The 144,179-nt window shown below is 41.7% G+C and overlaps 1 protein-coding gene, 1 long non-coding RNA gene and 2 pseudogenes across 5 annotated transcripts; 2 read left to right on the top strand and 2 right to left on the bottom strand.

Moving 5' to 3' along the window:
- Window positions 1–37,058: 37,058 nt before the first annotated feature.
- Window positions 37,059–90,388, top strand: LOC147626450 (uncharacterized). Of its 4 annotated transcripts, XR_015268591.1 has the most exons (4): window positions 37,059–37,506; window positions 86,453–86,637; window positions 86,750–88,836; window positions 89,435–90,388. It is a non-coding gene; the product is annotated as an uncharacterized LOC147626450 (long non-coding RNA). The 4 variants fall into 4 exon arrangements; XR_015268589.1 differs by having other exon boundaries at window positions 86,750–90,252; XR_015268590.1 differs by lacking the exon at window positions 37,059–37,506 and adding an exon at window positions 60,980–61,104 and having other exon boundaries at window positions 86,750–90,252.
- Window positions 57,522–60,339, bottom strand: LOC147626451 (uncharacterized). The gene has a single exon (XM_086816927.1). The coding sequence runs from the start codon at window positions 59,832–59,834 to the stop codon at window positions 57,711–57,713; it is 2,124 nt and encodes a 707-aa protein (XP_086673053.1). The 5' UTR covers window positions 59,835–60,339; the 3' UTR covers window positions 57,522–57,710.
- Window positions 90,389–127,297: 36,909 nt separating the features above from the next.
- Window positions 127,298–127,984, bottom strand: LOC147626449 (germin-like protein 8-2 pseudogene; annotated as a pseudogene).
- Window positions 127,985–133,478: 5,494 nt separating this feature from the next.
- Window positions 133,479–134,291, top strand: LOC147626448 (germin-like protein 8-2 pseudogene; annotated as a pseudogene).
- Window positions 134,292–144,179: the final 9,888 nt, after the last annotated feature.

Below are 144,179 nucleotides of genomic sequence, written 5' to 3'. Positions count from 1 at the left end.
TCTACATTATGTTGCTGGATTTTTCGGCTCCTAACAAGGGCATCTACACCAGTTTCTCGTTTGGTACTATGGCCCTGAAGCAGCTTTTGCATGTAATTGGGAACCAGATTCAGCATTTGGTCTAGTGTGATGTTCAATTTCATCTTGGTAAGATCCTCCCACATGTTGTATTCCTTCACAAAGTTGTTGCTTTTCTCTTTATTAGTGGGCATACCTTGGCCTCTGTACATTCTTCCTTCTTCCTCCTTTTCTATCCTTTCCTTTTCTTGACTTTCCCTATCCGTATTCCTTCAAAATTTCCTTTCTCACGACACTTCCACTTCTCTGGGCTATAATTGGCTCCAGTTAGCACTTCTGCATCCTTTCTTTGGTTGCTCTACCATTGCACACCGGCTTCTCTCCTGCTCCAATTTATCCCTTTTCTTGACCAGGTTTGTCCTGTGCCCAGATTCTCCTCAAGATTCTCTCCTAGGATTGGGCTTTCTTGCATTTTCCGCACCATCCCTTGTGCACTTTGCACCAACTTGGTGATTTGCTGACGGACTCTCTACTGCCCCACCCACTATTCTGGCTTCTGTTTCTGTTCCGACTTGAAATTCGATCTTGTCAGCATCTTGGAAAGCCCTTGTGATCTTGTCATAGCCATCACCTCTGGTGGCTTTTTTTATTCTTTACATGCCCCATGTTCCAGCTTTACCATGTTAACAGCTGCATCAGCTCCTGTTGGGTTCGCCTCCCTTTGTGGCCTTGCCTCTTGCAATTCATGTTGATGGTGCTGAAATATGGGGTAGTCATTTTTTCTATGCCCTATACCATTGCAGTAGAAGCAAGATCACCTTGGCCCAAATCTTCCACCTCCTCTTCCACATGGTCTGTTGATTTGAGGTTTTGTGGTGGCGACCTGGTTGATGGTTGGGGCTTGCCCTACTGCTACTGCCTTTCCATCACTCTCTGATTCCTAATCCTTGTATTGTAAAAACACGTCTCCGTAGTGTGAATGTTCCTTTCGCAGATACTGCATATCTGCTGCGTGTTCTTTAACTAGCGCTGACCTTGATTATTACACCTTATGCACCAAACATCCGGATCTTGTGTGTCCTCTAGCAATCTTGGCTAGGGTGGCCTTTAGTTCTTCTTGAACATTTACTGCTTGTTTCCTACCTTTCTTTTTCCAGCATCCGACTCCTAGGCTAAACTTTGATTCTGTGGTGTCCTCTCCGGAATCCAATTCAAAAGTTTCTTCGTCATTTTGTCCTTCTTCTTCTTCTTGGGGTCTTTACTTGTTTGCTTCAAGATCCCCTTGGCTCTGGTTTCTCCCGTCACCACGTGTTCGAAGGTGAGAGCATCTATCCAAGTCATATGAGGCCATTGTTGTCTAGGGCTTTTCCCTCAGTCCTCTCACGAACCAATGGCTAAACATGGCTGGAAGCAGGTCGATTGGGCTGATCTAGGTGCATTAGCAGTGCTCAAAATTCAGCTACATAGTCCTTTGTTGGTCTCTTCTTCTAAGTTAGCCTCTAAAGCTTTTTAAGCACTTTTGGTTATGGTCTCGTCTTTCCTGAAACTTTTTAGGAAGGCTTTCTTCAAATCTTCAAATGTCTAGAAGTGCTCCATACCATATTGTGCATACCACTTGGTGGCCTTGCCACCCAATGTTCTCGCAAAATACTTTATCTTTTGCGGCAGTGGAGCTCTAGTGCCATGAATGTGGTTTCGAAGGCAAAGATGTGGGCATCTGGATTCTTGCTCTTTCCCTTGAACTTAGGGTACTTGAGAGACATCCTTCCCATAGCTCCAGATTCTTCTTCATCTTGAGCTTTGTGCCTCTTGTTTTGTGGCTCTCCTAGTGTGGCTCTCCTAGTGATCTCCTTCTTGATTTCTCAGTGGTTCTTGAATTTGTTGTTCTAGCTGGCATGAAATCCCTTCTAGGAGTCTTCTTAGATAATTAAATTGTCCTTTTCATGTTTTGGAGCTTTGTCTTATCTTTGTGTGCGGTGCTGCATTACTCTATTTGAGCTCCCTTCATGCATACACCATTGTACTCTTATGACTCTCTCGTGACCATTCATGACACCAGTGTGTGTGCATTTTTCTAAATCTATTTCAACTCACTTTTCTCTATAGACTAACTATGCAGGACTCACCTAGAACTAGCCTTTATCTTCCTACTCCCCTACCTGGCGTACCAGTTCCCTAGAAGGATCACCAAAAGTGTCGGAGTCCGCTGGTCTAGACTTGGCACTTACGTGGTTCTAGGCCATGTAGTCAGCTCCGGAGCAGTGACTAATGCAACTCTCCCCAATGTAGTAAGCCAACACTAGGACGTTGAGCTACTAGTCTACCTAAACACAAGGAGATTGATCATGATTGCAAAGCAGGTTAGTTTCTAATTCTGTCTTGAATCTGGACATTGATCCACATCCAGACAGTACTACACTTAACACAAGATTGAATACTGAATAGATAGCGATATGTAGAATGAACAAAAGTAAGACAAAGGCCAATAAAATGAGGACCAACCCATGTGCGCCATTCTTGAGTAATAACAATACAGTAAAATGCCTTAGTAAGAGCCATGCTCATGAACTGCTCACTTAACTCTCTTGTCTTTCTATTTAGTACTATGAATCTCTCCTTTGGGCCCAAGAAATCCCGACATGATCTTGCACTATCCAGACAGTAATGTGCTCCTTCCCTACAATCTCAATCAGGTAGACCAAGTTTACTCTAACCCCTCTATCCCCTCATCCGACTAATTCCCCTTTTCCTTTACAACTATGGGTACTACTCGCTCATCAAGAAGCTCTTTACAAATTTGTTACAAAACAAGAAGGCTTGGTTTTTGCACAATGTTTAGTTCGGGCAGTGATCTGGGTGGCAACCAAATGGGCAGATTGGTCGCCAACACTTAGTGCTCCCTTTTCTTTCTTTTTTATTTTGTGATTTTTGTTTTTTTTTTTAAAAATTGGCTAGGATATTTGACAATGTGCCCATAAGAGCTCCACAAGAAAATCTGATTTGTCATATTTGCTTTTTTGCTCTAGGGAGAGTCAATCCAATCTCTCTTACAAACTTGGCTAAAGTGCCAAAAGCCTAATAATCTAGTATCTTGCAATTATATGTGATAATTTATGGCTTTATTTCCCTAGATCCTTATCCATATGTCCTAGGGATAGCTACACCAAAATGTAGGGACACCATCCAAGGATCTTGAGACCTGCACAATGGTCTAATGGTCTTGGCATATTTTGTTAGGATTAATAAAATCCCTTTATTACAAACCTTATTAATATTGCAAAACAAATTATGAATATCATTAGTGTCATCAAATGTAACATACCCGATAACATAGAGAATAAATATCATATGTGTCATGTTTGTAGGGGGTCTTGATGCTAAAACGTCTCTCTCTCTCTCTCTCTCTCTCTCTCTCTCTCTCTCTCTCTCTCTCTCTCTCTCTCTAAAATTATTTGAATGAAACCGTCTAAGACATTGCTTATATAAGAAACATTTTGATCAAAAGCTTTAAAAAATTTTCCTTTCAAAAAAATGAACATTTTACATTAAACAACCTTATATTTGAAGTATTCAATTTGAAGAATTCATGACTACCCTTGAATTCATGATTAACCTTGATTTTTCGCATAAAAAAGTTGTACCCCCTGTATGATGCACAACTTAGCTCATAGTCTCATTGCACAATGCTCTCAAAAGATGAAAATTCATGGGACAAGGGATTGAAAAGTACTTCATTGTCCTCAATCAAAGGATCCATCAAGAAGTTTAAAGCTTAGGATGGAAGAATTCAAAGCCTCCAACACTAGATAAGTGTTTCCAAAGGGTTGTTCAAGTGGAAGATCAACTTGACGATGATGAATCTGATATAGATCATGAATCCTCTTCATTTAAATCGAGGTGGTGTAATAAAAAACACGCTCAATGTGAGAAGACATAGCTACAATATGAAATGGCCAAGGTAGCAAAGGAGCTAATGACCACATTGAAGAACAATTCAAGCTAATGACCATGTTGAAGAACAATTCAAGCTAATGACCATTTTGAAAGAACAATTCAAGGTAAGCCTAAAATCTAGCCCATAATAACAAGATTGTATATATTATATCATATGGCAAATGTTGGAAAATATTGGGTGCACCCACTTAGGATCTTAGAGATATTATTGTCAATACAATGAGGGTATCTATGGTACCCAAAATTGAATACATGGAGCTAGGAGACATCCTATATCTCCATACCAAGGACCACAATGCTCTAAGAACCCATGTAAAGAGAGAATGAATCCTATCAAAGGAGTGTGTTAGCAAATCCCTAAACAGAATCACTTCCACCACCAATGTTCCCTTAACAAACCTACGTAGTAGTAGGTATAGCAGCAGAATTAGTTGGTGGAAACTATGAAGATCAAGGGGGCAAGAAGGTATCATCTTTGTATTACATGGAAGATGAGGGAAGGTGTTTCCCCATCTAGGAAGTAATACATTATCCACCAAGGAAGTCCATGGTGGTCCAATGATAGGCTTGTTGAATGCCCAAACAAGGTACAAAATGTATTACTAACAGATGTGTGATGATTGTGCAGTGAACCATGTGTAAAAATATTGTTTAATGCAGACATCTATCTCAGCTACTCCACAACCACCACAAGGCCATCATATTGAAATATGTAAGCTCTAGTTATTTGGTTGAGTGTGTGAACACACTTTAGAGGTGCAAGATATTATTTTGTGAGCTATGTAAAGACATCTACCTTAGCTACTCCACAACCATCATAAGTCCATCGTGTTAAAATATGTAAGCTCAAGTTATTTGGTTGAGTGTGTGAACAAACCTTAGAGGTACAAGATATTATCTTGTAAGTTGTGGAAAGATAAGAATGCCACATGAGATATTGTGTGAATGGTGAGAGCCACATGAAAGTATGCCAAAAAGGGATTGCCACATGGCATGATGTTGTGTAAAGGAGTTTGGGCTAGAGGCTATCTATATTAGAAGCCTCTCATTGTATGGTTTATGTACAACACATTGCAATAGAGATTGATTAAGTGTACAATTAGCATCATGTATTATCTTGATTATTTTGAGCCTCCTTAAGTATATGCTAATCATGTAATTAGACTAGGCTTAGCACGATCTCAAATTCTTAACATGGTATCACAACAAGGTTTAGCTAAGCTTAGATTGGTGTGTGTTTATTTTTAGAGTGTTGGTTTATGTTATGGTTTGTGTATGGAAAAAATTATGGCACACTCATTATCCTAGGGAGAGCAATTTATGTGAGATTTAGCCCTTTTTATGGTTCATTGGAAACTTGGAGGTATCTTGAAGTTGCCCATAAAGTCAAGGAGTGCAGATTTTAGCATTATGAAGGCCTTGGAGTCTATATCAATAACAAAGGAGCTTCCAAGAAGGATTTTGCACCAAGAAAAGGTTGGTTTTGTGAAATTTTACCTCATGAAGTTTTGGTTTAAGCCTGAAAGAATGCTCAATGTGAAGAATACTTGCTAGTTTATGGGATAAGTGGATCCCATGGCCTTTTGGACTTAGGCAAAGAGCATAAGTAGGTGTAAACTTGTCCAAGCAAGGGGAAAGCGTGGTGTGGGCAAGGAATGGAGCCCATGAATGAGTACATTGGAAGGGATGTGCTGGTAGTTTGCTCAAATAAGGGGAGTAAGTTGTGTGGAATCCATTTAAGGCTTTCATAAGATTATGCACCTATGGTTTCTATAAAGAAACCTATGAAAAGAACCCTTGAATATTTGGCATGCAAAGAGGAGAAGAATGCATGTGAGACATGGTGTCCATGTTGATGGCTATGTAGATCTCATGAAAGAGGTTTGTAGGTGAGGTAAGAAGCTTGAGGCAAGTTGGTAAAAGAGGACATGCCAAAATGTGAAGAATCATACTAGCCATAGAGCTTTAGAGTTTCTCTAAGAAAGAGAGAAATCGATACTACAAGAATCAAGAATGTTATGCTGAGAGGGTTGCTTAAAATATGAGCAAATCAAGATAATAGTTCCTAGAGATAGGTAGCAAAAATAGAAGAATTGCAGGTTTGTAGAAGCTGGTGAAAAGGGCAAAGCAAAGGTGTCACAAATCTCAAGCATGAAGAAGGGAGTAAGGACTATCACTAGAAGTGAAAATCCTTACTCCCTGGAAGAAGGGAGTAAGGATTGTCTCACTGCTGGAAGAAGGGAGTAAGGATTGTCTCACTGGAAGTAAGGACTGTTCACTAGAAGTGATCCAAGTGTTCATTGGGATAATCGTATGCATACAAAGTGTAGTCATAATAAGGATACTATGGGGTCAAAACTATGCGGCCCTGGCACTAGGCACCCTAGCTGGCTTGAGATTAGAAGGCTAGCAACACCTCACATTGAAGAATAACATATTTTTAGGAGCAAGAGAAGTAGGTTATGATGGTCTGCCTAATTTAACTAGTAGAGCCAGAACCGACAATGTAGCTAATGAGGCAACAAACTATCGAATAAAGATGGACAAGTAGAAGAGAGTGTAGCCTCCTTCATCGAACAGCTCAAAGCAGTGCAAGGTGCCCATAAGGAAGAGGAGAACACCGATGTGAGAAGGCTGACCAGATACTAAGTGCAAAGCGGGGAGCTCCATGAGAGCAACAAATCAACCTATAACTCCTCCAAGCTCCACTAACAACTAGGTCTCACAACCGTAGACCATAAATAAGACAAAGAGGCAACCATAGCTAATGAAGTGTGGTACCAAGCTAACAGATAAGGTTTTAAAAATCCTTAATATTTAAAATGGGTGGTGTAAAAGGGCCCAAATTTAGCCCTTGTTCACACCCTATGATTGGCAGAATGAGCACAAGAACCACTATGAAAAAGTCATAGGTAGTTAATAGAAGTGATCCACACCTTGTGATTGGCATAATGAGCACAAGCACCACTGTGGAATGATTGCCATGGGGAGATAGTGTATTGGATCTTCATGGCACGACATGAGAGTATGTCCCAATCTCACAGCATGATGATGCAAAATGAGGCTTCTTTGTGGGGAAAACACATCGGTGAAGGTGAGGTGTTATTTGTGAGATGAAGTGGTCAAAGTAGAGGTTACATGCATTGAAGATCTTTAGAGGTACCTACTATAAGGTCGAGGGTTCTCTAGGAAATTGTTTATACCCTGGGCTAGGCTTGTGCACGCCATGGTCCCCCATCCAAAGATGTACCTGGAGGGTTAGGGTTGATGAGGTTAGCTTGCAAGTGCATGTGTTTGTACGTGCTATGAAATGAAAGAAGTGAAAAAATTATGATTCTTGTAGTGAAATATGTAGGTGACATGCATGGGCAATGACCAGAAGGTGTGCTCGTGTGTGTGCACTTCTCCAAAATAAAGACTCCCCATAGCTACAGTGAAGGTAGGTGGTCTCTATGGCTTGATGGATTTGGAGTTGGTGGGAATTTGGGATAGAGGCAATGTGTATCACTAGGTGGTGTGGTTAGAGATGAGGCCACATAAGGTTCTTATTTGATGTAAGGAAGGTCCAAGCATAGGTTGTACCATGGCCAAGGCTTGCGCCCCCACCATGGTCCCCCCATCCAGAGATGTACATGGAAGGTTATTGGTGATGAGGCTCCATGATGTAAGTTCATGAAAGAATAGTGCCTATGTGTTTACTATATACTGAGCCCGTCTATATATTGTGGCAAGTGGTGTGCATGGGCATTGGGAAAAAGGTGGGTCTATGTAGAAGCTTCTTCTAGTGAAAACTTCAACACTTTTCTTTCTTCAAAACTTTTCATTTTTATTTCTTCGACACTTTTTTAATATGGCTTAGAGGTGGTACCCCTAGACAAGGGTTTTATACCAAAAGTAGACCCATAAAGGATCAAACACATAATAGAGTGGGCCTGATATGGGGTGAGACTTACTGACTTGCATTGGTACTAAATATGGGTTGAGACTTACCAACTTTTATTGGTACCAAATATGCCATCCATCAGTCACGTAAAAAGATGTGATAAAATCTTATGGGAAAGCCATTAACCCCATATTGACGCATGATCTCAAATGGCTTCCAAAGCCCACTATTCGACATGTCAATGAAAGTGACCACTAGTTTTTAGAGGTTACCTAAGGTGGTGGCCTACAAGTGGAGGATGAGGCATGGGATGTTGATAGATTTGGGGTGTCCTCATCCCAACCACGGGTACAATAACCATTTCATAGGGGAGTTTAAGCGTTGTGGTCATTCTCCTCACTGACAATGTAATCCCCTTTTAAGGATGATTCTCACTCTCATTATGCATATGGGGGTCACATAAAACTTACACGATGCATGTTTTGAGCCAATAAGAAACTCCTCTTCAAAATAAGCAATGGTCATGGATTGGGAATTGTTTGCCATGGTAATGGATGTTGGCAGAAGGTGTGAAGGATGGATGACCTAACAAGGTCCACGTCTCCTAAGACAAAACATTATGGTTGGCTAACGCTTTAGCTTGCTCTACCCATTAAAGTATCCTTCCATCTCAATCTGATCCAGATTCTCTATCGTTACTGCACCTTAAGATAAAGTTGTCATTGACAATCACCTCAGAGAAAATTTTATGCTGGTTGCGACAGCGACCCATGGAAGGCCAACTTTCACCTCCCCCACTAAGTCCTTCCTCACTATATCTAGCAATATGGGGTTTAGTTGGATTGGTTCTAGAGGCAGAGGCTCTAGAAGTGGATTGGTTCTAGAGGCAGAGGTTCTAGAGGCAGAGGCTCTAGAAGTGGTTCTATTTGTAGCCTCTTAAGAATGGATACTAGTTCGTCTGAGGACTATGGCAACCTCTGAGGCTCCCTCGTTGGTTTTCTATTTTGCTCTGGGATAAGGTCTGGGATACACTCCAATGGGGTTTGTTGTTTGTACTCGACCACTTTCTTTTTAGCACTAGTTCCTAAGGACCTTTAGCATTAGCTCTAGTTCAGCCCTCTGTACAAGCTATTGGGATTATTTCGTTCTCTCTTTCTCCAACATGGGTTTGGGGTTCTCCTTGAAAGGTTTTTTATCATTGGTTGTCTCTCCAAAAGGGAGATAGCTTTTGAGCTCTCGTTCAAACCACTTTCAATGGTCACAACATCATTACCCTTGTCGATTGATCATTGTGCATTGCATTTACACATGTTCTTTGAGGTCTTCTTCTTTTAGAACTCTCATTCTAGCTCATTAGCCTTTTTAGGGGCTACTATAGCCTTTAGGGCTTGTGCCTCTAGCTCTTTTGTTGCTTGCTTCAAAGTGGAAGCTTAGATTTCTGCTTATCAGCAACCTTGGATGTTTCTTTGATTGTGTCACCCTCATCTTTGCTTAGAGCCTTGTGATGGCATAAAGAAAGACTTTGTGAATAAGTCCTCCTCGTATGCTTAAGGTTAATCAAAGTGTCCAAGAATCCATAGGATTTAACACGAGATTTAGAGTACTTGGAACTTGGGGGCCCTTGGTGCATGGTCTATGTGGGGACACTTTATAATACGACATGGGCCTTTATATCAAAAACATTGTATTGGTGACCTAATTACCATATTGTTAAGGTATCTTACTCTTTGTTGCACCATTGATTCGAATAGAGAGGTATAATCTAGGGTAAAGCCTATTCAAGATACCTATAGAAGGGATCATATTGTTGCTGCTCATATGCTTCTTGTTGGTCATAAGACTTAAAGCTCTCATATTCTTGGTTTTTTATCTCTACAAGGGAGCAAAAGTCACCAAGGACTATTGAACTTAATGGCTTGTGTAATTTTTGGAGGAACCAGTTGGGGTGGTAGTAGAGCAGAGGTGGAAATGACAATTAAAGCGGTCTATACATACCTCTCAATAAAGGGTTATGATATGTAGGCACTAGAGCTTGTGCTTGCTAGACTTCCTGGTGGGGTTGGTAAGGCTAATGTTTGTCTTAGTGTAAGGAGAATCCTATTGTGGTGCCAAAGTCCACCTTGTTGGGTTTCCTTGGTACCAACAATAAGTTGTGGCATGGTTCCCATGCCATTAGTAAATGAGTTCAAAATCGTTACTATCTTAGCATTAGACACTCTATACTTGTATGATCTCCATGATAGATTATGTGCACCAAACCATATCTCTTAGTAGTGGGAATGTGGGTGTCTTTCTTGAGGTTCTCTTTCAGGTTTTTCTTGGGGATGGCCCTACCACGCTCGCCTAACGATTGAGCAGATTCACTACCACAGCTTGTCCATGCTCATTTCCTTGTGATTAGGACTCTAGCTTGTCCATGCTCATTTCCGTGTGATTAGGACTCTAGCTAGTGTTGGTTGGGCACCCTTGGCCAATGAGGCTTTGGATGATGATGCATCTCCTATCTCTTGGTTCGGGTGGATAACTTATACATTCTTGTCTTGCTAAGGTTCCTACTATATTAGCTCATAGTAGCAATGCCTAAGTGTGTAGATATGCATTGTTTCTCCCTCTTCCTGCTTGAGGTTGTATATCTATGCAATGGGCTTCATCATCTAGCTCCACACTGCACATGAATCCCATAATAAAAGTGCATCTCAAGACCTTATAGCTTGCCTTTTATAGTGGGTTTAGTGATCTAAACTAATGACCTACTTTTCCTTCAAGGTAAAGAGACCTTGGGGGATCATCAATCCGTCCTATGGCCTCGTAAATTTGATCAAACTTCTCATGTTTTATCAAAATTTGTCATCATCCTCAAGATGTGGATTGGATTTGTTTTTCTCAATTGTGAGCCTCTAGGTGCTATGTTGGTTGCAACCTCCTACCCATTTTAAACTCCATCCTCAACATGTCTTTTGCATATTCTTGTGGCAATGGAATGTAAGGAGATTTTTTCATGAAACCCTCTATTTTTATGGTATGGGGTCTCTTTCCTTATGGGCTTGAGATATGCATTCTCTAATGAGACTAGGCCTTGGCTATTGGATTTAAGGTTAAAGGCTTGTTGGTGGGCTGAGGACACATTTTGTGAATACCCTTGTGGATCCCTTTGGATTGAGATAGTCCTAGACACCAGTTCTTTACCCTTCCTTGGGTTCCCTATTCCTTGTCCAAATGGATAAGGACTAGAGCTTAGTTCCACGGTAAAGGCACCTCTATAATGAGATCCTATGTGGAGAAAGGGACTCCTAATTACTCTCCTGGTTATGTTGAGTGTATGTTTGCTATTCCAGGGTGTATCCAAAAGAAAGAATCATATAAGTCTAAGTACCAAGAAATTGCAACTGGATTAACACAACTCACAATCCCCATTATTACACACACCATGCAAGTGATACAAAAAAAAATAACCAAATATATTGGAGAAAATACACCTGTGGAACACTGCATATCCTCTGAGTAGCAAAAATTGCATGTCCAGAAACAATCTTCAATACTATGATATCATTGTCCCCAAGTTACTCCCCCATCTCCTTGCACCTAGCAATGCAAAAATATAAAGAAAATACCATATCTGCACATACTAACCATTCAAACAATTAGCTTACAACTTCCAAGAAACATAATGTACCTAAAATTGAAAACAAGCAAACACAAAAAACCAATCCATATGCAAACCAAAACAAACAACAAAAACACATAACAAATCACACAAACAAAACAATTGTTTCTTTTTAAAGTTTTTTTTGAAATAAATAACAAGAAAAACAAAACTATTTGACATCATGGGACTCAGAAAAAACGGTGCGAAAACTCACAGGCGCATTCACTACACCAAAAGGCAAAAGTTGAGGTGTCACCCCATGGCCCTCTGTCTCGTTCAAAAGTACAGCTCTTGAAACAAAACTACTCTCTCTAGGTAGAAGTATCCGATACAAGCCATGAGGGAGGCCAAAGCCCAAACCCTCATCCTTATCCTCCTCATCAAGATAGTCTACCACAACATCTTCAGGATGAAAAGAATCATCCGAAGAATCATCGGACGCATCGGTTAAGGTGTCCACACCTGAACCAAAAATCTCTGGCGCAATAACGGCCAAAGATTGGGCCAAGCGACCAAAGTCGCTCTCGGCAATTGGAAGAGATTCCCCGGCAGCCAACCACCGAAACATCCATTCCAACTCATCAACCCAATCAAGGTCTATAACTAATGCTAAAATACCATCCCAACCAAACCAAACCACATAAGGATGAAGAAAATAAAACAAAGCATTGAGAGAAAACTCCATACCACCTATATACCACCTGTATGAAAGAAGATTGAATCGATCGCACCAAAACCTGATAAACCCACCAATCCCATCAAAACAACGCAAAATAATAAAGAGCAAAAACTCATGTGAAAAATATACAATGAACCAACTTGACCCACGTAATTACCAACTTAAACAAAATAATGTTTCACCCTAAGACCATTAACACGAAAAGGAGCTATTACAGCATCAGGGTCTTGGACAATCAAAGAACCATTATTAAAGGCCTCTAACACCTTGAAAGGGCCTAACCACCTCATTTGTAATTTGCCAGGAAACTTATAATATCGATTGTCATAGACTAAAACCTGATCATTCTTTTGAAACTCCCTCACCTTAATGTGACGATCATGCCAAGCCTTTCGTCTATGTTGCATCGCCTTAACATTTTGCAGAGCCGTTAAACGTATCTCATCCAACCTCACCAAGGCCAGTAATCGAGCCTCTAAAGATTCCTTCTCACCTAGTCTAGATTCCAAGGCAACGCATAATGTGGGTATTTCCTTCTCTATTGGGAAAATTGCTTCTGTACCATACACTAGAGTGAAAGGTGTATTTTGAGTCGTGACCTTAAATGTGGTACGGTATGCCCACAAAGCCTCAAACAATCGCTCATCCCAATCGCTCATCCCAATCGCGTCGATTTTTCGATACTGTCTTGGTTAAAATCGTTCCCAGTATTCGATTGGTCACCTCCACTTGACCATTAGCTCGAGGATAATACGGAGTGGATTTCCGATGCTTGATTTTGTAAAGTTCCGTTAATTCCATAATGGTCTCATTTAAAAAATGAGAACCACGATCACTCACCAACTCCAACAGACAACCAAAACGAGTAATGATATTTTCATATAAAAATTTGGCGACATCCAATGCCCTATCCGTTTTCAAAGGTTTAGCTTCAACCCACTTGGTCACATAATCCGTGCACACATGTATCGATTGGATCGATAACGAGTGGGTGGATCAATCGGACCCACAAAATCAATTCCCCATTTCTTAAAAGGTTTTAAAGCCAAGATTGGATTTAAAGGGGTTGCAAATTGTGGTGTGGGTCGACCAACCCGTTGACACTTATCACAACGTTTACAATGCTCAAAAGAGTCTTTATAAACAGTTGGCCACCAATACCCTGCTAGCAATACTTTGTGAGCGGTTAATTCCCCCGCAAAATGACCTCCACATGGCTCATCATGAAGTGCACATAAGATAGAAGGTATCTCATCCTCTCGCACACAACGACGATACACCCCCTCCCTAGGAAAATAACGATACAAATAACCACCAAAGAGGGTGTAGTGGCGAGATTGCAATAAAATTTTCTTTTTTTCATACTTGCTGGCGCCTCCTGGATAATGAGCAGTGCTCAAGAAATTTGCAATATCCGCAAACCAAGGAAGTGTACAATCGGTCAAAAATAATGCCGCATCAGGCAATTCATCATCCACTCCCTCCTCAATATCCTCAGTCAAAAGCCGAGAAAGATGATACGCCAATACATGAGATTTTCCAGGACAAGTAACCACCTCAAAATCAAACTCTTGAAAAAGTAACATCCATCGAATTACTCGCCCCGCAAGATCTATCTTGTTCAAAAGGTATCTTAGTGCTTGATGATCCACATAAATTGTAAAAAACTTGCCCAATAAATAATGTCGATATTTATTCACGGCAAATACCATGGATAAACATTCCTTCTCCGTTGTAGTGTAATTTCTCTCTGTCTTTGTCAAATTGCGACTCGCATAATAAATCGGATGGTCTACCTTCTTATCGTCTGCTTGACAAAGAACTGCTCCTACAGCTGTGTGTAAAGCGTCTGCATGAATATGAAAAGGTTTAGCCCAATCTGGGGGTATCAAAATTGGTGCTTTTATCAATCGATCTTTGATCGTATCAAAAGCCTCTTGACAATCTTGTGACCATTCAAAGGGTATATCCTTCCGAAGAAGAGTAGTTAAAGGGTTTACCACCGAAGCAAAATTCAATATGAATTGGCGATAATAATTAGCATGTCCCAAAAACCCTCGTAATTGCTTCATGGTTGTAGGAGCAGGCAGATCACGTATCTTATTGATTTTACTATCATCCACAGCAATGCCCTCAAATGAAATCACGTGACCTAACAAGATTCCTTTCTTAATGCCAAAAACACATTTCTCCGGATTCAAGGAAATACCGGTTTGCTGACAACGATCAAAGACCTTAGCTAACTTCTCAGGCATATCCTCCTCATCCCCTTGAACTGAAAAATCGTCCAAAAAGATTTCCATCCACTTTTGTAAAAACTCTTGAAATGAAGCCATCATCACCCGTTGGAAAGTAGATGGAGCATTACATAATCCAAATGGCATCACTCGATAAGCATAAGTTCCCCATTTTGTTGTAAAAGTGGTTTTTGGTTGATCATCTGGGTGGATTTGTATTTGATTATAACCGCTAAAACCATCTAAGAAGGAATACAATTTATGCCCTGCTACTCGGTCTAGAACTTGATCAGTGAAAGGCAATGGAAAGTGATCCTTCTTAGTCTTATCATTTAGCTTTCGATAATCCACACAAATTCTAATCTTACGATTTTTCTTTGGAACAATTACAATTGGGGAAACCCACTCACTGTATGCCACAGGATAAATGAAACCCGCATCTAACAGCTTTGTTATTTCTGCTTTCAAAAGCTCTGCATAGACAGGGTTTGTGCGCCTTTGACGTTGGCATACCGGCCTAGCGTTTGGCTCTAAATCAATGTAATGCTGGCATATCTCAGGTTTCACTCCCTGCAAGTCTTTATAGGACCAAGCAAAGACATGTTTGTATGTTTGTAGAACCTCTCTCAATCTAGTTAAGGTTCGTTCTTGCAATTGACTCCCCAATGTAAAGCATTTTTCCTCTTCAAATTCTCAGCGCTGAGTAATTTCTAATGCATGAGAAACAAAGGCTGATCGTTGACGAGATCTAGCTTGTATAGGTGGATGGTCTCTCACTTTGAAACAAACATTTTCTAGAAACTTTTGCTTGATGTTACACTCCTCCTCCTCTTCGTGCGAAGAATAAGCACTTACAAGACTTTCATGGGTATAAGGTATCACCATTAAAGGGTCTATTTCCTCTTCATCATTGATAGGCTCCTCAATTTGGACTATAAAAGCATCCCTCACTACCTCAATCATCTTGGAATCAGTCCAATCATTGATCTCTCCTCCATCACCACCTATTGTTTCATTGTATTGTGCTTTCAAGAACTCTCTGGAAAATGACTTATTTTTCCTTCTACTCATCTTTTGCAACGACGAGCCATCCTCACTCTTGTTATCTTTTTGCTTATATCTCTCACATTCTCTGAGCAACTTTCGAGTATACCTCGCATTATATTTGAGTTCTTGTCGACAATGACCAATCTCACGATCTTTTTCTCGAAGTAAGGCTTTCCAAGAAGTTTCTTCTTCATGACGGCACTCTTCAAGTTGCAAGGTCAAATCTTGAAAATGGCTAATTTTTATCTCAGCTCGTCCCTTATCTTCCTCTAGCAGCTTCACCTTCCTTAATAATGCGTCCATCGACTCACTAGAAAAAACTCGTTCTAGCTCTAACTGCTCTTGCAATTTCTCAATAAGGGCATATAGCTCTTGGTGCCTTGCTTTATCCCCATCGTCTGCTCTCCTCTGCTTGATTGTATCCATGCAAAAGCAATCCACTACACACTCCTTTGGTGATGACAACCAATCGGTAATGTCATTGTCAGAGTCATTCTCCGAAGAAAAATGCAGTCGATATTCTCCCATACCAGCATCCAAAGCAAAGTTAGAGCACTCTCTCTTTTGCATTATAGGCTCCTCCGTATCAACCATTTGCATTTGATACCCATTTTGAAGAAAACGAGCATACTTATCTTTATTTAATGCAAAGCGTTCTTGGACTACTTCCTCACCAACGGATGTATCACTTCCATATCCCGTCATTTCTTCGGTTGTAGAAGGTGGTTTAGTGAACTCCCTCAAGAATTCTTTAGACACAACCCTCAATTGAACTCTATCCGTGCGTGGACCTATGGTTATTATCCCTTTATGCCACTTTTGAACACATCGAGCTTGTACTAACCAAGGTCGTCCTACCAAGATTGGAAACGCTGCACCATAGGAATGCGGTCGCACTACTAGATAGGTAACGCAAAACTCCAATCCAGCTATTATAGTCTTTACTCCTTGAAGCAGACCTAATGGTTTCACTCGACGTTGATCTGCTACTCGCAACATTTGTGGGCTCTAAACCCTTTAGGCCCAACTCTTCCATTGTGTGTTCAGTCATGAGATTCACCGCAGCTCCTCCATCTAGCTGTACCCCCATGACCTGATGATGTCCAATTTCTACCGTAATATTTGGAGCCTCAGAATCTATAAACATATCAATTACTTGCACTCCTGTTTCCAAAGGTTCTTTAGGGGTCACTTCTTTTCTCACCTGCAAACGTCGACGTGCAAGTCGTTGATACATCTAGCTTTCGACATATTGGAGAGATCTCAGCTAATGTAGGTAGACTAATAGACACCTCACACCGTTCCAATATATCCCATAAATCAAATTGAGGTTTTGGATCAACTTTAGCACCTATCCCGACCTTCCTAGCATGTGGTACTTTTAATCTATCAGGGAAGGTGTTACACCAAGTTGGAAGTGAGGGCATTTTCCTACGCGTGCTATGGGAGGTTGATCAGACGATTGCTCATCCGTCTCACTGGCTCTTGACTCTCTGCAACTTCCTCTAAAGATGCCTCCTTAAGCATGCTTACTTTTCCTCCTTCTAATTGGGTTGATTTCGGCAAGCTTTCCGCAGTCCTTTGCACTTTCCCCTGGGATCTAGTGACAACTCCCACCATTGGATGATTATGAGAAAATGTCACCTTTCTAGATTTTCTGTCTGCCGATTCTTTCCTAGCACCTACTATAGGGACTACTTCCACTAAATTTGCTGAAGTACTTGGACCCTCATCTACAATTTGCTTCCCTTTGTCCCCTATTAATTTTGCATTACTTTTAGGGCAATCTTTCTCCTCGTGGCCCTCCTCACTATTACTTATGAAATTGGACCTCCACCTCGACCTTTCATGCAAAGAGGAATCCCCGAACCCTATAAGCAACAATTGCAGCAAGGATTACCCGCACAAGCCCGACCTCCATTTCCACGAGGGCGAGGGCAAGGTGGAATGAGGGGACAAAGGCCAAGGTCACCATATCGGCCATATTTTGACCGGGGTTATCAAGGATATGGAAGTCCTAATACACTTACCCAAGGAACAGTGATTTGTTGGAACTGCCACCAAGAAGGCCACATTGCTGCATATTGCCCGAATGCAAGGGCACACCAAGATTATGTTCCTTTATGCAAGCTGAAGCAATTTTCCTCTGTATGATTGTTTTTCAAGCAATAAGTACAAAACAAGATTCGTGGTTGATCAGGTACGACTCGAGATACAATAGGACACTCTATAGCCAAGTGGCCATAGCCATGACATTTCCCACACCATATATTCGATCGGGGTGGACTTTGCACACTGGCTTGCATAGTAGGCAGCTGTGGCTCTATAGCCATAACATCCCTTACTGGAGCTCGCACAGCACTTAAGATCTCCTCTTTAAATTTTCCCAACACACTTGTCACAATGTCCCCCACCCTTGCCTCGCTCACTAAAGGTGGTGGTGGTGTTCCGGTCTGAAGCATGTATGCCGGTGCAGTCATATATGGGTTTGGAGGCATGTATGATGCTGGATTTGTATTAACAACCACGTGGTTGTGGTTAGCTCTATGAGACCTCCTGGGGTCTCATAGAGCTAACCATAGGTGATGTCCCCATAGGGCCGTAAAGTAATTCCCTCCGTCGTTGTTGTCCCAGCTATACCTCTTCCCAGTTTCTAGCTTCTTGTTTGGCCGCGTTCAAATCAACAGGCTGACGAAGCCCAACATACTTCTGAGCCTCTGGATCCCTTAGACCATCAATCAAACGATGCTTTTGTGTGTCATCATTAGGGGCTGCTACTCCCATCTTCCTCACAAAGGTCTCCATGCGTTGTATGTAATGGTCAATGCTCTCGTTCACTCCTTGCAACAAGTAGTCTAATTGCTCGGCTAATCTATTTTGAAAACCTTGCCTTCTAAATTTGGCCAAAAAAGATGCTGATAGATTTTGGTACGTGGCCTTGGAGGCTGCATCCAAGTTGCCATACCAACTTGCTGCTTCGTCTTTAAAAGTTGCCGGAAAGATATGCAGCTTTTGATCTTGATCAATTATCTCGTTAGCAACACATGTCACCTCAAACTTTTGTAAATGCGCATCAGGATCCTCGTCCCAAAGTCCCGCAAATTGCACAAAGTCGGCTAACCGGATTGTTGCTCTTTGTGCTGGAACAGCCATTTGGAAAAATGGTAATACCTCAAAAGTTGGATCGTCCCAGAAATTTAAAGCTCTAGGTCTTACCCTATGTAATCGCGGATAGCTTCTAAGTCCTCTAGGCACACTACCGCTAGTGCCTGCAATAGTCTCTCTTTCTTCTCTTGTTGGGCTATCAACTTGTACAGGTCGATTGCTGACTCCTAAATCCCTTATTGTTTGGTCATCACACGAAAGATCTTCCCCGCTTAGACTAGAAGGAACGCTAACCTGAAATTGACCGCTATCCAAGGATCTTCCTTGTGTCACGTTCGGTTCTTGCTCTCTCAACAATAGTTTCACTAACTCTAATTGCGCAGCGAGACGGATTTCAGCTCGTTCAGCCCTCCTTTTCCTCCTTTCTTCCCTTGCTTGTCTTGGGTCAATTGTTCGACCCTGAGTAGATTCACTCATGCACTTCTTACTTCCTGAGGTTCTTTGTGATTCTCTGGATTATCTAGCTTGATGGACCTTAAAATTGCCTTGATAAACCACTTCCACCAAATTGGTGCATGGAACAAACCAAAGGGCTCTATGGATCTAAGATAATCCTTGCAGTATATGGCCTTGATCTTACGTATCACATCACTGGGAAACCGCGGGTAATATTCTTGAATGAATATGTCCTCCCACTCTTGTCGTTCTTCTTCGTACGGAACCCAGTTAGCAAAACTCTCCAAAAAATCACATGTGTTTACCAATGCCCCTCTCTCATTTGACTCCTCGCCCACTCCTAGGTCCTTCTGATCCTAGGAGTCGTGCCGTTTTTTTTTCTTTTTTTCTTTTAAACTCCTAAACCCTGGTTCTCACACGTAAAATATATGCGTCGAGATATCTCGTAGCTACTAAACAACTAGCTAGTGATCTCCCGGGCGAACGCACCAAAAAATGACTGGCCTTCCTACTCTCTAGTCCAACGCACTAAATACTCACTAAAACAGTGAATGCGTCCTAAATAACAACCACACATAGCCTAAATCCTAGAAACATACACCGAAAAGACATCTTTTTGTATGAAATAATTTACAATGTTTTATTTACACACCCACACAGACACACAAATGGAAAAGAACAAACTACTACGACCCAACAGATCATCAAGACACAACTTCACCATTCTAAACTGAATAAAGAAATTTAACGTCAAAATGGTTTTGTGTAAATTGTTTCCAAGAATTTAATGAAAAAGAACCGATATTTCCAACACTTCCACGTTTCAGTCAATCTGCAACAGCATCACTGCATTCAACATTTGGCTAATCTTCACTTCACTCCACTCTTCACTCTCTCTCTTTCACACTTCAAAACTCTTTCTTTCTTTCTTCTCTCTCTCTACTCACTATTCTCGTGAACTCTCTTCTTTTTCTTTCTTTCTCTTCCTCCTCCTGAAACACAAACACAAGAATAATGCACACAATCTAATACATTCTCTCACACTCTCATGCTTTTACTTTTAAGTATGCACCATGTCAAAGTGCAAATCTCTTTCTCTCTCTTTCCTATTTTGCATGTACACACATAGCGTAGCCATATTGCCCTCTCTCTTCTTTCCTTCTTCTTCTACCCACACACAATGTCTCCTCTATGGTTCCCCACCTTCTCTCTCCTCATTTTAGCTTGAGAGCATGGAGACCTCCCACATGCACACACACGTTTCTTTCTCTCTCTCAGTCTACCATGGGTGGCCTTCCTAGGTGTGTGCTTGCTCTCTTCATGAGCATCCCCCTTAGTAGTGTGGCCAAGGTCCGCCATTATGGTGCCTTGTCCATGTGTATGCTCCAAGACACGGCCTCATTGAGCCATGCAGCCTCTCCCTGCTGGGACACACCATCAGCCTTTGTGACTCGGCCTGATCCATGGCACGGCGGCCTTACAAGGTCCACCCATAACACATGACCGATCGCCTTCTACGGAAGGCGGCTTGCCTCTCCATGGCCTATGGCACACTGGCAGAAAGCCAACTCCATGACTACCTCCGCACACAGCTCCGTCAAGGCTATGCGCTTGCTCCATGGTCCGTGCCCCACCATGCGTGACCAACACGGTCTCGCGGCCAACTCCATGCAGCGGCCAGCCATCTCTTTGCCTTAGCACTCAAGGCCCACATGGCTGCTTCCATGCACAGCCAATTGTCGGCCAACCATAAGGTACACACGCCGTGGGATCGAGCCCATCACGACTCTCAACCCCTTACTGTTGGGCACCGTTGTTGTATAGAGCTCCAAGCGCACCAGCACTACCACCAAGGTGTACACGCTAGTGCATGGCCTCCTTCCACCAACCTGTCCAGCCAAGAGCAACCCCTCGTGCTCGATCATGGTGGCCTCCTACACATAGAGGCGCCTCCACGTTACATGGAGGAAAGGGGTCTCCTTGTGCACGCGTCGGCTCCCCACGACACTCACAGCTGCAACCGTTAGGCGCTTAGCCTTGAGCACTCCAGCCTGGCCAACCATAGGCGCACAGCTATGTGACCCGCCAACCAACCGGTGGTGCACCAGCCACGGGCCCTCAAGCACTTGGCGCCAACCTCACCATTGCTAGGCGCACCCGGCTCCAGTCTGTAGGCGACTAGCTCGGCTACTTCAAGCGCAAGGGCCTGGCCTCCTCCTTGTGATGCGCAGGCGGCCAACTTCCATACAAGACACGCACACACCCATACTCTCTCTCTCTCTCTTTATGTACAAAATTCACACACATTCATTAATCAACTTCCATACAAGACACGCACACACCCATACTCTCTCTCTCTTTATGTACAAAATTCACACACATTCATTAATCAACAACCAAACAAACAGGCTTACCTCCTCCTCCTCCTCCTCCTGTTCTCCACGTTAGCCAGAGAAAGAAGCGCTTCCTCTCTCTCTCTTCTATATGCTCTCAAGAGGTTGGCGGTTACCAACGGGTGTAAAACTATCCACCCTTCCATTTTTTAATTTAGAACTTTTCATTTGTAACCACATTAAGGTCTCCAAACTTGCATTCCCACCTAACCATCCTCAAAGCTTGAGCTCGAAACTCATCATACGAACCCTCGTTCTCTTCCCCTCGATCTCTCTCTTCTCTCTACCCACTTACATACAACCTCCTCTTTATGTACAAAACAATATTAATCGTCACCATTCCCATGCAATGTGCTTACACCAATGGACAACATCGACAATCATGATGCATGCAAATACCATGACATTCCACACACACATGCTTTCAAATACTACGGAAATGCATCCAAAATGACCATAATTGACCCTATTTAAACCCTAAAAATTGCTAAAATGGCTTCGATCCAGGGGTCATCAATGAGACGTAGGGAGAAGGTCTCGTCATAATCTATGCCCTTTTTCTAAGCATAAACCTTTGCAAGCCTTGCCTTTTAGCAGTCAATGTTACCATCATCTTGAAGCCACTTTGTACCAATGGTCTTTTTAACATAAGGAAAATCTGCCAAATACCAAGTGATATTTTTTAGGATTGAGTTGTACTCATCTTACATGGCCTACATCCAATGATTATTTTCTTGAGGAAATAGGTTGCTCTTCATTGCACACACTCGCAATGAGAGCTTGATCCACAAAAGAATAGGATGCATGTTGGGGAACAGACACATGTCCTCTTATGTTAGGCAAAGAAGTAGTTAGTTTGCGATCCCACAATATCTTCACCAGCATCTTTGGCATACTCTTGGACACTTGTATGGTTTCCCTTTTCTCATCCATAATTACCTCATCAATAGGTTGATCTCTAGGCTGAAATTTAAGTTTGGACTAATTTGTAGCACCTTATTAAGCATTCATTTACTCCATATAAGGCTATCCACCAACATTGTACAAAAGTAGGAGTGTATTAAAGATGTCTCACGTGAGTATACATTTTGTTGTTTTTTGCATGAAAGCATGGCGTGAATTGAGTTGTCAACAAAGAAACCATTTTTACTCACCAAAATTAGCCTTGTGTGATGACTAAGTGGTGAGTAAAAATTAGCCATTTTTACATCAATCTTTGGAAACTTTGACATCATCTCTTGCCTTTTAAGACACAACAAACTACCCAAATTTAAGTGACCAAATCAAGATTCCATAGCTCCACATCACTCATAGCACATGTGGTAGTCACTAAACAAGAATTATGTGCCAATCTCTCATACCTATCTAACTTATAAAGCCAATGAGTATCCGATAGTGATGTCTCCATAATTCTGTCATCATCAAAATCTCACCACCAGGCATGCCCTAGCAATGGTAAAGATTGATAGCAAGTTCTTTTTAATTCCTTGCACACAAATAGGACTTTTGAGAGAGTGATTGTTCCAATATTTGCAGTAGTGAAACAACCTTACCAACTCCTTTCACTAGATATATGAGGAGATGTTTGTACATGTGATTGTACCTCCTTAAGGACAAGACTCAAGCAAGGAAAACAAATCATGTTGAGAAGTAATGTGCTTGCTAACACCATTATCAAAATACCAAATATGATGGTCTACTATCATCGAGAGAAGGGCTATAATTCTAGTTCATAATGATTGCCCAATTATTATATATATAGTTTACTGACTCCTCCTTTTTAACATTGGTGTTGTTGCATAGTTTACTGACTCCTTTTTAGCACTTGGTGCTAATGCATTAGCCATCATAGCTATACCTGACTCTTAAATCTAGCTCTCCTTTTTAGCACGGTGCTAATGCATTAGCCATCACAGCTATACCTGACTCTTAAATCTAACTCTTTCTTTCTCTCCTTCTCTAGAAATTTTTTGCATTCATTCATATAATGGCGTGATTGCCAACAATAGTTGCATTTTCCTTTCCTCTCTTAGGCTCGTCATCCTTGCCAAAACATTGGTTTGGTTCTACCTTTGACTTGTAGCTATCTTTGAGAGAAGACTACAAGTCAGAACACTGGGTTGGTTTTGCCTTGTGACTTGTAGCCATCTTTTTTTTCCTTCTCAGCATCCTTGCTAGAACACTAGGTTGGTTCTACCTATGACTTGTAGCCGTCTTTGAGAGCAGGTTTTTCCTTTACCTTTTTTACTGTGGTAGAGCAAATACATGATCTCCCATACATATACTAGTACAGTTTTGTCGAGATTGCTCTTCTTTGCAAACATAGGGACATCAAAAATCACCCTTCATCATGAGCCAAAGTGTGGATGTAAAACCCTAGTATGAATCCAATAAAGCTGTAAGACAAGTAGACACCAATGAACTATCCAGATAGACCTTATCATGTAAGTTGCTCCTTTGAGATCTCTAATCCTTGTGAGAAATACATCAATTAAGTCTCCCTCATTCATATGCTTAGATTGTAACTATTTACATAAGTAGGTAGCTTATGCCTCGTTACTCACTTAATAAAGCATAACAAGCACATCCCAAGCTTACATGGGAATTTTACATGAGCGAATATGAACAATAATGCTCTTTTTCACAAAAAGTGCTACCAATTCATGTGCTTATGCATCCCACATGGCTTGTTCCATTGTGGGAGGTACAAAGATGGATTCCATAGTTACATTTGAACTAATATCACCATCCAAAGTACATGTACTATTCTACACTAGCAAGAAAGGACGTGCCACCTCGATGCTAATAACACTTTGGCAGCCAATATATGACACACTATATAAGACCGCAATTGATAGTTGGTCCCGCCAAGATTATCCTTATGGCGGAAAGCTCCCCAAATACATCATTGTCTATTGTTTGAGCCTAGCTGATGCGATGCCAAACATGCCTCTAGAGCTAATAGAAGGTAGTAGATGAGAAGTTAAGAAAGAGATAATCAATTTTGTGAGACTCAAAAAAATCTATGACGGCATTATGAAATTGATATCAAATCATGGCAGTTAAAGGAGGAGAAGATTAATGAGTATTATTGCATAGACAGTGAATCAAACAATAATTCCACACATTGAACATTTTGAATCTCCTACTACTGATATGTGGGGGATGTTTTCAAGCATGTTTGAAAGTGTGTCAAAATCTCGCAAGATATATCTCATAGGAGAGTTGCATATGATTGAGAAGAAGAACTTATCAGTGTTTAACTATCTGTTTAACTATCTTGCAAAGATCAAAGGTATATCTGATCAATTGGCCATGATTGGTGAGCCAATTGAAGACAAAGAGATGGTAGAGATATGCATTAGAGGTCTTGGAAGAGACCTCTAAGATGTTTATAACATCTATCTTTGTCTTCAATTGGTGAGCCAATTGAAGACAAAGAGATGGTAGAGATATGCATTAGAGGTCTTGGAAGAGACTTCAAGATGTTTATAACATCTATCTTGTCTCAAGATCTATTGCCAAACTTTAATGAACTCTTGGTAACAAAGATGATTCTTGAGGAACAAATTCTTGGGGAAAGCTCATTGAAAGTAGATTGAAATGATGAAAGTGATATATACAGTGGTGATGGAAAAGCCAGAGGAAGAGGCCGCAAGGATAAGGATGTCAAATCCAAAGAAGTGGCAACTTCAAAAGAGATTGAGGTAGCAATAGCCATGATGACTCCAAAGAGGATAAGGTGGAAGACAATCCTTGAATCGACGAGGCTATAATGGTAGAAGAAAACAAAACAACAGGGCAAGATGAGACATTAGGCCCAAGATTGCTATTCGCAAAGCAAAGAGACATTAGGAATGCTACTTTGAAGCAAGGAAATTATGCCTCGGCAAGAGGAGAGAGGAAAGAAGAAGACAAACATAACTTGTTTGCTATGCATCATCAGTGGTAGAGTCTTTGGAAAAAGACAAATGGTACATAGATTCCACATGTACAAATCATTTGACTAGAAGAGAAGACTTGTTTGGATCAAATCACATGATTGGAAGAAGAGTCTTGTTTGCATCAAAACAAGAGGTCACTCAGAAGACGTGTGCATCCACTGGAGATGATACAACACATCCTACTCATATTAGAAGTATACCTTTGGAGATTCCCAAAGGAGGAGTTTAACACTTAAGCAATGTTCTTTATGTTCTAGGCATTACAAAGAACTTTGTGTCAGTTGGACAGACTATGAAATAGAATATATAAGTAATAATGAATTCATATAGGTGTGTTATACTATATTATAACACACCCATCTGAATTCATTGTTACTTGCACATGTGTACCCATGTACCTATCTAAGTGTGGCTTCCTAGGGGCCTATATGAATTGACTCACCAATCCAACATCATAGCTCAAGTTTGGCTAGGTGATAGTCTTATAAATCAAACTCCCTACTATACTAGTAAGGTTCTCCAAAAGATTACCATTATTTGTGTGACATCTTTTGTGTTCTCTTTTTTAATGGTACTGAGATTGGTTTACAACATGTCATCCCATACTTAGATAGTATGTCCAAAGTAGACTACTTCTACAAAAGCCAAACCCATCACGTGATCTAATCACTTTTATCCTAAGAAGTATCATAGCTTACCCAAATTCACTTCATGAATATTATCATCACCGCTCTCACATGTGGCACTCGTGATCTAATAACTTCTATGCCCAGGAAGTATCGTGTAGATAACCAAAATCTTTCATTTCTAACCTTTCTACCCTAAGAAGTATCGCAAGTCACCCAAATCTTTCATTTCAGACTTCTTCTTAAGAATAATCTTCACTTCATGAATATCTTCATCATCACTCTCACATGTGGCACTTGTGATCTAATCACTTCTATCCTAAGAAGTATCACAGCTCATCTAAATATTTCATTTCAAACTTCTTCTTAGGAAGCATCGTCACCTCATAAATATCATCATCACTGCTCTCGCCTATGACAATTAGGTCATCAATATATATGACCACTAGCTTTGGCTATAGAATCTAATAGTGGCAAGATACTCTCTTATCTTATCTAATCCTACTTTGGTGCTTGCTTCAAGCCATACAAGGCTTTGTGCAACTGCAAACAAAATTAGGGTGTGCATGATCCTCATATCTTGGTGGTTACACCATATAAACCTCCTCTTACAAACTAGCATATAGAAATACATTCTTCACATGTGATGTAAATATCATCCCTTAGTTGCAACTATAGCAATGATTACTCCCACAATTTCTATCCTAGCAACCAAGCTGAATGTTTCCTCATAGTCAATGCCATATGTTGTGCATATCCCTTAGCAACCAATATTGCCTTGTACCTGCTAGCAGATATGAATTATGTTTCATTTTGAAAACCCACTTACATCCCTTAGTTATAACCATAGTAATGACTACTCTCACGGCGGTTGCCATCCTAGCAACCAAGCTAAATGTTTTCTCAAGCATAGCCAATACCATATGTTGTGCATATCCAATATTGCCTTGTACTACCTGCTAGCAGACCTATATGAATTAAGTTTCATTTTGAAAATGTACTTACACTTCTTCTCCTCAAGAAACCAAGCTAAATGTTTCCTCAAGCATATAATGCCACATGTTACGCATATCTAATATTCCTTTGTTACCCAACTAGCAGACCTACATGAATTATGTTCATTTTGAAAATGCACCTACATCCAATGGGCTTCTTCTCCTTAATAAAGGGCATCAAATCGCATATAATGCAGCCATCTTCATCCATAGCATCTTCATCCATGGTATCTTCATCCCATGTGATATTTGTATATAATGCAGTCATCTACATCCATGGCAGCTTCATTATATTTGTATATAATGCAATCATCTTCATTATATTTGTATATAATGCAGTCATCTTCATTATATTTGTATATAAAGCAGTCATCATCATCCATGGCATCTCCTAATTCTTATGTCCAAGTGCCTACTTAAAACATATGAGCTCCTTCTCTTGAATGCATATATGTCTTTGGCCATATATGCACAATGATGCATTCTATACCCATCATACCTCAACCTATTAATTGGGTATTTAACCCTAGGACTTACATACACCCGGATCACTCTAGTAGGTAATCTCAACCTTGGATCACTCTACCAAGTAATATCAACCATGCCTAGACTCTTCGTACACCAAGTGTAACGACGACTTATGGGATCCCAAATTCCTCATTAAGTTTGTGTTCTAAGCTGCTAGACTGTCCATCAACAAAGGAGTGACCAGTTAAAATATTAAGCATTGATCTCTCTTCTCGTTTCCCTTGCATATAATACATGTGAACTTGCATTGTGACAAACAACAAATCATCATCAATTGGTGATCCAATAGAGCAGAGAGAATTAACAAGCCCTTTAATATTCAATGAATAATCATTGATACATAGATTTTTCTTTGTTGCATTATGCAACTCATGCTTCAGCTGCATCTTTCTAGCCTTAGAACTTATGCTATACTGTAAGGTATACTTATGCTATACTGTAAGGTATCCCATGCATCTTAGTGTCTAATAGATACATCACAATCACCTACGGTATTATAAACATATTATACCGTCACTTTATATTATGAACCAATCACATCAACATACATGTGTCATACATATGAAGATCCCAAATCTATACAGGCACTTCACATTAACCAAAATGACCAATTGTTTGTGTGTAACAAGCATCAAAAATATTTTATAGGCTAAAGCAATCACTACCGACGCTCAAAACGAGGCCCAAACGGCTCTAAATTAATTTTTTAGAAGTAAGAAAGCCCCAGAGCCTACCACATAGTATATAATATGCTCTTTCCTCATCGAAGAGGGCTCCCCAAGATATGATAGTGCCCCCTCTTGTGTGTTCGTGAAAAACTTGTAAGCTCAAAACGAGGCCCAAATGGCTCTAAATTAATTTTTAGAAATAAGAAAGCCCTAGAGCCTATCACACAGTATATAATATGCTCTTTTCTCATTGAAGAGGGCTCCCCAAGATATGATAGTGCCCCCTATTGTGATTGCTACTGTTGATTTTGATGTTGATTTTGACTAGAAGCTTCCTGCAAAGATTTGCTTAGAAATAAAAGGGAAAGAACTGAAATTACCCTTATCTAAGCACCATTTCCTTTCCTTGAATCTTCCTTGCCTCTTGAGCTCTTCATGAAAATTGGTGCTTTGATACCATGAGAAGAATGTGGGAGAGAGGGTGAACTTGAGCTCCTTGTAAAGCAATCTTCTTCACACACACACACACACACACACACGAGTAGACAAGCACACTAGAGAGATGGATATGGCTCAATTTTCTTAAGTCTTCTTACTTCTCTACAACCATAACATAAAGATAAGAGTACATCTTATAAGGGCAATTACTCTTCTAATACAAGGTCGGTCCATATTGAGAACATGACTATATGAGCTAGCGATATGACTATGCCATAATAAGTAGTAAACCAAACTGGCTCTATCACTCAACCTATAAACCACTAATAGCATATTAACCATAATCTCACCAACCATGTCAATTGCGTAAGTGTGGAGCTATCATCCTTGTGTGGGATCCCACCGCCCCCTCCACGGATTCCCGATAGCTGGCAGCAGAAGCAGCTCCCTCATGTGAGGGACAGGGTTTCCCACTCGGGGCCTCGCCCTCGAATGTCTGGGCACGAGACTAAGCTGGTGGTCATTCCAAAAACCAAAACCGATAGAATTTCCCATGCCCGAAAGATGGAGACGATTCTACCATTTTGAATTTCTTAACAAATTTTTCTAACGAAGTCAAGACTAAACTAACTAACCTTCATCTGAATAAACCAGATAGAAGGAAAACTATAACAGACTTAACTTGAAGGAATCAACACTTTTTTCGTAATTGAATTAGGCACAGCCGTGGAAGTCTTCATGTTATTATTTAACTATTCGAGTTCTAAGCGTATTCCTATTGATCAATTTTATTATTAAAACTCTACTGATTCCAGCCTAACCCCATCCGGCCCATGGGTTAGCCACTGCCCAACCACTGGAATTGGTAGAACCAGACAAGTACTCACCCACCCATAATTGAATGCCTTTCTTAACTTTTGCTTTAGAATACAGATACGCACACACTCCTCTTTAAACTTTAATTTATAAAACAATCCATTGACAAACAATTATTGGTTACAGATGTCATAACTCAAAATTTCCATTCCATCCTTGTTTCTCACAAAACAGTATCACTCTGGACTCTCCGTTGAGACCAGCAGGTCAGCAACAGATTACAATAATTTTCTCGTCATCATACATATATATATCTTCCACGACATACGCATGGGTGTCTTAAGCACCGCGAGCCCGTGCATCGCCTGGTTAGAACCCTTCAGGATCCTCCTTAGGTGTCGTGGCACTTCACTCAGGGACCGCTTCGTCGGCCCTCGTCCATCGTATCGGAAGCACACCATTTTACACCATACCCAGGCTGGTCAAGACCTGGGCAAGTTTTTGCCGCTTGAGCCGTCCTTTGAACACTCCCCGCCAGCTATTGCAACCGAACTTCCCTTAGAGAAACACATATACCAAATACTCCCTCCAGCATTCTGGCGTAAGACAGTCCTTTAAGAAAACAGGGTTTCTATGCAAGTTTTCAGTTTTGATTTTCTTTTGAATATAATGAGTATATCTTAATTCCGTATCCCAAGACTTCTAGATCACGGGTCTGGATTTCCAAGCAGAATTCCTCGAATTCTGAATCCTTGATCCTTAGATCAAAATCAAGGTCTCAACTTAGTTTCAGATTTGGTGGGTGATTTGAGTGTAGATTACTGAACTGGTCATAAAGAGAACTCTCGTTTTGATATAAAAAAATTCTGTATGCATCTATTTATGTATAAAATCTAACTTCTATGGAAATAACACTTTTATATAAAAGAAAATCCTTTTATGCATCTATTTATGCATAAAAATCAATTTTGATGAAACTAACACTTTTATAATTAAAAAAATTCTTTTATGCATCATTTTATGCATAAAAATCAATTTTGATGAAAGTAGCACTTTTATAATAAAAAAAATCTTTTGTGCATCTATTTATGCATAAAAATCAATATTGTGATGAAAGTAACACTTTTATAATAAAAAAAATTCTTTTATGTATCTATTTATGCATAAAAATCAATATTGATGAAAGTAACACTTTTATAATTAAAACAATTCTTTTATGCATCTATTTATGCATAAAAATCAATATTGATGAAAGTAACACTTTTATAATAAAAAAATTCTTTTATGCATCTATTTATGCATAAAAATCAATATTGATGAAAGTAACACTTTTATAATAAAAAAAATTCTTTTATGCATCTATTTATGCATAAAAATCAATATTGATGAAAGTAACACTTTTATAATAAAAAAATTCTTTTATGCATCTATTTATGCATAAAAATCAATATTGATGAAAGTAACACTTTTATAATAATAAAAAATCTTTTATGCATCTATTTATGCATAAAAATCAATAATGATGAAAGTAACACTTTTATAGTTAAAAAAATCTTTTATGCATCATTTTATGCATAAAAATCATTATTGATAAAAGTAACACTTTTATAATAAAAAAATTATCCAATGTGCATCTTTCTATGCATAGAATTTAAATCTAATGAAAATCACTCTTTTATAAAAAAATAATCAATATGCATCTTTCTATGCATAGAGTTTAAATCTAATGAAAATCACTCTTTTATAATAAAAAAATAATCAATATGCATCTTTCTATGAATAGAATTTAAATCTAATGAAAATCACTCTTTTATAAAAAAAAATCAATATGCATCTTTCTATGCATAGAATTTAATTTTAATGGAAATAACACTTTTATAATAAAAATATTTCTACTATGCATTTTTCTGTACATAGAATGAAAATAACACTTTTAGAATACACAAATGATGGGGATTACTCTTTTTGAATAATAAAAGATAATACTTATTTCACAAAATTTAAGAAAATTTTACCATACCCTCCTTTGTATGGCTGACCATTTTTTAAATTTTCCTATTCTTAATTTACTTAAAAATTATCCCCAATTTGTTTAAAGCATTCTAAACTAATCAAATTCCACTTTTGAAAGAGAAACAATATGAAAAGTTTAATTCAAACAATTTGATTACTTAACTAGGATAAAGAAGGGCTGAATTTAAGAATGAGAGAGAGGGAAAGCCTTTCCAGCAAGGCATAGCATCAGATTATCATTTTAAAGATAACAAAAAATTAGAAAACCATTGAACGAATAAGAATGAACGGATAAGAAAAAGTAGGATTTCTAACTTACATGAAATTCTGGGAGCTTTCCTTTGGCCTGATGGTTTGAGGGTTCTACTCTTGTTTGCAACAAGAGTGGCCACCAATTCTTTAGAAGAGGGAATGGTAAAAAACTTATGAATTATTAATAAATTCACAGTTTTTGGCTTTGGAGAGGAGTAGCGTAACAGTGCATAAAACACTATTAAGCTTTAACAAAGGGGGAGGCTTCTATTTATAGGAAAAAGTGAGCTTCTAGACTTGAATTAGGAGAGATGAAATATCTCCATATTTGAGAATTTAAAACTCCACCACACATGTGAAATAGGCACCTCCTTCATAAGGGGGAATCCCCACTCTGAGGTGTCAAAAATTCATTTTTTTAGTATTTCCTTTGGTCCTTAGTCCACTCTTCATCTTATGTGAGTATTTACTCATTTTTGGGGAGATTTTCTTTATTTCTTCTATTTATCTCCTCCACACATTTGGATGAATCTGATTGGCCCCTTAGAACCTTAATTTAAAAATTTCAGAAAATCTGGACCTCTAGGATAAGGCCTTTTGAACAGATTATAATTGATTTCTAATGCACCTTCTGAAAATCTTTTTGAACTTCTGTTTCGGGGGAATTTTTTTTAATAAGAAGAGATATTTTTTCATCCAAAATTATCTAAAATCTGAATGACCTCTCTTTAGAACATTTTCTCTCTCTAGGCAAAAACAGGTAAAAACAAGATCTTTTATATATCTGAAGAGGGATTTGATTATAGGGGAAGATACTGGACATCTTGAGAGGCTATAACGAAGGGTTGGCTCTACATCACATGGATGTAAAGAATGCATTCTTGTTATGGCTATAACAAAGGGTTGGCTCTACATTAGATGGATATAAAGAATGTGTTCTTGCATCGTGATTGACCTGAAGAAGTTTACATGATGCATGAGAGCAATGCGTATTTAGATTTTATGTGAAGGTTACATAAAACATTATGTGGTTTGAAGTAGGCACCCAAAGCATGGCCAAATAAGATTAAGGAGTATCTTGTTACCATTGGATTTCAGATACTCAATGCAAATTTTTCACTTCATGTAAAAGAAATAGATAGAGGGATCATACTATTGGTCATTTATGTGGATGAATTGATAATCATTGATGTTGACATGCATGATGTTATGATGATTTTAAATTAGAAGTTTGAGATGAATATTTGGGTAAGCTACAATATTTTCTTGGTAAAGAGATGGTGAGATCACCTGACGATGTTTTGCTATTTACAAAGGTAGTATGGCTTAGACATGTTGTCCAAGTATGGTATGACAAGTTGTAAGCCTATTTCAGTGCCATTGGAGCATAATACTACGTGAGCTATCCACAGATACAAGTAAGCTTTTGGAGGACCCCACTACGTACAACTACATAGTGGGTAGCTTGATCTACATGACCATTACTAGGCCAGATTATTTGAGCTATGTTGTTAGACTTATAAGTCATTTTTTATGTAGGCCCCCAAGAAGCCACAATTGGATATGGCAAGATGAATTCTCAGATACATAAAGTCCACTTGTGATGATGGACTTTTATATGAGGCTAGCAGAGAGATACAACTACATGGGTATAGAGACATTGGATTGGGCCAGTAGTGTCTTAGACATGAGATCTACTATCGTGGCTTTATGCTTTCTTTTATTCTTTTGGGAGTGCTGTTATGAGTTGGAGAGCAAGAAACCGACAGTTGCCTTGTCTAGTACATAGGAAGAGTACAAGAGCACTGTTATGGTGGCAAGGGCAGTATTATGGCAACTTGTGAGGTAGCTTGGTTTCAGAAGCTATTTGGAGATATGGGTGAGGCTGTGGATAGGGTTGTTGTCATTTATTATGACAACATGAATAGCATATAACTGGCCACAATAACCCAGTCTATCATGCTAAGATGAAGCACATTGAGGTGTATGATCATTTTGTGAGAGAGAAGGTTCTAGCAAGTAATGTGGATATGGTATATGTCACATCATAGAGTATCAGGTGGCTGACATCTTCATGAAGGCATTGGGTACAGATAAGCTCTGTAAGTTTAGGAGCTTACTTGGAGTGAAGTGTGTGGAGTTGAGCTCGAGGGGGGAGTGTTGAGATATCGGGCTCAACTAGTGCTGCGAACATTGCTAACCCATATGGGTGATAGCTTCTGCGCTTATGCGACTGGGTTGGTGAGACTATGGGCGATATGTTTCTAGTAGTGGTTTATAGACTGTGTAATAGCCACTTTGGTGTACTAGAGTTATGCCATAGTTATAGGGCTAGCACTTGTAGTCAGGTTCACACTATGGATCGACATCTATATGTTATAGTAGGAGAGTACTTTCCCCTATAGTATGTACTCTTATCTTTTTATGTTATGGTTATATAGAAGAGAAGAGAATAGAAGAAAATCTAGCTATCCATCTCCATTGTGTGCTTGTTTACTCTTGTGTTGCTTGTAATAAGGAGCTTAAGCTTATCCTCTCCCTTGCATTCTTCTCAACTCAGCCCATTCCATTGTCTCCCAAAAGGAAAATATGTTGTAAAAAATGTGCCTCCCTTGAAATAACGTAATTTGAGTGTCATGAAAATATGTTGTAAAAAATGTGCCTCCCTTGAAATAACGTAATTTGAGTGTCATGAATCACATTCAACAAGATCAATTGTAACGTTATACTAACTAATTTTTTAAAGATTTTATAAGCAGTTCCAAGTAGATGCCATTGGCTTATGTTATCTTATCCCCAAAGTTCCAAGCAGATACCATTGGCTTATGTTATCTTATCCCCTCCTTTTGGGATGAGATGAATGAGCTAGCGTTTACTTTGTCACCAACACTTTCTATATATCTGGGTTATCTCTCAAGGCTTAAAGCCTTGTTGTTTTTAGCCATGTATTGTCTCACATGATACCTTAAAGTCTCTAGGTATAAAGGCATCCTACCTTGAGATATTGCATCACCTCTACTTTGCTGCTCACCCAAGATACTGCCCACCATCACCTCTACTCTGTTGCTCACACTGAGATACTCCCTAAGAGATTGCATCAACTCCTTGAGATACTACCTCACCTCTACATTGCTACTCACCTGAGATGCTCACTTGAGATACTGCCCATCACCTCTACTCTATTGCTCACCGTGAGATACTCCTTGAGATATTGCATCACCTCCCTGAGATACTCCCTAAGATACTTCCCATCACCTCTACTCTGTTGCTCACTCTGAGATACTCCTTGATATACTGCCCAGCACCTCTACTATGTTGCTCATGCCAAGAGCATTCTCCACCCTGTGCGAGAAGAGTGGTTTGTCATGTTGCTCAAATCAAGTTCAGGTGAGAATTCCTAGCCCCAAACCGTTTCCCAACAAAAGGGGAAAAGTGTGCCTTGATACCAATGTAATGGTTGTCTCAGGAGGCATGTTTCTTGGAACCGATTAAACAAGATTAAAATCCAACAACCACAAATTCAAATTGCACATCTCACCACAATAATGGCCGAAGATGGCCCGACCCCTCCCTTTAGATTTTGTACTACCAAAAGGAGTATGCTGCCTTTTACAAGATTGCGGGTGCCCAAGGATTCACCACTGCCTTACACACGATTTTCCAAACATAACCAATATGCTAAACAAATCAAACAAGAGTCTACTGATCACACAACTAGGTGGCACTCATGAGCTTGTGGCACATGCCCATAATGTTGAGAGCACTCACGAACCTATGACAATTGGTCACATCATACACATGCCCATATTCATTAAGGATTTCTATCCTAATCTCTTGTGCTTCCAGTGTCTTTACAAGCTCATACTAGGGTCGTATAGCCTTACTTTTACAAGAGTACTCAGGTGACAACAACCAGCCACATGGTATGCATACTCACATAGTCAGACAGAACACCACCTAATGTCTTCTGGAAACTTGGAATCTTTAAAAGCTCATGAGAGTGATGTCTAGCCTATATGCAACTTGACCAACATAATTCAACATGCTACAAGCACCTATTTTCCACATGTATGAGTGCCTAGAGCCTTATAGATGACCCTACAAGTGTACATTCAGGTCAAAACAACCCACTAAGACACCCTTTCTAGCCCAAAACACCCTTGCAAACTAGAAATTACAACCTTGTAGTAGGAAGATGACCAGGCACCTCCAAGCTTGATAAGCCTTGTTATGCCCCTATAGCAAGTTGACTAGTTTGAGATGCACCTTCACCAAGACACCCGTTTCTAGCCCAAAACACCCTTGTAGACTAGAAATTATAGCCTTGTAGTACGAAGTCGACTAGGCACCTTGAGACTTCACTTGATGAGCCTTGTTATGCCCCTATAGCAAGTTGACCAGTTTGAGATGCACCTTCGGGTGGAGTTGGCCAGCTCTGTAAATTCTCATCGGCCAGCTACCACATTAGAATTCGACTTTTAAATTTTTGGGTCTAGCTGGTGTGAATAGCTTATAAGTTGTTTGGCCTTATTTTAATGAAATGTGTACTTGCCATCATAAACCTTAGTAATAAATAAAACTAGACTGTAAAAGGGTTGTTGTGTGGACACTTACCAAAACCCATAAGACTTTCAGTCAGGCGTAAACAAGTAGCATCCATAGCCTAGGTCTTCCCAATCCCATGAACTATTCACAAGCATAAAAACCACGCAATGTCCACACAACCAAGCAATGTCCATGCAATAAAACAATTTTACACACAGGAAAATAAAAGTCTAAGAATCCATCAAATATGCATGTGCACTTTTTGACTTGGAAAATCTTCCATCCATTGTCTCGTACATCATAGATACTGCCTACTACAGATATATATATCTATTGGTCCAAAAAAAAAGAAGATACTGCCTACTATAAACCATGTGTACATGATGGGGGTATCCATATTGAACCACATGACAGTCAATGATACATCAAACATTATCATATTGGACTCCTTATAAGCACCGTCTAGAGATCCACACATATCCAAAACTTCATATCATGCTTTTGGACTCCGTATGATGGGAACCACCCATATGATCCATATGCATTCGCATACCCAGGTGAGACATATACTACATGTCCCAAGTTAGGGGTTAGTGACAAACACTCTTGGCTTAATGATGACTGAAAATGTTTTAACAGGTGCTTGGGATCCATATGAATGGCCTCATGTTGCTCCATGTCTACGCTTGAATGAATGAAGGACGACCCTAGACCTCCCTTTGATAAGGTTTTGATGGGAAGTCATATGCCGGCTAGTTGGCTATCGCTTTTCAGGTCATAAAACATCATCAAAGGTCACCAAACATGTTCATATTGTGCCTAGATATGTGACATCCATTGGTGCATGTCCTGGACACCTCCGGGCAACTAAAATGACTCTGATCTGCCATAATCTTCCTCTAACTTTGCCTCTAAGGTGGTTGCAGGTAACCATTTCTACGTGGCAGTGTGCAACAAATGAAGGTGTGCATGTGATACATGCACATGTCAACACACAGCGGTATTTGGGCATGTGATACATTCACATGTCAACACTTGCAACCCTAAAAAGGTTGGGCTTTCTGGGCGTTCTTGAAGCCCACGGTCAAGCATATATGCATAGACCAAGGAATGCGTGAACCCTCCTCCTCCATCCTCACAAGCTGTACGACAGAAGTACGACCTCCTGCTGCTGCTCGTACAATACCGTGTGGTTGCCTGTACATCATCTCTACGACCGGTTGCTGCTCGTACAGCTCTTGCGCCTGCTGACCGTACCTGTAGGTAAGTGTTCGTATGTACTTTTGTACTTGCGTGTGTGGTCGACCTATTGAGAAAGGAGACTGTTCAGTTTGTAAATTGCCGCCTTCTCAATTGGGCCCGCTATATTCCCCGTAAGACTTGAAGACTACAGCTATGGAGGATTCAGCATCTGGCATCAGCAAATTGTTTGAATCTTGTTTGAAGCTTACAGCTATGGAGGATCGAAGATTTGGCATCAACAATTTGTTTGAATCTTGTTTTAATTGCCAAGTTGTATTTGCTCAAATTGGAATTTTGGTTCACTCCGATCTTGTGCAAATGTATTACTCCTTTTGGTAATTAAATCACTTTAAAGAAGAAGAAGAAGAAGAAGAAGAAGAAGAAAAGAAAGGGGGGCGCAGAGGGGGGGATCCATCTTTGACTTCTAGTGTGGTGCCCATGGTCTTGAGCTATCTTTATTTGTGGTGGTTATTGTGTGACTTAATCTTGTTAATCATTAAGTGCTTCAAGATTTGTGCTCTTTGTGGCGTTGGTATCAGACCCTAGGCTTCCTTCCTCCTCTTTGGAAGATGATCCTATCTCAAAGGCTTGGTCATTAACCTAGTTAAACCATAATGGCTAGTAGGAGACCAAGCTATATTGAACCCATGGTGGATCATGATGAGGCACAAGAAACATCTCATGAACTCTCTAAATTGGAAAGGTTGAGGCGTTAGTTTAGGTGCCACGAAGAAGAGAAGGTTGAAATCAAGTATATCCTTGGAGATCTAAACATTCAAAAGGTTTTGGCTGTCAAGTTGAGGGTTGCTCAAGAGTATGCACATCATCAAATAACCCCCTCTTGCCTCATCACCAATGGAGATGTTGTTAGGGACATCGATGGATACTTGACATTGATGGAGATGTTGTTAGGGACATTGATGGGTACTTGACTTTTAAGAAACCTGCCCTTTACCCCACTCAAGAAGATACCTCTATAGAAATGAGATCAAAGGTTTGCTTAGCCATTTCACCAGAGTGTCTCTCTCACCATAAGCAATAGTCTAGAGATTGTGAAGTGGAATCTCCGAGAGTATTTTAAAGGATCAAAGCAAGAGCACCCATTATGAATCACCTTGTTGTGGAAGAGGAGATATGAAAAGCCTGAAGACCCTGGACATAATAAGTGGACCAAGGAGTTTAAATCTGGTGAGAAAGTTATCAAATTAAAAAAATTTCATAGTGAATTTGATCTTGGTAATGTGGAACATGAGATTGTGCATGTGGATAATTTAACTAAAGATAAGTTGGATTTCTTGCATGCATACAAGGATTGTTTTGTAGAGGCTTTACCAAGTAAACTACTACGATGTGAGAGGCCTGGAGGATCACCGCATAGGGCTCACTCTCTTGGCGGAATGGACCTCCATACTAGGTGAGTGCAAACCAACATGAAGATATCATGATAGGTAAATGATCTCTTAGCCATTCATCCCATCAAAGGTCAATGGAACAATTCACTAGCCAAGTTGTAGGGTGCATAATTGGAGCCCACAAATTACTTTAAGCATGTTAAGATATACCAAACCGCATGAGGAAATGTGGTGAAAGAAGACTATAACAAGGCCACGAGAAGAGGAGGGTGGTCAAAGGCTAAAAAGGTGTGGGCAAAGTGCCAAAAAAATGAAAAGGGTTGGTCAAGAGGCGTCTTGATTGCGAACACACTTATGCAATGGGCGCCAAGTGTAAAGAGTGATTTGTTTGTGCTTTAGCAAAGTTTTGGCCTTCCACCATGGATGAGCAAGAGGAGCAAATGGAGAGCACCAACTTGGATGTAGTGCCTTCCTCATTATTGGTACCCGCACCCAATTCTACTTCAATGCGTACCAATTGGTTAATGGCCCAAGTTGTAGCTATGGTGAGGGAGTGGGTTGTGGTCCAGCAACCCTCTTGTCTTGCCACTACCCCTGCAACAAACGCTTGTCCAGCCTACTCCTTAACCTCTCCAAATGCTTCCAAAACATCTTATTGTTTTGGAATGACTTTGACAACAGCACGAAAAGGCTATGGAGATTTTACACCTCTAGTTTTAGGTGAAAGAAGCCAAGTGGCAATGTGAGGCAGAGCAGAACAACCTCTGGTTGGAATTTGAGATTGAGTGCATCTGTGAAGAAGACAACAATAAATGACAACAAGTGGAGAACCAAAAACTCCATGAGGAAGAACACCCACATGAGGAACATGCTTTGTTCCTCATACAACTTTCTTGACCAACCGCTACTCCAAGTTCCGTCAACCACTTCCCTGAGTAGGTCGCATTCGATAAGTATGATGGTATACTTGATCTTATTGCCTTGCATTCTTAGATGTATCAATTTGAAGCTTAGTTTGTAGTTGTTTGGAAGTCCAATATGGAGAAAATTTTGTTAGATAATGGTCATTTGTCAAGTAATGCATATATTTTTTGGTGGAAAGATTTGTTATAGGCCCACACTCACGAGGAGGGACAAGGTCAGTACCCATGGAATCTATTCATTTCCAATTTGAAATTCCTGTCACCACAATATCTCTTGAGATTCAAGGGTGAATTTTATGGGTTGCGTCATAACTCACAGCTAGTGCTCCTATTTGTGAATAAGGTCACAAATTTGGCCGTCAATTGTGTAAGACCAATGCGGAGAGGTTGGGAGCCTTCCTGTGTGGGTTGGATTATCAACTTCAATGAGATGTTTGGTGTTTTGAGCCCGAGACCTATCAGCGCATAGTCACAGGGGACGGAAGGGATGGACTGTTGGAACGGAGGGACGCCGAGTCGGGACAGTTCAAGAACGGGGACGGAAGGGATGGACTGTTGGAACGGAGGGACGCCGAGTCGGGACGGTTCAGGAACGGGGACGGAAGGGATGGACTGTTGGAACGGAGGGACGCCGAGTCGGGACGGCAGGGGACGGTTGGACGTCCCCCTGGAGGCGTCCCTCACAAGGGACGGTGAAGGGGACGGCAATAGGAACGGGGACGGCTGTGGGGGACGGCAGGGAGCCATTCTAGTCATGGGCCTTTAGCCTTGGCCCATAGGCCTTGAGCCTTTGAGGCTTTGGGCCTTGGCCTCTCTCTTGCCTCCCTGAGCCCTCCCTATAAGAAGACACACACACACACTCCCCCTCACACTTCAAGCTTTATCTTCACACACACACACTCTCTCTCTCCCTCAAGCGGCAAGCCTCAAGGGCCAAGGTCTCAAGTTTCAAGCTCTCACACAAGCAAGCTGTAGCCTCTCAAGACACTCCCTCACACACACTCTCTCTCAAGCTTCACACACACACACACACACCCCCACCCATCCTCACACTCAAGTTCTCCCTCAACTTTCAAGGCTCAAGCCTCACTCACTCTCTCTCTCTCTCTCTCTCTCTCTCTCTCTCTCTCAAGCTATCAAGTGACAAGGAGGGATCCATCATCCATGGCATCCTCCTCGTGGCAGTGGCTCTTCAAGTTCCAACTACCCGTAGAAGGACGACAGGATGGACATGGTGGGATGAGGTCAATCACACCCCATCCCCTCATGGAGGTGGTGCACAGCCATGGACATGCAAGCTTTGCCCGTATAGGCCAGTGGGTGGTACTGACAAAGTAATTTTTAAGTGCCGTTCCTACCCCCCGTCCCCGTTCCCTACATATGGCCGTCCCCCGTCCCCCGTCCCCCGTCCCCGTCCCTGTCCCCCGTCCCTTGTGACTATGTATCAGCGCCTTCTAGATTTCTTAGAATGTTGAATGAAATACAATCATAGTAAGCCCAAAACCATATCTTCCCAATCTTTCGCGCCCAAGCGAGAGAATACTAGCAATAAAGCGTTGACCTAAAGGTCCACTCTAATGTAGGGTTCTAGAGGGTTCTAGAGCTTGTAGCGCTAAGCAAGAACACACCCAAATCTAACTCTTGACCAAAAAGCCAAGCAAAACTCAGGGTAAGTCATCTCAAACCAAAATGGTATTGTTGTTTTTGGTGCCACACCATAGGACACACATGCATGACTTGTCATAAGAAATATGTTGTTGCTTCAACCCCCATTCTAGCACCCACCACAACATCCATGGCTGCCCCGTGGTCTGTGTTCCTCCACCACCGCCTTCATTGGCAATAGTGCAATTCTTAGCCCCAACGCGAGCTAGAAAGTAAGTAGGAGGGGGACAAAGATAGGGAGTATGAGCATGAAAAGTTGTTTTAATATGGGTACATTAGTGGTCAACGTGTTGTCATTGTAGTAGCACCAAAGTTGTCATCATTGCGTAGGCTGCTTTGGGTGCCTATTTGGTCGTGACCTTCATTGAGAACGGAAAGTAGAGAAGTTTGACACTGACATGGTTAGTCACATTCATTATGAAGCACGTGCCAAGTTGCTCGTTCAATAGGCTGAGTTCGTATGAGATTTAATATTCACTTCTCTTATGGGATTTCACATGCAGAAGCTTTGGGAGTCTTCTTTCAACCCTAAACACCATCCTGGAACATGCTTGATGCAAAACGCATATGGAAGATGGAGAGAAAGAGAGGGAGATAGCTGAGTATTCAGTATATTCTATAGTACAAAAAGGTGTACAAATCTTGCAAGCCATAGCCTGCCATCAAAAGGTGTACTTCACCTAGTCTAATCCTAAATCTATGACTTAGTCCAAGGAAAGACTGAATAAGCAAAACGATGAGCACACATCATAGTCACAAGGCAACGGGAACGAGAATGGCCCATGCCTAACGACGTATAGGGATTAGGAAACGGGAACAGGAACACCCCGTCAACACACACACACACACACACACACACACACACACACACACACACATTAAAGCTATTGATCTTTCATTTAAAGCATGAACAAACACAATACATTATACATAGCCATTGCGATTGATCATGAGACTTGATTCTTGAATAATCAAGAAAATCTAGAATCCAGATTCCACAATCAACTAGTGAAACTTCAAACAATACAAAGAGAGGCACAATGCGTAGGAACTACAAAGATAGATAAAATGTGCATGAACAAATCCCAAATGTCAAATGACAAAAAACTAAAAGATGGAGTACAACATATCAAATGTCAAGATCAACGACTTAAATCATCATCAACTGCTCGAGAAGAGCTCCCAATCTCATCATCATGGTCCATGTCCATATGCACTGCAGCATCATCTGAATCTGAAGAAGGGTGGGCATCAACGAAACCCTATCATAGTAACATGGGACGGGGGACAGGGACGGGAATGGGGACGGGGAACGGCAAAAGGTAGGGAACGGGGACGGCATATGGAATATGCAATTTATTGACAACAAAGCACACTAAATAAAATAACATTTATGTTTTTACACTTTGAACATTCAAGGCATCACTTTAAATGTGCAATACGTGGCGCAAACACCGAACATGCGCTAATAAGACTTAAGTACATCGACTAAGTTCAAACCAATATATAAGCATGGAATGATGATCACTATCAAATAACAATATGTGATTGATCATGAGACTTGATTCTTGAATACTCAAAAAAATCCAGAATCGAGATTCCACAATCAACTAGTGAAACTTCAAACAATACAAAGAGAGGCACAATGCGTAGGAACTACAAAGATAGATAAAATGTGCATGAACGAATCCCAAATGTCAAATGACAAAAAACTAAAAGATGGAGTACAACATATCAAATGTCAAGATCAACGACTAAATTATCATCAACTGCTCGAGAAGAGCTCCCAATCTCATCATCATGGTCCATGTCCATATGCACTGCATCATCATCTGAATCTGAAGAAGGGTGGGTATCAACGAAACCCTATCATAGTAACATGGGACGGGGGACGGGGATGGGGACGGGGACGGGAATGGGGACGGGGAACGGCAAAAGGCAGGGAACGGGGACGGCATATGGAATATGCAATTTATTGACTACAAAGCACACTAAATAAAATAACATTTATGTTTTTACACTTTGAACATTCAAGGCATCATTTTAAATGTGCAATACGTGGCGCAAACACCGAACATGCGCTAATAGGACTTAAGTACACCGACTAAGTTCAAACCAATATATAAGCATGGAATGATGATCACTATCAAATAACAAAAGACTAGTGTCTACAGTGCACATAAAGTGCTGAGTCAAGACTCAAAAGTAAAAACAATGAATCATAGCTAAATGATAAATCATAGAGCCTGCAATGCTCAATCGGAGGCTGGATCGTGAGAAGTGATCATGGTTGTCTACATGACCAGTCTGAAAGGTAGTGGCATCATCCTGTGGGCTCTGTTGTCAAATCCCCACAGATCCCCTCGTGATCGATATTGGTTCGAGACTCGAATCCTGCAAACAAACGAACAAACAAACAACAAGGGGGTGCAGGCTTGACTCACCTCCCAACCATGACAGCCGTGGGCAAGTCCACAGTCTTGGTTGTTCCCACCGAGCCACGAGCTGAGCTAACTAGGATGACGTACCGACCAATCTCCTCCTCACGACGTCCCATACCGCCACGAAGCTGCCCTCGCGGGCCTCGAGACTGCTACCGGCCTCGGCTGCGCAAAGCAGGTGCACGTATGCACTAGATCCAAGACCATAGAGCTCTCACAAACTCGCGAGACTCTCTATATCCCAATAACTAACCTTGGCCACCCTTTTATAGGCTCTTGGCTGGTCATCGGGCGTTCACACTTGGACGCCCGCTCGTCCATACTTGGGTGCCCGCCCGCTAGTATTTTCCTAACTCAGCTCGTCAATCAGCCTGCCTAGTTCCAAGCTTCCCCAAGCCTCGAAACTAGTCTTGCATGCGTGTAGCACACGGTAGATACACACTGTGCACATGACATACTCCCCTTCCTCTAAGAGCTCACTCCTGAGCTCACTAAAAAGCCAGGGTAATCTCTCTGAAGAGTAGTCAATGTCTCCCATGTAGCGTCGTCCTCAACACGATCCTTTCACTTGATCTTGTATTCCGTGATAAGCGTATTACGCAATCTTTTTTCACGAAATCCAAGAATCCTTTCAGGTTCGTGCGGAACAAATGTCATGTCCTCGACATCTATAATTTCTTGAGGAGTAACTAACTGATCTGCTCCACCCAGTACTTCCTTAAGTCTACTGACATGAAATACAAGATGAACTTTCACATGAGAAGGCAAATCCAATTCATATGCAACTGAACCAATCCGTCGTGTAACACGAAATGGTCCACAGTATCTAGGGGATAATTTCGGAGATCTACCTATCCGTAAAGTCTCGGAATCTTTCGGAACTCGCAAATACACCATCGTTCCTTCAGAGAACTCTCTGGGTGAACGATGTCTATTAGAATAAAACCTGTCTCGGTCTTGATCACTTCTAATAGATTCCTTTGCAACTTGTAACATTTCTTGCATATCTTGCAAAAAATTACGTGCTGCATCATGCTGAAGTCCTGAGAATCCTACTGTAACAGGTGATCTAGGTTGAAAACCATACATAAGCATGAAAGGACTAAACCCTGTACTCGTATGCTTAGTACTGTTATATGCAAATTCTAACATAGGAAGATAATCCTCCCATGAACTCTGTCTTTTGGATACATATGCTCGAAGCATATCCTCCAAAATCTGATTCACTCTTTCAGTCTGGTCATCAGATTGAGGATGATCAGAGGAACTCAAATTCAAAGTTGTTTCCAACTTCTCAAAAACAAGTTTCCAAAAATCACTCATAAACTTAGAGTCCCTATCACTGACTATGTCCTACGGTAACCCGTACAGTCGAAACAATTGCTCGATAAACTGTCGTGCTAATTGCGTAGCTGTAATAGTCTTCCGGGTCGGTAAAAATCTAGCCATTTTTGTCAAGCGATCTACCACAACCTAAATAGAATCGTGGCCTTGATGTGTTCTTGGCAATCCGGTAATAAAATCCATAGAAATGCTTTCCCATTTATTGCCTGGGATTTGCAAAGGATGCAACAACCCAGCCTGTCTAAAGCGTTCAGCTTTATTTGCCTGACAAATCTGACACTTGAGAACATAATCTTCTACATACCCTTTCATCTTTGGCCAATAAAAAGTGTGTTTCACTAATGATAGTGTCCTGTGTACCCCAGGGTGTCCAGCAGAAGGGGCGTTGTGACACTCCTTAAGAATCTGACCTCATGTCCGGGATCTGTGGTACACAAATTTTGTCATTACGGAACAGTAAACCATTCCGAATCATCCACTGGTCTCCTGCAGCCTGAATAGTAGACTGCTTAGTCACCGAGTCTTGGTCAATCAATGAGCTCCCGTCCTAGATCTTCTGCCAAAATGGACCAAAATAACTATCAGTCCTGCAAAGCCCTCTCAATGACTGAAATAAGTCAGTAGAAATCTCGGTGAACGATAAAGTATTCACCTCTCTAATCCGACTAAGCGCATCTGCTAGACCCTTTCCGATAACGGATCTCAAAATCAAAATCTTGCATTGACTCTGCCCAACGAGCTTTCCTTCCTCTCAAATCATCCGCATCACACATATACTTGATTGACTGATGATCAGTCATCAATACCACAAACTTGGAGTCATATAAATAATGTCTCCAAACCTTGAGAGCTTGAATCACAGCATAAAGCTCCTTCTCAAGGGTTGGCCAACGAGATTGAGTGTCGTCTAGCTTTTTACTTTCAAAAGCAACCGGTCTACCATCTTGAAATAAAGCAGCCCCGATAGCATAGTCACTGGCATCATTTTCAAGAACATAAGGCCGCCGACTAGGATCAGGCAATGCTAAGATAGCTTCCTTGACTTTATCTTTCAAAAGTCTGAAGGCCATATCCAAATTGTTATTCCAAGTGATAGGCTGATTTGACTTACGTCCACGACCTTTCAATAAGTCGGTCATCGGTAGTGTGAGCTGAGAGTACTCCCGCACGGATTTCCGAAGAAAAACAACAAAAACCGAGAAAAGAACGAAGTTGTTTCACTGTTCGTGGTATAGGCCAGTCCAGAACCTTCTGAACTCGGTCATAGTCAATGCTCAATCCATCTCGAGTGATTTTGTGTCCCAAGTAAATGATGTCTGTCATAAAGAACTCACATTTACTTAACTTAGCATATAGTCGATTCTGTCTCAAAATAGATAAGACAATCGTGAGGTGTGTGACATGATCCTCAAGAGTACGACTATATATCAATATATCATCTAGGAACACCACCACAAATTTCCCCAAATGTTCACGAAAAAGATCGTTCATCATTTGCTGGAAAGTGGCTGGAGCATTGGTTAACCCAAAAGGTAATACGAGAAACTCGTAATGGCCATACCTAGTCCGAAAGGCGGTTCTTTTGACATGCCTGTCATGAATACGTATCTGGTGATAGCCAGTACGTAAATCTATCTTTGTGAAGTATTTCGCTCTTGCTAACCGGTCAATCAGGTCATCTGATCTAGGGAGAGGATAACGGTTCTTAATGGTCAACTTGTTCAATCTCTTGTAATCTATACACATTCTCCAAGTATTGTCCTTCTTTCTCCTAAGCAACACAGGTGCACCCCAATGTGATTTACTTGGACGGATCTGGCTCATCCTCAAATGATCTTCGAGTTGTTTAGCCAACTCATCTTCCTCAGCTTGGCTCATCCTGTAAGGTGGAATACTGTTAGGATGAGCACCAGGGATCAAGTCAATATGATGATCTACTGCTCGTTCAGGTGGTAAACCCGATGGCAGTTCCTTAGGAAATACATCTTGAAACAAATCAAGTATGTTCTGTAATTCTTTGCTTTCAAACACACGTAATTCATTTACATCCATGGAACGGATGAGAAAGGAAGAAAGTGGAATCAATACACAATGGAAAGCGGTATACAAAGAAGAATCCATTATATTTCCAAAATCAAGTGTATTTACAAGAGGTCCCTGAGAGGGATGAATACAATCACCTAAAATACTACACTTGGTGTCCCTATGCTGAAAAGAAAAAATATGACTAGACCAATCTATTTGGACTTGAAGAGTCTTAAACCACTCAATCCCTAATAACAAGTCTACATTCTCTAGGTGCATTACATATCATTCCAGAGTATCTTTGTAGTCCTGAATCTGGATTGGAAGCATCTCCACCTTGCGATCCCAAACTTGCCTTCCCGTAGGTAGGCGTACCTCATAGGTATAGTCGCTGAGTGTCGTATCAAGACTCAATTACTGCACAAGTTTGTAGTTAACAAAGTTATGTGAACTGCCAGGGTCTAAAAGAATGTGAATTTTATGGCCATTCACTTCTCCATAAACTCGGAGAAGATCATTGAAGCCAAATAATTTAGAATTGAACAGACAATCAGAACAAGTACTAGGGCGAGAAAGTACAGTAATTGACGTACCTGTCAAAGACAACTGGTTAGCTGCCTTTGGTTTGGGTCCTGGGTTTGTCTTGGTACCCTTTTGCTTTGGGCACTCGTTACGCATGTGTCCTTTTTCTTCGCAGATAAAACAACGTCCTTCCTTCTTGAGCTTTAAAGCCCTAAGGAGTCGTTTCTTCTTCGCTGGTGTCGAACTTGAATTCTTCAAAGGTTGGTCCGAAGACTTTCCTTCTGTCGAGTTAGCCATAGGTGCGGATAACTTCCTTTTATGCTTGTTCCCCTGCTCGGCAACAGGTTTTGACTTGGAAGAGACCATCGTATCATCATAGATACGAGCTGAATGAATGGCCTCATCCAGTGTTTTACATTTGTTATTTTTAACCTGTAAACGGTACGAGTCTAGTAAACCAGCTATGAAAAACCCTAAAAGAGTAGTGGGATCCATCTTTGTAGCTGTCATCTGCAAGTCACAACTTCTGGAGGTAGACCTCATAAGTGAGGTGCTGCGAGGTCATGGTCAAAGCTGAAAACCGGGCAACATCATAGTCATCCTCTTTCTTGAGGAATTCTTTCTTGAAGATGTCTTCGAATTGTGTCCAAGTCGTTGGCTTAGGATTGAGTTCCTTTCACCAAAGCAAAGCTTTGCCGGACAGGAAACCTGCTGCTAACTGGATCTTCTTTCCATCATCATATGGATGAAACTGAAAGTGAACTTGCCATTTATGTAGCCACGTGTCCACGATCTCCTTGGTTCGCTGCTTTTGCTCACCCCCGAACGGTTCCGGAGTAATATTGGGGCCTAAAGCTAAAGCCAAGGTATCCATACCCGAGAAAGTAGAGAGGGTAATGGTCAATAGAGCGATGGAGTTCTGCAAAGCTTGCATCTGGGCTGCGATTTGTGCCTGACGTTCCGTCGAAGAAGCTTCGAGAGCTACTTTGAACTCTTGGAAATCTAATTTTGACACAAAATCGTCAAAAAGATCGGCATCGGTACCTTCCGTGGCCGGCAAGCCTTCGCGTTCCACAAGGGGCTCCAACTCCGATTCTTGGGTCGACATCGTGAAGAGGGTACGCGGAGAGAAAATTCGATCTTTGCACAATGAAAGTGCGAGGGAACTTAAGAGCTTGAGAGCTTGAAAACTTAAGAGATGTGTGGCAAGAAGCCCACTTAAGGGGTTTATAAAGATAGCCCCAAAAGCTAAAAATCTCCAAAAGCTAGGCTTAGCTTTTGCTTAGCTTTTGTGTGTTTATATATATATATATATATATATGGATATATATATTCTATACTCTTAAAAAAAAATAAACACTTTGAAACCTTGGAGGAGGGGTCTTTTAAAACTTAAAAAAAAAATTTTAAACTAAAAAAAAAAAAACGAAAGCTTTTTAAAAAAACGTGCTTTCCTTGCTTTTTTTTTCTTTCCTCCTGGATTAGCGCCGTCGGTTGGTTGCAGCTGACGTCGACCATGCTGCCGTTGCTTGAAGTGGTGTCGGCGCCTGTGTGCAACCTACGCATCATGGCAGCGTGCCTGGGCGCTGGCGCTGCCTGGCCTAGGCGCTGCCTGGGCTGGCTACGCTGCCTGGCCTGGGCGCTGCCTGGCTGGCTACGCAGGCGTGGCCGCCTCGCTTGGCAGGCCTGGCCATGGCAGGCTTGGCCGCCTGGCCATGGCAGGCCTGGCCGCCTGCTTCCTTGCCTGCGTACAAGTCCACCTGCGCACAAGGCTTGCACACGAACGTGTGCGAATGTGCTTTCTTGGCCGACTGTGTACTCGCCTGCCACAACGCTGCCCACAAACGTGGTGCCAACACGACCTCTAGCACGTTGTCCAGCACGCCACCACGTTTCAACCCTTCGCATCTCTCTTCGCTCTGCCTCTCTCACTCGTTCAATGAAAAGCAAACGTGCTTTTTTGTTCTCTGTTTCTCTCACTGCTGAAACTGTTTATACAGTTCAAAGCCATCTTCCTCCTCGTTGCAAAGCAAACGACCCTTCTAAGACTACCATCTCCCATCAACATGGGTTTCTTTGATGAAGAAAAGACACATACTATTCTGAAAACAGCAGTATGCACAGAAAAAACAGCAAACTTTTTTACACATACCTTTCTTCGACCTCATCTTCTCTACCTACCGACTTGCTCGTTCACGAGGTATGCTCTGATACCACCGTCAAATCCCCACGGATCCCCTCGTGATCGATCTTGGTTCGAGACTCGAATCCTGCAACCACAAACAACAAGGGGGTGCAGGCCTGACTCACCTCCCAACGATGACAGCCGTGGGCAAGCCCACAGTCTTGGCTGTCCCCACCGAGCCACGAGCTGAGCTAACTAGAATGACGTACCGACCAATCTCCTCCTCGCGACGTCCCATACCACCACGAAGCTGCCCTCGCGGGCCTCGAGACTGCTACCGGTGTTAGGCAAAATTCTGTAAAGGTGTTTTGAGTCCGTGTACATATGGGATGCATGGTTTGCAATAAAACTTTGCCCTGAATGCCCTGGCAAATGTACAGACTGAATGGCTTGCAGTGAGTTAGTACATGCATTTTTCTTTGGAGTAGGTGCTTGAGACTTGAAGTTTTATTTGTATGAGCTTTCTATTTGCCAAGAGGGTGTCTTGGATGTGTACAAACAAGAGGTGGAAGAGCATGAGGATGTCAATGATTGGGGCTTTGATGAGCCTCTGGTGGAGATAGATGTACATATGCTGGTTTATGTGGAGAGAGCCAAATCTAGACTGTAAATACTAAAATCTACAAGGGATGCCAGCTAAATATAATTTGCTCTTTGTGCTTGAGTTTGGATGTACTGAGCAGATCCAAAAAGAAGTCACGGGAAGGAGTCATGTGCCTGGAAGCACCACTGTCGAGCATCCATTCCCTCGTATCCTTTGCGGTGAAGCCAACTGCATCCTCGCTCGAAGAAGATGAAGTATCTGAGTCCATCATCTCTAAGTGCACAAAGGCTGGAGTCTTTGCAGCTGAAGCTGACGAATCAGCACTCTTCCCAGTCTGCTTAGGACACTTCCTCCAATAGTGACCTTTCTCGCCATAATCATTGCAGGTCCTCTCGGTCTTTAGTTTCTCTCGGTCTGTGTCGGGCTTCTTCTCAGAAGACTTCTCGATGAAGCCTTCCCTTTGCCCTTGTTGTTGTTATTCCGGCCTTTCGACCGTTGGGGTCAGTTAAGGCCTCCGAACCTCCGCCCTGTGGAGGGTTCGTGAATCTTTCCTCCTAGTCCAAGACCATGGGCACAAGCTCCTCCAAGGTGATGGTGCTAAGCCTGGCATTGGTAATCAAAGAAGAGTAAAATGCTGAGTACTAAGAGGGCAAATGCGACAGCAACGTAATGGCCATATCCTCCGATGATATCTCTTTCCCAGCTTGGAGAACTTCCTGCTGAAGAGCTTGCAGCTTGTTGATGTGCTCCCGCATCGTCGACGACCTTGCAGGATTCATCACCCGCATTTGTACTTCCAAGGAAATCCTTTTCATGGGTGATACCCTGTTATAGAGAGAAGCCAAATGCTGCCATATACCTCTGGCCAGCGTCATATGCTTGATATGATTGATTACCTGCGGTGTGCAGTTGAGGAAAATGAAAGAATGGACCTTGGCATTGACACGATCCCATAACTGTGCTTGTGCCTCATGTTTCTTCTGAATCGAGGGTAACTCCCCTTCCTCTAACTCTGGCCGTGGAACCCCAACAACAATGAAATCAGCAAGGTCGTAAGACTCCAAAACAGATTCCATCATTACCTTCCATATCCCGTAGTTGTTCCCGTCCAACTGACGGTCCACTAGGAACGTGGGGAGTGTCGGGATCTTCACATGCTTCTCAGCCATCTCAAGTAAATCTGCCATTGTAGGGGTGTAACTGAAAAGGGTGGGTGGGTGGGAAAAATGAAGAACTTAAACCTGCAAGTGGCTATCCAGCAAATCAGCTCGCCTTCCTCTTGCTTCTCCTCTTCCCTAACGGTCCAAAACAGTCCACCAATCAGCAACAAAACAGCCCCCCTCTTGCTCACACAGTTCCCAAGATCTATCAAGAGCCTAGAGCTCTGATACCATGTCAGAATATGCAGCGGAGATGAAGACAAGATCTGAAAACACAAGTGTCACCAGCCTGGACATTTCCCAGTCTGAAAGGGGTCTGGTGGACTCCAGGATGTTTAAATATTTGAAAAGTACAAGCTTTGGGAATGGGGGATTATCCTAGAATACAAAGGACCACACTTCTAAAATTTAGGAGAGTTGCTATTTTTGGCCCGACTCCGATGGAAATTCTGTTCGCGTCATTACATCTCGAATTGAGCAGATACCAAGACTTGGCAAAGCGCCTATGACAGAATGTCTACCAGTTGGGATATTTTTAGAGAGAAAGTTTATGGAAGGACCCATCTCTTAGATTGGGACATGTGGCAAGGAGGTGGACCAAAGTGAGACAAGTGGCCTGACATTTGTTAGAAAATGCATCAAAGTGAGACAAGTGGCCTCACACTTGTCACTTCAGCTATTGTGTGGCTCTCCACTTGTCATCGTAGCCTTCTCTTGCCATTTTAGCTCATGGGAGGCCCAAATCTATAAATTGGAGCCCTCTCTCTTCATTAAGGGAGGCTCTCTTGCTACACACTAGCCTCTACCACTGTTGAAGGCTGCCCTATGAAGAATACCGGTTGTTGGGGACTGTTTTGGAGGCTTCCATCGCGAAGAAATACTGAAGGCAAGGGTATTTAATCATTTATTATGATTTCTAGCCATTGTACTTGTTGCACCAGCATTTGTACTTGCTCTACTTGCCATCGTACCGGCTGTACCAGCCACTGTACCAATTGTACCAGCCACTGTACCTGTTGTACTAGTCATTGTACCAACATTTGTACTTGCCGTACCGGCTGTACCAGCCACCATACCGGCTGTACCAACCACCGTACCGACTGTACCAACCACTGAACCTGCTGTATCAGCCACTGTACTTGATGTACTAGCCATTGTACCTGTTGTACCGGCTGAATGGAGAGTTGTACTTGCTGTACCAGCTCTATTGCATGAAGACCCGTGGTTTTTGGGGAAGAATCAGTACCCACACGCAGGTATATGGATTATATTGTTGGCTCGGCATTTCTACAGCCTATGTTCCGGCTTGGTAGCCTTGTGTTGGGTTGTGTTATGGCATTTGTATAGGGATAATCCGGCATCTCCCGTGGGGAGAGTAAGGCCCTCAAAGCTTGTACATGATATTATTCTCCTTGGGTAATAAAATACTCCAAGGGGGGGGGGGGGGGTCGGCCCATTCCGGCCTCTATGCGGTGTCACACGTGCAAGCTCCATTTTCAGCATTTGTGGATGTTTTGTCCAGCTTTATGTTTTATGCAAAGTGATGATGGATATGTGTTAAGGCTGTGGCCATGTTTAAATGTTTTAATATGCATTAATGGTATCAACAAGTGTGTCAAAGGTCCTAGTCCCCCGGGCACCCGCCGCGAGTTTCATTGGTATCAGAGCATAGGCTTTCTTGGAAGCGGAGGCTTCCTTCTATCAATAAGGAAGAGAAAAGATCTCGAGTGGGGACCACACTTACCATCATTGCTATTAAGCATGGCCAGTCACTTCGGAGCCTATGAAGCAAGAACATGAGCAATAGACAGCTTGGTCTAAGGATTTATGAATTCACAAAATTTATCTTGGAAGTATGGAGTTGGCTTTATGTGCACACGTTTAGCACTCTTTCCATATGGATATTGTGGATTATATTATCAAGCTTACAGGCAAGCTATATGGAGATATATCTTAGGATATCTTAAGGATATGGTGACGAGATATTTCTTTTGGCTTCATGACCAACCTGGCAAAGAAAAGCTAAGTATACTTTGAGTTTGCAAAGTTGGTGCTTTGGCTATTTACTATGAAGTGTTTTTGATATTCACTAATCCTTGTATAGCTATGCAAGGAGAAAGGTGTTGTTGTTTGCCTTGAGATGGTTTCAGGGGAACATTGTTTATGGCTCCCTTTAATGGGATGAATTCTTTTCATGGCTCCCTTTATTGGGATGGAATATATCCATGGAGATTTCTTTCTTGGATGAGATTTATATAGATATTGGGCTTCACAAGAAATTTCTATGGACGAATCTGTCCGAGTTTATAGAGAAGAAATCTTTGGATATCTCATGGATATGATGCTTTTATGGATAAAGTCCACCTCTACTCCAAGGTGTGTGGTTAGCACGGAGTATGTGGTAAGAGTTATGGTATACAGGTCTATGGATTCTTGGACTTCTTTTCTAGGGATTTGGATCCATGCTCAGGTTTATGGATTATTCTTTTTGGCTCCCTTTATTTGGGATGCATTGGACTTATGAAACTCATGATTCACATACCCTGTGTAGTGTTCTTTTGCCCTACGTGCTCTCTTGAAGATTTTTTCTACCATGTGAGGGTGGAACAATAGAGAGCAGATGAAAGGGAACATGGGCACTTCAAAGGGTAGTGACAAGCACAACATACCCTGTGTAGTGTTCTCTTGTCCTACGTGCTCTCTTGAAGATTGTTTCTACCATGTGTGGGTGGAACAATAGAGAGCAGATGGAAGGGAACATGGGCACGTGAGAGGGTAGTGTGAGTTGGTGGCCGAAATGCCTACAAATTATTGGTGGCCGAAATGCCTATAAACTATGTGTAGCAGAAATGCTTAGTCATCTATGCCTCCGAGTGATTGTTTTATCTTGTTACTTGAGCCCACCTCTCATCCAAGGTGTGTGGTCAGAGTACCAACACGGAGTGCAAGTGGTAAAGTGGACATGACGGGACTTATGTCTATGCCAAAGGTCATGTGGACCGATGTCTTGTTGGCAGGAGACTTATTTTGTCTCGCCTATTTACTTGGGACATGGATTATGATATCTGGACTTATGGAACTGTTTTGTCTCGCCCATTTACTTGGGACATGCATTATGATATCTGGACTTATGGGACTGTTTTGTCTCGCCCATTTACTTGGGACATGGATTATGATATGTGGACTTATGGGACTGATTTGTCTCGCCCATTTATCTTGGGACATGATTATGATATCTGGACTTATGGGACTGTTTTTGTCTCACGCATTTATCTTGGGACATGATTTTGATATTGGTATTATGGAGACTTATTTAGTCTCGCCCATTTCTTTGGGACATGGATTCTTCAGTTATATTGGATTTTTGAAACTGTCTCGTCTCGCTCAATCGATGGGACATGATTATATCTTGAATATATGGCTTGAAGCTTAAAGTTGCGGACAACTTTTAAGAAGTTGGGGAGGATGTCACCACCCTGGACATTTCCCAGTCTGAAAGGGGTCTGGTGGACTCCAAGATGTTTAAATATTTGGAAAGTACAAGCTTTGGGAATGGGGGATTATCCTAGAATACAAAGGACCACACTCCCAAAATTTAGGAGAGTTGCTATTTTTGGCCCGACTCCGATGGAAATTTTGTTCGCGTCATTACATCTGGATTTGAGCAGATACCAAGAGTTGGCAAAGCGCCTATGACAGAATGTCTATTAGTTGGGATATTTTTAGAGATAAAGTTTATGGAAGGACCCATCTCTTAGATTGGGACATGTGGCAAGGAGGTGGACCAAAGTGAGACAAGTGGCCTGACATTTGTTAGAAAGTGGATTAAAGTGAGACAAGTGGCCTCACACTTGTCACTTCAGCTATTGTGTGGCTCTCCACTTGTCATCGTAGCCTTCTCTTGCCATTTTAGCTCATGGGAGGCCCAAATCTATAAATTGGAGCCCTCTCTCTTCATTAAGGGAGGCTCTCTTGCTGCACACTAGCCTCTACCACTGTTGAAGGCTGCCCTAATGATGGCTACTCTCTTTCTCTCTCTCTTGAAGGCTGCCCATGAAGAATACCGGTTGTTGGGGACTGTTTTGGAGGCTTCCATCGCGAAGAAATATTGAAGGCAAGGGTATTTAATCATTTATTATGATTTCTAGCCATTGTACTTGTTGCACCAGCATTTGTACTTGCTGTACCTATTGTACCAGCCATCGTACCGACTGTAACAGCCACTGTATCTGCTGTACCAGCCATCGTACCGGCTGTACCAGCCACTGTGCTTGCTGTACTAGTCATTGTACCAACATTTGTACTTGCTGTACCAGCTGTACCAGCTTTACCAGCCACCGTACTGGCTGTACCAGCCACTAAACCTGCTGTACTAGCCACTGTACTTGTTGTACCAACCATTGTACCTGTTGTACCGGTTGAATGGAGAGTTGTACTTGCTGTACCAGCTCTATTGCATGAAGACCCGTGGTTTTTGGGGAAGAATCAGTACCCACATGGAGGTATATGGATTATATTGTTGGCTCGGCATTTCTACAGCCTATGTTCCGGCTTGGTAGCCTTGTGTTGGGTTGTGTTATGGCATTTGTATAGGGATAATCCGGCATCTCCCGTGGGGAGAGTAAGGCCCTCAAAGCTTGTACAGGATATTATTCTCCTTGGGTAATAAAATACTCCAAGGGGGGGGGGGGGGTCGGCCCATTCCGGCCTCTATGCGGTGTCACACGTGCAAGCTCCATTTTCAGCATTTGTGGATGTTTTGTCCAGATTTATGTTTTATGCAAAGTGATGATGGATGTGTGTTAAGGCTATGGCCATGTTTAAATGTTTTAATATGCATTGATGGTATCAACAAGTGTGTCAAAGGCCCTAGTCCCCTGGGCACCCGCCGCGAGTTTCAACAAGAGCAAGTGCACTGCAGAAAAACACAGCAATAGAGAGGGAGAAATCCCGAAATACAGAATATGAAGTGTGTGGGGGAAGGGGCCATTTTATATGGCCCCTATAATCTAGTCGGCTAGCACATAAGGCAGCCGAGAGCACTCTGATGACACCCGACTTGCTGAATCTCCAGTCGGCCAGCACTCAGAGTGAGTCATGGAGAAGTAGGAGCAGTCAGCCATCACAACTTGGTCATCCAAGAGCCACAAGACAGCCTCCCACACTAGAATAAAATAGGGAAAAAATAGAAAAAAATATGGAGAGTGGGGAAAAATGAGAAAACACCTAAATCGGGCGGGCACACCCACAAGAGAGGCCCTGGTGTAAATATTCAGGCAGGAGATGACTACTAACAGTACGGTGGGAGACGGTGGGAGTTGGCACGATGCAGACGGAGCCGGAGAAGTCTAAGTCGACGGCGACAGAGCGAACGTCGGCGGACGGAACCAAGACAATGACAGAATGGAGACCAATATTTTTGCAAAAATGTGGCCTCTGCTACATAAGCCACAAGTGTGGTGGGGCTCAGCAAGTCGCCGCCCACTATGGGTTGGAGCTCCGCCGGGTGGCTGGGTGCATAGTTGTCACGGTACGAAAATACGATACCGTACGATACGAAACCATATGGGAATTTTTGGTACGATATGAAATTTTGGGATACTGTGCGATAAAATATGTTTTTTTTAAACACTTACAAACATAGTTGCAAGCATTCTTTGCATTCGTGCATTCGCATTCGAGAATGCCGAGTTTGCAAAAGAATGCATTGAGGGTGGATGCATTCGCATTCGTGGTGGTAGGTTAAAAAAATAATTTTTTTGGGCATAAATAGAATGTTCAAAGTCAATGCTTGAAAACACAATGAAAAACTTGAAAGCTTGAAACTTAAAAGATGTTAGAATTTAGAACTTAAGACTCAAGACTCAAGAGTGCTGGAAATGTACTCAATACTCATATTATTGCATAAAGAGTGAAGTACATAAGTCAGAGTACTAGACTGTAGTCCCAAGGCAAAGAGCCCAACACACTAAAAGTGAAGTGTGCTCACACGGGGAAAAAACCCTTGTCCAGCCAAGGTAAAAAGTGCCCGTGTGTGAGAGGTCATGTACATGGTGAATCGTGATCATTCATCATCTTCCTCTTCAGAGGAAGAAGATGAAGTAGCATCCTCATCTGTCTCAACAATATCAGCTTCAGCCTGCTCAGTACCAACTGCATGCATGTCCTCTTCTTCCTCATCCTCCATAGACTCACGAGCCTCTTGTGAAGAAAGAAGTCTCTCATCATCTTTCTCCTTGTTGATCATTTCCAAAGTTACCTCCACTTTCTCATACCCTCTTGCCTTGATTTTGGAAACAAGTCGAAGGTTGGTATGTATGTATACCAATTTCTCAGTGTTTGAAGGTTTCAACTTGTTCCTCTTTTTGGTATGAATGAGTGAGAAAGTGCTCCAATTTCTCTCACATGGGGAAGATGTAGTTCCTTGAGAAAGCACTCGAATGGCAAGTTGTTGCAATTTAGGGGTGCTTGCACCAAAAGACTCCCACCACTTTACCCCTTCATGCATTCTGCTTTCATCTAGAGCAAGTGGGCGAGAAAAAGTACCTTTCAATGACCTGTAATTATCCAACTCATCTATCAATGCACCTTGCTCAACAACATCTCCATGCGTATAACGCTCAATAAATGTCATCCATCCATTTTGCACCTCTTCATCTGCTTCTTGTCCCTTGCCTCTCCAAATTGGATGCAATACATAGCCTGTGGCATGAAGAGGAGAGTGCATCATGTCCCAACGGTCAACACATAAAGCCTTTACTTGGTTCAATTTGCATTCATCAACACCTGTCATTTTTTGTATGCTTTCCACCATCCTATCTGTGAGCTCATAAACTAATCCCATGGTGGCTCCCTCCCTATCAGCCATGCGAAGAATCTTCAAAATAGGTGCCATTATTTTCACAATCTGTCTTGCATCCTGCCAAAATCTTGTCTCTAACACTTTGCTTGTAATCTCCAAGCCAATAACTTTGTTCTTCACCTGTTTTGCATTTGTCCATTCATCGCTTACAACCATCTTCCTCAAGCCAGTGTAGACTCTCTCATCTAGCAAGTTTGACAATACAATAAATGTGTAAGCAAAACGTGTCTCTGCTGGCTTTAAAAGCTCCTTCTTGCTGTACCTTCGAAACATGTCCAAAAGAGTTGGCTTCCTTGTTATAAACTTCACAATATTCTTTGCCCACTCAAGAACGGGGGAAACCCATGTCAAGCTGCCAATGTCTTCAAATAGCAAATCCAAACAATGGCATGTGCAACGCGTAAAAAAGATATGAGGCCATTGAGCCTCGACAAGCTCTCCCGCAACCACACAATTTGATGCATTGTCCATGCATACCTGCACAACATTGGTAGGACCAACATGAAGAATAGCATCTTCAAGGATACCAAAGATGAACTCTCCCGATTTCAATTGACCGCTTGTGTCAACAGCTTTTAAGAACACACTGCCATAAATACATGATGCCAGCACATTAATGATTGGCCTTTTCTTGGTGTCGGACCAGCCATCACATACAATTGTACATCCATATTTCTTCCATTTATCTCTTATGCCAAGCAAATCTCTATCTATGCATTTGACTTCATCTCTCAACTCCTTAACACGCAATGCCTCATATGAAGGTGGCTTGTATGAGGCTCCGGCTTCGCCAATGGCTTTGACCATATCCAAAAAATACGGACTTCTCACTTTGCAATGAGCAATGTCCTCTGCATAGAAGAAACGCCGCACTGCAATTGTTGCATTTTTTCTTGCTTGCAATTGCCATGCTGCTCCCAATTTTCCTTGAGAATGGCTACCCTTAGAGACTCTTTGTCTTTTGTTTGCAAAAACTGCCTCGTTACATGTACTAGAAGAACCACATACATTTGACATTGAAGCTGCCACATTTGATACATCCTGAGCAGCATCCCCCAAATCCCCCACCGCATCATCAATTGCCTTTTTATCATACATAGGGTCAGCTTTGACATGCAATCGCCTGCATATATCTTTCACATCCTCTAGGGCATGCTCACATTTGTCCACACCGTGCCCTGAAATGGCTAGGATGTGAGCACGAATTCGCAAAGGCCCACCTATCCACTCATGAGGACAAAATTTACACCTGCACTGATACATCCCTCTTCCTTTCTTTTCCAAGCGGGTTACATATTCCCACTCCGGTCCCGAGGATTTTCCCATTCTCAAATCTCCAAGGCTTGAAGGCAGGAAGTCCTTCACTCGGTAGTAGAGACTCCAGAGAAGCTCGGGAGTCGGAAGCTCGCGGGTCAGAAGCCCCTTGGGCGGCTGGGCCTCGCTGTGGTCTGTAGGCTGTGGGTGAGTAGAGACACGCAAGGGAGCCCGGAGCAGAGACCGTAGGCGTGCAGTGCTCACTGCTCGCTGCTGGAGCCTGGTCGACACTGGACAGCGCGCAGGGAGGGAAGAGCGTAGGCGTAAGGTGTGCGCCGTGTAGTGCTGGTCGACAGCGCGCAGGGGGCGGAAGCGCTTCCGCGTAGGCGTGTAGTGCTGGTCGACAGCGCGCAAGGAGCGGAGGTGTCCGCGTAATGAAAAAATTGCCCAAAAGTGGCCCAATTCGTAAGTGTTAAAAAAATTGCAGGTCAAGTTTGCAAAGGGATGCAAACTACAAACGTTTGCAAACGTTTGCAAACGTTTGCAACGCCATGCATTCGCGAATGTTTGCAACTATGCTTACAAACTATGGAGCTTCAAGCTTGAATGTGAGGAAAGGTTGGGGGGGGAGGAGTCTGTGCTTGAGGAACTAGAACATGGAGATGTGTCTCTCCCAATTGGATCTCCCAATTGTCTCCAAAAAAGAGCCTGCATGGGTAATGCGATACCAAAGGTCTCCTAGTGTAGCGTTTATGACTGTCCTTGCACAAATACGGGCAGTGCATCTAGGGTGATTGGTTTAGGGACTCCTCTATAGATCAAAATGGCCTTGTCCAAATCTCCTCCCTCGTACATAACTTGAGGATTTGACTGTCTAGCCTACCTATACCAGGGATCTCCAAGTGATGTAGCAAGATTCTCTCATCCTACCAATCAAGTGTACACTACCAGTCTACCTTGCCAAATTTTTTAGGTATATTGAGTGGACACAAAAGTCGCGAAGTATTGTGGGCATTTGGGATCTTCGTTGAGCACGATTTATATTTTTTTTGAGCATTTGGAATTTTTTTCTCAAGTTGGGGGGCGGGTGATCGTACCGTACGGTACGAATAGGTTCGTACCGGTACGAGAAACAACCATGGTTGGGTGGTGGTGGAGCCCTTGGCAATAGCGCCACCCACTGTGGAGGCCGAAACGGGTGGCAGGGAGGCTAAGTGGCAGCGCATAAGAACAGTCGCCTGTGGATGGAAACGCTTGCGCTCGGACAGAATTGCTCCTGCGGCGGATGGAGCTGCAAAGCCGATAGACGGAACTTCCGGAACAGAAAGCTCGCGTGCAGAAGGTGGGTCTATTAGGTACCATGGCCGTTGCATTTCTAGTTGTCATATGAAACAACCATTCCAGAATCGGTTGATCTGTTCCCGCAATGGCAACGCCCGTTTCGACAAAAAACTCCAAGTCAGCAGCCATTCCGTACCGTTCCGGCATTCCTTCTGCATAGGAAACACCGTTCCGCGGCACAGGATACAGGTTTGCGGGGCCTCCAGCTTCCCATCCGCACCTCGGAGGAGCTCCTAGACTCGGAGTTTGTGGATGACACTGCTGTCTATCTTCAGGGAGGTGAGGAGAACCTCCGCCGCTTCGTCTCAGCCATGGACAGGTTTTGCAGAGCTTCGGGCGCTTTGATCAACTGGCACAAGTGGTGTGGGTTGTGGGTCAGTTCTATGCTCCCCCCGACTTGGAGGCCAGTTGATGGTTTTCAGTGGCTGCCCCCCGGCACTACAGTGCGTTATTTGGGATGCTATGTGGACATTGACATATCTCCGGAGCAATAGATAGCCCCCCTTCTTCTGAGCATTCGGAAGAAGCTTTTGTATTGGAGTACCGCTCGTTTATCTCTGGCTGGCCGAGTAGTTGTGGCCAACCAGGTTCTGCTTGCTACCATGTGGTACATCACTTCTTGCTGGGCCTTCTCTCGGGCATGCATTGGCCAGGTGCAGAGGCTCATCAGGAACTTTCTTTGGTCCGGTGGCGACGGGCGGCCCGCCAGGGCCAAAGTGGCATGGGCTGTGATCACTCAGCCGAGGGAGAGAGGCGGCCTGGGCATTGTTGATCCTATTTGCCAAAGCCGAGCTTTGCTTGGCAAGTTGGTAGTTCGTGGCCTCCTGCCAGGCGCTGAGCCGTGGAAGGAGTTTCTTGTTTCCAGGATGCTCAGCCGCACTCCTTCTCTTAGCAGCCCTTGGACCCCCAGCATCAGGTGGATCTTTACAGAGCAGCGATCCAGAGGAGTGGGCCTTGGCTTCGAGGAGCGCTTTGCAGCTAGCCTTCTGAGGGCCTGGGCGCATCTGAGGCCGTCACTCTTCCAGACTCCCCCGGGCATCGATGAGGAGCGCCTGAGGCAGCCATTGATCTGGAACCCCTTGATTCGACTTCCCAGTGGCCATATGGTTGGATCGCGGTCTCACGTGTCGTGGGGCCCGTTGAGCTCCGGCCCAGCCCAGTCCCTAGACGACTGGATATGTTTTCAGCAGCTATCTCTAGAGGCTCAGGAGAGGAGACTCAGTGGGATGAGGGGCAGAGAGTTGATGAGACAGGACATTGAGGCGGCCATCCCCCGGGAGTGGGGGACCCCAGTACAGGACCCTCCACCTCCACAGTGGATGGGTGTCTTTACTCGGCATGAGATCCTTCTAGCTGTTTGCGGCACAGCGGAGAGAGTCGCCCCACTCACTTTCGAGGTGGGAGAGGGTGGCCAGCTTCAGAGGACACGACTAGATTTGGATGGGCTCCAGGGTTGTATTCTTCAGAGGGTGCGGGTGGTCGGCTTTCATCAGAGACAATGGCATGTAGACCCCTCACCGGCCTCGATAGGGGAGGACTGTTCTTGGAGATTATGGGCTTGGGACAGCAAGCCTCTTATTCGCCTTCAGTGGGATCCAGGTGAGTGGTTTTGGCGAGATCCCTACCCGGCCCCTACCAGCCCAGGCATCCCCTTTTTTCAGTACACAGCGAGGCTGGGGCGGCGGATTCAGAGGCACAGGATAGCGAGCACCCCGGCGGCGGCGGCCGAGCATTGGCGGCGACAGGGGCTCTCCCCTGCCTTTCTTAGGGACTTCTGGCAGCGCCTTTGGGCCAGCTTCCGGCCCCGGAAGGTGACGCTTTTTCTCTGGCTCACAGCGCATAGAGGACTGGCTGTGGGGGCTTGGCTAGATTTTGGCAGACACCCAGCGTCCTGCCCTCGGTGCGGCCATGCACAGGAGTCGCAGCGGCACTGCTTATGGGATTGCCCACAGGCACAGCAGGTCTGGCAGCGCGCTCTCAGGATGGTTTTTGCAGGCTCACCAGGTGAGATGCTGGTGACGTGGGGTGCGGTGGCTTGGGCCACGGACAGCGGCCTGGCCCTTGGATATGACGTCCCTGGCAGTGCGACCATCCAGGTCTCTGACAGGGCGATGGCGGTGGTTCCGACGCCAGACTTCTCTTCGGCAGCCCCTCAGGAGGGGGTCGGGCACAGATGGGAGATGATCAGTAGCATGACGGCTTGGCACATATGGAGAGCCCGATGCAGGGAGGCCATTGACCGCCAGGCAACTCCACCGGCGGAGGTCATACAGGCCCTCTGGGTGGACATCATTCACACCTTGAGAGGTCACAGGGCGACTCGGATCGCATGAGAGGGCGCCGCAAGGCTTTCCTCCGCACTTGGCAGCCTGGCCCTTTCCTCACCGCGAGGGGCGAGGATGTCACTTGGCACTATAGGCCTCTAGTTTGGCTTTTCTCACCTCCCACATGTACTACTAGGTAGCCCCCCCAGAGAGCGGCCAGCCACCACGGGGGTGGAGCTCAGGTGTTCACTCTGTTTTTCTATCCCTCCTTGCGAGGTGAGCTTTGTAGCCTTATGGCGTTTTCGCATTAACTAATAGAAGGATCGTTTTTCCGGAAAAAAAAAAAGGAAACACTGTTCCGCCGTTCCAGACCATCGGGAATGGCGTTTCTTGTTACTATGGCACACATGCCTTAAATTGGCCTTGGGAATTTCCTAGTGAACTGGCCGACCTGCTGTCGGCGAGGTCTTGGACAAAATCATGCCAATTTGCTGTAGTCAACAGGTCTCTTTTCCCATTCATGCATTGGCCGACAGCCTCCTTTTTTCTCCACTAGTCCTTCCCTGCTCAAATCAGCAACATATGCTCAAAAATCTGGTTTTGATCTGGTTCTTTATCTTGTTGGCCTTGGGTTCAGCCTGCACATGTCTTGCATGACATTCCCCTTTGCTAAACTTGATGACGGGATTCCAACTTCTATTCTTGGATGACTGTCGTCATCCCATTGTCCATCCTTGGAGTCCCAAACCTGTCATCCTTCTCTTCTTGGCAACCTTTTCACTGAAAACCTTGTGCGGTCTCCAAATCCACTCCAAGTCTGAAGAAGATCTATGCATCTATTCCATCCTGTCCCCTATCCCTTCATGCCCTATCCTTGAACACTTTCTTTGGTCTTCTTTTCCTGAGTGTTGAATCTGGCACTCACTCCACCCCTTGGAGGATCATCCTCCCTTGGATCTGTTGCTTGAAAGCCTTTTCTAAGTGGCACCCGACTCACAGGACTGTCATTCCCCTTGGGTCTTGTGAAACACCACCAACCAACCTCTTGCGAACTTCTTCCATGTCTTGTGTTCCTTTCCTTGGACGATGCACCTTCATCTGGGATTGAATCAGTGTTTAGCCTTGCTGAGATGATGTTTTGATTACCAATGTCACCTGCAGAAGCTCTGGGAGTCTTCTTTCAGTCCTAAACACCATCCTAGAACATGCTTGATGTAAAATGCATACAGAAGATGGAGAGAAAGAGAGAGAGATAGCTGAGTATTCAATATATTCTATACTACAAAAAGGTGTACAAATCTTGCAAGCCATAGGCTGCCATCAAAAGGTGTACTTCACCTAATCTAATCCTAAATCTATGACTCAGTCTAAGGAAGGATTGAATAAACAAAACAATGAGCACACGTCTTAAATGGGCCTTGGGAATTTCCTAGTGAATTGGCCGACCTGCTGTCGGTCAGGTCCTGGGACTTGGACAAAATCATGCCAATTTGCTGCAGCCGACAGGTCTCTTTTCCCATTCATGCGCTGGCTGACAGCCTCCTTTGTCCTCCACTAGTCCTTCCCTACCCACACCAGCAGTGTATGCTCCAAAATTTGGTTCTTTATCTTGTTGCCCTTCAAGGATCAGCCCTAGGTTCAGCTAGCACATGTTTTGCACATGACCTTCCCCTCTGCTAAACTTGATGACGGGATTCCAAATTCTATTCTTGGATGATGGATCATCCCATTGTCCATCCCTGGAGTCCCAAACCTGTCATCCTTCCCTTCTTGGCACCTTTTCAGTGAAAAACCTTGGCCGGTCTCCAAATCCACTCCAACTCTGAAGATCTATGCATTTGTTCCATCGTGTCCCCTGTCACTTCATGCCCTGTCCTTGAACACTTTCTTTGGTTTTCTTTTCCTGAGTATTGAGCCTATCACTCACTCCACCCCTTGGAGGATCATCCTCCCTTGGAACCGTTGCCTGAAAGCCTTTCTTGGTGTGCCTCAAGTGGCACCCGACTCACGGGAGTGCCATTCCCCCTGGGTCTTTGTGCATGTGAACCCTACGTCCTAGGCACTAGCAACAACAACAGACATGGAGTTTGCTAAAGATATGGTTCGAGGAAAGTGGGCAAGGTGTAGCTTGGTCTGTGGATAGTTTATGGGCTGTCCACACTAGCCTTTGGCCAAGGCCCATGAACACAGGGGCCATGGAACCCCAGTCAGCCAGCTGAAATGGGGAAAAACTCCTATTTTTGTAGGTTGGCCACCAGCACTACGTGGCCCCCAGCCCTTATTTGTGTTTCTCCTCATTCTGCCCATCTTCAATTTTCTACCTATGCTTGATCCCTAGCAACTCTAATCAGCTGGATACATGGATATTAATGCAAAGGAGGAGGTCATCAACTGCAGCCCTCAAACCTGGGAGATATTTGGCAGCAGACTGCCACCATATACAGATAAACATAAACCTTAACTAAGGCAACAATTCAATCCAATCTTTTGGGCAAATTAAGTTCGGTCTTGCTGTACTCATTCTTACTTGTAGCAATCAAAACAAATACTTGTTCGGGAGGGAGCCCTTCAGTGGGTACTTGGGACCCTATCTGGTATACACCAAGTTGAGCACTCCACCAGATGAAGACAAACCTAGTTCTCGTCGAAAGGAGCTCCAATATCTTCTCAAGTTGAAAGAATATCCGTCACCATTTGGCCGCCCAAGTGGTCTTGTGCCAAGGGGCAGGAGGCCGGGGAGCTTTGTGTTGCTTGTAATAAGGCTAGGACTTGCATCACCGGCCAGGCCTTGTGTCACCTGTGGCCTGGATGTAGAACCCACTGTTAGGGATCCCGGTTTAGGCTTCCCACTGAGCTAGTTCTGTGTTCGGGAAGACTTGCTATTTATAGGTTCCAAGAACGGGAGATATATCCATTGCATATTGCATGTGCACGCATCTTTGCTTGCTTGAAATTGTTTTTGCGTGACTTGTTTTCGTGTGTGTGCCTGCTATGACGTGTCCAGTTCACGGGTAGGAGACACCCACCCATGAACCGTGCGAATGCCATGTATTTTGACATGGTTTGTGGCATGTGAATAGGTGGTAAGTATTCATTTAAACGTTTGTTTATTTCTCTAAGACTTTATAACCTTAGCAGTTCACATTCTTTTAAGTTGGGCCGAGGTCTAAGGACCAAAGTATGGCATGTCCAAGCTTTGGGCACCGTCTTAACCCATTAAAACCATTAGTGGGACTCTTTAATGAGGGAGCACCTTATAGAGGTGCCCATTTTCATTAAAGGGGGGACTATGCCACGTGTCCTATAGACATTGGACCCCTTCCAATCTTTACCCACCAACCTCTCCCACGATTGCTCTCTCCTCCTAACTCGCGTCTGGCAGTTGGCGCATCTCTCCCTACCTCTCCATCTCAAGTCGACTAGCTCCAGGTGCTCCTCTTTGCTGCCGTATAGTGCTACCTGCTGTACCTGACTGTGTACTTACACATTGTACCTACTGTGCAGTGCTACCTACTGTACCCGATTGTGTACTTGCACTGAACCTATCATCTGCCTGTTGTACTTGACTCTGTACCTGTTGTACCAGTAGTACTCGATTGTGCACGAGTTGTACTCGACTACTGTATCTGCAAGTACATGCTGAAACTCAATCATCAAATCAAACTTCAATTCATCGAATCAGTCTCCATCTTCTCCTGGCAACAGTGAAGCTCCTCTTCAGCATTCAGCCAACATATGTGCAGTCGAGAATTATCCTGGATTTTCATTAGTGGCTCAGAAGAGTCTTCTATGGTGCCTTTGGATTGGTGGATTCTTAGCCGATGTATAGTCTTCCTCGTCCTTGCGTTGGGCTCTCATAGCTCTTGTTCTCAAGCATTGTACATAAGTTCTCCAAAGAAGTAATACAAGCAAATACTCCCTCTTGCAGGCGTGTCACATGCACTCTGCACTATAGTGCGCATGGTGACAAGATGGCGCATCATCAGTGCATCATTGTATAGCAGTAGGACCCTTTAGAATATGATTTTGTCATATGTCGTAGCCCCATTGTAAGCCCTTTGGGATATGTCAGGCACGAGCTACGTAGGCATAGTCACAGGGGATGGAAGGGACGGACGGTTGGAATGGAGGGACGCCAAGTCGGGACGGATGAGCAACGGGCACGGCAAGGGACGGTCGGACGTCCCCCTGGAGGCGTCCCTCACAAGGGATGGGGAAGGGGACGTCGGTAGGAACGAGGATGGCTGTGGGGGACGACACTGTGGGGGGACGGCAGGGAGCCGTTGCGCGCAGTCCGACTGTTTTTTTTTTTGCTTGTTTCTAGCTGTTTGCCTTGGCCGTTTCTAGCCATTTATGGCTGTTTGGCTTGGCCGTTTGGGGATGCCTTGAGCCTTGAGGCTTGGCCCTTGAGGCTTTGGCCTTGAGGCTTGGCCCTTGAGGCTTGGGCCTTGGGCCTTGGCCCTTGCCTCTCTCTTGCCTTGGCCTTTAGGCTTGGGGCCTTGGGCCTTGAGGCTTGGCCCTTGCCTCTCTCTCTTGCCTATCTAATATCTATATAAGAACAAGGCTACAAGGCTACAAGCACACACACACCCCTTCAAGTTTTCAACTTTCAATGCTTCAAGGCTTTAAACTTCAAAGTTCAAGCAACTCTCTCTCTCAACTTTCAAGCCTCAAGCCTCAAGCTACACTCTATGAGTGTATCTACTCTCTCTAGTCTCTCTCCCTCAAGCTTCTTCTAACTTCCAACTTCCAAGTTCCAAGCCTCTCACACAAGGCCCTACTCTCTACTATCTAGACTCTTTCTCTCTCTCTCTCTCTCTCTCTCTCTCTCTCAAGCCTCTTGAGTCTTCCAACTTCCAAGCCTCTAGGCCTCTAGGCTCTCTCTCTCTCTCTCTCTCTCTCTCTCTCTCTCTCATTGCTCAAGGCTCAAGCCATCTTCAACCATGGCATCCTCCTCACGTGCTGGGCTTCCTGTAGAAGGACAACAGGATGGACATGGTGGGAGGAGGTTAACCACACCCCATCCGCTCATGGAGGTGGTTCTCGGCCATGGGCATGCAAGCTTTGTCCGTACCGGCGAACGGGCGGCGCTGACAAAGTGCAAGCCCACCTCTTGCATGAGAGTGGGCATGAGGTGAGGTTTTGCACAAATGTCACGCCCGAGAAGAGACGCGAACTTCTTGACAAGCTTGCCATCTACGAGGTGGTCAAAGCGGCAAGGACACCACGAGTGGCCGTGGATCCCGTGACAATGGGGAGAGGAACTCAAGCCTCTACAATGGAGTCATGTGGTGGATCGGGATCATGCACGCCATCACCTTCACCATCGAGTCGGAATGTTACTCCATCCACGACGCCGGCACCCTCCATCTCCACGGCCTCTCAACCATTACATGGCCCACGGCGACAATCTCTTGGGGAGAATTGGAACCCCAAGTTGAAGGAGGAGGTGGATATGGCGGTGGCCCGCTTCTTCTTCCACGACCACATTGCCTTTCAAGCGGCTAGGTAAGTGCAATCGATCATTGCCAATTCATCATTCATGTTTTCATTGTCCTAGTCCCCTTCTCATTAGTAAATTGCTTTCTTGAATAGGTCGGAATACTTCAAGGTCATGGTTAAGAAGATTGGGGAGTATGGCTCAACCTATATGCTCCCCTTATCCGAGAGCTTGCGCACTACATTGCTTGAGAAGGAGAAGCGCATTGTAGAGCAAGCGCCCGACAACACAAAGCGGCAGTGGGAGAGGAACGGAGTCTCCCTCATTGTGGATGGATGGAGTGACACCCGCAAGAAGTATTCATGGTGTGGTTGCATATTCCCGCGGAGAGATGTACTTCATCTCATCTCATGATGCATCCGGCACCAGGAAGAGCGCGGATGTGCTTGCAGCGGAGTGGGCTACCACCATGGAGATCATTGGTCCTGAGCATGTAGTGGGCTTTGTTGCGGATGGGGAGCCTTCCAATAGGGCGGCGGGAGCTATCCTCCAAGGTGTGTATGGACATGTCACGATGTCCTTTTGTATGGCTCATTGCCTAAACAACCTTCTCTGGTGTACTCCTCAAACTTTTTCCTAGTTATTAATTTTCTCATTATTTTTATATTATGTATCATATATCCACCATTTCCTAGCCATTTCTGTTTCCTAGTTTTGAGCCGTTGCCGTTTCCCAAAGGCCGGCCGTTGCCATTGCCGTTTCCGTTTCCGTTTCATGCAACTATGACATTGGCCCCGTGATCTTTCAAATGCAGTTCGTTTGCAAAGCAAGTGGGGAAAACCTCGATGACTCGCCTCACCCCTAAAGGGTGTTGCGCCAAGGTAGCAGTTGGATAATGTTTTTATTGTGACTCCACGGAGCACATCGCGAAGGATTGTCCAAAGATCTTGGAGGAGCAAACTGACGAGGCGGCTTCTTCAGAACTGAAGGAGCACTTGAGGAGGAGGCTTCTTTAGAACCGGAGGATGAGTGTGAAGGAGCTGCATGTGTGTGTGTGTGTCAGCTTTTTTAATTTCTGGGGTTGAGCACACACCTAGGATGCTTCATTGCATTAGGCCTCAAGTACGAATAGAGGAAGTTTTTAGCGAGGTCTCCTAGGGAATGTCTTCATAGTTGATGTTTGCACTCAGTGGAGAATCTTTGGCTTCAGTAGAGATCGCTTCAGTTTTTGGGGTCGTTCAAGACTCCTCTTCTCATGTGCCATTTGCATTGGGTGGAGTATCTTCAGTGTCTAATGTCATGGAGGCACCATAGGAAGACATGTCATTAGTTTTGTCTTCGGCATGGGAGGATAGGCTAGTTGGTGTATCTTCATAGTACACAGGTTTCTTGGAGACTGTACTGACAACAACTGGGGTTTTGCCTTCGGTGTATTAGCGGATGTATTACTTGGAGTATGTACCATAGGACATGGGTGGTTTAGACATACAGGTGCCGAGTAATACTGATGGACATGGATCTTTTATGTCGTGTGCACACATGGACATGGCTGGTTTTCTAAGGCTAATCCTTGATTAGGCAATAGATAAATAGTAGATTAGGGCACTACTAGGGATCAAAAGACATCCATTTGGGCAAGGATCCGGTTGGCCAGATTTACGGCAGCCTTTGAAGGGGTGTCGTGGGCCAGAATATGGTTTATGGTTGTCTTTGCTGTTGGCTAACAACAGTCGGCCAGTTCATGGTGCTTTTTGGGGCCTATATAAAGGCTAGGCCAATAGTAGTCTTATTCATCTCCCCTTTTGAGGCAGGTCAAAGGTCAAGGTCATAGACAGGGAGATGAGTAAGTCTACTTCTGGCCTAGTCTTTATATAGGCCCCAAAAGCACCATGAACTGGCCGACTTCTGTCGGCCAGTAACAAAGACAACCATAAATCATATACTGGTAAACACTCCTTCAGAGGCTGCTGTAAATCGGGCCATCCTGATCCTTGCCCAAATGGATGTCTTTTGAGCCCTGCTAGTGTCCTAATCTACTATTTATATGTTGCTAATCAGGGATTAGCCTTGGAAAACCAGCCATGTCCATGTGTGCACATGACATTTTCCTTTTATGGAAGGGCACTTTATATGGACACTGTGAACTGAGGACATCTGCAATGCAAGTCGGGGAGAATGCGACACACCTACAAGTATGGAGGGTAGAGCCAGACATCAAATAGCAATCGACAGGTAGGGTCAGACAATACATGAAACCAATCCAGTCCAATGAAAACAAATCCTGGAACACTCGGAGCATAGACAGATAGCACAATACTAGAAACAAACTTTGAAATACAGCGGAATCAACTAGAAACAACACCAAAAACACAGCAATGAGCAGGAAGGGCCAGCTCCCCATAGGAACTTCATATTCAAAGAATAATCTGTTACAATAGACCAAGGTGTGAGTGCATTTGTGCACCGGATTTTCCACAAAGCTTCCTCGGCAAACACTTGCTTAGGGATCTAGGTACAAACAGCTCCAAGTGCCAGAATGATGAATCAGCCTTGAAACAGCCCCAAAAACAGTGGCCAACTTCGACAGAAGAGAAAAGATGTTGTCCTGTTGTACGACCAGCTCTCAGAAGAGGGAGAAGTTGCTGTAGTATTGTATGGATAGTGCACTAGAGAGAAGGAAGTGCTTGAAGATTTCCTTGTTGTATGGCCAGCACTCAAGGAAGAGAGAAAGAACATGCTGCTGCCGCCTAGGGGATGATAGATTTGCTGCCTGCCACCCTGTCTGTCACCATTGAGCTATCTAATGGTCCTCTTATCTTCTTGTGTGAGCTTTGGGCTCTGGATGAGCATACTCCGTAGTGGTGCTCCATCGCTAGGACTGGCACGGCGTGATTCGTAGTGCCAGGGAAGGGTGGATTGCACACGGTGTATGTTTCTGGATTACCACCGCTAGGACTGGCACGGCGTGATTCGTAGTGCCAGGGACGGGTGGATTGTACACTGTGTGTGTACCTGGAATTGTCTTGCCGGTGGGCCTGTTTGTGCCCGGAAATGTCAAGTATTGTGCAAGTACATGAACGGAGATTATCCTTTAACAATGTTGCATTGTGCACTCATGTTTGCCTGCCTTTGAAATGTTTTCGCGTGAACTGGTTTCGTTTGCATGCCTGACATGTGTGTCTAGCTCAGGGGTCGGGGACGCCCTCCCGTGAGCCGTGGAATGCCTTGTCTTCTGACAGGTTTTGTGGCGTGTGAACAGGTGGGAAATCCTAATTTTAATAAGAGTTTTAAGTTATAAGCCTTATAACTTACAGGTTTCATACTTCATTAAAAGTAGGTGGACACTTTATAAGTGTGGGCACCCTCTTTTGGCCTGGGCACCCTTTTATAGCATGTGGGGTGGGGGTTGGCCACCTACCCCACCTACCACACCCAATCCTTTGCATGGGAAGAAGGCGCTTCACTTCCAGCCCTCTCCCTTGCATTTTGAAGGAGAAAAACACAACTGCTTGCTGGGATTTAGAGAAAACAGGCTGTACAGCAGCTGGAGCACTCAATATTCTCATGAAACAGGTCGTACAGCTCCTATTCCAACTATTGTTTGAGGACTGAACCACACAGCAGGTACAGCAGGTATATTACCCTCATTTCTTGCTGATTCTGGTCGTACAGTAGGTACAGCAGGTACAGGAAGTACAATATCATCATTACCTGTTGATTCTGGCCGTACAGCAGCCTTGGAACCCTTTTCCCATGGACTGAATGGTACAGCTTCTCTCTTTTCACTTCCACGCGTGGATTCAGGTCTGGACAGCTCTCTTTTTCTCTCACGTGTGTACTCAAAACAGTTAGCAGGAGCCCTCTTCACTCCCACGTGTGATTCAGGTCAGACCAGTGGGGTTATCCGCGTGGATTTAGGTCATACGCATTCCCTACAAGTGGCCCAGGTTGTTTCACTCTTCCTACTGGCTGTACGGTGGCTCTAGAAGATTTTCATCGCGAAGAATGAGGAATTCTCCTGCTCTCCTATGTCTGGACTCCTCTTCCATTCACCGAGTCAACTCCGTGAGGGTGCCCCATCGCTAGGACTGGCACGGCGTGATCCGTAGTGCCAGGGACGGGTGGATTGCACGCGGAGTGTGACTCTGGAAGGTGCTATGGACGGGGCAGCCCTTGGTGACTGCAGACTCGGCATCAACAAACATATTTGGGTTTGATACTTTGTTTTTCATTGTGCATTGCTTATTGGAAATCTGGCCTTGAGCCCGTGTACTTGTAACAAATTCTCCCAAGTAATAATATCAATCCTTGGGGGGGGGGGGGCGGCCGTTCCGGCCTCAGTGTGGTGTCATCTATCTATGCTCAGAGTTGTTAATTACTTTTTATTGCTATTTTGTCTTGTGCTATTGTCTTTTAAGAGTGTATATTAAAGTGCTAATTGGAGAAGTGAGTCCAGGAAGGGGTGACTCCTGCTTGGGTCTCGTTTCAGTGGTATCAGAGCACGGATCTTCCTTTTTCTACATTGGGAGACGATCCAAAGGCTTCCTGACCACTCTCCATTAGTGACTTTACTCTTATTATGGCTAGCCAAGCAAGTAGCAAGGAAGTGCCAAATTCAAAGGGGCACTCCAGTGGAACACAAGCAAGTGGACGGATGCCCTATGCCCATGATCATGTATGGTTGGGACAGCCGTCCCGTGGCAAGGAGAAAATGCAGGAGCAAGAGCAAGAGCCAAGTGCCATGAATGCTGAAATTCAGCGTATGCGAGAGCTTCTCCATGCCAGGGAGATGGAATTGGCCAGCCTACGTGAGGACCCACACATTCAACAAGTGCGTGATGCAAAGAAAAAGGAGGCAACCGTCTTTCAAGACTTTGAAGCTTTGGCTCGTGGATCAGGGCTGAAACCTCGTGAGCTAGCTCTTTCATTCTTAGTGGACAAGGGTGATGTATTACAGGGCCAGGATGGGGAGCTTGTTATAAAGAGATCTCCATTGGTGGACATGCCTGGGATAGCCTCTCCAAAGCTGAAATCTGCTGTCCACAAAGAGGAGCCTTCCATTACATCCGACGTGATTCTACCTTACATGGGAGGCATAGCCATGCCTATGAAGGTAACATTACTTCTAGAGATGATCGTTACAAGAAGGGCACGGCCGCTCATTGGTGGCTTGCAGAAAAGCTCTCAGGCACTCCCGTGGAGACTTGGGCTGAATTCAAAACTAGATTCTATGTCCAATTCTTACCCCCTAATGCCAAGAAGAACATCCACAAGAAGTGGGACTGGGTTAAGCAGAATGAAGGTGAGTCAGTTCATGCTTATGTATCCAAGTTTTGGAAAACACTCTTGGAAGTTTCCCCTATTATGCAGGTAAATGATGAGGAACGCAAGAGAAAGTTTGAATCAGGACTCCAACCGGTTTACCAATCGGGCTTGGAGTTGTACCCAAACCACACTCTACAACAGCTCATTTCAGCTGCTTTGGCCACCGAGCAATTGGAGCAAAAGCTGAAGCAAAACTATAGAGATGGACATGCTCAAAAGGGGAAGGACAAGGCTGTCCCAAATCTCCAAAAGGGTGGACAGCCACCTAAAAGGGACTCCAATGAAGTTAAGGGAGCTCCAAAAGCTGAAAGTACCTCAGAGAAGAAGCGTCCCAACAAAAGGCCTAACTATGGACTTACTCCGGAACAAAGGGTGCAATATATTTGTGACGGTAAGTGCTTTTCTTGTGGTAGTAAAGATCACATGGTCCGGCAATGCCCAAAGAAAGCAGGCAAAGAGGATGCAAAGGAAACCAAGGTTAATGTGCATATGGTGCCCGATGTACAAGGGGGGACAGCCCATGATGCTTTGGATAGGATGGTATGCAAGGCATGGGGACAGCTCAAAGATCAACCCGCATTATTTATGTTTGATGATTGTGCCACGGACAACTTCATATCATTGGAAATGGCTACAGCATTGGGCATTAGTGTGGGTGACATGGGACCGGAGATTGAGGCCAGAAGTGCATTTGTTGGCAAGAAAGTCAAGGTCACACCTCTTATTGGCAAGCTTCGCATGCATATTCAGGGATATTTGGACCATGAGAACTTCCTCATTGCACCATTAAATGGGTGTGATGTATTGCTTGGAAAGCCTTGGCACTCCCGTCTTGATCCTCGCAAGGCTTACAAGACCAACCGGATCACATTTATGCATAGGGGCAAAGAGCATGTTATTGATGCCGGTGTGGAAGGGAATTCTATCCCTATTGTATCCCACATACAAATAAATAACGCCATGAGAAAGGGTCTTTGCTCGTACATGATTTTTGTTCGTGATAGAGTAGACCATGTTGATCATTCTCTTGATTCTCTCACATGTGATAGGCTGGAATTTTTGAAACAATATGAAGATTGCTTTACAGATTCACTTCCAGGGGAGCTACCACCACTACGGCCGGAGGATCATCGTATAGACCTTGTACCTGGCAGTTCTCCACCAAATAGGCCGGCATACCGTGTGAGTGCATCACAGCAGGAGGAGATCATGAAGCAAGTCAATGAGCTCATGCAAAAAGGTTTGATCCGCCCTAGCTCTTCACCGTATTGCTCTCCCGTACTTCTAGTGCAGAAGAAGGATCTCTCTTATCGTATGTGTGTGGATTATCGGGCTCTAAATAAGCTAACCATCAAGAATAGGTTTCCTATTCCTCGCATTGATGATATTTTGGATAGATTGGATGGCTCGGCATATTTCAGCCGGATTGATTTGAAGAGTGGATATCATCAAGTACGGGTAGTACCAGAGGATGTGCATAAGACTGCTTTCAGGACAGCATTTGGTTTGTATGAGTATCTTGCTATGCCTTTCGGTCTTACAAATGCTCCTGCCACTTTTAACCGTATGATGGACAGGATTTTTAGAGATCATCGATCTTTCACTGGAGTGACATCTTGGTTTATTCCAAGAGTGAAGAAGAGCACATAAAGCATTTGGCCATAGTCTTTGAAGAACTCCGAAAGCATAGACTTCACATCAATGCTAAGAAGAGTGAGTTCTTCCTCTCCGAAATTCATTATCTTGGGCATATTGTTTCTCAAGATGGCATACGAATGGATCCCGCCAAGATTGAGGCTATCAAGAATTGGCCTGAACTCAAGTCAGTGCATGAGGTTCGTAGTTTTCTTGGGTTATGCTCATACTATAGACGGTTCATATGGCATTTTGCTTTGATTGCTGCCCCTCTTCATCAGTTGACAAAGAAGAAAGTCCCCTTTTAGTGGACTTCATTGGAAAGCAAAGCTTTCTATTCACTAAAGGATGCAATCATATCTGGGCCCGTGTTGATCATTCCTGACTTGCACAAGCCATTCTTTGTGGAATGTGATGCATGTGGAGATTGTTTAGGTGCTGTCCTAAACCAGGAAGGACACCCCGTGGCATTTGAGAGCCGCCGTTTGCGTGATACGGAGCTTTCTTTGGGGATCTATGAGAAGGAGCTATTGGCAGTGGTTCATGCATTGACCATATGGAAGCACTATCTTCTGGGTGCAGAGTTTATGGTGAAGACCGACAACCAAAGCTTACGGTATTTTCTCACACAAACTAAGCTCTCAGAGAAGCATATGCGGATGGCAAATTTCCTCTCTATGTTTCATTTTCAGATTGTGCATACACCGGGAAAGAAGAATGTGGTGGCCGATGCATTGTCTCGAAGGCCATATATAGCTTCTATCTCTATTGTCTCTCATGGAGACTTGTCGTCTATGCAAAATAAGTACCATATAGATGCTGATTTTTCAGATTTATGGGCTGATTTGGTGGCTGGTCATACTCATGCATCATATGTGATCAAAGATGGGTATCTCCTTAAAAGATAATTGCCTTTGTGTGCTCACAGATTTGAGGCAAAAAGTGTTGGAAGAATGCCATGCTCCACTGTATGCAGGACAGAGGTATTCTACCTACTACTCATATGGTTGAACGCTATTTCTTTTGGCCAGGGATGAGGAAGGACATTGAGGCTTATGTACGTGCTTGCCTCACTTGCCAAAAGGTCAAGTTTGATCGTCAGAAGTCTCCTGGATTGCTTCTACCATTGCCTATTCCCTCGCAGCCATGGGAGAGTATAGCTATGGATTTCATCATGGATTTGCCTCGCACTCAGCAAGGTAATGATGCTATATGGACTATCGTTGACCGGTTTAGCAAGCAAGCTCATTTCTTGCCGGTCAAGAAAACGATCAAGGCAGATCATATGGCAAAAGTTTTCTTATCACAGGTATTCAAGCATCATGGTATGCCTAAATCTATTGTGGGTGACCGTGATCCTCGAACTACCAGTCTCTTCTGGAGAGCACTTTTTGACAATATGGGCACAAAGCTGAATTTTTCATCCGCTTTTCATCCTCAATCCGATGGTCAAAGTGAAGCAGCAAATTCAGCCGTATTGGACCTTCTCAAATGCTATGTGGCTGATCAAAAGACTTTGTGGGAAAAGTATTTGCCACTTGTGGAGTTTGCATACAATAATGCTTCTACTGGGAAGGCTCCCTTTGAGATAGTTTATGGCAAAGTGGTATTGCCTCCCATCCTACGTACTAAGGATGAGATTTTTGCTGCTGATGACTTTGTCAGGGACTTGGATGTTGCCTTTGCACAGGTTCGGACAGCCATAGCCCGTTCTCAAGAGAAGCATAAGAAGGCTGCAGACAAGCATAGAAAGCATTTGGATGTCAAGGTAAATGATTGGGTATTGCTGAAATTCGAAAAAGCTAGACTCCGTAAGAGATCTGGTAAGGAGGGGATGTTTCCCAAGCTCTCATCCAGGTATTATGGGCCTTTCAAGGTCATTGAGCAGAACAATGAAGTTGCTTTTCGTTTAGCATTGCCATCCCATTGGAAGATACATAATGCTTTCCATGTTAGCCTCTTACGAAAGTATGTGGGTCCGGAACCAAGTCTTCCTATCATTGACGATCCACCAGAAGTGGATGAGTTGGAAGAGATTTTGCAACCGGAGCAGATTGTGTTCCATAAAGAGCGTAAGCTATCTGCAGGCAAGCTTGTGAGACGCTATTTGGTGAAGTTCAAGAACTATCTCCCCATTGATGCTAAGTGGGTTGATGAGGACTACTTCAAAGATTATCCGCAGCTTCTCCATGACTATTTGGAAGCTTTTCAGTTGCGGACAACTGTTTAGAAGACGGGGAGATGTCACCATTGAGCTATCTAATGGTCCTCTTATCTTCTTGTGTGAGCTTTGGGCTCTGGATGAGCATACTCCGTAGTGGTGCTCCATCGCTAGGACTGGCACGGCGTGATTCGTAGTGCCAGGGACGGGTGGATTGCACACGGTGTATGTTTCTGGATTACCACCGCTAGGACTGGCACGGCGTGATTCGTAGTGCCAGGGACGGGTGGATTCCACAAAGCTTCCTCGGCAAACACTTGCTTAGGGATCTAGGTACAAACAGCTCCAAGTGCCAGAATGAATCAGCCTTGAAACAGCCCCAAAAACAGTGGCCAACTTCGACAGAAGAGAAAAGATGTTGTCCTGTTGTACGACCAGCTCTCAGAAGAGGGAGAAGTTGCTGTAGTATTGTATGGATAGTGCACTAGAGAGAAGGAAGTGCTTGAAGATTTCCTTGTTGTATGGCCAGCACTCAAGGAAGAGAGAAAGAACATGCTGCTGCCGCCTAGGGGATGATAGATTTGCTGCCTGCCACCCTGTCTGTCACCATTGAGCTATCTAATGGTCCTCTTATCTTCTTGTGTGAGCTTTGGGCTCTGGATGAGCATACTCCGTAGTGGTGCTCCATCGCTAGGACTGGCACGGCGTGATTCGTAGTGCCAGGGAAGGGTGGATTGCACACGGTGTATGTTTCTGGATTACCACCGCTAGGACTGGCACGGCGTGATTCGTAGTGCCAGGGACGGGTGGATTGTACACTGTGTGTGTACCTGGAATTGACTTTCCGGTGGGCCTGTTTGTGCCCGGAAATGTCAAGTATTGTGCAAGTACATGAACGGAGATTATCCTTTAACAATGTTGCATTGTGCACTCATGTTTGCCTGCCTTTGAAATGTTTTCGCGTGAACTGGTTTCGTTTGCATGCCTGACATGTGTGTCTAGCTCAGGGGTCGGGGACGCCCTCCCGTGAGCCGTGGAATGCCTTGTCTTCTGACAGGTTTTGTGGCGTGTGAACAGGTGGGAAATCCTAATTTTAATAAGAGTTTTAAGTTATAAGCCTTATAACTTACAGGTTTCATACTTCATTAAAAGTAGGTGGACACTTTATAAGTGTGGGCACCCTCTTTTGGCCTGGGCACCCTTTTATAGCATGTGGGGTGGGGGTTGGCCACCTACCCCACCTACCACACCCAATCCTTTGCATGGGAAGAAGGCGCTTCACTTCCAGCCCTCTCCCTTGCATTTTGAAGGAGAAAAACACAACTGCTTGCTGGGATTTAGAGAAAACAGGCTGTACAGCAGTTGGAGCACTCAATATTCTCATGAAACAGGTCGTACAACTCCTATTCCAACTATTGTTTGAGGACTGAACCACACAGCAGGTACAGCAGGTATATTACCCTCATTTCTTGCTGATTCTGGTCGTACAGTAGGTACAGCAGGTACAGGAAGTACAATATCATCATTACCTGTTGATTCTGGCCGTACAGCATCCTTGGAACCCTTTTCCCATGGACTGAATGGTACAGCTTCTCTCTTTTCACTTCCACGCGTGGATTCAGGTCTGGACAGCTCTCTTTTTCTCTCACGTGTGTACTCAAAACAGTTAGCAGGAGCCCTCTTCACTCCCACGTGTGATTCAGGTCAGACCAGTGGGGTTATCCGCGTGGATTTAGGTCATACGCATTCCCTACAAGTGGCCCAGGTTGTTTCACTCTTCCTACTGGCTGTACGGTGGCTCTAGAAGATTTTCATCGCGAAGAATGAGGAATTCTCCTGCTCTCCTATGTCTGGACTCCTCTTCCATTCACCGAGTCAACTCCGTGAGGGTGCCCCATCGCTAGGACTGGTACGGCGTGATCCGTAGTGCCAGGGATGGGTGGATTGCACGCGGAGTGTGACTCTGGAAGGTGCTATGGACGGGGCAGCCCTTGGTGACTGCAGACTCGGCATCAACAAACATATTTGGGTTTGATACTTTGTTTTTCATTGTGCATTGCTTATTGGAAATCTGGCCTTGGGCCCGTGTACTTGTAACAAATTCTCCCAAGTAATAATATCAATCCTTGGGGGGGGGGGGGCGGCCGTTCCGGCCTCAGTGTGGTGTCATCTATCTATGCTCAGAGTTGTTAATTACTTTCTATTGCTATTTTGTCTTGTGCTATTGTCTTTTAAGAGTGTATATTAAAGTGCTAATTGGAGAAGTGAGTCCAGGAAGGGGTGACCCCTGCTTGGGTCTCGTTTCACTGTCCCTCATGCGCATCCTTCCTCGTGCTTTTAAAGGAGTCGACCAGTCCAAAAATGGCTGTGCTTTTTCCCTTTTTGGCAAAAGTGGTTGAATATTATCAATTTATGTGCTTTTCCAGCTCGTTGGCCAAGTTTATGCTAGGCGCCTCCCTTTGTCTAGGGATCTAGGCCCAAAATATTAATAAGTCCTGCCACACTTTAATGATGTGTGAACCTGTTTACAAACCTTATAAGCTGCCTTAAAGAAAATAATCCCATACTGATCATGTTCTGTAGCCATCTTTCAGGCTAAACTTTGTCAGTGAATGCTTCAACTTTCTTCTGTGGAAAATCCCCGTTCACACCTTGGCTCCAATCAGCGTGTGAAACACTAGTCAAGATTGGTGAAGGGACTAAATGGTGACATCCCCTCCGTCTTATAAGTCAGTTGTCCGCAATTGTATAAGCCTGATAATCTGATTATTAAAATGGCCGTATTTTCCCACCAACGGGACTTGGTAATACTTTTCAGGCCCCGCTAGCCTAACAATCATCTTGGTAGAGCTAATATCTACCCTCAACAAAGTGGCTGCGCCTATAGTAGAACACTCGGTAGAGTTGCTGCTTTTTTGAATGTTCAGGGATTCAAAAGTCCTCTCAAAAACTTTCCAAAACATAAGTACGAAGTGAGCACCAGGGTTGCTAGTCCTGAGAAAATCTCATCATGTCAGGCAGCATCTGCCATACATGTGCTATAAGAAAACACACACCATGTCAAGCTGTATCTGCCATACATAGTCACATAGAAACACGTTTCTAAGTTGAGAAACTCTGAAACCCTGAATTAGCCGAAACTCCAGAGATGCGTTTCAAAAACGGGGATTTTTTTTCGTTTCTAAAAAAAAAAATTGTCGTTTTTTTAAAATTTTGCCTAAGTGTTTTTCCTTTTAAATGTTGGGCGCTCTCTCTCTCTCTCTCTCTCTCTCTCTCTCTCTCTCCACATGTTACCTGCAGCCCAAACATCCTCTCTCTCTCTCTCTCTCTCTCTCGCACACAATCTGCAATCACCTCTTCTTCTCCTCATCCTCCTCCTCCTCCTCCTCCTCTCTCCCCCAATTTCTTACAAATTCCCCAATATTCCCAATTCCATAAATTGTCAATTGCCCAATTTCTCATAAATCCACAGTTTCTCACAATTGCCCAATTTCTCACGAGTCACAATTCCACAACTCCCCAATCGCCCAATTGTGACCATAATTGCCTAAGCTTTTACCATATTTTAAGTGCCTAGCTAGCACTAGGTAGTCCTACAAATAATTCTACAAACTACAAGTTCTAAACCATTTTATTGTATTTATATAAAAAAAACTACAAAATCTCCGCGTTTCTTAGCCGAAAGACCAAACGTTTTGTCCCAAAACCTCAAAAACCCTGAAACGTCAAAAACCCCGAAACGTTTCTGGTGACTATGCTGCCATACATGTACTAGCATGTCAGGCTGCATAAACCACACGTGTTCTGTCATGTCATGCTTCACAAGCCACACATGTTCTGTCATGCCAGGCTTTATAAGCCACACATGTAATCTTGCCATGTCAGTGGGCTCACACCAGAGTCCTTCTTGGGGATCCATCCACATACCTGCAGAAGACATAATCTCTTGTTGACATGTCACTGGGCTTACACCAGAGTCCTTCCTAGGGATTCTTGCAAAAAGCATGTGCCATGCCAAGATCAGTGTGAGAGTCCCTCCCCACAAAGCCGGCAAAACAAGCACATGTTCACACAAGCTAGCGAAACTCAACCGGCACACTGTTGTCCAAGACAACTCTGCATATCTTTGACCGACCATACAAGCGCAGAATGCTTGTCATAGTCTAAAATCAGCTAGTCCATGTCATTGATAAATAGTTCATAGTTTTTTTTTCAAGAATAATTCATAGTTTTGTAACCACATATGCAACATATTCTAGCGTCCCATACCACTAGAATACTCCGCATATGAGATCCTTATATAGGTGAAGTCCAACGTTGTGATTATTGGGTTTCAAGGAAGGGTTCCCCTTCGAGCAGAACTTGTTACGTGGCTTGAAACATATATTTTTCATATGAAGGCGGTAGATTGCATTCACTATCATCAAAAGGGTTTTTCATTGTCTTATTTGAGCAATCTAAACAGGTGGCTATGTTGACTGCTAGATGTCCTCTATTTTTATCTAAGCAATCAATCTGTGTGCTTCCTTCGGATCCCTTGTTTAGTATCGATGCCTCTTTGAAGAATGATTGAGTTTGTTGGATTGCAAGGTTGGTTATGGCAGCATATTGGTACAATGTCTTCCCATCTTGGTTTGGTTATGGATGTCCCTTCAAGTAGTGCTATGGGCAAAGCCTCTAATAAAATGTGTATGTCCTGGGATACAAGTGTTATGCCTCTAGAATTTTGTGATTTGGAAATTGAAGGTGGGGTTATGCAGATTCCTTTTGTGTTTTGAAAATTTTTTGGTGCATGCTATAAATGTAATCAACTTGGTCATTTTGGCTGCGGATGCTGTGCATTCTGACCCCCCTCTCTCCAGAGGGGATGTATACGTGGGGTGCCGCTGCTTGGTCGACTTCGTCAGGGCCTTCTATGGGCTATGAGACGGAGCAGGACAGCCAGGCCATCAGATTCATTAGGGGCCAGCCTCGCCTTGTTCCTTCACCGGACTTCTCGTCCGCCAGCTGGACACAGGAGAGGGATCTACGATGGGAGCTCCTCAGCAGCCTCATCATATGGTTCACCTGGAGGGCTCGGTGTTTCAGGGCCTTTGAGGGGAGACTGGAGCCACCAGCCGAGACTGTTCGGGGGATCTGGCAGGAGCTCATCCACACCCTGCGAGGACAGTACGACCGCATCCGGGGCGACTCGGATGAGGCGATCTTGCGGCGCCAGGCCTTTCACACCACTTGGCGCAGCGGCCCCTTCTATACCCTACACGTGGGGTCCCCCCGTTGGCACTACAGGCCACCTGTTTGGCTTTTTCCCCCTCCTATTGTATGATATAGCCTCTCAGTTCTTTGTACTGATTCTTGTATTTTTCAGCACCTAGGGAGAGTCTCCCTGGCTGCCTTGCTTTGTTCTCTGCTCTGTTTTCTTATGAGTAGAGAGGATCTTTTGTAGCCCTATGGGCGTTTTTTATATAACTAATGAAAGGATCTTTTCTTGGGAAAAAAAAAAGGTTCAAGATGACAGGTCACATAGCACTCATGTTCAGGATGGCAGGTCACATAGCACTCATGTTTAGGATGTTTAGTGTCAGCCAAGCTCTTTTAAAAAGGATGATTGTTCTGATTCTAACAAAGCATTAGTCCTGTATGCAAATCATGCCTCTGATTTGAATAACCTTTTGTCGACCGATCCTCTGTAAGAAAAAAGCATAGGCTAGATGTTAATGTTTCAAGTTCCCCCCAAAACCCGTATCTGGTCCTTTCGGAGCATGAGAGTGAGGGGGAACATAAATCTAGCCAAGAGGAGGCTGAGGAGGTGCAAAGATACGAGCAGGCTATGCTCAAACATCTGTAGGAAGCGGAGCCCCAGGACTTTGATCGCGGGTTGGCGTTTGAAATTGATCTGACTATACATCATTCTTCCTCTCAGTCCACTGGGAGTGGAAACATGGGACAGGCTAGTCTAGGGTCCTCTGTCACTTCTTCTTGGAAGTCTCATAGTTCTTTGTCTGCATGCTTGGTTTCGCCTTTTTCCTCTTTGTCTTATAGATGAGGAAGGAGGCGAGTATGATAATAGTTGAAATTTTTTATGCATCTTGTATCATGGAATGTTAAGGGTTTACAAACTCGTGCTAAGTATATCAGATTTTGGCATTATGTTAAACCACATAAAGAAGTGGATATTTGGGCCATTCAAGAGCATCATTTGTTTGGCTCTTGTACAAGGAAGATTAGGTATTTGGATTATCTCGTGATCTATGTTGGAAGACATGATATGCTCAATGGATGCATGTTTTTGGTCAGAAGAAGTTATCTTCCTGAGGTTGTATTTAATCATCCGACTGGTCGTTTGTTGATCATTTCTGTTCAGGCAGATGAACAGATGACTCTAGCTAATGTATATGCTTATAATCAAGCAGGTTTGAGAAGGAATTTATTGGATTGTATGCATAATATTTCTTTTTTGAATCACTGGCTTTTGTTGGGGGATTTTAACATGGACATCTTTAATGTAGATGGGATTGGGGCCAGAATGTGTTGCATGGAAGTGAGTTGAGTAGATGGAACCGCTTGGTGCAAAAATGGAATCTGCATGATTTATGGTTAGAATGTCATATGGATCATACTTCAGGTTTTTCTTATCATAGCCTTCAATATCCCAACTCTGCTTCTAGATTAGATCGTATTTATGCTTCTCACATAGCTAATTGGCTGGCCATGTGACTGTGAACATGTCTCTATGGTATGATAATTTCACTTCAGACCATTAACCTGTCAGTGTGTGTTGGCAATGGCCTCCTAAACATGCTAAAATCAGCCTTATGGTTCTCACCAATTGCTTATTTCTAACAAATCTTTATTTTCCCAATCAAGTTTTGTGCATAAGGTGAAGTCTAGTGCTGATGTGTTGGCCTCTCAAGTGCACAAATGTATTCCACGGGCTTGGTGTACTTTTGTTCATAATATTTAATCAGTGATCAGAGTTGTGGGGAAAAGGTTAGCCGTGGCTAGAAGATCTTCTCTTCATGTCCAAGAAATGCAAATTCAGCAACTCTTAAACAATAAGGCACATCTTGTATTGACTGCAGAAGAGAATGCTTTACTTAAGGACTTGCAAGCTGCCCACTCTCAAAGTTTGGAGAGGAATGCTGACCAGGCCAGGGTACAAGTTGGACTGAGGTTCTTGTCTTCCAAGGATGTCAATCCTAAAATGTTTTTCAAAGCCCTCAAGGTCAAACAGTCTAGGGAAAATATTTCCTCTGTCCAAGATAAAATGGGAAGAACCCGAATCTCATGGTTACACAGTGGTGGATGGCCTTTTTAGATAGGATTATTGGTAAATAGGACTCTTACTCTTTGGATGAGAGAGTTGATCAAGAATTTTTTCTTCAACATGTTGATCAGTTTGTTGAACCTCAGCTTGCAGCCAAACTAGAGCTACCATTCCAACAAGATGAGGTTTTGGAGGCTTTGAGGCATATGGGTAAGGAAAAATCCCTAGGCTAGGATGGGATTACCTGAGAATTTCTCCTAGAATTTTGGAGTATGCTTACCACTCCTATCACATGACTTTGATTAATATTGCCTTTGTTATTAGCAAATTTCCTTTCTGAGCTCAAGGATGCATTGATTAAGCTGATTCTTAAGAGCTTGGCTTGCTCAAGGATGAAGGACTGGAGACCTATATCTATGCTACCTGTGGTCCATAAACTCTTGGCTAAAGTTGTTGCCACCATCATAATGTCCCCAATTCTCAACAGAATTTTAACACCACATCAACATGGTTTTTTAAGGGGCAGGTCTATTGTCTAAAGGGGCCATTGCTTCACTGTTGTTCAATGGTATTAGAGTGGCAGGTTTTGAACTTAAGAGATCTGTAAGACAGGGTTGCCCGCTTGCTCTCCTGCTTTTTGCAGTTGTTACACATCACCTTGCCAAAGTTTTTGATAAAGCTATTCAGTCAGGGCAAATCAGAGGCCTGGAATTACAAAATGGGCAACAATTTGTATATAAAAGCTTTGCTGATGATACATTTCTTTCTTTAGCAGTAGCTGATAACTAGAACAAAGTGAAGCAATGGGCATTATGCAACTTCTTGTATGGCTTCACGTTCTCTTTGTAGTATTGAGAAGTCCAGATTGCTGAGGACTAGGATGTAGATCCTTTAGTGTGTATCGTTAGACATATGGGAATCCCATTTGGATCTCAAGTTTATAATAAGCAATTTGTGTAGTGGGTGACTGTTAAAGTCTTGTCTAAAGTTGCTAAGTGGATATGTGTAGACTTGAACTGGACTGGCAGATTAAAGGTCGTTAATTCAGTCCTTCAAACATATCTCACATTTTTTCAAGAATTCACGTTGGACCAAAATTATGAAGCCAATTAAGCTTTTTTTGTGGAGGAAAAGTTTTCTTGGGAAAAGAGCTATGTGTTGGATCTCTTTGGAGAAAATAGCAAAGCCTAGATGTATAAATGGTCTTGGTATTATTAAGATAGCTTCTGATGATCAAGCTTGGGTTTCTATGGCCAGATTTATGTTGGATAAAGCATGGGTACATACCCAAGGTGGAAATTGGAAGGGCATGAAGTGGAGGCACAAATTAACGGCACAAGCCCCTTTGAGGCTTCCTGGGGCTCCCTTTTCTCTTGCTTCTCTGCAACGTCGCCAAATTGTGACTGCAGTAATGTCATGGTAGCCTGCCATTAGAGTCACTGGTAATTCCCTTTTGCAATAATGCCTTTGGTGGGCTCGTGTGGTTTCCTCTGGCTACTTTGGATATTAAAACTGTCAAGCAGATAAATAACAAGGGAATTGTCACCTTTGCAGATATTTGGGATGGGCAGATGATTGGCCTTAGAACTTCCTTGCAGTTAAGGGATATGTTTGCATTAAATGCACATCAACAGGCATTCTCCAACAAGCTCTTCATGTTATACACAACCTTTATTTTCCTAATGTGGATAATGACTCTCTCTTCTTCAGTGATTGGAAGTGGTCTCACACAACCTTCTCTCACATCTCTACTGTTCATGCTTACGCTTAATGATTTATTCATAGGACTCATTTCTTTATTTGAATGCATGTTGGAGGTTGAACTGGTTTGAATCACAGTGGAAACTAATCATTTAGCAACTATGGGATACTCTATTGCCTAGAGATAATGTCATTTTCTTATGGAGACTGATGAATAATTCTTTGCCCGCTACTGGTTCAAAGATTCAGGATAGATTTGGTAGTTTGGGTTCTACAAGGAGATGTAAGGCTGGTTTGGAAACTGTTTCTCATCTTTTTTGGGACTGTCCTGCTTTGAGATCTTTTTGGGCTGCCATTAGTAGGAAATTCTTGCTTGCTTTTGGTATCAAACTGCACAGAATTAATTGGTTGATAGGAAAATGCCTAGTGGGAGAGAAAGCTCAACTTACGGTGTTTGCCTGGTCAAGATGGTTCTTGCTTCATCATGTTTGGTTAAATAGGAACTCTACGGTTTTTCAGGTTGCTGATTTTTCCCCATGCAAATCACAAGATACACTGCATGCTTTGGCCAATTTATTGTGTACAGAGATACAAGCAAATAAATGTCAAGGATCTGATTTGTGCATCTTGTTGTTAAGGATAACCTTACTTGATTAAATCTGATGCTCTCTTACCTTCTTTTTTCAAGATCATCTCATCACTGAGTACTCACAACAACTCTTCTCTTGGTGGCCAGATGCTTCACTTAGTCTTTGCTATACTGGCAATTTATGTTTATTAAAGTTGTAAGGTTCTTTTGTATTCCTTCTGCTACACTTTCATCAGCTGTTGTTCTCAGGATAGCATGTCTGTATGACATCTCATGTATATGTCTTTACTAAGTATATATTTACTCTTAAGAGGTCACAGGCAAGCTTATCGATGTCAAGGCGATAGGGAAGATTAAAGTGTTACCCTCGTACGAGAGATGGGTTCTTGTGTTGCTACATCATTTTTGGACGTAGGTTCTTGTGTTTTGGCTCGCATGGGGTAGTGAGACGTTGATGGGTTCCTAGCCTGATTTGGTTTCTCCTCGACTTCTTGGTGGTTCGTTGCATATAAGATTGTGAGGGTGGATTTGGGAGCCACAATTTGGAGTTGGCTTGGTATAAACTTTGGGTATTTGGATGCCCAATAGCATTGACTTTGACGACCTTGAGGTTGCATCCAAAGCTTTGTTGGACTTTGTTGGATGTCTTGGGGTGTTGGTAGAGTTGAGGGCATTTGGCACTCTTTGGTAACCACAGATGAGTGTTTCCTTCATTGTGTCCTTGGGCTAGGAACAATGCATCTGAAACTAACCACTATTGAAGGATGGGCTGTGGACTTTACTGTTCTTAGATTGCTTCTTGGTTTTCCTTGATGGTGACTTTGGGATCCATAGTTCTGTATAGCTATTGTGGTAGTTTTGGGCATTGCCGAGCGGGTTCTATATATATTTTATATGATGTTACATTTGCAAGTAAATAAATAAATATATCAAGTGGTTGAAAGGTCAAGGGGTTGAAACCTTCTTTGGCGCCTACCTTATGTGGCATATCTGCGCATTGTCCAGCATGTCCATACAGAAAGGGTTTTTGCGACTTCGTGTTTGTGATTGGGCATGAAAGGTGGACATATGTTTCGGTTCTCCGTGGAGCATGTGAAAAGAGAATGAGAAGGACATCAGTTTTTCATGGATCACTTGTTTGCCACGAGAGTGAGTGTGAATCGTCCCTTTGAGGAGGGGCAAAGCGATGAGGCTACTACCACCCACAAAGGACATGCGATTGACGGCGGTTGGCGTAAAACTGTCCCGAGTTAGTTAATGCCTATTTACCATTTTCAACGTAATGGGAAGCGAGGGTAAGGCGAAGGCCCATTGGCTGTTCCGAGCAGTTCTGGACCATGTTGCTGCAGAGGTGCGTTTTCTCATCTTCTTCAATCTACAGGCTATGGTTTCTTTTGAGGGTCTCATAGTCGACAGGTCTTTATTAAGGTTAGGGTTTGGCTGAAGGTTTCCTTACTAGCATTTGCCTCTTCTAGCTCTTCCTCATTTATGCATTACTCTTTTATGTTTCCCCAAGTCTTTTATGCATTATGACCTTTGTCTGCTTCATTCCTTCCACTTCATACATGCATGCCTCAAAATTTTTCTACACACTTTTGCTAGCATCTTGGCTCAATTCAAGCACTCTTAGGGTTAGTTGTCCCCATCTTTAGCCCTTCATCATCTTGGCTTTGCTTTGTGTGTGATGTTAGATGTCTGCATTCTCTTAATACCCTACTTTCAAGTGCAAAGCATGCATGAGACATGTGAACCATTGATCCACTAATGCATTCATTGATCTATTTCAATATATATATCGCCACATTTATGGATTATCGCCACATATATGAATGCTTGAGGTCGAGGCTTGTGTTTTTGTGTGGGTGTGAGAGAGAGAGAGAGATGGAGAGAGAGAAGCATATGACCCACCCCTTCATAGATGTTGGGTGTTATATTTATCGTTTTGTCAGCTTGAAAATAGCTAGAGAGAGCAGAAATGATCCCAGCCAACAACAACATCAACACTGGGAGTGGAATGGTGTCTTTGTACTCATTTCAGAGTTATGAGACACAGAGCAGTGTGTGTGTGCTAAGAAAGTATTACAAGGACTTTAGAGTTGGCTTTTGCAGGGTTGCTATATATAGGGATAGAGGAAAGGATGCTTATCAAACCTCGAAGAAAAGGGACATGGGTTTGTGTCATGGGCATGCTTCTACATTCTGTTTGTTCAACTATTGGTGGTGGTAAGCATTGGGGAGGCAACCTCCTGCTAGGGTTCAATCCCTGGTGAACTCTCCTCTTTGTGCCTTGGTCCACAGGCTCTGCGGTGGTCAATATGGCAGCTTGTGCATGGACAACTTTCTATGCTGGACATCCACCTGGATGCTGATCTGCTTCATGAAGATCTCTTCCCAAAGCTGAAGAAACCCCATGCTGTCCATGAAGGAAAATGCAGCCTTGCTCTGTTGCCTGGCTGAAGAAAAACTGCTTCTCTGCTGATTTCAATGCCAATCAGAACCCTGAAGAAAAATGGAGATCTTGCTTCCTTGAAGAAAAAAGAAAGACTAACCAACATGGTGCAAAACTAACACACAATTTGCTGCTGGAGTCTAAGTGAGAGGGTTCATAATGTTACATAGGAGCCATGGAGGAGTGGTGAAGAAGGATATGATTTCTTGCCCTGAAGTGAAAGGGGTTGCGGAATTAGATTATTCTCTTGTTTTTCCTTCAGTTCACTCACATGTGCTGAAGGCACTACCTAATTTGAAGCACTTTAGGTTAAATTCATTGCAAGATCCTTAAGCCTATTGTGAACAAGAACCTTGTCCTTGTCTTAGTCTCTTACACCCTCAAATCCTTTGTATTAGGTGTGTGTGTGGTTCTCTAGTACTTTTCATTTTGAGTGTTAAGGGATATTAATGTCTTTGTTGTTCCTTCTTTTCTTTGGTACTCACCAAGTCTTGAGTTTTCTTGGTTTCTCTTGTGGGCAATATGCGAGTGTTCTGCAATAGCTTTTGTGGTCATGCCAAGACCACAATATTTGAGATGAAGTGATCCATGACTTTTTGTGCTGCTCCTGTCTTCCTCTTCCTTCGCACTTCTGCCTTCTTTCACACCCTCCCGCCCTCCCCTTCTCCCGCGTGTTGCCTTCCACCTCTTGCTTGCACTGCCTCCTCTGCGCCCCTATTTTATTTCTGCCCATCTACCCCTCCTCTGTTGCCACCTGTGCACCCTTGCCTACCGTGGCCATGTCATCAGAAGAGTACCATGATATTCAACAATTCAGTCGTTTGCTCAGAGATGATAAATTCCTTACCTGGAATGCATGGTACAATATTTGAGATGAAGTGATGCATGACTTATAAAGACACAGAGTGAAATCATAGAACACAGAGCAAGCAGACAAGCTATATTTAAGATGAAGTGATCCATGACTTTTTGTGCTGCTCTTGTCTCCCTCTTCCTTCACACTTCTGCCTTCTTTCACACCCTCCCGCCCTCCCCTTCTCCTGCATGCTGCCTTCCACCTCTTGCTTGCCCTGCCTCCTCTGCGCCCTATTTTATTTCTGCCCATCTACCCCTCCTCTGTTGTCACCTATGCACCCTCGCCTACTGCGGCCATGTCATCAGAAGAGTACCATGATATTCAACAATTCAGCCGTTTGCTCAGAGATGAAGAATCCCTTGCCTAGAGAGCGAAAAGGGAACAGGACAAAAGAAGGACTCAAATATTTTAAGATTTCATCAAGTATAGAGCACACAGGAGGCTACCGATAGGCCTGCTCCATCTTGCCCAACCTTTTCCTTTGCTTTCCTTGTGCCGCCCTTCCTCTTCACCCTCTCGCCTTGCTTTCCCCCTTCCTCACATAAGCACCCCCTTGGCCTTCCTTTCTCCTTGAACCCCCGGTTTGCTGCCTCCCTATTCGCATTTCTATTGAGTAGGTTCTTGCACTCATGCTGTTTTCTTTCGTTACGTGTTAGCTTCCTTTGGTACTCCATGGCAGATGCCTCACCGCGAGACTGTTGCCCTTTGCCTTTTCTCCAAAGCAGACCTCTAGCTCTTAGCATTAACAATAGCCTCGCAGGTGTTGGCTTCCTTTAGTCTTCACCCCTTCAAGAGGTCTCCATCAACCCAGACCAAGGCTGCTGCCGCTTGCGTTTTGTCCAAAGCGGACCTCCAACTCCTAGCATCAACAATAGCCTCCCTTGAAGCCTCAACATTGGTTTGCAAATTGTGGGTAGTCTCCCTCAAAGCCTCAACATTGCTTTGCAAGATTGTGGGTAGCCTCCCTTGCAGCCTCAACACTGGTTTGCAAGATTGTGGATAGCCGCCCTACACGCAGCTAGCTTAAACCCTCAATTGCAAAGCAAATCAGCCTATGACAAAGCTTCCCGGAACAAGAGATGAAAAGGGGTGGAGCTAAACCTGGAAAACATGGGGGTGACTTGGGGGAGGGGTGAATAGGGGTGTGTGGATGGGGTTGGGAGCACAGGTTGGACAAATGGAAGGGGTGGGCTGTAGACAAAAGGAGGCAGGGGAGGAAATGGGTGCAAGGAGGGCACGATGGGCTGGGGTGGGGGGCGCAGAAGCAACCGGGGCGGGACATGGCGCAGAAACATTTGGTGGAGGGGGGAGCATGAACACCATGGGGGGTGGGGGGGGATGGGGAGAGTAAATGCAGGGAATGGATGGGGATTTGAGGTCACAAAGGAGAAGGGTAAAAGGGGAAGCGATAATGTAGAAGGGAAGGAGGTACAAGTACGAGAAGGCCGAGGGAGGGGGGGATGCATGACACCTTTCTTGAAGCCCCAATTGGTATTTCCACAATTTGTGGCTTCTTTCACATGATACTCACATATTGCCACAAGAGAAACCAAGAAAACTCAAGACTTGGTGAGTACCAAAGAAAAGAAGGAACAACAAAGACACATTAATATCCCTTAACACTCAAAATGAAAAGTACTAGAGAACCACACACACACACCTAATATATACAAAGGATTTGAGGGTGTAAGAGACTAAGACAAGAACAAGGTTCTTGTTCACAATAGGCTTAAGGATCTTGCAATGAATTTAACCTTAAAGTGGTTCAAATTAGGTAGTGCCTTCAGCACATGTGAGTGAACTGAAGGGAAAAAAAGAGAATAATCTAATTCTGCAACCCCTTTCACTTCAGGGCAAGCAATCTTATTCTTCTTCACCACTCCTCCATGGCTCCTATGTAACATTATGCACTCTCTCTGTCACATAGGCTGTAGCGCTTGTGACCGACGGTGGCAGACCGGATGGCTATATCCGGGGTTCAGTGGGAGAGGTCGCCCATGCAGAGTCATGGGCGGCCAGGCTAGTGTGGACGGCAGGCCACACACTATATAGCCTGGGGGATGAGGGGCAATCCTCATTCTTCCTCTATGGCTGGGTGGTGAGCCAGAGGCCGTCCCCTCTTGTGGTAATGCCCGTAGCGGCGTTATGGGAATGTAACACTGGTATCAGAGCGTGGTTCGATGGGATTGTCAGAGCCCGCGCGTGACCGGGGGACCGGAGCGCACTCGATGGTTTTCGACCATTCGTCTCCTTATCCTTATCTCGAATGGAGGGTGTGGAGGGAGGCGGCCATGGAAGAATGGAAGGAAAGAACTCTCTCTCTCTCCCCGTCACACACAGCATATTGGAGGTAAGCTTCTCGTTTGTTTTCCTGCGTTGAAGCTTATCTGCGAATAAATTTTCATTTAATTATCGTTGAAGCTTAAATCGTGAGCTTGTCTGGAACGAAAATTTTGGAAAAATTGTGTGTGGGGGGGGCACAGAGCCCATGGAACGCCTGCTTTGATGTGGGGCGAAGCGCAGCCCCACTGCGAAGATTCGCCCACGAGCCCCACGGCTGCGTGGAAGAGCCTTGGGGGGGGGGCGACTTGCGTTGTGTGGGGGAAGGCGAACAGCAGCCTCCCCTTGTGAGATTGGGCTTGCCAGGCGGCCTTGAAAACGCGAAGGAAAAAAAACGCGTTGAAGAGCGTGCGGGGGCCACGGAGCCTGCTGTGTGTGAAGCAAAAACGCCCAGGCATGGCTGACCTGCGTGGAGAAGCAAAAAATGAAACGGCGAAGAACAGCCCAGGCATGATTGGCTGGGGGGGGCTTGTCTTGTATAAGGCAAATGGCCAGCCCAGCAGATTACGGGGCGGGCGTGTGGAATGCTGCTGAAAGCAATAACCAGCGCGACGACTGAGGGGCGTAGAGCCCAAGCGCAAGGCTCTGACGGCTGCGCTGTGCAACGGTAGGCCAGCCAAGCGGCCAGGCGGCGGCCAGCGGGCGGCCAGCCAACCGACGGGCGGTGGCCAGCCAATGCCAGCCAAGCCAGGGACCGGCCCGCCATCAGCAGCAGCCAACCAGCGCTGCAAACGGCCAGAAAAAAAAAAAGAAAAAAAGAAAAAAAAAGGGTTAAAAAACCTATATATTTTTTTAAATATATTTTTATTGTTCATTTTTATGAAATTAAAAATGAGAAAATTTCAAACGAATCCTCTCTTGGATGGGGAGGAAAGATCTGGCAAGGCACAACCTCTCAACCATTTTTATTTTTGTTATGAAGACTCTGGGAGCGTAGCCTCGCCAGATTTCAATTTACACTTTTGCGAGCGTCGTCTTGCTAGAGTTAAAGTTTTGTTTGGACAAATTTGTGTTTGTTTTGTAGTGACAAACAAATGTGTTCGTCTGTAGACACACCTTCTCTGCAGTGCCACCACTCAGGTATAGTCCGGAGTGACTTGGTCCTAGTGACTTGGTCCTAGTTCGAAGTGAATTGAACTAAGCACATGTGGTGATCACACATTTGGTTCAGAGATACTAAATTTAAGGTGAGCATAAACTTATTATTGACCATTAAAGTCAAGTAGTTTGGCTATAGTGTAAATTTAAAATTGCAATGTGTTTTACTTGGGCTAAGATTACCGGCAATGGCGTCAGTTGTGCCCAAATTAGACGGAGTGCTTATCACGAGAAGTCAAGGTAAGCCTAATTGAGCCGTAGTGCTCATAACCCTTTACAATCTTTTAACATTTGCTAGAAGATTGTGATAAACTTTGGCAAATGAGAACCATGTACAAGCGTAGTCTTGATGTGGTATGCCTTGTGTGCAAACAAGTTGCTTACTGTTTGTAGCAACAAGCGAGCCTTGGCCCGTAGAGGCAAGCTGGCCCTTGTTGGTAGTAAATAGTGTCACTACTTGGGCCTAGAGATGACTAGTTTGATTTAGTCACGTGATTGCCTGGTAAAGGTAATCCCTAAGGTGTGTATTACATGGGATAAAGGGGCTAGCAGTGTTGCTAGCAGTACTCAATTTGGTTTATCTACTAGGAGTACTAATCTGAAGGATTAGCATACGCCTAGATAATAATAGCAGATTTAGGATTGATTTGTAGAAATCAAAGATAAATCTGAAAGGGTATAGTCTTGAGATGTAATGCTCAATGCTCTTATAAAATTTGATCGAAGAGAACTATTCTTAAACTCACTAGCATGGTTTTCTCTTCTTTTTATTGCAATGCGTTGACATCCCACTGCTGGAGAGTTTGTGGTGATCTTTTGAGGGGGGAAAGAGCCTTTTTATATGTCACATCAATTGGTTTGGTGGTAATTTGATGGTATGGGACATCTAATTCTCACGGAATCGATTGTAGTCTTGGTTGAATGGGACGCCAAGGCCTGTGCATGTAACTTGACTCTTTGGCAGGTCTGTATGTACACTTGTCTGTAGTGATAAAGTGTGCAAGATGAAATTTGAACTTTGAAAATTACAAATATAGCCATGAGTTGGGATAAAACCCAGTTACAGAGTTCGGAGAAGCTCTAGGTAGCAAGACCATGATGGTGTACTAGTGCTAACAGAGTGATTTAGTTCTGGAGTGATCTAAATCTAGAGGTTAGCAGTAAGACTAGTTTGGTTGGACAGTTTCATGCATGGGGGACGCCCTATAGCATTTTGCAAGCGTAGTCTTGCCTATGTTCAACATAAATGTGCAATTGTGAGCACATTTTAGTTGCTGCCATATGAATTTGAGAAATATATTACTTTCCTACATAAGCAATTGTAATATTGCATGACCGGCTATTTTGCTTACAAAGTTCATGTGCGTGTAAACCCTATAAGTCGTATGACCCCTGGGGAATGAGTGGAGCATTTCTAGGATTTAATAAGGTTTTACATGGCAATAGTGAGTAGTATCTCACTCCAGATGAGCCCGGTTGTTGTTAGTATCGGGGATCCGACATATGTAGTGTACATAAACTCAGGCTGAGTTAGGATAGAAGGCTAAGCCGGAGAGCTTAGTGGTAAATCCTACTGTATCTGGTGAGTTTTGACTTAACCGGAGTGTTAAGAAGTAAACTCAAAGTCTGGGGCTGAACTGGAATGTTCGGAGGCAGACATATCTTTTGTTAAATCGGAGAATTTAGCAACAGATGAGCTTGGGGTGAACCATGGTACCCAGGAAAAAAAGCTCTTCACACTAAAATAGTGCACAATAATTTTAGGGTGATAAAAAACCATCTCGCAGGAATGTTTTACAACTTTCCATAGATGATAGATGAGACCATGTACTTTACGGAGTTAAAGTACATAGGTGGTGACTTCGGCGCCACATTTTTTGTAGGAAGTCACCAGTGGTGTGGTTAGGTCAGCCGAGACTCCACAAGACCTATGCACTAGTTTTTAAGTTGACCTCTATGATAAGACGTCCAAAAATTCGTGTTGTAATACCAGAAATTGTACTGCAATGTGCAATGGAGGGGTCAATTTGTGTAGTCACTTCTTAGCAGCAAGTGACTTAAGCATCTTGTTATAGATGGTTGTATATGGTACTCCCACTCAGGGGAGGTATGCCATTGGGTATGGAGTTACTCACAGACTAGTATGGAACTACTAGTGTGATGATAGTGGGTACGTAGTTACTCACTACTAATACATAACTGCTAATAACATTAAGATCCTCGAGTGAAAGATACTCTAGATCAACATTTTAAATTACCGAACCACAATCCATGAGTATCGAGATACATAAATATGTTGACGTTGCTCAAATCGAGGGACCGATTTGTTCGATGGTATGGAATAAGCAAGAAAGTGGAGTAACTTAAAAGTTACACATCACTAGTCCTAGTGAGTTGTCGAGGTCATCCGTAGTTTGATGATCCTCTCTACCTATCAGATAACATTCAATTTTAAAAGCCCTGGCATTTAATCCGTAGTGATTATGAGTTGGGTGTGAGATATGGTTATGAAGTTCTTACAAGAGTACTCGTTTATTTGCTTGTCATTGATTATAGCTTGGTAGAGATTGCCACCTGTGATAGGTAGGTAGCTTTGCCGCTATAATGAGGAGGCAGCAAATCATGTTCTCATAGTTATACTTCATACCAACACCAAAACAGGGATAGGATGAAATTCCTAAGTTCATCATCACGAAGTACTGTGATGTTTGCATTTATATTGAATGTACGATGGAATGGGACATTGGGCTTGTGTAATTACCATCAATTATCTAGCAACCTATGACTTCGCAGCAAGCTCAGTCATTATCTGTGGAGTGATAATGTGGTTATTAGTAGTTTGGAATTTTCTTGATAGATGGTACAACCCACCCAAATGATTCATAAGTGTGTAACCGCTTATGAAGGGTAATAATATGCAACAATGAAACACTTTGTTGCAAGTGTGAAACCACTGATCTGTTGCAAAGCATTTTATCAATAGTACCACAATATGTGCGTAGACACTATACCACATCTTCGTTGCAAGATGTTTAAAAGTTTCTTGGAAGGACTCAAGAATCTAACATATGATATTAAAAATGGTCTAGATTTATTCTTGGACCTATGACACTAGCGCGTAGTCCGCTTGAGAGTAAAATTTTGAGGACAAAAACCTTTCTTGAGGGAAAGGAGGGATATCCTCAAATATCACATAAACTTGAATAGTTGTGTGAGTCCAGACAATCCTTGAAGGTCTGGTAATAGCAACAAAGAGTTGTAAGTGATTGGATGTAACTCCAGACACCCGTAGTGGTGCAAGAATCTTTATCAAACATCTCCACATACTATATGGTCTACCCGCAGATATAGTATGGCATAAGAGATAGGAGGTTTGATTGTTATATTTGAAGGGAAATTTTTAAAAGTTACATTTACTCTGGGTTAGAGTGGAGTTTAACCATCCGTAGATTGATGGTAGTTAGAAACTCAACAAGATTCTAGAGCATATGCTTGTGCAAAGATGTTACTCTGAGAGAAGTATCTCTCAACTTTGGAACTAATCCTTGTGATGCATGATTAGATTGGCTCTAGTTTATTTCTCCTATGGCCGTAGAGCTTTCCAAGGAGAAGTTTTAACAAGTTGGTGATGCAACATGGTAGCGTAGTCTACAAATATCTAGTAGCATAGTCTGAGAACTTGCGCTACTAGAGTGCTCTCCAGTACATTAGCTTCTGTGCTAATGACATGATGCAAAATCAAGGCATGAAATTTGCCTTAAGGTTTTGGTTGAAATACCAAATCATGGCTTGTGTGAACATGATCATGGCTTGTGTGAGCATGATCCTGTCTTTACAGAGGTCTGGCGCGCTGTACGTGTACGCACTGTCTCACAGCCTCGCCCACCTTCCTCGCCGGCACGTAATGCTAGTCCGGAGAGACTGGCCGTAGGTGCGGCAGGTAGCGAGGCGAGAGTTAGTCCGGAGAGGCTAGCCGAGCCTTCGGGGTATAGTTTTGATAGTCCAAGTGCGGGTCATCCTGGGATTCAGAAGACCTATGCACTGGTAAAAAGACAGTTTTATTGGCCTAGTTTGTTTAAGAACGTCTAGACTTATGTGCTGAAATGCAGTAAGTGCCAGGTCAATAAACATGAACGTCTTAAGGTTGGAGGACTACTCCGTCCACTGGAGATTCCTCAAGGGAAATGGGAAACATTTCCATGGATTTCATTACCGGTTTACCCAAGACAAGTCGAATGAATGACTCGGTGTGGGTGGTAGTGGACAGGTTAACTAAAATGGCAAAGTTTATTGCCACGAAGAAAACTGTTAAAACGCCAGAGTTGGCAAAACTCTTTATTAAACATCTCTACAAGCTATATGGCCTGCCCGCAGATATAGTGTCGGATAAAGTTCAATAGTCATTTTGGAGGGAAGTCTTCAAAAAGTTGGATACTACTCTGAGTATGAGTCAGCAGATCATCCGGAGTCTGATGGTCAAACTGAAAGAGTTAACCAAATTCTAGAGGATATGTTGCGTTCTTATATTAGTAGAAAGCAATTTAATTGGGAAGAATACTTGCCCTTATTGGAGTTTGCCTATAACAGCTCCAAACACTCAGCGACTGGATTTACACCATTCATGTTAATGTATGGATTCCAGCCGAGATCTCCGATGGCTGTAGGCCTGGAAAAGGAGAAGATTCAATCTGTCAAGGAATTCCTTGATAAATGAACGATATGCTCAAAGCTGCACGCGAGAGCATCCGTAGCGCACAGGATCGTGCTAAAACATTTGCCGATAAAGGACGCAGACAAGTGACCTTTGTAGAAGGTGACTTTGTATTTTTAAAGGTTCCTGCGCAGTCAGCAACCATGAAAACGGGAAAGTGTGATAAACTTTCTCCTAGATATTGCGGTCCTTTTAAAATCCTTAAGAAGATTGGGGACGTAGCCTACAAACTTGAGTTACCGGAGAGTTCTCAAGTTCATCCTGTCTTCCATGTTAGTAAACTGAAGAAATCAGTTCACGGGTTAGAGAACGCAGTTTCTCTAGATATTTTGGTAGAATTGATCACTCCACCAAAGATACCACATGAACCGGAAAGGATTCTTGGGTATCGAGACAGACAAACCCGGCATAAAGTGTACCAGGAGGTACTTGTTAAATGGATAGATAGGGATGAGGAGGTAGCTACCTGGGAATGCCGTAGTGCAATTTCCAAAAGGTTTCCCCAGTTTGTTTTCGAGGACGAAAACTCTTCTTAAGGGGGGGGTAATGTCACGTAGGACCGACGGCAGACCGGATGGCTATATCCGGGGTTCACTGGGAGAGGACGCCCATGCGGAGTCATGGGCGGCCAGGCTAGTGTGGACGACAGGCCACACACTATATAGCTTGGGGGATGAGGGGCAATCCTCATTCTTCCTCTATGGTGGCTGGGTGGTGAGCCAAAGGCCGTCCCCTCTTGTGGTAATGCCCGTAGCGGCGTTATTTACGGGAATGTAACACTCTCACTTACACTTTAGTGGCAAATTGTGTGTTAGTTTTGTACCATGTTGGTTAGTCTTTCTTTTTTCTTCAAGGAAGCAAGATCTCCGTTTTTCTTCAGGGTTCTGATTGGAATTGAAATCAACAGAGCAGCAGTTTTTCTTCAGCCAGGCAACAAAGCAAGGGTGCATTTTCCTTCATGGTGGATAGCATGGAGTTTCTTTAGCTTTGGGAAGAGATCTTCATGAAACAGATCAGCATCCTAAATGTATTAGGAATCCAGGTGGATGTCTAGCATAGAAAGGAGTTGGAGAGCAAGTTGTCCATGCACAAGCTGCCATATTGACAACCGCAGAGCTTGTGGACCAAGGCACAAAGAGGAGAGTTCACCAAGGATTGAACCCTAGTAGGAGGTTGCCTCCCCAAAGCTTATCCCACCACCAATCACAAACACGGAGTCGCAAAAACCCATTCTGTATGGACATGCTGGACAATGCACATATATGCCACATAAGGTCGGCCAAAGAAGGTTTCAACCACTTGATATATATATTTATTTACTTGCAAATGTAACATCATATAAAATATAAATAGAACCTGCTCGACAATGCCCAAAACTACCACAATAGCTATACAGAACTATGGATCCCAAAGTCGTCATCAAGGAAAACGAAGAAGCAATCTAAGAACGGTAAAGTCCAAAGCCCATCCTTCAATAGTGGTTAGTTTTAGATGAATTGTTCCTAGCCCAAGGACACTATGAAGGAAACACTCATCTGTGATTACCAAAGAGTGCCAAATTCCCTCAACTCTACCAACAGCCCAAGACATCCAACAAAGTCCAACAAAGCTTTGGATGCAACCTCAAGGTCGTCAAAGTCAATGCCATTGGGCATCAAAATGCCCAAAGTTTATACCAAGCTAACTCCAAATTGTGGCTCCCAAAACCAAATCAGGCTGATGCAAGCGAAAACACAAGAACCTACGTCCAAAAATGATGTAGCAACACAAGAACCCATCTGTCGTACGAGGGCAACACTTTAATCTTCCCTATCTTCCCACTTTCCACCTTGGGTATGTACCTATGCTTTATCCAACATAAATCTCGCCATAGAAACCCAAGCTTGATTGTCAGAAGCTATCTTAAGAAAAAACTTAGCATGGATTGCTTTAGCCTGAAGTTTGAGATTAATAATACCAAGACCATTTATACATCTAGGCTTTGATATTTTCTTCGAAGAGATCCAACACATAGCTCTTCTCCCAAGAAAACTTTCCCTCCACAAAAAGAGCTTAATTGGCTTCATAATTTTGGTCTAATGTGAATTCTTGAAATCAATAATGGGAAGAAAAAATGTGAGATATGTTTGAAGGACTAAATTAACGACCTTTAATCTGCCAGTCCAGTTCAAGTCTACACATATCCACTTAGCAACTTTAGACAAGACTTTATCAGTCACCCACTGCACAAATTGCTTATTATAAACTTGAGATCCAAATGGGATTCCCACATGTCTAATGATACACACTAAAGGATCTACATCCTAGTCCTCAATGATCTTCAGCAATCTGGACTTCTCAACCCTGTCTTACAGATCTCTTAAGTTCAAAACGTGCCACTCTAATACCATTGAACAACAGTGAAGCAATGGCCCCTTTAGACAATAGACCTGCCCCTTTGAAAACCATGCTGATGTGGTGTTAAAATTCTGTTAAGATTTGGGGACATTATGATGGTGGCAACCAACAACTTTAGCCAAGAGTTTATGGACCACAGGTAGCATAGATATAGGTCTCCATTCCTTCATCCTTGAGTAAGTGAAGCTCTTACAAATCAGCTTAATCAATGCATCCTTGAGCTCAAGAGGGCAATGTTAATCAAAGTCATGTGATAGGAGTGGTAAGCATACTCCAAAATTCTAGGAGAAATTCTCAGGTAATCCCATCCTAGCCTAGGCAACTTGTACCCTGGCCTGGTCAGCATTCTCTTCTGCAGTCAATACAAGATGTGCCTTCTTGTTTAAGAGTTGCTGAGTTTGCCACGGCTAACCTTTTCCCACAACTCTGATCACTGATTGAATATTATGAACAAAAGTACACCAAGCCCTTGGAATACATTTGTGCACTTGAGATGCCAACACATCAGCACTAGACTTCACCTTATGCACAAAACTTGATTGGGAAAATAAAAATTTGTTAGAAATAAGCAATTGGTGAGAACCATGAGGTTAGTTTTGGCATGCTTAGGAGGCCACTGCCAACACAAACTGACAGGTTAATGGTCTGAAGTGAAATTATCATACCATGGAGACATGTTCACAGTCACACGGCCAGCCAATTAGCTCTTTGTGAGAAGCATAAATATGATCTAATCTAGCAGCAGTGTTGGGATATGATAAGAAAAACCTGAAGTATGATCCATATGACATTCTAACCATAAATCATGCAAATTCCATTTTTGCACCAAGCGGTTCCATCTACTCAACTCACTTCCATGCAACACATTCTGGCCCCCAATCCCATCTACATTAAAAATGTCCATGTTAAAACCCCCCAACAAAAGCCATTGATTCAAAAAAGAAATATTATGCATATACAATCCAATAAATTCCTTCTCTCAAACCTACTTGATTCTAAGCATATACATTAGCTAGAATCATCTGCCCATCTGCCTGAACAGAAATGATCAACAAACGACTAGTCGGATGATTAAATACAACCTCAGGAAGATAACTTCTTCTGACCAAAAACATGCATCCATTGAGCATATCATGTCTTCCAACATAGATCACGCGATAATCTAAATACCTAATCTTCCTTGTACAAGAGCCAAACAAATGATGCTCTTGAATGGCCCAAATATCCACTTCTTTATGTGGTTTAACATAATGCCAAAATTTGATATACTTAGCACGGGTTTGTAAACCCTTAACATTCCAAGTTACAAGATGCATAAAAAATTTCAACTATTATCATACTCTTACAAGATGTTTGAGCTTTGCACCTCCTCAACCTCCTCTTGGCTAGATTTATGTTCCCCCTCACTCTCATGCTCCGAAAGGACCAGATACGGGTTTTGGGGGGAACTTGAAACATTAACATGTAGCCTATGTTTTTTTCTTATAGAGGATCAATTGACAAAAAGTTATTCAAATCAGAGGCATGATTTGCATACAGGACTAATGCTTTGTTGGAATTAGAACAATCATCCTTTTTAAAAGAGCTTGGCTGACACTAAACATCCTAAACATGAGTGCTATGTGACCTGCCATCCTGAACATGAGTGCTATGTGACCTGTCATCTTGAACCTTACTATTTGAATCTTTAGATTTAGGGAAATCTTTAGAAAAATGACCAAGTTGATTACATTTATAGCATGCACCAAAACATTTTCAAAACACAAAAAGGAATCTGCATAACCCCACCTTCAATTTCCAAATCACAAAATTCTAGAGGCATAACAGTTGTATCCTAGGACATACACATTTGATTAGAGGCTTTGCCCATAGCACTACTTGTTGAAGGGACATTGATAACCAGAGCAAGATGGGAAGACATTTGTACCAATATGCTGCCATAACTAGCCTTGCAATCCAACAAACGCAACCCAAGTAGGACATTCATTCTTCAAAGAGGCATCAATATTAAACAAGGGATCCAAAGGAAGCACATAGACCAATTGCTTAGATAAAAATACAGGACATCTAGCAATCAACATAGCCACCTGTTTAGGTCGCTTGCACATTAATGTGGCTACACAATATCAACATTAAAGAGAGATATGTAACTATGTTACATGGCCTCACACCAAGATAAATCACTAAAGGCCTACAGTTGCAGCACATTAATATGCTGCTTAATGGAACAAAAAAGAGCTTGTTCTTCAAAAGAAATCATCAAAGAAATCAGAAAAGTGTGATAGAGCTTGAAGAAAGCAAATAAAAGAAACATTCATAAGAGTTGGAGAGGAAAAGAAAATTGAGTTGGAGAACCCAAACTTTAAACCACACCTAACTCCTTGAACTACCTCACATCAACATCATCAACCAAGGTGTCAGCCAACCATGAACAACATCACTCCATATGGTGGTGGCTTCCCTTATTTCCATGCTACACTCTCCATAGGTTGATAAAGAGGTAGTATGGTTTCTTCCCTTATTGCCACCTTCACCCTTCATAGGTTGATAAAGAGGTAGTATGGTTGCTTCCCTCATTAGGGCCAAAAGTGAAAAATTTTGGGCCCTATAAGAAAGTGGTTAAGATGTTAATTTAGTAAAGGTTTTAGAGGTCAAATGTCTCCAAATATGATGGTTTAGACTAGATTCATGGCTATTTATTGTCTTTAAAGCATATCTTTGAATATATTTGTAAAGTCACTTTTTCGTGCCATAACTCCCTTGTATTTGAATATTTTGAATCACTCACTATCATCTACAGATTTTCGTCCAACGTCTATGGATTTCCCTCCAACGTTCTTCCCTCCAAACCGTTTTTTGAGCTTTTCCTGCTCATCATAACCTAGCCCTAATACAATCTTTTGTTAGCAGCTTATGACAATATTTTTTCTAATCTTTTAAGAACCTCCAAATTTTGTTAACAACCTATTCTAATATAATTTATTCTAATCTTTTACAACTTTCATTTACATCTTTTGGAAGTTTGGCTTGGGATATGTCTAATTCAGATAGTTTCATATGAATATTAAGCTCAATCTTGAATATGCAGCCTGAAATCAGATGTCTTTGAAAGATGCAAATGAATCAAACAACCAACTTTGGATGGAAGAGAGGAAACACATCGACTTATGGGTTGATGGTAATCTCGAGCAAAAGGACCCTCAACTGGAAGGTGTCCTTCTTTTTAATATGTTCATGATCTTATCTGGTCTGTAGGAGATGGTGTAAATGGTCTTTTAGGATATTGTACAAGGTTATGCCAATCTAGGAATGAACAAGCGTATCATATTTTTAACTTAAACACTTCTTCTCAAACACATCTTACCGAGCTTGAAAGAAAACTCAAATCTCTTAAAGATTTAAATGAATACTTAGTGGTAAATTACAAAATGTTAAAAACACACCCATTGGTTTGAGAGAAAGGACAAGGAAAATGAAACATATAAATAATTTGTTTGAGACTTTTGGGGTAAGAAAAAGAAGAATGAAATTAGAAAGACAATATGTCACTCAAATCTCTGGTCTAAACATGTATGATTCAGAAGATAGAGTAAAACTTTTGAATGAGGCAATGAATAAAGAAAACATCATTAAAGTTCCTTAGCCACTACAAGAAAATTCATCATTAAGAAAAAATGTTCTTAAAGAGTTGCTCAAGGATATCAATTCACTTGTAGATGTATCACAAATTGTAGAGACTTGTGACATAGTGGGTGTAAGTAGGAGGGGATATCGGGCTTTATCTGGATTATGGTTTAAAAATTTAAGATATTAGAAAATAAAGGCTTTTGGATTGACAAGGCCACACAATGTTGTCAAAGCATGAAATCAATTGAATCTAGAAATACCTAACTACTTTGGAGAGCAGTATATTCAAAAATAGACTTTCTTTTCTATTATTTTCATATAGAGGGCTCCATGCCATTTGAAAAATAGAAAAGAAAGTCTATTTTTGAATATACTGCTTATAATAACATATGGATGGACCTAAGAAGAGTGCAAATTGCTATGGTACAGTTGTATGGAATTAGTGTTAATGAATGCAATGGGCATTTGAAATTTGTCTTAAAGTTGGATGAAGCTCAGAGAAAGAAAATGGAGAGGGTAAGCATTTCTCTTATGAATAGAGCATTGGAATATAGCCAAGGTATAAGAGGTGCCCTTGGTCATAGTGTGCAATCATAAATGGAGCTGTGGTGGATTGGCTATGCCCAGGTATCGATAGAAAACCATCAAACATTGAAATGGCTTTTTTCTCATAATCAAATTTGTAGCATTATTGAGTCTCAAAATGTAGGTGAATGTCTCAATGTTGGTGGTGTTGGAAGTTTAATAATTGAATGGCATATGAGTGCAGACTTAAAGGCATTAAAGTCAATGTTTGCATATAAATGGTGGTGCTAACACTAAACAACCTTGTCTTTATTGTATGGCAAGTATGGGGACAAATGAGTGGTGTAACACAGGGGCTATTTGAAGGCTACCCACAAGAAGTATGGTAGATTTATCAAAATTCAAAAGTATAGAAATGATTTGGGATCCTATCCTCCCTATTCAACTCCATAATGTTCATATTTGTGCTTTGCATGCTGAAATAAGACTACTACATAAACTTCTTTGTCTTCACCTGGACTATGCATATTCAATCAAGACTTCAAACATTGCAAACGAATGCATAGATAAATGTGACGTATTTCTTTCAAAGATGGGTTTCCATGGTGGTCAAGTTCACTTGAGGAAAGACCCTAATCTTTTTGGTAAGATAGGTGATGTTCTTGTAGATGTATCAATGGGAGGATCAAAGGCTAGAAGATTTTTGAGAAATCATGAAAAAAAAAATAGCTAAATGCCATGTGGGAATGTTGGAAAGAGCTTTGCCAATTAACAACAAATGTAGCAAGTAATCCATAGTATCAAACAAGAGAATGGAAGTGTGGATGCGACTTGATGAATTTCTCAAGCTTCTAAGAAAACAAAAAAGAACAGTAACATATACATAGGATTTCAAAGAAGCATTCACAAATCTTATTCAGGCAATCAAGCTGGCATGGGGAGAGAAAGATATCACATATTAAAGCCTTTGCATGCTATTTCTTTCAGCCATTTTCTTTGTATGAAACAAACATGGCTAATACACAATATTCTTACACATGGAACATATTCTTCATATTCATGGGCCATTTTTTGTTGAGAACCAAGGACCACTTGCTACCTGGAGTAATCAAGGCATGGAGAAATCACATTATCAAGCACACACATCATTTTTTAGGAGTACAAGGCATGGAGGAGGATAGACAAGGAGAAAGAGCCATTTAACTGGTTTTTTAGAAGACAACTTCAAAGAATGATAGCATGAATTCAGTAGGAGAAACAATGCTAATTTTGAACATATATATATATATATATTAGCAGAATAAGTTAAATGTACAAGCTCTTGCATAAAAGCAATTCTAATTAGAAAATAGTAACCGGCAATATATTCACATATCAAAAATGGAATCTCCGTTGAAGATCAACAAGATCAACCAACGGATCCATATAAAAGAGCCATGGACTCATCCGTTGAGGACTAGCAAGGTCAATTAACCAGATCCATGCCCGAATTCAGAAAACAACTCTTACTCCTTGTTCTTCCAATATCTTCCATGACGCACGTATGGGTATCGTCGGTGACCCATAGCCCGAGCACCGTATGGTCAGCACCCTCTAGGATCCTTCACAGGTGACCTAGCGCTTCACTCATAGGCCGCTTCCTTGGTCCCTCATCCACCGTACTGGAAGCTCACCATTTTAATCGAACCGAGGCTGGTCAAGACCTCGGCCGACCTTGCTATGCGAGACATCCTCCATTGACTCTCCGTCAGCTATTGCAACTTTATCAGATTAGGTCTCCACGACCTCATTCCACAAGACGGTCAAAATGCTTCTCCAGCATTCTTGACATAAAACAGTCATTTTTGGAAATAGTATACAGTTTCTATAACAAACTCTCGTCTTTCCAAATTGCTCCACATCAAACCGCATTATTTAATTCCACAATCAATTCATAAGTATTCCTATTCTCATCCGATCACATCATTTTCATCTCATCACATCTTTCCTCAATTTATCCTCATCAGATCTCATCCACTCATATCTACCCATATTCACATCTCATATCTGCATTACTTACAATGTTAGATTAATTGACACTAATAGACCAGGAAGTGATCCTATGAATAACATGCCACTTCTACCAACCCTACCTCAAGATTTAGAATGATGAGCATGCAGCCTCGATTGGTTGTTGTACTTCTCTATTTTACTTCATCCTTCTATATTCTCAATTTTAGAGTGTTTTTAAGATAGCACAAAGCTCTATCATCACCTCAACGGGCTGATCTCAACTCAAAGTGCAAGTGGTGAAACAAATTTGAGCAAAAACGTAAACATCAAGGCCTATAGGAAAATTCATCGAATAACTTCTAATTGGTGGTACAAGCTATCCATATCTCAAGTTTGTGAAGGTAAAACATCAAGTCATTTTATGAGAACCAAGAAGATCATCAATTTTAGGCCTCCTTCACTACTCAAATGATTAATCCGAAGTAGCTTGAGGTTTTTGAAACTCTCAAGTCTCCAATCATTAACTTTTGAATTTCTATTCCCATATTTAGGCGTAACATGCATAAAAATAAAGGGGTGTTATAAGTAGATGTTGTTTCTTTGGTGTTCACATTTTGTATCCCTTGACTCAACTTTTCTTTTTTATGGAGATTATAGGGGAAGGGCCCTAGATAAAGTATGGGTTATTTAGAATGGAGAAATCATAAATAGAAAACATAGAGGTTTAGAAATACAAGAGAAGGTGAAGGCTCATAAATGCACTCACTCCTTTGTATCTCTATTTTGACATGGCAAGGTGACTAAATTTACCTAGATTTCATAATTGGTAGCCTAAAGAAGATTATATAAGAGGAAAAATCCATTGGTCTACCTTCCTTTGTGTACAAGAAGATGAGTTGAAATGAAAAAAAGGTAAATTTGTAATTATCTAGTTTAGTGAAAGAGCACTTGTCTTGTAATCATGGATCAAGGCTCTGCTACCATATTGGTATCCATAAGATTAGAGCTCATCTTATGGTGTGTCCATGATGTGAGTCTACAAGAAGATCTTCTACAAAGAGAGATAGAGTGGTCGAGGTTCAAGCAGTGGAAATGGTGCTCAGAGAGAAAGAGAGAGAGGGTAAAAGGGAGAGTGAGATGTGATAGCCAACAATAGAGAGAGATTTCATAACACAACAATGATATTATTATGATAATACACCACTTCTGCTAACCCTACCAAATGACTCACAATGATGAGTGTGCAAACCGGATTGGTTGTTGTACCTCTCTATTTTACTTCGTTCCTCTCTATTTTATTTCATTCTTCTTCTATCTTCTACAAAGAGAGATAGAGTGGTTGATGTTCAAGTAGTGGAAATGGTGCTCAGAGAGAGAGAGACAGAGAGATAGGGTAAAAGGGAGAGCGAGGTGTGATAGCCAACAATAGTGAGAGATTACATAACACAACTCTGATCTTATTGTAATAAGACTTTCACCACGTACAATGCTTTATATACGTACTAGGGCCCTGCCTTCTGTTGTCTTGTCAAGAGACCATTCACACACCATTAACTCTGGGATATCCAAAAAAAATGCGCCTTGGTAAGAGGGTATTCACATACCATTGGACCCTTTCTAGACTCCAAAATATCCAACCAAATTGTGCCTTTTGTGTCTACATGGTGAAATTTGAGAGAAAAACCAATGAGTGCATTTATGAGCCTTTGACCTTCTCTTGTTTGTCTAATTCACATCATTGTCTATATACGATTTATCTATTTGGATAACCCTTGCTTTATCCAACCTTCTCCTATCTATTTGGATAACCCTTGCTTTATCCAAGGACCTTCTCCTATAGTCCCCATAAATAAGAACGGAATTTAATCAAGGGATACATAGGTGTTAATATCAAAGATATAGAGCATCTAGTGGGACCGCTCTATTTCTTAACCTCTTACACAGATGTGATGAAGCTAAGTTCAAAGTTCAATCTACATCGTCATATTTAAGGTTCCACCTTAAAATACGAATGCATGTTGGGCATCATCTAGTATTTTTTCCTTTCAAAAATCTCAACCTCTCCATATTAAATAAAGTAATTATTTTTCATTGAATAAGAAAAAGTTGTTGGTTTTACAGCTCTCAACCTTTCCATATTAGATAAAGTGATTATTTTTTATTAAATGAGCAAAAGTTGTTGCTTTTACATAAGGAAAACCAATTATTGATACCATAACAAGTACACTCTTTCAAATTACTCAAACTTTTTTATATTTAGTTTTGAATTTATGATTGTATGCTTAGCCAACCTAAAATTATTATGCATCGATGAAATTTCCATGAGCTAAATTTATATTGCTTTCGTGAAATGTATATAGTCTAGGAATGAAAACTAGATATTATTCTTTAACAATAGCTTTTTTAATAATGTTAGTTTCAATTATTTTAAGAAATGATAGACTGCAATATGTTTATAATTAAAAAATAAAAACATTACTAGTCCAGTGTATATAAACATTACTAGTCTAGTGTATATTAACAAACATACGTGTGATTGAACGATATAGGGATCTTTGGCATGGATTATGCCTCAAGAATGTGTATATTTTTGCCAAGCTTCGATGCAATTGCATAAAAAATCATGTAAATCACACTACAAGGGAAGACTCTTTTTAGAAAACATGCCTTATGCAGTGTAAGGCCACACCCTCTTTGAGCAGATCCTCGCCCCCGGCAATCTCTTTGCCTTGTGCGCACTTCCAGCTCAACCAGCACCACTCCGCCCTTCCCATCTCCGCCCTCAATAGCCAGAACCCGGGCACGTCGCAGCTCCCCGCCGCTCTCTTCCACGCCTACCCACCCCTGCCCGAGGAGGTCCTAGAGATAGCCTTCGGCATCGACAACGCTGAGGTGGAAAGCCTCATTGCCAGCGTCGCCAAAACCCTTTCTTAGCTTGATTCGAGTGCACACGCCGCCAACTTATAGAATTGGCAGGAGTTTCTTCTCAATAATATATATTGACATTGTTTTCTTGTCAATAGGTTATAAAAGTTGTTTATCACATTTTTATAAACTTACTTGTCAATTCAGAATATTATAGTGTAACTAGGTTATCAAAGTTCACACCAGTGTAGGTGATAAACTTTTAGACAAAGAAATCTAAAGGAAAAAACCAACTTCAATGACTATCTTTTGAGCCTGTGGATGGTTTCATTGCAGCGTGCACATCATTTGAGAGCTTTAGCTTGGAATCTTGAATCTGGTCTGAGATGGGACATACCCATTTAAGATAAGATAAGAAAGGGAGTGGTATATTCTGTAAAGAGCCAAACTTAGCTCCTCCCATACGTAGAACCCCATACGTAGAACGTACAACGCGTTATAAAAATAGATTTCTTTGGCAGCCAAACAAATTGCTTTCTTGTTTTCATACAACAATGTACCGATCTCTCAGCATGGAGAACAGTGATTTTTCCACTTAAACACTCCACAAAATGCCACTCTTACAAAGTAGAAGGATACAAAGTTGAAAAACATCATGTGCTTCAAAATAAAAAAATAAAAACAACTATATTGATTTAAAAAAATATCTTATACTCACTATTTAGCTTGTGCCTCTGAATTTGCTTATTTGGATGCAAGCGATTTTGTTTATGCAAATATACGTGCTGAATAAGTAGTCTTTTTCTGATAGTTGCACCATCCAATCGTCAGTTAAACTCTAATATTCAACCTTTCCAATGTTTTGATAAATCGCTTGTGTCTCTTAGCTTTACTTTGAAAGAGCCTTGAGTGTTTGCTTGCATTAAGATCCAAGTGAATTTACTGTATTGTTCAATAATCCATTTTCCCTTATCTTTGTGATTAAAAACCGCCATAGTGTGTATATTACGTTTATTCTTCCTTCTTTGTAAAATTTATAGTAAAGAAACAAATTTATGAAATAGATAAATATTAATTAAATGATACCCCAATGTAAGCCATTGGATTAACCAACATGTCAAAATTTATAATTTTGCACTCATAAACTAAACTAACAAAACACTGAACTCGATTTTTTCTTTTTGCCAGAGTCCGAAGCAGTCTCCAAACAAACAAAACTTAGAGGTTCAAAACTTGTAAAGAGCGAACATACAAATTTAGATATTATAAATATATTACATTATCAAGTTTACCAATAAAATAGAGAATTAAAAACTTACCATTTAAAGATTAGCAAACTTTGAATAAAAAGAGAAAGGAAATTCCTTACTACCTTTTCCTTTCCCAAACTTAAAAAATTGTAGACCAACACCAAAGCTTCAAAAATTACAGACCAACACCAAAGATTTTGAATTAGTCTCCATAGCACAAGAACAACATATGAGAGAGGATGCAAACTATAAAATTTTCCCAAAAAAACAAAAGAAAACGGACTAACTTTATGAATACCATGAGAAATTAGCATTATCTCATTGAGCTTCTATGCAAAGGAGAAAACAATTTACCATAACATGAACATACTGAAGAGAAACCTATCTGTAATGCTTTTCATAAAATAACAAAGAAGAAAGACTACCTTCAAGAACGCAGTGAGAAATCAACAATATCTCAAAGATATTATGTCCAAATGAGATAAAATCTTACCATAAGATAGACATATTAGAGAGGGTGTTTACAATAAATTTTTAGATGAGAAACAAAGCAAGGAATCGTGAAATATGATAAAATAGAATTTCATAGAGAAAAAAAGGAGGGAAAGTGAAAAGGGGGGAAAATCAAAGCATGAAAAGGGAAAGAGGTAAATAAATTCATGATTGAGAAGGAACATTCACTACTCAGACACACTATAATATTTTACTGTGAGGACCACAAGGCACATTTGACATTTATTTAGTTTTTTAATATTTGGTCCCAATATTAAATTCCACTAGCTTGATCCTCTTGTGGCAAAAGATTAAAAAAGATTCATGTTACATGGATCTGGAATCCCAGCACTCTCATTGGCTAGCCTATTCTTTTTTTAATATTTTCTTAGAGGGCCCATTTGTGAGTCCATATTTTCCTAATGTAGTATTTTATAATTTTGGTAGGCCCAAGATCTTATAATTGTAGCTTGCTATATTTTTCTAAGAGCTTTTACGCTCAATGCTTTGTTTATAGAGTTATCTTTTTGGAAAAACAAGCTTTAAATACATATAAATATGGGTGACTGAATGAAGGGTCACACTCATCTAGGAGAGATTCAACTATATCTTGTGTTGACAGTGATCTCTTTCGATTCTCTATCTCTCCTATTTATTTACTTTTAGTTTATTAAGATTTATGCTTTTAATTTATGTAAGTCCATGCTATGCTCTAATTTTTGTGCTTGAAAATTAGAATTTCTTCTCTAAGTGTCTTAAGAAGATCGTGAGACAAAACAAGACACTAATAGACCAGGAAGTGATCCTATTAATAACACGCCACTTCTACCAACTCTACCACAAGATTGAGAACGATGAGCGTGCGGCTCGTATTGGTTGTTGTACTTCTCTATTTTACTTCGTCCTCGTATATTCTCAATTTTAGAGTGTTTTTAAGATAGCACAAAGCTCTATCATCACCTCAACGAGCTCATCTCAACTCAAAGTGGAAGTGGTGAAACAAATTTGAGCAAAAAAGTAAACATCAAGGCCTATAGGAAAATTCATCGAATAACTTCTAATTGGTGGTACAAGCTATCCATATCTCAAGTTTGTGAAGGTAAAACATCAAGTCATTTTATGAGAACCAAGAAGATCATCAATTTTAGGCCTCCTTCACTACTCAAATGATTAATCCTAAGTACCTTGAGGTTTTTGAAATTCTCAAGTCTCCAATCATTAACTTTTGAATTTCTATTCCCATATTTAGGCATTTGGTGAATCTCAACTCTCAAGTCTCCAATCTAAAGTTGTAGAAGGCGGTTTGGTGAATCGCTTTGATGTGATGGAGCATAAGGCTTGGGGCTATGTGTGGCTAAAGGCTTAAAGCCTATTGTTAAGCTTGGAGGGAGATCAAGCCCCTCCACCAGCTGGAGGTACAGAAGCTCTTTGAAAAAGAGGTAAAAAAAACTTGATTATCTACTAATCTTGATTAGCTAGGTGATTAGCAAGATAATAGGATCGTAAATTTGATGGATTCTAAGCTAGGCTCTAATACCATGATGTTAAATTTGCAACAATGTGATGAGCTATGGCGGATCAAATGCTAGAATCAACATCATGATAAAAGAGATTAGATGATAATTAAGATGTGATTAGTAAGCAATTAACTGATAGCTTAATGTAGGCATGGAAAATCAAAAACCAGCAAATTTTCATTAGGCCAATGCCTCAATTTATAGAGTTTACATCCAAGCATCTAATCCCACTAATCTCTCCTTGATTCACTCCACCTCTTTTGCTTGATTCTCTCCACCTCTTCCCAGAATATCTCCACACCTCCTAAATCTTCTCATGCTACCCTTTATTCTCTCCCAGTAGATACTTCTCACCTTTTCATAGCTTCTCACTCATTTACAAATTCTCTTTAGCCTCTTGCTAAGGGCTTGTTCCCGCACACACCCTATTCACTTGTATATTTCAACAACTTTTTCTTGTAACGGATAAGACTCATTCTTTCTAGGGGTGGATGTCATCATGCATAAATACCATAGACACATAAGGATCACAGTACATAGTGGCCTATACTCATCTCCAATATCCCACAACTTTCCCTCCCGACAGAGAGAGAGGGTAAGAGGGAGAGCGAGATGTGATAGCCAACAATAGAGAGATATTTCACAACACAGCAACAATCTTATTATGATAATACTTCCACCATGTACAATGCTTTATAAACACACTAAGGCCCTGCCTTTTGTTGTCTTGTTAAGAGACCATTCACACACTATTAACTCTGGAATATCCCAAAAAAAATGTGCCTTGCTAAGAGGGTATTCATAGATCATTGGACACTTTCTAGACTCCAAAATATCTAATAGAAATGTGCCTTTTGTGTCTACCATATGTGAAGTTTGAGAGAAAAACCAATGAGTGCATTTATGAGCTTTTTACATTTTATTGTTTGTCGAATTCACATCATTGTCTATATATGATTTATCTATTTGGAAAACCCCTATTTTATATAAGGACCTTCTCCTATAGTCCCCATAAATAAGGACGAAATTTAATCAAGGGATACAGAGGTGTCAATATTAAAGATATAGAGCATCTAGTGGGACCACTCTATTTTTTTTTACCTATTACACAGATTTGATGAAGCTAAGTTCAAAGTTCAATCTACATCGTCATATTTAAGGTTCCACCTTAACATAAGAATGCATTTTATGCATCATCTAGTATTTTTTCCTTTCAAAAATCTGAACCTTTCCATATTAGATAAAGTAATTATTTTTCATTGAATAAGAAAAAGTTGTCATTTGTACAGATCTCAACCTTTCCATATTAGATAAAGTGATTATTTTTTTATTAAGTGAGCAAAAGTTGTTGTTTTTACATAAGAAAAGCCAATTTTTGATACCATAACAAGTACACTCTTTCAAATTATTCAAACTTTTTTATATTTAGTTTTGAATTTATGATTGTATGCTTAGCCAACCTAAAATTATAATGCATTGATGAAATTTCCATGAGATAAATTTATTTTGCTTTTGCGAAATGTATATAGTCTAGGAATGAAAAGTAGATATTGTTCTTTAACAAAAGCTTTTTTAATAATTTTAGTTTAAAAAATTAATTATTTTAAGAAATGATAGATTGTAATATTTTTGTGATTAAAAAATAAAAATATTACTAGTCTAGTGTATATAAACATTACTAGTCTAGTGTGTACTAACATTACTAGTCTAGTGTGTACTAACAAACATATGTGATTGAATGATATAGGGATCTATGGCATGGATTATGCGTCAATAATGTGTATATTCTTGCCAAGCTTCAATGCAATTACATAAAAAATCCTATAAATCACACCACAAGGGAAGACTCTCTTCATAAAACATGCCTTATGTGTAAGGGCACTTGTCGAAAGAAAAAGAGGAAGGAAGTTGGGTATGTCTCACCTACTACCACATCCTCTCTCTCTCTCTCTCTCTCTCTCTAAACTCAATAAAAAAAGATGCATCTCTATTGTGAGGGTCCTAAATCTAGCCATATCTTAATCATACAACTTAATCTAAGAAAACATTAAACTCACTTAATCCTACTATTTCTACATAGCAATACAATCAAATCAATCTTCTCAAATAGCAAACAAGCATGCATGCCATATCCAAGACTCTTATCACATAAACAAAGAATCATGTAATCTCAAACAAACATTCACATGATAGAAATCTCTATCAATTACAGCATAGCATCTCAATTAATCACAATGTATGTGTCTATCTCAAGATTCTATCATCATCACCATGCTCGACAACATGGTTAGTCATAATAATGACAAAAATCCAGCCAATCTAGGGCTTTCTCCGATGCCCGTCCACCCAACCTCCACACTGGACATCGCAGCTATCCCGGGTATGCCTCTAGTAAATCTTGTCCACTCTGGGTTCTAGCAAATGGCTCCTAGAGGGCATAAATCACATTCTCTGTCCGGCGTTCTCCCTGTCTAAGTATGGTCGGTCCGAATCTCAAAATCTCATGTCGAGTCTCATCATACACATGCATATCAATCAGTCATACGCGTGTATATCAATCATTCATCTCAAAACAAAGCAATCATAACTCATACATATCATCTCACAATCATCTCTAGTCCATAATCTTTCAAGGCATGCATATTCAAATCAATCACAATCAATTTCAAGTATAAAACAAGCTTTTAATTTAAACAGTCTTTAACTTCTCTTTATCTTTTAAGTCACATGGGAGTCCTTATTTTTAACATAATCAATTATCATGTTCTAACAAGTGAGGTCATCTCTAGTCACTATAACTAAGTCTTAACTATGCTTATGCATTAGTCCATCTGGTCTATATAGAGACAAGGTAGTCAATCTTGATAGCAATTTCTAAGGCAAAACCTAATAACTGGTCTCTTTGGGAGAGTAATATCTTCCAATCTATTTGAAATTGGAGAAAAGTTAAAACTACAGAGTTTTAGGACTTCTAATGCTCTATAAAGCACGTCTCAGTGATGGTTCTCCAAAAATGAGTTCTAAGGTCTCTTTGAGAGTATTCAAAATAGCCAAAGTTGTGTTTTCAGCATGAAACTGTCAAATACTAATTCTAAAGACACGAAAAGATAAATGCTTTGTAAAACAGTCCCTAATGAAGGTTACACCTAAAATCTAGTTACAAACTAGTCAAATATTCTATCTTCTAATTCTTTAACTCCAAAAGTGTTTATTCTATGAGTCGGACTAAGGCAATTAACAATATATCTTGGTGGGAAACCCCCCCTCTCCTCTTCTCGCAGTGTTTCCCCATTGCTGCCATGGTTAAGCATGCCATATATCAACTAAGATTCTCCGATATACATGCTTATTGATATATTTACTTAATCTCAAAATAATTTAAAGTAAAATAATAGAAAGAGTGTTTGTGTACTTCCCCGATATAATTTAAAGTAAAATAATAGAAAGAGTGTTTGTGTACTTCCCCGATATATTTGCTAATATCTTGATTGATTGAGAATCCATGTCTACTATCTAGATGTTGTAGAAGAGCTGCTTGTAGATTTGGCAAGCTTCTCAGATCTGCTGGTGTCAGGGCTGCAATCTGCAGGTATAACTTCGCATATGGTTATCAGATACTAGTTGTGTGGGTACTTAAAATTACCAGAATGCATGCAGTCTACAACCCTTCGCGGGCGGAATCGCTAAAAACTACTATATGTGAAAGTTGATTTTTCTATAAGCCTTGATGTTTACGTTTTTGCTAAAATTTGTTTCACCACTTCCACTTTGAAATGAGATCAGCTCGTTGAGGTGATGATAGAGCTTTGTGCTATCTTAAAAACACTCTAAAATTGAGAGTATGGAAGGACGAAGTAAAATAGAGAAGTACAACAACCAATCCAGACTGCACGCTCATCATTCTAAATCTTGAGGTAGGGTTGGTAGAAGTGGTGTGTTATTAATAGGATCACTTCGTGGTCTATTAGTGTCTTGTTTTGTCACGATCTTCTTCAGACGCTTAGAGAAGAAATTCTAATTTTCAAGCACAAAAATTAGAGCATAGCATGGACTTACAAAAATTAAAAGCATAAATCTTAATAAACTAAAATTAAATAAATAGGAGAGATAAAGAATCTAAAGAGATCAATGTCAACACAAGATATAGTTGAATCTCTCATAGATGAGTGTGACCCTTCATTCACTCACCCATTTTTATATGTATTAAAAGCTTGTTTTTTCAAAAAGATAACTCTATAAACAAAGCATTGAGCATAAAAGCTCTTAGAAAAATATAGCAAGCTACAATTATAAGATCTTGGGCCTACCAAAATTATAAAATACTACATTAGGAAAATATGGACTCACAAATGGGCCCTCTAAGAAAATATTTATATAAAAAAAAGGCTAGCCAATGAGAGTGCTCGGATTCCAGATCCATGTAACATGGATCTTTTTGAATCTTTTGCCACAACAAGATCAAGCTAGTGGAATTTAATATTGGGACCAAATATTAAAAAACTAAATAAATGTCAAATGTGCCTTGTGGTCCTCATAGTAAAATATTATTGTGTGTCTAAGTAGTGAATGTTCCTTCTCAATCACAAATTTATTTACCTCTTTCACTTTTCATGCTTTGATTTTCTCCCCTTTTCACTTTCCCTCCTTTTTTTTCTCTGAAATTTGATGTTATTATATTCCACGATTCCTTGCTTTGTTTCTCACCTAAAACTTTATTGTAAACACCCTCTCTAATATGTCTATCTTATGGTAAGATTTTATCTCATTTGGACATAATATCTTTGAGATATTGTTGATTTCTCATTGCATTCTTGAAGGCAGTCTTTCTTCTTTGTTATTTTACGAAAAGCATTATAGATAGGTTTCTCTTCAATATGTTCATGTTATGGTAAATTGTTTTCTCCTTTGCATAGAAGCTCAATGAGATAATGCTAATTTCTCGTGGTATTCAAAAAGTTAGTCCATCTTCTCTTGTTTTTTTGGGAGAAAATTTATAGTTTGCATCCTCTCTCATATGTTGTTCTTGTGCTATGGACACTAATTCAAAATATTTGGTGTTGGTCTATAGTTTTTGAAGCTTTCGTGTTGGTCTACAATTTTTTAATTTTGGGAAAGGACAAGGTAGTAAGGAATTTCCTTTCTCTTTTTATTCAAAGTTTGCTAATCTTTAAATGGTAAGTTTTTAGTTCTCTTTTTTATTGGTAAACTTGATAGTGTAATATATTTATAATATCTAAATTTTTATGTTCGCTCTTTACAAGTTTGGAACCTCTGAGTTTTGTTTGTTTGGAGACTTCTTGGGACTCTGGCAAAAAGATAAAATCGAGTTTAGTGTTTTGTTAGTTTAGTTTATGAGTGCAAAATTATAAATTTTAACATGTTGGTTAATCTAATGGCTTACATTGGGGTATCATTTAATTCATATTTATCTATTTTATAAATTTGTTTCTTTACTAATAGATTTCTCAAAGAAGGAAGAATAAAAGTAATATACACACTATGGAGGTTTTTAATCACAAAGATGAGGGAAAATGGATTCTTGAACAATACAATAAATTCACTTGGGTCTTAATGCGACCAAGCACTCAAGGCTCTTTCAAAGTAAAGTTAAGAGACACAAGTGATTTATCAAAATATTGGGAAGGTTGAATATTAGAGTTTAAGTGACGATTGGATGGTGCAGCTATGAGAAAAAACCTTCTTATTCAGCACGTATATTTGCATAAACAAATCCGCTTGCATCCGGATAACCAAATTCAGAGGCACAAGCTAAATAGTGAGTATAAGGTATTTTTTTAAATCAATATAGTTGTTTTTATTTTTTGATTTTGAAGCACATGATGTTTTTCAACTTTGTATCCTTCTACTTTGTAAGAGTGACAGTTTGTGGAGTGTTTAAGTGGAAAAATCACTGTTCTCCATGCTGAGAGATCGGTACATTGTTGTACAAAAACAAGAAAGCAATTTATTTGGCTGCCAAAGAAATCTATTTTTATAACGCGTTGAACGTTCTACGTATGGGAGGAGCTAAATTTGGCTCTTTATAGAATATACCACTCCCTTTCTTATCTAATCTTAAATGGGTATGTCCCATCTTAGACCAGATTCAAGATTCCAAGCTAAAGCTCTCAAATGATGTGCACGCTGCAATGAAACCATCCACAGGCTTAAAAGATAGTCACTGAAGCTGGTTTTTTCCCTTAGATTTTTTTGTCTATTTTTTGCATCTTATGAAGAATTGAAGAAAACTAAAATCACCTATGCTTGCAAAAGTCTAACTCCTCATCAATCCATAAAAAATACAAAATCACGATGATGGATCACCACTCACGGGCCACATCACCAATCACATTGTCACGATGTTAATGCCACATCAGCAAAAATCACGCCATGTTAATGTTATGTCACTCATCATACCATCTGGGGATCACGATATTTGACTGCCATGTCATCTATGTATAATCATGTCACCACACTATTGTGGATAACTACATGATCACAAATTTTAATTCTACAAGCCCGTACCTCAATCTTCACTGTCATCAAGTCTTCTGCTAGGCTTCTCATGTGTTCTCCTGCTCTTATTGATCTCATGTTTTCTCCTGGTCTTTTTGATCAAAATCATGAAGGTTATTACAACACTATGATTGTGCAGTCTACTAAATCATAGCCACGATGACTAGAAAATCAAAGAATTCTTTTTCTTGACAGATTCCTCACACAGTACTGTGCTGACATAGTTTTCTAACATCTAACATCTAACAAATGATCATGATGCTCCTAGCAGGAATTACACTGATAAAAATTCTATGTTTTAGCATCATAGTAGGCAAGGAGACCCACTAGGATTCATTATTTGAGGAACCAGGTTCACCAACTTCTTGGGGTGGTGATGACAAGACCCATAAGAAGAAGTCTAAGGGGAAGGCAAAATAGGTATATGAGAAAGGAAGCTGCCTCGGACCTTGTAATGGATCATGCTCAAAGCACACAGAGACGATGGAGACCATGGCCAACAAAAAGGTGTACTTTGAGTACCATTCAACGAACTACATGCAGTTAGTAAATGACATGTAACTTAAAGAAAAGCTAAAGATTGGTCTTGAAAACTTGGCCGAGGTTATCCAATGCAAGATGAACACAAGGATATGTGCAGAGTTTCTTGCTTCCTACCAACAAGGCACAAAAAGTGGGTTTGGTTAACTGGAGCAAATAGATCCAAAAAGCTAGTATTGATACTATAGAAGCTGATCAAGGATGCACTCTACCTGCTTGTGGGACCAAAACCCACCCCCATTTCTAAAAAGATAGATTTTTTAAATAATTGCCCACCAACCACAATCAACAACAATGGCACAGAATTCATGGCTCTTAGGGATCCAAAGCTAGAGAAGGCTTGTAGGGTGGCTTCAATGATAATGCAAGTAAAACCATCTTACAGGTATAACCGCATGGACACACATAAAGTTTATCACCTACACTGGGGTGAACAAGATGATTGGTCTAGCATGCTCCACCGAGACCTCCCCCACGACCTCACCAAGCATGGAAACAAGGTAGTGAACCCATACATGCTGACATAAATCCTAAGCCACATAACTACAGTGCCACTGCCAGATGTTCCACCTAAAGAACCCAAAATGGTCCCACAAAGCAGAAAGTGTTACAAAGAGAGTTGGAAGAAGGAACGACATTCCTTGAAGCTACAAGAAAGTTGGTGGCACATGTTCGTGTACCCTCTCTAGAGCATCCCCCAAAGAAAAGAGTAAAGAGTACACCTCGTTGGCCTCATTATACTTCCCTAACCACATCTACTCATGCTAAACCCCACAACGGAGGAATCCCAAAGCCTTTTCCACCATCTTCTTCGATACAAGAACCGACTATCTAGAAGTACATGAGGATGCAGCTAGGCCAAGCATGCCACTCCAAAATCCGGTCATAGTAAATGAATCCCAAAGCCAGCCACCCAGCCTTTCTCTACCCCACCGAGAAATCCCCCTTATTCCACCTTGGGAGTTGGAAGACCCATTTTAGCTTGAGGTTTTGAGTGTAAGAGTCCAAACTTGTGCCTCTCTTGAAACTTCCTCTTCCAAACAACATTCAAGAGAGACAACTCCAATTAGCTAGGGGGAGGACATGGACACCACGTCCAAGCGTCAGAAGAACGAGGCCTCCCAAAGCAAAGAAGTAACCCTTTTCTTGTAGGAGCTATAGGACATGGATGCCGGGTGTGGCACTTCGTGAATTGGAAAAGTGCCTTTTACATTGCTTAAAGCTAAAGTACACAAAGTTGGAAGAGTACCTGAAGTTAGGGGAGCAAGAGGACTATGAGATGAAGTCCTAGGTTTCATACCTCAATATCCTCTCTGCACAGATGATGGAGCACATTTTTCACATGCACTTCTTTCACATGTACATTTTTCACTTGGCAAGCCTCCGCAAATTACTTATTGAAATGTTCCAATATCACTATACAAAGTTGAATGCGCAACTGATAGCGGAGATGAATCAACTCACTAAAGAAATGAAGGAAAAGCAAAAAGAGATCGTTGAGGCCAACAATACCTTGATCCAACAGGTGCAAAAGCTTCTCCAATAGCTCGAAAAGAGTTTCTCCAATAGCTTGAATCCTAAATGCAAAAAGCCATAGAAGAAAAATCCTGCCATACGCAATTGCAAATTTAAGCAGAGACCATCAAGAAAAATTACAAAGCTGAAGTGGCAGAGTTGCAAGCAAAGGCACAACACTAAGTGAAGGATCTCTAGACCAAGCTCTCCAATGCTAATGATGATCGCAAAGCCCTAGAGAAAAAGACAAAGAGGTAAAGGACATAGAAGATGGGCTAAAAGCACACATGAAGGCATTAGAAGGGTAGCTATGGTAGAAGCCAAAGATAAATATGAAATAAATCATGCCAACTATGACATACAGGTTAAGGACCTAAAGGTGGCACCACACTATGTTGGCTAGCCACATACAAGTCATATCTCATCTCAATGAGTGGATCATGGATGCCCATGGAAAATGATAGTAGGTTTACAAGCAAAGATGGAAGTCCTACAGAAAGAAAAGGATGGCATGTTCCTCTAAAATCTCCAACTCCAAGATGCTTGCCACCAAATGGAGTTACAAATAGCCCATGCTCTACAAGCTTAGGAAACAAAGCCCACTGCCCTTCAACAATAACTGTGGGGAGGAAAGTAGAACCCATCGTGCTCGAAGAAGAGAATAACTATAGTAAGCTCATGGATAGGGAAGCCCCAGTGATTGACCTTCCAATAAATTTTTGGTCCCCTCAACATACTTTCTCCCTCTTCTTTACTAACACTCTCTCTTTATGTCAATACAATATTAACTTAAGTGAGGAACTAACCGAGAGGGACTTAGCACTTATACAATAAGATACTACTTGCTATGTTGGACCCACCATTGTTATGGCTATATTCACAGCAAGGGCCCTCAAAATCAAGGAGAGTAAATCCATGTATATCTACCCCTACACTCTATTGTGCTAAATTTCCAATCATGGTGCCAGGTACTGATTCATTCTACTAACTTTAGTGAGGGGGAGGAGCCTATAGAACTCATGCAACCATCTATCCTCAATTCTTTTCTAGCTCTCATTTCTAAAATTCAAGAAAGTCTAACTTGGATACTCACACATGGGTTGGTAGAGGCTTGGGACACCCACCAACACCTATTATTACATAATAGTACGCTATATCATCCTTATGCCATTCTCCACCTATTTGATTTTTTTGTACACACTTACAAAATTTATTAACAACATTAGTTTCTAATTTTGAACAAGTGCACATAGAGTATCCCATATTCCTTGTTGAGGAAGAAGCTTTGCATACATTACATGATTTCTTTATCATAAAGAAACCACCTCCACCTTGTGATGGTGAGAATAAGGATAAAAGGAATGATGGTGAGGATAACACACCAATTTGGGGTTCAGTCTTATAACCTTTTACTTATCTACTCTCTATGATAATAAAAATAAGGATGATACTAATCCACCATTAACCAAGAGAGATTTTAAAGACTATTCTTTTGATTTCCCTCTAGCCCTCGTCTCTAAGGAACCACTGGATAGCTAGCCAGAGGCTGAGGCCGATGCACCATGAACAAAATGCGGCTGGTTCTACTATTGACCCAATTCTTGATCTCCTACCTCCAAAGTATGCATAAATCATAATTAGCAGGAATCCCCTTTTGAAACCTCATCTTATGAGACAAGCTCTCATGAGAATAACTCCATTCAACCCCACCACTCCATTACAAGCCGAAGCTTATGCCATAGGGATGCAGCCACCATACCCTTTAGTCAGTGATAGGCCAAAACAAAGAGAGCTGGGGCACATGGAGCGGTAAGAGACTTTATGGTCCAATGTAGCTAAAGTGTCTAGGCTTACCAACTTCTGGCTATCGCAGACTTACTTAACATATGCATACTCACATTCATGATTGCCCATGCTAGATGTGGTAGCATGATCATACAGTCGAGTCCTGGAGTGGGTGCAAGGAAATATCAGTGGATGAATGCTGATTGCTAACTTTGGTATTTGTGTGTGGATCCCTTGTAGATGCCAATCAAATGTAGACTCACGACCAAGGAGTTCCATGAAAGGTGTGCTTGACACTCCCACTTTATTTACATTTTTTCTTACTTCGAGCATAGCTCTTTTGATTCACTGAATTTACATCAACAATTTTATACTTACAACTATCAATGCATGGCAAATAAATCTAGATCCTTCCATCATAGGGCAACTTTTAGTTTTTTCAAACTAATCATCCTTGTCATTGACAGTCATGATGATTATGCCCATAGGAATAACCGAAAAGGTATGCATTTTCATCTCAACAAAGAGCCCTCCAATAGTGGCATATTATGTTATTATCATTGCCTCTAGTACCTTTGCTCCTACATGCATACCACCTTTGAGGACACGATCGACATGTGAGGCTTTGGCTCAAAAATCACAATACAATTCATAAATTTTCAAAGCAGAAAGAGAATAACTCTGTATATAATCAAGAAAGTTCTTACAACAATTTGATATGAAGCACTCTTGGAAGAAAGAGCTCAAACCACCCAACCACCCCCGAGCTATCTCACTCGCACTTTCATGAAAAACTCACACTCACTCACACAAGCAGTCTCACTCGCACTCACAATCTTCTTCTTCTTCGGTTTTCTCTAAGTTTCTCTTCTTCCCACAAAAAACCACACGTAGCCCTTTTTGGGTTTCTTTTTTTTTGAATACCTATTATTTGTATTAATGGTTTCTTAATATAGAATAAAAGAGTCCAAACGTAAACTTAATTAGGGAATGTATACAAAATATCCAAAAAATGATAATAAGAATCTTGTGTGTGTGTGTGTGTGCATGTATAGAAATATATAGCGAACTTCCTTCCTTTCATTTTTTGGCTGTTACACACATAGGAACAAAAGGCATGTTTTCGTGGTGTAATTGATGGGAATTTTTATTGAATTTCATCTTTGGAAATGCATATTATTGGGGAATAATATATGCCAATGTTTTATGCAATGCATTCTAATTTGTACCCTCAATATTCAATTCTGAATATGTGATGCATTGGATCAAAAGCTCATTGTATTACACAAAATAGGGAAAAAATCCATGTCCTAAAGTGTGGTCGATTTCATTTATATATTTTTAAATTTTGGTTTATCTCTATATCCTTTGTCACATTTATTTGTTCGGGTTCTCATCACTAACAATAATAAATCTCTAAATTCTTAGCATTATTTAATTTCCATTCCTATACAAACGTGGATTAAATTTAGTTTTCAATGCAAAATGAGGTTGATGCCTATAAAACCATGTACTTGGGTGGTTGTATGAACATGGAGTATCCTATGAGTTGTGCGTTCTTTCTTGAGCTTTGTCACGATCTTCGAGGTACCTTTGTCATTGCCTCCAGTACCTTTGCTCCTACATGCATACCACCTTTGAGGACAGGATCAACATGTGAGGCTTTGGCTCAAAAATCACAATACAGTTCACAAATTTTCAAAGAAGAAAGAGAATAACTCTGTATATAATCAAGAAAGTTCTTACGACAATTTGATATGAAGCACTCTTGGAAGAAAGAGCTCAAACCACCCAACCACCCCCAAGCTATCTCACTCGCACTCTCAGTCTCATGAAAGACTCGCACTCACTCACACACGCACTCTCACTCGCACTCACAATCTTCTTCTTCTTCGATTTTATCTAAGTTCCTCTTCTTCCCACAAAAAGCCACACATAGCCCTTTTTGGGTTTCTTCTTTTTTGAATACCTATTATTTGAATTAATGGTTTTTTAATATAGAATAAAAAAGTTCAAACGTTACTTAATTAGGGAATGTATACAAAATATCAAAAAAAATGATAATAAGAATCTTGAGTGTGTGTGTGTGCATGTATAGAAATATATAGCCAACTTCCTTCCTTCCATTTTTTTTTGCTGTTACTACACACATAGAAACAAAAGGCATGTTTTATGCAGAGCATCTCCCCTTCGTGGTGTAACTCATGAGAATTTTTATTGAATTGCATCTTTGGAAATGCATGTTATTGGGGCATAATATATGCCAATGTTTTATGCATTGCATTCTAATTTATACCCTCAATATTCAATTCTGAATATGTGATGCATTGGATCAAAAGCTCATTTCTATTACACAAGATAGGGGAAAAATCCATGTCCTAAAATGTGGTCGATTTTATTTATATATTTTTAAATTTTGGGTTGTCTCTATATCCTTTGTCATATTTATTTGTTCGGGTTCTCATCACTAACAGTATTAAATCTCTAAATTCGTAGCATTATTTAATTTCCATTCCTATTATACAAACGTGGATTAAATTTAGTTTTCAATGCAAAATAAGCTTGATGCCTATAAAACCATGTAGCTGGGTGGTTGTATGAACATGGAGTATCCTACGGGTTGTGCGTTCTTTCTTGAGGTTTGTCATCTCTCTCTCTCTCTCTCTCTCTCTCCATCCACCATAGGGATGGCTCGATTCTTCATCACTCTATTTGTATGTTGTCCATCAAGGCACTACGAATGCTAATAATTTCTATGCATATTCTATCTATATCTAGCATAGAGATAACACATAAGAGCTTTATGCATAAGACCATCATGGCAGTATGAATGCTAATAATTTCTATGCATATTCTATCTATATCTAGCATAGAGATAACACATAAGAGCTTTATGCATAAGACCAGAATAACTCTATGCATTATTCTATTTCTATCTCTAGCATAAAGATTATGCATAAGGTCTTTATGCGCATAAATTATGTATATGAGCTTTTCTATGGGCTTTTATATAAGACCTTGGGATAACATGTATTGAGGGGCGAGTTGTGGGTAGAGGAAAGCCTCAAAGATCCAGGTGTAGCATGGAGAGGAGGGCACAAGGAACATGATTGTGTAGGGTGGGGATTGGGGGTGGAGTGTGATAAGGTCTACACCTTAAATTAATAATTGATGCGACCAAGATAATATTCTGAATTGACAAGTAAGTTTATAAAAATGTGATAAAGAACTTTTATAACCTAGTTACAGTATTGACAAGAAAACAATGTCAATATATATTATTGAGAAGAAACTCCTGCCAATTCTATAAGTTGGCGGCGTGTGCACTCGAATCAAGCTAAGAAAGGGTTTTGGCGACGCTGGCAATGAGGCTTTCCACCTCAGCCTTGTCGATGCCGAAGGCTGTCTCTAGGACCTCCTCGGGCAGGGGTGGGTAGGCGTGGAAGAGAGCGGCGGCGAGTTGCGACGTGCTCGGGTTCTGGCTATTGAGGACGGAGATGGCGAGGGCGGAGTGGTGCTGGTCGGGGTTGAGCTGGAAGTGCACAAGGCCGCGAGGGAAGACAAAGAGATCGCCGGGGGCGAGGATCTGCTCAAAGAGGGTATTGTTGGGCGTGGCGGTGACGAAGCCCACCTTGAGCGTGCCCTCGGCCAGGAAGAGCACCTCGGTGGCGCGAGGATGCACGTGGGGCGGGTTTAATCCCTTAGGGTCGAAGTCGATGCGGGCGATGGACAGGCCCTGCGTGTTGAGAGCAAAGAAGTTGGCTGCACTGGCCAGGTTGACGGACACGCCCAGCCCTTTCATAGGTTCGCCGGGATGCTCAAGCATCGTGAACTTGAAGTCCGCGGCCTGCACTTCATTGGCTGGCTTGCAGGTGAACCCGTTGAGGGTGATCATGCCGGTGTTATCCGCCACACAGAAGTCCTGGAGAGGGTCTTCATCTGCGGCCCTCACTAGTTCTAATATGAGCGGCGACATGAGCATCATGACTACCAGTAGAAGCAAGCTGCTGCTGGCTGCTGCCATATTGGTTTGCGGACTGTTGTGGCGGTGATGCGATCAGGAGGGAAAGCTGTAGTATAGGCCACTACGTACTCCGATCCTCATGCGTCTGTGGTATTTATGCACGACGACGTCCGCCGCTGGAAAGAACGAGTCTTATCCGTTCCAAGAAAAAGTCCATGTTCGACCGGTTCCGCTGTCTGATCTTCTAAGGAAGGGAGGACGTCCGTCGCGGGGTCTCCTACCGCCCATGTCAAACACCGATGTTGACATGCGTCGCATTCAAGAACCTTGTGATTTATGTTGGAGAGAGAGAGAGAGAGAGAGAGAGAGAGAGAGAGAGAGAGAGAGAGAGAGAGCGTGAGAGACGTGGCAGTAGGTGAGATAGATCAAACTTTCTAAAGTTATATATGCACATAAGTATTCAAGCCAGGAGATTCTTATTATACTCTTCTTTCCCAAGGAGAAATCCCACGTGGAAGGGTAACTCAACTTTCAAAGTCTAGGCTTGGTTGCTACGCTAACTCAACCTTCAAAGTCTAGGCTTGTGGTAGCTAAGCCTAGACTTAAGTAGAGAGAGAGAGAGAGAGAGAGAGGAGAGGAGAGGAGAGTGAAAGAGAGAGAGAAAGAGACGCACTAGTAGGTGAGAGATCAAGTTTCTAAAGTATGTACTCCACCTTCAAAATCTAGGCTTGTAGCTAAGCTAATGCTTCGTAGTGGAGACCACATGGGTGTGAATTGTGGCTTGCCTTCCTTTTCTTAGATGAATCTTTTTTTTATTGGGTTTGGAGAAAGAGAGAGAGAGAGAGAGAGAGAGAGAGAGAGAGAGAGAGAGAGAGGATGTGGTAGTAGGTGAGACATACCCAACTTCCTTCCTCTTTTTCTTTCGAAAAGTGCATGTTTTCTAAAAAGAGTCTTCCCTTGTAGTGTGATTTTCATGATTTTTTATGCAATTGCACATCGAAGCTTGGCAAAAATATACACATTCTAGACGCATAATCCATGCCAAAGATCCCTATATCATTCATTCACACGTATGTTTGTTAATATACACTAGACTAGTAATGTTTATATACACTAGACTAGTAATGTTTTCAATTTTTAATTATAAACATATTGCAGTCTATCATTTCTTAAAATAATTGAAACTAGCTAACATTATTAAAAAAGCTATTGTTAAAGAATAATATCTAGTTTTCATTCCTAGACTATATACATTTCACAAAAGCAATATAAATTTAGCTCATGGAAGTTTCATCGATGCATAATAATTTTAGGTTGGTTGAGCATACAATCATAAATTCAAAACTAAATTAAAAAAAGTTTGAGTATTTTGAAAGAGTGTACTTGTTATGGTATCAATAATTGGCTTTTCTTATGTAAAAGCAACAACTTTTGCTCATTTAATAAAAAATAATCACTTTACCTAATATGGAAAGGTTGAGAGTTGTAAAACCAACAACTTTTTCTTATTCAGTGAAAAATAATTACTTTATCTAATATGGAGAGGTTGAGATTTTTGAAAGGAAAAAATACTAGATGATGCCCAACATGCATTCGTATTCTAAGGTGGAACCTCAAATTAACACCTATGTATCCCTTGATTAAATTCCGTTCTTTTTTATGGGGACTATAGGAGAAGGTCCTTGGATAAAGCAAGGGTTATCCAAATAGATAAATCGTATATAGACAATGATGTGAATTAGACAAAATAGGATGAGGATACGGTGTGAATAATATGAGAATACGATGTGATAAGATGTGAATGCAATGTGATAGGATGTGAGTGGATGTGATAAGATGTGAGTGGATCTAATAAGATATGAATGTGATGTAAATGGATGTGGATGTGAAGCGATGTGGATGGGATGTGATGTGATATAAATGGATGTGGATGTGAAGAGATGAGGATGGGATGTGATGTTATGTACATGGATGTGGATGTGATGCGATGTGGATGGGATGTGATGTAATGTGAATGGATGTGGATGTGAAGAGATGTGGATGGGATGTGATGTAATGTAAATGGATGTGGATGTGAATGTGATGAGATGAGATTGAGATGTGATAATATGTGAAAGGATGTGATGTGATGTAAATGGATGAGAATGAGATGTGGACGTGATGTAATGTCGATGGGATGTATGGGATGTATGGGATGTGATGTGGATGTAATGAATGAGATGGATGTGAATGGATGCGATGAAATGTGAATGGATGACATGTGATGTGATGTGAATCGGGATAGATGTGAATGAATGAGATATGATGTGAATCGGGATAGATGTGAATGAATGAGATGTGATGTGATGTGATGTGAATCAGGATAGATGTGAATGGATGAGATGTGATGTGAATCGGGATAGATGTGAATGGATGAGATGCAATGTGAATGGATGTGATGTGATGTGATATGGACATGGGTAGATGTGAATGGATGAGATGTGATGAGGATAGATGTGATGAGATGTAATATGATGTGATTGGATGAGAATGGATGATGGACGATGGGAATACATATGATTGGATGTGGATTAAGCAATGTGAATTGATGTAGAAGAATGTGGAATAACGAGAAATGATGTGAAACAATGTGGAAAGATGAAAGTTTGTTTTAGAAACTGTATTTATGACCTGTTTTTAAATGACTGTTTTATATCAAGAATGCTAGGGAAGCATTTTGACCATCTTGTGAATAAGGTCGTGGTGGAGACCTAATTGATGAGGGACCAAGGAAGCGGCCTATGAGTGAAGCGCTAGGTGACCTGCGAAGGAACCTAGAGGGTGCTGACCATAGGATGCTCGGGCTCTCGGTCACCGAAGATACCCACACGTGCGTCGAGGAAGAAAATGAAGGATCCATGTTACATGGATCTGGAATCCCAGCACTCTCATTGGCTAGCCTATTCTTTTTTTAATATTTTCTTAGAGGGCCCATTTGTGAGTCCATATTTTCCTAATGTAGTATTTTAAAATTTTGGTAGGCCCAAGATCTTATAATTATAGCTTGCTATATTTTTCTAAGAGCTTTTATGCTCAATGCTTTGTTTATAGAGTTATCTTTTTGAAAAAACAAGCTTTTAATACATATATATATGGGTGACTAAATGAAGGGTCACACTCATCTATGAGAGATTCAACTATATCTTGTATTGTCAGTGATCTCTTTCAATTCTTTATCTCTCCCATTTATTTAGTTTTTGTTTATTAAGACTTATGCTTTTAATTTATGTAAGTCCATGCTATGCTCTAATTTTTGTGCTTGAAAATTAGAATTTCTTCTCTAAGTGTCTTAAGAAGATCGTGAGACAAAACAAGACACTAATAGACCAGGAAGTGATCCTATTAATAACACGCCACTTCTACCAACTCTACCACAAGATTGAGAACGATGAGCGTGCGGCTCGTATTGGTTGTTGTACTTCTCTATTTTACTTCGTCCTCGTATATTCTCAATTTTAGAGTGTTTTTAAGATAGCACAAAGCTCTATCATCACCTCAACGAGCTCATCTCAACTCAAAGTGGAAGTGGTGAAACAAATTTGAGCAAAAACGTAAACATCAAGGCCTATAGGAAAATTCATCGAATAACTTCTAATTGGTGGTACAAGCTATCCATATCTCAAGTTTGTGAAGGTAAAACATCAAGTCATTTTATGAGAACCAAGAAGATCATCAATTTTAGGCCTCCTTCACTACTCAAATGATTAATCCAAAGTACCTTGAGGTTTTTGAAACTCTCAAGTCTCCAATCATTAACTTTTGAATATCTATTCCCATATTTAGGCGTAACATGTATAAAAATAAAGGGGTGTTAAGTAGATGTGGTTTCTTTGGTATTCACATTTTGTATCCCTTGACTCAACTTTTCTTTTTTATGGAGATTAAAGGGGAAGGGCCTTAGATAAAATATGGGTTATTTAGAATGGAGAAATCATAAATAGAAAACATAGTGGTTTAGAAATACAAGAGAAGGTGAAGGCTCATAAATGCACGCACTCGTTTGTATCTCTATTTTGGCATGGCAAGGTGACTAAATTTACCTAGATTTCATAATTGGTAGCCTAAAGAAGATTATATAAGAGGAAAAATCCATTGGTCTACCTTCCTTTGTGTACAAGAAGATGAGTTGAAATGAAAAAAAGGTAAATTTGTAATTATCTAGTTTAGTGAAAGAGCACTTGTCCTGTAATCATGGATCAAGGCTCTACTACCATATTGGTATCCATAAGATTAGAGCTCATCTTATGGTGTGTCCATGATGTGAGTCTACAAGAAGATCTTCTACAAAGAGAGATAGAGTCAAGTACACTCTTTCAAAATACTCAAACTTTTTTTAATTTAGTTTTGAATTTATGATTGTATGCTCAACCAACCTAAAATTATTATGCATCGATGAAACTTCCATGAGCTAAATTTATATTGCTTTTGTGAAATGTATATAGTCTAGGAATGAAAACTAGATATTATTCTTTAACAATAGCTTTTTTAATAATGTTAGTTTCAATTATTTTAAGAAATGATAGACTGCAATATGTTTATAATTAAAAATTGAAAACATTACTAGTCTAGTGTATATAAACATTACTAGTCTAGTGTATATTAACAAACATACGTGTGAATGAATGATATAGGGATCTTTGGCATGGATTATGCGTCTAGAATGTGCCAAGCTTCGATGTGCAATTGCATAAAAGATCATGAAAATCACACTACAAGGGAAGACTCTTTTTAGAAAACATGCACTTTTCGAAAGAAAAAGAGGAAGGAAGTTGGGTATGTCTCACCTACTACCACATCCTCTCTCTCTCTCTCTCTCTCTCTCTCTCTTTCTCCAAACCCAATAAAAAAAAGATTCATCTAAGAAAAGGAAGGCAAGCCACAATTCACACCTATGTGGTCTCCACTACGAAGCATTAGCTTAGCTACAAGCCTAGATTTTGAAGGTGGAGTACATACTTTAGAAACTTGATCTCTCACCTACTAGTGCGTCTCTTTCTCTCTCTCTTTCACTCTCCTCTCCTCTCCTCTCTCTCTCTCTCTCTCTCTACTTAAGTCTAGGCTTAGCTACCACAAGCCTAGACTTTGAAGGTTGAGTTAGCGTAGCAACCAAGCCTAGACTTTGAAAGTTGAGTTACCCTTCCACGTGGGATTTCTCCTTGGGAAAGAAGAGTATAATAAGAATCTCCTGGCTTGAATACTTATGTGCATATATAACTTTAGAAAGTTTGATCTATCTCACCTACAGCCACGTCTCTCACGCTCTCTCTCTCTCTCTCTCTCTCTCTCCAACATAAATCACAAGGTTCTTGAATGCGACGCATGTCAACATCGGTGTTTGACATGGGCGGTAGGAGACCCCGCGACGGACGTCCTCCCTTCCTTGGAAGATCAGACAGCGGAACCGGTCGAACATGGACTTTTTCTTGGAACGGATAAGACTCGTTCTTTCCAGCGGCGGACGTCGTCGTGCATAAATACCACAGACGCATGAGGATCGGAGTACGTAGTGGCCTATACTACAGCTTTCCCTCCTGATCGCATCACCGCCAACAGTCCGCAAACCAATATGGCAGCAGCCAGCAGCAGCTTGCTTCTACTGGCAGTCATGATGCTCATGTCGCCGCTCATATTAGAACTAGTGAGGGCCGCAGATGAAGACCCTCTCCAGGACTTCTGTGTGGCGGATAACACCGGCATGATCACCCTCAACGGGTTCACCTGCAAGCCAGCCAATGAAGTGCAGGCCGCGGACTTCAAGTTCACGATGCTTGAGCATCCCGGCGAACCTATGAAAGGGCTGGGCGTGTCCGTCAACCTGGCCAGTGCAGCCAACTTCTTTGCTCTCAACACGCAGGGCCTGTCCATCGCCCGCATCGACTTCGACCCTAAGGGATTAAACCCGCCCCACGTGCATCCTCGCGCCACCGAGGTGCTCTTCCTGGCCGAGGGCACGCTCAAGGTGGGCTTCGTCACCGCCACGCCCAACATTACCCTCTTTGAGCAGATCCTCGCCCCCGGTGATCTCTTTGTCTTCCCTCGCGGCCTTGTGCACTTCCAGCTCAACCCCGACCAGCACCACTCCGCCCTCGCCATCTCCGCCCTCAATAGCCAGAACCCGGGCACGTCGCAGCTCGCCGCCGCTCTCTTCCACGCCTACCCACCCCTGCCCGAGGAGGTCCTAGAGACAGCCTTCGGCATCGACAAGGATGAGGTGGAAAGCCTCATTGCCAGCGTCGCCAAAACCCTTTCTTAGCTTGATTCGAGTGCACACGCCGCCAACTTATGGAATTGGCAGGAGTTTCTTCTCAATAATATATATCGACATTGTTTTCTTGTAACTAGGTTATAAAAGTTGTTTATCACATTTTTATAAACTTACTTGTCAATTCAGAATATTATCTTGGTCGCATCAATTATTAATTTAAGGTGTAGACCTTATCACACTCCACCCCCTATCCCCACCCTACACAATCCTGTTCCTTGTGCCCTCCTCTCCATGCTACACCTGGATCTTTGAGGCTTTCCTCTACCCACATCTCGCCCCTCAATACATGTTATCCCAAGGTCTTATATAAAAGCTCATATACATAATTTATACGCATAAAGACCTTATGCATAATCTTTATGCTAGAGATAGAAATAGAATAATGCATAGAGTTATTATGGTCTTATGCATAAAGCTCTTATGTGTTATCTCTATGCTAGATATAGATAGAATATGCATAGAAATTATTAGCATTCATACTGCCATGATGGTCTTATGCATAAAGCTCTTATGTGTTATCTCTATGCTAGATATAGATAGAATATGCATAGAAATTATTAGCATTCGTAGTGCTACGAAGGACTACATACAAATAGAGTGATGAAGAATCGAGCCATCCCTATGGTGGATGGAGAGAGAGAGAGAGAGAGAGAGAGAGAGAGAGATGACAAAGCTCAAGAAAGAACGCACAACTCATAGGATACTCCATGTTCATACAACCACCCAAGTACATGGTTTTATAGGCATCAAGCTTATTTTGCATTGAAAACTAAATTTAATCCACGTTTAAATAGGAATGGAAATTAAATAATGCTACAAATTTAGAGATTTAATACTGTTAGTGATGAGAACCCGAACAAATAAATGTGACAAAGGATATAGACATAAACCAAAATTTAAAAATACATAAATAAAATCGACCACATTTTAGGACATGGATTTTTTCCCTATCTTGTGTAATACAATGAGCTTTGGATCCAATGCATCACATATTCAGAATTGAATATTGAGGGTACAAATTAGAATGCAATGCATAAAACATTGGCATATATTATGCCCTAATAATATAAATTTCCAAAGATGCAATTCAATAAAAATTCCCATGAATTACACCACGAAGGGGAGATGCTCTACATAAAACATGCCTTTTGTTCCTATGTGTGTAACAGCAAAAAAAATGAAAGGAAGGACGTTGGCTATATATTTCTATACATGCACACACACACACACACACAAGATTCTTATTATCATTTTTTTGATATTTTGTATACATTCCCTAATTAATTTAACGTTTGAACTTTTTTATTCTATATTAAAAAAGCATTAATGTAAATGGTAGGTATTCGAAAAAGAAATCATAGGAAAAGGATATTCATGATGACTACTTCATTGACGTGGAGTTGGAAATGATTGAGAGAGCTAATCAACACACCCCTAGCAATACTAAGTTGGAAATGATTGAGAGAGCTAATCAACACACCCCTAGCAATACTAAGTTGGAAACAAGGAGAGAAATAGAGGAGCCTTTGTGCGCAAGATGCAAAGCTCAATGATATTATGAAGATGGGAAAAAAAATCTAAGATGCAAAAAGTAATAGAAATAAAGTTTGTTTGCAACAGAGCAAGAGTAATAGTATTGTTGCATAGCCAAAATCGTGCCATCCATGTATCATGTGCAAAATCCATCACGGAAACCTTCCATGTATCATGCTGCCATGATGGAGTATATGCAAATAGAGGGATGACATATCAAATCATGGTGGACGGAGGATAGCCATGGTGAGTGTTTGGGGAGGTGAGAGAGAGAGAGAGAGAGAGAGAGAGAGAGAGAGAGAGAGAGAGAGAGAGAGGGGGATGGAGGGAGGGAGAGATGACAAAGCTCAAGAAACAAAGGTTGCACAACTCATAGGATACTCTCTTGTGCATCCCCTTATCAGAACACCTTCTCTATGTGTATTCTCTTGTGAGGCCTTCTCATGTTTGTACTCTCACTAAAATCCATGACCAAAACCCTCCCATCCATGTACCATGAGAAAAATCCACCACAAAAATCCTCCTACTTATGCACTGTCATGGGACCTCATGTACTTCTTTAAGACTTAATCAAAATCACATACACCTTAATGAACAAAGCATAGACCTAAATCAAATTGACAAGATTAAAGCATAGCATAGAACATGAAAATAGAGTAAGCATCACCATCACTACAAGAGGGGGAGATTATAACATAAATTGGCATGCAATAATAAGAGAGAGTAGTGAGAGAGGGTGTAATTACAGTATGTGGCTATAGCCATGCAATCATTTGCCTATAGCCACATACTATAATTTTAGGATTTTAAATCCCGTGCACAATGCCGCCACATATCTCATCTTCTCCTTCCAAGGAGGTTTCAGTTCGATTCTTGCTGCTTGCTGTAGACCCTAGCCATGGTACCCTACTCCCTTGCCCTTGGCTATGATTCCCTTCTCCTTGCTATGATGCCCTTGTCCTTGGCCTTTCACCTTGTTATGATGCACTCCTCCTTGCTCTTCCCAGAAGCTTTCTTCTTCTCCTCTCCTCTTTTCACAAGTATAAGCCCTCTCACCTCTCCTCCTTGCAAGCCAAAATCCCTCCTCATTAAGCCTCTCCTCTCCTCTCACAAGGAAAAGGCCTCTCCCCAAAATCCTCATGCATGCATAACAAAATAAATCACCTAATTCTTACTAACCTCTTCTCTTGTGGCTAGGTTAAGAGAATTCATTCTTTGGCTACAAGCTTCCCACAAGATTTCTTCTTCTCCTCTCCTCTTTTCACAACCATAATCCATCTTCTCCTTGCAACCCAAATTCCCTCCTCACTAAGTCTCTCCTCTCCTCATCATAAGGAAAAGGCCTCTCCCCACAAGCCTCGGCCTCTCCTTCCAAGGAAGGTAAGGTTTTCCATTACTCTTTGCATGTTTTTTTTTAAATTTATTGGATTGAAAGCATGCATAACAAAATAAATCACCTAATTCTTACTTATCTCTTCTCTTGTGGGGCTAGGTTAAGATAACTCATTCTTTGGCTACTCACAGCTCTCTCAAGCAATGATGCCTTTTTGCAAGCATCAAAGGAAAGCACCTTTCTCTCATCCATGTTCTCATAGCACCTCCGAGTTCCGGGGCTTTCTTTCTCTTTAGTACATTCTTGTTTAAAGCTTATTCATGCATGCTTTAATAAATCATTCATGCCTAAGCAAAGGATTTATGCATTAAGCCTTTGTTATGATTTATGCATGAGCAAAGGATTTATGCATGGGCTTATGCATAAAGCCTTTATGCATGTGCATATGCATAAAACCTTTATTAAGCCTTTATGCATGGGCTTAAAGCTATCCATAAGCTTTATGCATAAGCCTTTATTAAGCTTTATGCATGGGCTTATACATAAAGCTTTATTAAACTTTATGCATGAGCTTATGCAAAGGATTTAAGCTTTAAGCTTTATGCAGAAGCCTTTGCATAGGATTTAAGCTTTAAGCTGATGCATAAGCCTTTGCATAGTATTTAAGCTTACGCATAGATTTTAAGCTTTAAGCTTTTGCATAGGCTTTAAACTTTAAGATTATGCATAGGCTTAATACAATAAGACTAATCTCTTCTCTTGTGTCTTGATTAAGAGAATTCACTCTTTGGAAACTTGAAGCTCTGTCAAGAAATGGTGCCTTCTTGTAAGCATTAGAGGTAAGCACACTTTTTTCATTCATGTTTTCATAACATCTCTCACTTCTACTTTCCCTACTCCTCGCCCTTCAACTCCTCCTAGTGCTCAACGCACTCCTATCCCATTTATGGTGCCATCTCCCTAGCATGCGACATTCTCATGATGCCACTCAAGTGGTGAAATCTTGAGGGCTTCTCAGAGCTGTTAGATCGAGTAGTGGGGGAGGTGCATAGTCACCTTCACCTATGGCAACATGCGACGACGAGGGAGGGCCTTATATGGAGGCTTTATAGGGATGATTTTCTATTCTGTAGAGATGAGGAGGGAAGGCCTTATATGGATGACACAGGATGGAGGGTTTATTATACCTTCCGTCATTTAGTCAATCAAACCTATGAGAACGCCTTTAAACCATGGGAGGGGAATAAAAATATGGCGACTTCATGTATTTAGTGTAGTTCATGCATGAGCGATGTCCAAATCCACCACACACATGTTTTTTTGATGAGTGGGTGAGGAATCACATTATTAAGATCCTTAATAATAGGAGGTCTCGTGCAAGGCGGTGCACAAAAGAGGGAAAGAAAATGCACACCAATTGTACAATTAAGGACTGGAAGAAGGCGAAGAAGGAAGCCAGGGAGGGTACTCAACACCCTCAACAAAAGGAGACATGCGCAAGTCAATTGCTGAAGTATGGTGCGATGAAGTATGGATTCGGAGGAAAGGCACGCTAGCTCGCATGATTTGTAAGTTTTCTCTTTGCCATTTTTCACTAACTTGACCAAGGCCATAAGGACAACCCCACTTCATACCTTATGTAAAACATAACCCAAGCTAAGATGGTGAAAATCTATTTTAAAAAAAAGGTTGGATCCATATGTGCTAGGGCTATAAACATGTGTAGGCAGCCCAAAAACCTACATCCTGGGCATCGTTTTATAACTAGTTTGGCTACTACTAAAAAAGGGGAAAGGAAGGCTTTAAATTAAAGCAATTAAATATGTGTTACAGACGTGATTTCTTAAACGAGGGTATTTGCAATGATTTATTCATTTGAGCTTTAACCCCTAGCTCATATTTTCCTAGAGCACTTTCAACAAGTCTATATTTATGCATGGAGGGTTGATTAAGGGTTTGAAAGTCATTGTTAGGGTCCACAACACTAATTGTGTACAAATATGTTTTATCCCTTCCCTTTAGTTGTGTTGATTTTTGTGTCTTATTTGCATGGATACATTTTGGTTTCATTTTCTTCTAGCTTGTCATTACAATAAGCTAATAACATTCTTTTGCCTCCATATTGCACAGTGAGGTTTCTCCAATCACCTTATCTCAGAGATTTTCAGTTGGCATATTTGGCTCATCTGAAAAGGAAAATTAATCAACCTCCATTTGTTCTTGTTTTTCTTGCATGAATCTTTGAGAAGTCATTGGGGCGGAGTCAATGGGTGACTCGATGCACCAATTAACTAGTCTCACTATGCTCTCCCATGTTTCACTCTTAGAATTATCAGTTGAAGGCAATCCTTCTTCATTTAGTTGGAAGCATGCCGTGCTACTAACCCCTTGTTTTCCCATGTGATGATACAATAAAAAAGGAACTTATTTTTTGTTATCAACATCCATAGTTTCACATGCAAGTTTGATGTTTCTTGTGCAGCAAACGTTCCTGCATTTTGAGTTGTGTAAGTCCCTTTGGTGAGACTGTTTTGATTGTCCTATTCTTAGTTGGTGTCATTTCAACCTTAAGCTTTTTCTTATCCTTGGTTTTGTGTGGTTCAAAGGTTCTAGATTCTTTTTCTTCAGTTGACATTTTGGTTGGTTTGAGGCTTATTTATGTTTTAGTTTTGGATCCTCATTGGTCTAACGTTTCATAACATTTTCCTCGTCAACCCATTTTGAATTTTTAGCATTAGTAGATTTTGTTTTGGTTCATACCCTTGCTTATAGTTGTGTTAGCACATTCAATGGTATGGTGGTTAACCGTCCATTCTACACACTAACAATGTTGGGCAATGCAGCTTCTATTTTGTTTGGTACAAGTGGGAAATTTCAAAAAGGTAGTTTTTCCAAAAAGGTGAGTGGGACAAAAGTCAACACTCCCTCTTACACATGCATTGAATACATGACAATTAAGCTTCAATTAGCACTAATGAGTTGTGTAAAAGTTAGCTTCAACACTATTTAAAGAATAACACATGCTAAATTTTCCTCTTTATGGCTTAATTTTTGGACTCTAATTAATCCTTAATCATGAATTAATTCACACAATATTATATACCATTAGATTACTAAACTATTTGCAAAGTTTGTTGTTTCATTAATGAACTTGATAATTAAAGATTAATTAACGATTAATGTATGCCCTATGTAATCAGAAACCCTCTTCAGAGAGTAAAGAGAATGACTCGTTGGCCTCATTCTGCTTCGCCAACCACATTGACTCGTGTTGAAGCCCAGGACGGAGGAATCCTAAATTCTCCCACCACACCATCTTCTCCGATACAAGAACCAATTATTTAAGAGGGATATGAGGATGCAGTCCGGCGGCCAAGTATGCCAATCCAAGAGCCGACCATAGTAGATGAAGCCCAAAACCAGTCACTAAGGCTATCTCTATCCCACCAAGACATCCCCTTTATTCCACCTAAAGAGTCGATGAACCCATTTGAGCTAGAGGGTTTGATTGTAAAAGTCCCAACCTGCGCCTCTCTCAAGACTTCCTCTTCCAAAAAGCATGCAAGAGAGATCGTTCCAATAAGCTTGGGGGAGTAAGTGGACACCATGGCTAAGCGTCCGAAGAGCCGGGCCTCCCAAAGTGAATAATAGCCCTACAAGCCCCTTTTGTTGCGGCAATAGGACATGGATGCCAGGTGGTAGATCGTGAATTAGAAAAGTGTCTTTTACACTGCTTAAAGCCAAAGTACACAAATGTTGAAGAGTACCTGAAGCAAGGGGAGCAAGAGGACTCTGAGATGGAGTCCTATGTTTTAAACCTTAATATCCTTTCCACATAGATGATGGAGCACACTTTTCCGAGATGATGGAACGCATTTTTCCCATGCACAATTTTCAAGTGCAAGCTTCTACAAATTGCTTATTGAAACATGGCGATATCACCATACAAAGTTGAATGTGCAACTCATAGAAGTGGAGATGAATCAATAGAGATGGAGGAAAAGAAAAAAGGGATCAATGAGGCCAACACCACCTTGATCCAATAGGTGAAAGAGCTTCTCCAATAGCTTGAATCCCAAAGGAAAGAAGCCATGGAAGAAAAGGCTTGCAATATGTAATTGCAAATTCAAGCGGAGAGCATCGAGGAAAATCACAAAGCCAAAGTGGCAGAGTTGCAAGCAAAGGCACAACACTAAGTTTTTGATCTATAGACCAAGCTCTCCAACACTAATGATGATTACAAAGCCCTAGAGAAAAATACAGAGAGTTATAGGCCATAGAAGATGGGATGAAAGCACACATGAAGGCATTAGAAGGGTAACTATAGCACAAGCCAAAGATATATATGAAATAAATCATGCTAATTATCACATATAGGTTAAGGACCTCAAGGACACACTACAAGATGTACAAATATAATGGGTGGCTATATTGGCTAACCACCAACAAGTCATATCTCATCTCAATCAGAAGATCATGGATACCCATGGATCATGATAGTAGGTTTTTAAGAAAAGATGGAAGTCCTACATAAAGAAAAGGATGGCCTCTTCCTCCAAAATCTCCAACTCCACGATGTTTGCTACCATAGGGAGTCACAGATAGCCCATGCTCTGCAAGCTCCGGAAAAAAAGATCACTTCCCAGCTTCAACAACAATTGCAGTTGCAAGTAGAACCCATTATGATCAAAGAAGAGGATACCTATAGTAAGTTCATGGATAGGGTATCCCCATTGACTGACCCTCCAATAATTCCTTAGTCCCCTCAATAGACTTTCTCCCTCTTCTTTGCTTTACTAACACTCTCCTTATGTCAATACAATATTAACTTAAGTGAGGATTAACTAACCCAGTGGGACCTAGAACTTATACAATGGGACACCTCTTTCTATGACGACCAACCATTGTTATGGCTATATTCATACCAAGGACCCTCAAACTCAATGAGGGTCAATCCAGGTATATCTACCCCTACAACCTATGTGCTAAATTTCCAATCATGGTGCCAAGTATTGAGTAGTTATACTAACTTTAGTGATGGGGAGGAGCCTATAGAACTCATTCAACCATCTACCCCAATCCTTTTGTAGCTTTCCTTCCAAAAATTCAAGAAAGTCTAACTTGGATGCTCACTCATGGGTGGATAGAGGCTTGGGACACCCACCCACACCTACTATTACATAATAGCAAGCTATATCATCCTTATGGCATTCTCCACCTTTTTGATCTTATTTGTGCACTCTTATAAAATTTATTAACAACATTAGTCTATGATTTTGAATAGGCGCACATAGAGTATCACACATTCCTTGAGGAAGAAGATTTTCATGCATTACTTGGTTTATTTATCACAAAAAAACCACCTCCATCTTCTGATGATGGGGATAAGGATAAAAGGAATGATGTTGAGGATATTAACACCTATCGGGTATTATAAACTCTTACTTATCTACTCTTTATGATAATAAAAATAAGGACGATAATAAACCACTATTAATCGAGAGAGATTTCTCAAACTCTTCTTTTGATTTCCACTCTAGCCCTCTAGTCCCCGAGGAACCACTACACGGCTAGCCAGAGGTTGAGGCCAAGCCTATGCACCATGAACAAAATATGGCGAGTTGTACTATTGACCCAATTCATGATCTCCTAGCTCCAAAGTATGTGCAGATCATAATAAGCAAGAATCCCCTTTTGAAACCTTGTGTCATGAGACAAGCTCTTATGCAAATGACTCCATTTGACCCCACCAATCGATTACAAGAGGAAGCTTATGCCACAAGGATGTAGCCATCAAATGTACCGTACCCTTTAGTCGATGATAGGCTAGAACAAAGAGAGCTAGGGTGGCACATGGAGCAGCAAGATACCTTATGGTACAATGTAGCCAAAGTCTCCAGGGTTACTAGCCCGTGGCTAGTGAACTTACTTCAAATATGCATAGTCACATTCATGATTTCCCACACCTACAAGCAGTGTAGCATGAGCATATAGTCGAGTCACAGGATGGATTACGAGGAAAGACAGATGAATGCTGATTTCTAACTTTGGTAATCTCCAGCTAGCCTGGAGATTACCTTTCCTCACCATCAAAAAATATGCATATATATACATGGCATCTCCATGACATCTGCATGTGGATCCCCTACAGATGCCAACAAAATGTAGATTCACGACTAGGGAGTTTCATGAAATGTGTGCTTAAGAATCCCACTGTATTTACAATTTTTCTTACTTTGAGGATAGGTCTTTTGATTGACTGAACCAACAGCCACAATTTATGCTTATAATTATCAACGCATGGCAGACAAATCCAAATCCTCCCATCGTAGGTCAATTGTCAAGTTTTTAAACTAATCATCCTTCTCATTAACATTCAGGATGATTATGCCCATGGTTGTACAATAGGTAAGTATGCATTTTGATCTCAGAGGGCCCTCATATAGTGGCATAATGTATTATTATCATTGCCTCCACTACCTTTCCTCATACATGCATACCACCTTTGAGGACATGATCGACATGAATTTCTGGAGATCATTGTACTTCCTATGATGCATGCTGCATGTGCATCCTCCAGATAAGGAAAATATGATATAAAGAATATTTGGGCCATCAAGCCTTGCAAAAGTAGATTCTAGGGACAAAATGTAGATTAGGTGGGAGAGGATGTTAACCCCATTTCAAATATGCAGTCACATTCATGATTTCCCACACCTATAAGCAGTGTAGCATGAGCATATAGTCGAGTCACATGATGGATTACGAGGAAAGACAGATGAATGTTGATTTCTAACTTTGGTATCCAGCTAGCCTGGAGATTACCTTTCCTCACCATCAAAGAATATGCATATATATACATGGCATCTCCATGACATCTGCATGTGGATCCCCTACAGCAGATGCCAACAAAATGTAGATTCATGACTAGAGAGTTTCATGAAATGTGTGCTCAAGAATCCCACTTTATTTACAATTTTTCTTACTTTGAGGATAGGTCTTTTAATTGACTAACCAATAGCCACAGTTTGTGCTTATAATTATCAACGTATGGCAGACAAATCCAAATCCTGCCATCGTAGGTC

This window comes from Cibotium barometz, chromosome 22 (assembly GCF_041138505.1).
Source record: "Cibotium barometz isolate CiBa-2024 chromosome 22, ASM4113850v1, whole genome shotgun sequence".
Lineage (NCBI taxonomy): Eukaryota > Viridiplantae > Streptophyta > Polypodiopsida > Cyatheales > Cibotiaceae > Cibotium > Cibotium barometz.
The sequence above is the reverse complement of the archived record's forward strand: the minus strand, read 5'-3'. Positions and strand labels throughout refer to the sequence as shown.

Bases quoted from the DNA above. Each gene is read 5' to 3' on its own strand.
- LOC147626451 (XM_086816927.1), bottom strand. From the start codon at position 59,834: ATGGGAAAATCCTCGGGACCGGAGTGGGAATATGTAACCCGCTTGGAA.